Source organism: Polypterus senegalus, chromosome 1, assembly GCF_016835505.1.
Source record: "Polypterus senegalus isolate Bchr_013 chromosome 1, ASM1683550v1, whole genome shotgun sequence".
Lineage (NCBI taxonomy): Eukaryota > Metazoa > Chordata > Cladistia > Polypteriformes > Polypteridae > Polypterus > Polypterus senegalus.
This window is the reverse complement of record NC_053154.1, coordinates 267,677,726-267,790,452: the sequence shown is the minus strand read 5'-3', so window position 1 is coordinate 267,790,452 and position 112,727 is coordinate 267,677,726. Positions and strand designations below refer to the sequence as shown.

At 37.1% G+C, this 112,727-nt stretch overlaps 2 protein-coding genes across 2 annotated transcripts; both read left to right on the top strand.

Annotated features, from left to right (window-relative positions):
- The first annotated feature begins 18,873 nt into the window (after positions 1-18,873).
- On the top strand, positions 18,874-61,470 carry adam8a (ADAM metallopeptidase domain 8a). The gene is made up of 25 exons (XM_039773641.1): positions 18,874-18,983; positions 22,506-22,609; positions 30,263-30,339; positions 31,066-31,144; positions 31,466-31,542; positions 34,065-34,251; positions 34,782-34,847; positions 38,071-38,142; positions 38,356-38,522; positions 39,473-39,554; positions 40,446-40,576; positions 42,520-42,697; positions 42,801-42,890; positions 43,256-43,451; positions 45,028-45,130; positions 47,503-47,677; positions 50,297-50,374; positions 51,084-51,168; positions 52,158-52,278; positions 53,345-53,528; positions 53,655-53,708; positions 54,942-54,998; positions 58,054-58,104; positions 59,014-59,091; positions 59,935-61,470. Exons 1-25 carry the CDS (start codon positions 18,926-18,928, stop codon positions 59,983-59,985), a joined length of 2,601 nt encoding a protein of 866 aa, XP_039629575.1. The 5' UTR covers positions 18,874-18,925; the 3' UTR covers positions 59,986-61,470.
- Positions 61,471-70,195: 8,725 nt separating this feature from the next.
- spef1 (sperm flagellar 1) lies at positions 70,196-111,401 on the top strand. Its single transcript, XM_039742217.1, has 7 exons — positions 70,196-70,395; positions 75,474-75,585; positions 83,039-83,207; positions 84,554-84,596; positions 105,959-106,025; positions 106,231-106,333; positions 109,586-111,401. The coding sequence occupies exons 1-7, from the start codon at positions 70,287-70,289 to the stop codon at positions 109,691-109,693; spliced, it is 711 nt and encodes a 236-aa protein (XP_039598151.1). The 5' UTR covers positions 70,196-70,286; the 3' UTR covers positions 109,694-111,401.
- Positions 111,402-112,727: the final 1,326 nt, after the last annotated feature.

Genomic DNA, 112,727 nt, shown 5'->3' with positions numbered 1-112,727 from the left:
TTCCAATACATCAAATGTAACTGTGAACTAGATTATAAGAATTTTGTCGTATCTTATCAATTCCTTATACTATTTAAGTCACTCTGCTGTCTTACTGTATGATCCTAAGAAACATGTAAAATATATTCAATGCTTTCAGCATTCCTGTCAGACGTGTTTCTCTGCCAGATTAATCATGCTTTTTAAGTTATTTGGGTATAAAAGATACCTGAATAGGCAAACCCATGCATAATAAACTTCCAATTTATACACAGAATTATGCGTATCACAAAACAAACAAGTGTAATTCTTGGTTATTTGAATAAAGATGTTTTCCTTTTCACAGCATAAAATATAGATTCTGAAATATCTCTAGAAGATCTAGGGCCGGGCCGTTATACTTCTCAGAGTTTGGGATTCATTAGAAAGACTACTTCCTTATATCCATAATACTCTAGTTAGGAAAACTAATACTGTTCTTCTCTCTCTATCAGGCAAGTGGGCCCAGATTTATAATACAAGTGGAGAAATACTATTGCCTGCCATTACCATGATATCAAATATGTTATTACAGAAATTTCACAGCCTTTCCTAATACAACTCGTGGTTGACATTTTGACAGTGTTTTTAATGCTTTGGTATCCCTGATTACCAGTGAAACTGGATTAAATTATGAACTGTCTTTTGTACAGTAATTTTCTTGAGCTGATATTTCACTCATTAAATTAGAGATTACAATTATGAACATCATCCTATGGTTTATAGTTCCAAAATGAATTAAATGACATATATCCCATGATTCATTATGCTTTTGCAGGGTCTGGTTCCAGCTTTGTGCCCTGCACTGCTGGAATAGGCTCTAGGTACAGGCAATAATTAACTGGATTAAGCTGGTTTGAGAATGTTAAGTTACGATTCATTATTTGTTGGCAAAAGAAAATGGCATATCTATAGTAAATCAACAAAATGAAAAAAATGTCACAAATCTCAGTCTGTTGTATCAGCTAATATATTTGCCCCAATAACAGCCATGAAGAAAGACTTGTTTATTTTTAAAATAATTATATATATTTTGGCAGGCAGCCGGGGTTCGTACCCAGCCGAGACGCCCCTGCACTGTATCCTCAGGGGGAGGAGCCCTGAACACTGCAATACCTCCCCCTAGACGCTACGTGGCGGCTCCGCTGGGTTGGAGAGGTGCCATGGGTTCCTGCAAGGCTCCAAGGGAATTGGAGTTGGGTGCAGCCCTGTTGGGTCCCGCAGGCACTGCCAGGGGGTGCTGCAGCTTGGACTTTGGAGCCCCTATGGGCAACGTATTCACCACACCCGGAAGTGCAGCTGGAACACGGCAATCAAGCACCTGCAGCACTTCTGGGGGCACTATAAAAGGGGCCAGCAGCCACCACTCCAGGAGCCAGAATGGGAGGAGTGGTGGAGGAAGGAAAGAGTGCCAGATTGTGCGTGTTGGTGCTTGGGACTGTGTATTGCCTGTGTGCCCACGGGTGAATAGAAAAGTAAATATTTTTTATTTTACACGTGCCTCAGTGTGTATCTGTGTCGGGTCGGGTGCCTGTATAGGGCCTTATTCACAATATATTGATTTCAGAAACTGACATACTGAAATGTATTGATCTTATTAATTCTGCATGTGTATATTGTGAAGCTCATTTATTGATCTGAACACATCACAACTTGAAAAATAAATTAGAAATTAATTACAGCATGTAACAATGGGAAGTTACAGGGCAATATTAAGACATGTTTTTTTAAGTATATAAACAAAATTACACCGCAGATGATCATGTAGCTCCATGCACCTTTACTTTATGCCTGTAACCTCTAGCTTGTCTCACTCCAGCAGCTGCCGTTTGAAGACCACATACATATGCTATATCTTTGGAGCACTGTGGGACTACAAGACAAATAGATCAGGTATCTTCCACTTCATATTCTTTTCCTGTACATTTTGCTTGTTTGAAGCCTTTGGAGTGATAAAGCTTTTATAATATTTCGATCACAACAGGCTTTTCTGTGGCTTCCCCCAATGTATCTCGTTGATACCAACCAGGAAAGGATTCTATATTATTTTCACACTCTCAATTGATTTATGCATGACTAAACTAAGAAAGTATTTACACTCAGACCCCATCGTACAGGTGAGACTTCTACCCTGTGCAATGTATTTCTAAGCCTGTGAGATTTGCATTCAGGTGTATTCAAAATAACATACTTGATACATACTCAGCTTTACCATTGTCTGGAGTTTACATGTTCTTGTGTCTCCAGTGGGCTTTTCTCCAGGTGTTCCATTCTTAGGTTGTTTGGTAACTTTAAATTGACCAGTTGTGAATATGCTTGTCCTACACCCAGTCTAATGCTGCTGAGATAAGTTCCTGTTTTTAGCTAAATGGTTTTCAATTATAGATGGATCGATGGGTCAGTCTTTGCACTTTTTTCTGTATTCTTCCAATCTCTTTTTTGTTTGACTAAGGAATGGACCTCAAACCAAAAAAAACTTTCCTAGTTCATGTCCTTCACCTGGCAGACTTCATGTGGTCAAATAACTTTACCTGTCTGTGCTCTCATTATACATCTCAGTAAATTCACTTGTCCTATGTGGCATTATATAAGTTAAAGATTGATGCATTATAAAATGTTTAAGTTGGAAGGATAAGCATTTTAGAAGATGACACTTCTCTTCTACTTTGTTAAAATAAATGACATTGCTTAATTAGTTAATGTACTGTAGTTAATAAAAAAAAGTATTTCTGTTTACTTGCTGCATCTTATTGTGTGTTTTTGTTGAACTTATTTATAAATGGCCTTAGCTTACCTGATCTTTATTCCGCTTCATATTATCACCTTTAGGAGCCTTAAGGGATTTCAAGTAATTAAGAGAAATATTTTTATGAATATACTGTATATGAGTAAATTGCATTGTGTTTTGTGGTTAACTGTTACGTTTGTGAGCAAAGACTGCCCCCTACTGGAAAGTGTGTTATGTAAGAATAAATAGAATTAACAAAAATCTGAAAGAATATTGTCCATTTGTAAAAACAGTTAGAATATTTACTTTTCCTTTATGTCCCTTAAGATAAGACCAGTATTCATAATAAGGTATTCTGAGACTGTAGTAAAATAAATGGTCTGAAGCAGAAGTTAACATTGGGGATAGTACTGGACGTATCCAGCATCCCGTGTGTCATACTCATATCTATATGGCAGGTTACTGGCTCAAACCCCGACTGCATCTCACTGGGTGACCCTGAGCAAGTCAGTTCATTTTGTGTAATTCTTTTAGTCTTTTGTATTGCAATTTTTACTAAAACGAAACTGTCAAGCTTTTGTAAATTAACTAAAGACTCACATTTGCTGAGATTTTTGATGATTTATAATTTAACAGAGCCTAACTGTATAGGTCATGTTGAATGTATGGATTTGTGGAGATCTAGAGTGGTTTTGATCCAATTTATTTATATTTTTATTCTATTAAAAACGTAAGTACTAAACAGAATCTAATCAAAGAAAATCAAATACTATAATATGTTCTGAGGTCAATCCATGAAACTCTCCGCCCAACCCCAACCCCAACGCCATACAGAGAGCTACACCATATGATGGCACCAACTAAAGTGTCTCTTCATAGAGAATAAAACAGGCAAGTTCAGCACAAGCCTGGCATGTGTGCTTTACAATTACATTAATGAATGCTGGCCAAGCTCTGAAAAGATTCAATTTTTTTTCCCAAATTGAAATAATATATAGAACATTGCTTTCCTATAGAATTTCCAACTGTGAAATAATATTCTTCAAATTGAGGAAAATGAGTCTTTATGCAAGTAGTTTGAGATATAGCACACTTGTATCCCATCTGCAGCTACTCCAAATACTGCAGTTAAAAAATTAGGAGTGATTTTAGACCCAAGGCTGCCTGAGATAGTTTGACATTCCCAAAACAGGACCTAACAGTGTGGATTCTTGATGACATTACTCATAGTTTGGATCTTAGACAAGATATGCAGCATGCAAATAAAATAACATGTATACTTGAATTCTGGCAAGCTTGACACATACTAAGGTGGAATGTATTTTGTGAATGGTTAAATTCCATAATTTTATGAAACTAAGGGGCTTTCCCCGGGCTCGCTTTGCTCGCCAACCCCCGTCTTTGTTTTTCCGGATACACACTTTTAAGATTTTTTTTCTTTAAATTGTTGCTATTTCATTAGTTTCACTTTTATTTCAGAACTTCTGTAAAAACAATATTTGGAATCTTGCGAGTCCCAATGTGCTGAATCTTTTTAATGAGGTCAGTGAGACATGTGTTTAATGACTTTGTACCATAATTCAGGAAATGTTTCTCTGTTTGGAATTTCAGCACAGACAAAACGATCAACATCATCAGCAGTTAATAATTTTTTTTTGCAAAGTAACCAATAAATGCATGTGAGGTAAACTCAGTTTTTGAAATTCTTACAATATTTACATACTTCTGACATACCACCTATGTCCATATATTCGATCTCTATTCGCCTTTTCGTTATTTCTGTAATAATTTCTCTTTCTTTGCGCTAATGTGATGTTTACTTTCTTTGTTTTTTTGACACTGTCGTTGTTTGCTGCTTTCATATTCTGTATCTTGCTCTGCATGTGTTTCACGCCTACATTTTTTTTGAGTCTTTTGAATTCGTTTTCATTATCTCTAACCTGCTCTGCATGTGTTTGCCCCCCCTTGTTTTTTAACCTCTTTATGAAGTTTTACTTTGTTTTCTACTCCGTCTTTTATTTCTGACCTCGCTTTATCCTGCTTTTGTTTCAATGACACCTGGTCCGTGGTGATTATTTTCCCTTTTTCGAGTATACTTCCTAGGAAGACCGGCGTCCTTCAGCATCTGCAATAAGATGCTGCAGATGTTCTACCAGACAGTTGTGGCGAGTGGCCTCTTCTATGCGGTGGTGTGCTGGGGAGACAGCATAAAAAAGAAGGACGCCTCACGCCTGGACAAACTGGTGAGGAAGGCAGGCTCTATTGTAGGCACAGAACTGGACAGTTTGACATCCGTGGCAGAGCGATGGGCACTGAGCAGGCTCCTGTCAATCATGAAGAATCCACGGCATCGACTGAACAGTATCATCTTCAGACAGAGGAGCAGCTTCAGCTACAGACTGCTGTCCGTGTCCTGCTCTACTGGCAGACTGAGGAGATCATTCCTCCCCCACACTATGCGACTCTTCAATTCCACCCCGGGTAAATGTTAACATTATACAAAGTTATTGTCTGATATACCTGCATTTTTATCACTCTTTAATATTGTTTTTTTTCCAAGTATGCTGCTGGAGTATGTGAATTTCCCCTTGGGATTAATAAAGTATCTATCTATCTATTTATCCATCTTAACAATTTTCGTTTGTTTGTGCTACTGCAACCTTTTTTTTTATACTTTCTAATTTTCCTACTTTCATATTCTTTAACTTTCTCCATATGTGTATTGCGCCAACGTGGTTTTTTTTTTTTTGAGCATTTCGAAGTCCACTGCTTTCATAATCTCTAACCTGCTCTGCATTTGTATAGTGCAAATGTCCGGATTGGACATGCTTTTTTTTTTTTTTTGAATTCCACTTGTTTCGGGCTGATAATTACTTTCCTTATTTTCTGAATTTGCACCTAGATTATTCTTTTTATTTTTTGTCTCTCCAATGCTTTAAGTCTCTTTTCTCCGTGCTGCTTTCTTCTCTTAGTCGTCTATGTGTCATTTATAACGTACTGTCCTTATATGCTTTATGTGCGCTGAGAGCCCTGGATCTGTGTGTGCTCAAAGCCAAAACACGACTGAGTGTGCTGCTGCCCATGCTCTTATTACGTTGTAAGTTGGGCGTGTCTTGCAAGAATCTCATGTTCTACGTCATCGTGAGACGGTCCTGGGTCAATCTCTTGGCACAAAGTCTCATGTTTAAAGTCCCCGTGAGATGCTCTGTGGCCAATCTCTTTAGTCTCGCGGGTCTTTTAAGTGTCTTCCGCGATCTTAACATGAACATCATGTTTCGTCGCCCCAGTGTTTCTCTCCAGGATTTTTTTTATAATAGAAACATTTAAACTGAAGATCATTTTCCTTTCATTCCTCAATGTCTTCAAGGGGTAACTTAATTTAACTATTTTCCCATAACCTTGGGGGTGCTGTCTGCATCATTATCTGCACTGACTAGTAGTGATTGAAGCTCAATAGGTTGCTTTTGACTAGGTTTCTAATATGTATGTGTATAAGAAATAGTTTGGTGCTGGAAGATTAAATTTGGATCATGATGGTTCAGAGAATGCAAGTGCATTTTCAATACATGTTATGAGATCCAGAGACTTCCATAGCTTAAATACTTAATAGGTTAAAGAGAGCTGAAATAACTGATCATGTATACTGGCAGGGTGAATTCCTAGAGTATAATCTATTTAATTCTTATTATATAAGTATAGTGTCACAAAAGCCATCTGCAAGCTGCATCTTAACTAAGTTTAACAATTTCTAATAAATTAAGAGCATTGCAAGTATGCAGACTTTGAACGTTTGGCCTTTTTTTTTATTTATGCTGTGTAAAGGTAGTTTTGGAAATTCAGTCCTTAGGTGGCCTTCACTTCCATTCATATTTACCCTTTAACCCCACTCAGACATCAGCCCAGCCCTTGACCTCCAGTCTTCAGGTCACCTGTGCCAGATTGTCCATACTGGACCTATATTTAGAAAACCAGAATAGCATAGTTAACCGTTTTATGACTTTAAGGGCTGTAGCCCGATTCATATAGCACAAATGAATAATAATATAATTATAAGCAAATAAATCATTATGTATATATTTAAAATTATATTGCATACAATGGATTATTGCCTCTGGTATATGTTATAAATGAATTTGTGTAACAGACCACTGTGGAAGAAAATGAGCTGGCATACATGAAGTGATGGCCTCCTAGTTAAACTACTGGTCAAAAGTTTTACAACACTTCAGTTTTTTCAGTTTTTACGGAAATGCATGCAGTTTAAAGTCAATGTTACAAGAAATTGAAGCATAGAACAAATAAACAATTACAAATAAAAAATAAGTCAAGGAATCAATAAGTAAAATTTTATTCACATTTTTGATTCATCAAAGTGGCCACCTTTTCCTGATATAACAGCCAAATTGTTGAAACCCTTTTGATTCACAACGCCAGTCACTCTGTGCAAACCATCCTTATACCAACTCGGCGGAGTAGAAACACCCTGCGTGATGAACTGAGGATTTCAGGTTTTGATTCATTGGTCCATAAGATATTCTTCCAATCTGCAGTAGTCCACAGCTGGTATATATCAAGGCCCTATACTGACCTTTAAGGAATGGCTTTTGCACTGCCACTCACACGGTCAAACCTGCTGCACAAAGTCTCCTCTTCACAGTAGAAATTGAGAGTTGCTTTATTCGACCACAGTTAAGCTGGGCTGTGAGGCTGACCCTCAGAAACTTGTCTTCTGATTGGGTTGTGACTTTGAGGCTGCCAGATCTCTTCCATCCATCCATCCATTTTCTAACCCGCTGAATCCGAATACAGGGTCATGGGGGTCTGCTGGAGCCAATCCCAGCCAACACAGGGCACAAGGCAGGAACCAATCCTGGGCAGGGTGCCAACCCACCGCAGGACACACACAAACAAACCCACACACCAAGCACACAATAGGGCCAATTTAGAATCGCCAATCCACCTAACCTGCATGTCTTTGGATTGTGGGAGGAAACCGGAGCGCCCGGAGGAAACCCACGCAGACACGAGGAGAACATGCAAACTCCACGCAGGGAGGACCCGGGAAGTGAACCCAGGTCTCCTTACTGCGAGGCAGCAGCACTATCACTGCGCCACCGTGCCGCCAGATCTCTTCCTATCTAAGTTACTTCCAGTTTCCACTTAAATTTGGATTGTGTAGGACACAATGTGTACTCACTGACACTTAGATTTTTTTTTAGTGGTTTCTTTAAATGAAAGGCCTATACTTCTAAGGATAACAATATTCAATTTAATTTATTAATAACTGTTTTCTTGCCCTTACCACTGGAATTTATAACTTTCTACAGTGCAATACTGTCCAAGTAGTACTTCAGAAGGTGTATTAAAACACTCTGCTTTAAGACAGACAGAGGGTTTGAAGTAATTAACAGAAGTTGAGACACCTGTACAAATTGTTTGCTTCAACTTGCACAGCTTAGTTTACTTTAATTGCTGCAGAACATCTGTAGGTTGTAACCCATTAGTTGTTCCATGAGGAAAGCCCATTTATAATATTCTGAATTTCCTTTTTTCAGTTTTTGCTAACCTAAACTTTAAATTTAAACTTCTGGCAGTTTATTGTTCACCTTTTCACATTTTTAGGTCATTCATTGCATTTCAACTGATTATATCTGAAGAAAAACTGAGGTGTTCTAAACCTTTTGACCAGTAGTGTATAGCAGCGTTAGGGGAAATAGTGAATAAGTCAATCCTTTTATTAAATCTCTACATATGACTTAGCTATGTAATTGTTTCAAAATTTGGTAGAGAACCACATGATCTTTATATATGAACGTCTATGCGTGGAAGTGTGTGTTTCTGTAATGTAGTGTTGACTGTAATCTGAATTTTAAATCACATATTAATCAGATCATTAGGACAGCATTTTTTCACTTAAGAAACATAAGTAAAGTTAGACCGCTTATATCACTGAAAGATGCTGAGAAATTAGTTCACGCGTTTGTTTTCAGTCAACTAGATTACTGTAACGCACTCCTCTCTGGACTACCCAAAAAAGACATAAATCGTTTGCAACGAGTGCAGAATGCAGCTGCTAGAATCCTAACTAGAAAAGAAAATCCGAACACATTTCTCCAGTTTTAATGTCACTACACTGGTTACCTGTGTCATTCAGGATTGACTTTAAAATTCTGCTTATGGTTTATAAAGCCTTAAATAATCTCGCCCCATCTTATATATCGGAATGTCTGACACCTTATATTCCAAATCGTAACCTCAGATCCTCAAATGAGTGTCTCCTTAGAATTCCAAGAACAAAACTTAAAAGAAGTGGTGAGGCGGCCTTCTGCTGCTATGCCCCTAAAATCTGGAATAGCCTGCCAATAGGAATTCACCAAGCCAATACAGTAGAGCACTTTAAAACACTGCTGAAAACACATTACTTTAACATGGCCTTTTTATAACTTCATTTTAATCGTAATTTAACTTAATCCTGATACTCTATATGTTCAATCTCCTCAAAATAACTATTCATGGTGGCTCTAAAATCGGTACTGACCCCTACTCTCTTTTCTGTTTCTTTTTCCGGTTTCTTTGTGGTGGTGGCCTGCGCCACCACCACCTACTCAAAGCTTCATGATGCTCCAACAATGATGGACGGATTAAAAGGAAGAAGTCTACGTGACCATCATCATCATCAAGCCCTTCCGTGAGAACCCTAAATCCAAAGAGGACTGTTTCATTTATGTTAGGTAGAATGCCCAGAGGGACTGGGCGGTATCATGGTCTGGAATCCCTACAGATTTTATTTTTTTCTCCAGCCGTCTGGAGTTTTTTTTGTTTTTTCTGTCCCCCCTGGCCATTGAACCTTACTCTTATTCGATGTTAATGTTGATTTATTTTGTTTTATAATTGTGTCTTTCATTTTTCTATTCTTTAATATGTAAAGCACTTTAAGCTACTGTTTGTATGAAATTGTGCTATATAAATAAATGTTGTTGTTGTTGTTCTGTCCGGCCCGGAAGTGAGAAGTGGAGTTGGGGTAAGAGGAAACAGAAAACTCCCTTAGCCGCTAATACATAAGCGAGGCGAGCACGTTGGCAAAACAAACCCTCCGAAGAAAGAGTCACTTGCTTAGCTGCTAATGGAGAAGCGAGGCGAACACCTAGGCAAGGCGGTATCCCTTTTACTTGTCCTCTCGCCGCTTATACACAAGTGAGGCAAGCACGTTGGCAAAACAAAACCTCAGAAGAACGACGAAAGTCGCTTAGCCGCTAATGCACAAGCGATGCGAGCATGTCGACAAATGAAACCTTCTAGGAGAGAGATGCCAGAGCAGTTCCTTTCAATTACCTGACGTCTCTACATTTCAGGGTTTTTTTTTTTTGACGATTTCAATAGTTTCTAGCACCCCAGGCTTTTTACAGCACGGGCTTACACAGCTTAGTGCCTAGATAATATGCTTAGCATCTTTCAATGGGAAGTGAAAATATTTGATGTAAAGAGCTATGCACACTGTAAATGATTAAGGTAGTCTAGACCCAAATGTGTGCCCAGGACTGCTAGTAGGACTTTTATAACACCATGTCAAATCCTGAGCCCTGGAGAGCATACAGTAATAAGTCCATGACTGAAGTTTAGGAAGCAGATTTGATTTGGCTGCATTCTGTCTTAAGAGTGACGGCACAAGGGTTAAGTGTAGTATTGAAAATCTGTCTGTCGTTCACTTTGTGTGTATTGGAGTGCCAGAACGACATCTTAATGGCTACCTAGAATCACTAGATGTTGAAGCACCTTGTCCAGTACAGATAACAGTGTTTACATAACATTTTTAAAACTTGACTACAGACGGGCTGATCTCCTTTTAAATAACTTTGTAACTTCTAAAAACAACTAATAATAATTGAATGTGAATACGTATGTGATCAAGTATTCTGAGCTTCATCTTTGTAATTAATTTAGACCACTTTGCAGAGATCTGTTTTCACTTTGACATCAAAGAGTCTTTCTCTGTTGATCAGTGTCAAAAAAAACAAAACAAATTAAGTCTACTGTGATACAATGTTGTATAAGAATAAAACATGAAAACTGCAAAGTGTGGAAATACAATGTTAGTGTTATAGAGGAGCACAAACTGGCTTCATGGCCACACAGCCTGTTTGCCACCAGTTCCATACTTTCCCCTTAAATTGAATTGTATGCCAAAAGAGTCTTTGACTTGCTTTTTTTTTTTTTTTAGATCATCATGTCTCTCAGAAATATAACTGCTCTACTTTGAAGAGATGGTTACAAAAAGAACTGGACAAGTCACCATGATGTCATGTTTGTGGATGGGTGAATAATTGCAGGAAGAGGCTTAAAAGTGTTGGTCCGTTTTAAATCTCAAATAATATAACTCATATGCAGCGCTCAAGGGCACAACAATAGAAACAGTATAAAGCAGCCTTCCTGGCTTCGTTGAAAAGGTGACAGCAGGTCCTTTCACCAAGTCCGTGTCCAAATGAGATGCCGACATCGGGAGACATTGAACCTTTATAGGCCTATGGCAGAAAGGGGCAGAGGTTACTTTCCCTCAAGAGACATCTTCTCACTGCTGCAAAGGAGAAGAAAAGAGACAAGGTTTTTAGTGACTGCACCCCCACTTGCCCCAACAGGATATTGCTGAGCCAGGAAGGTGTTCCTCTGATGTGCACGTGTGACAGGTGGAAAACTAAAAAGTCATTCTTGACATTCTTTTAAGGGTTTCTTAACATGACAATGCCTCTTTTGATCTTTTGAACACAAGCTTTATGGATCATTTGTCAGCTAACACAACGTTAATTTTTTCATTTTAAATTTTTGGGTCTTGGCATGTTGATCTGTGTAGTGCAGCTGAGGTATACAAGGCCATTTAATCAAAGCAAAGTTGTACGCTGGCAAAACAACAAAACAGAAACATACATAGGCCCCTATGCTCCTGGGGCCCCCGGCCAGTGCCCATACATTAAGACGGCCCTGTCTACATCATCTGTTGATGCACTGAAGGATTTAAGAGAGGGTGAGGTGGAATTACTAAAGTACTGTACTGACGCATTAATTCTGAAGCCTTCCCTGAAACACTAGAGGACCGTTACTGCAGGCTTTGTAGACTCTGTAATTGTAGCAGCTCCAATGCAAGAAGAGGCTGAACATCTCACACATCAAATGTTGTTAGGTGACAAATATTGAGCATTTCAGACAAGATTTCATCAGAGACAGAGAGTCAGATTTCACATAAGAATGTGGATGCAAGGTAAGTGTCCTCATACTTGCTAACTTAATCTTGTTTGTGCATCTGTGTGGTGTGGCTTCAGGCATCAGAAATGAGCAGAACAGCGAAATGCCTGTTGCCAAACCAGCATTGCTGATAGAGCGCCCAGCTGATGCTGACAGCAAACTCCAAAGATGCGTTTGTAGGCCTTCTTGATGTGTGTCTTCTGTCCAAGTCATGGTGGCTATGACATCTCCATGACAGAAAAAAGGATCTTGTAATTGTGCTGCAACACTTGGCATGAATGAAGCTTCTGGTGAATTTTCTAAAAAAGCAGATTTTTAATGTTGTAAAATTCATGTATTATACTGACTGCTTACTATGTAATACAATTAAGAAAAATGTAATATATTCAGACTTTCTTACATACCTGGGCTAGTTTTCAGAGTTTTCTTTGAAATACAGTAGATTCAGAAAGTATTCAGACCAATTTACTTTCTCCACACTTTAATGGGCAACAATTACTAATTTATCCATTTAAAATAAAATCTACACTCAATAACCCATAATGAAAACATCTTTTCAAAAAGGTTTGCAAATTGTGGTCCTCTGCATCCTGTTTGCTTTCATTCTCAATAAGAATGAAGGTTCTAGAACTTGATTGGAGTCCACCTGTGACAAACTGAATTGATTGGACATGTTTTTGTTCAGGGCAAAGCCCTGTGTATATAATGTCCCAGAATTCACAGTGCACGTCAAGCCAAAAAACCAAGTCATGAAGTTCGAAGAATTCTCTGTAGATCCCTACAATGAAGGTGTGATGAGGTACAGACCAAGGCAAGGAAGACAAGCCATTTGTACAGATTTGCGTGCTCCCAGGGGCACAATGGCCTCAACAACACTGAAATGGAAGACGTTTGGAGCCACCAACCAGGCAAGAAAGTTATTTGCCAGGAGCAGCACTCCATCAATCAGGTGCGTATGAGGGCCTGCCTGGAGTTTGGTAAATGGTGTTTTAAAGGTTCTGAGAGTATGAGGAAAATTATTCTCTTATCTCATTAGACCAGAGAATCAAATCTTTGGGTAGATCTTCAAGCACTATGTCTTGTGAAGATCCATCACTTTGTCATTATGAGTTCTTGAGTGTAGATTGATAGGCAAAAATCGCACATTTATCCATTTAAAATGAATTCCACAACACAAGGTTTGCAGAAAGTGAATCCACCGTAAGTGCTATTTACACTTGTAATGGGAGTTGATGTGCTTGATCAACCTTCTCCAAACTGCTCAGTCCTGCACCTCCTCCCCAGTCAAGCTCCTTTCCTTCAGATCGTCTTTTACTTTATCTGTCTACCTCTGCTTTGCCATCCCTCGCTTTCTCTTCCACTGTACTTCCATTACCATCACTCTTTTGCCCACATATTCATTGTCTCTCCTCAACACATGTCCACACCACTTTAGCCTACTTTTCTAAATGTTTCTCCCCCCTTTTGTTGTACCTCTGATTGTCTCATTTCTTATTCTGTCCTTTTTTGTAACTCCACACATCCATCTCAGCATTCTCATTTCAAATTCTGCCACTTCTTACTTCTTCTCCTGTGCTCCCTTAACTACAGATTTCTCACATCTATACATACTGTAACTGCTGGACTCACCACTGTCTTAAAACCCTTACCTTTAACCATTATCTTAATTTTTTGACCACACAATACTCCTGATACCTTCTTCGCGTTGTTCCAATCACACTGCACTCTACAGGTTATCTCTGCACCAAGTCTTCCATCTCGTGCTACCACTGATTCCTAGATATTTAAATGTATCCATTCTTTTTAATAGCTCTCCCTGCAGGTTAAATTGGTTAAATTCTGAATCCTGATCATCATTAAATCTCATATATATATACCACCTCCTTCCTATTTATCTTCAACCCTCTTTGTTCTAAAGCCCTTCTCCATTCTTCAAGCTTCCTCTCCACTTCATCTTTCCTGGTACTACACCACACAATATCATCAGCAGAAAGCATGTGCCAGGGCGAGTGATCTTTTATCCCATCTCTCAACACATCCATAACCAGATCAAAGATCCAGGGAGTTAAAAGAAGATCCCTGGTGCAGACCAGCACTAAGTATTAATCTCATCTTTTACCCCCAAAAGTGCTTTTAACCCAAGTCCTTGCTCCCACATACATATCCCAGACCAGGGGTCCCCAACTGCAGTTCTGGAGGGCCCCTGTGGCTGCAGGTTTTCATTCTAACCCTTTTCTTAATTAGTGACCTGTATTTGCTGCTAAATACCTTCTTCTGAATTAATTTTAATTGACTTGTTTTTTAACAATGTGTTTGCCTGAATTTCTTCATCTTTCCTCTTAATTTCTTTCCTTAAATGGCACCCAAACAGAAATGAATTGTGAAGTGAGTGTTCCAACAGAAGACCTACTAAGTCAGGGCCTGAAACTCCAACCAATTTCACTCCAACTAGTTGCTTAATTAGGCGCTGATTCTTGCTAATTAAACTTGTTCTTTAATTCCATGGCTTGTTGCTGCTCTCATTGTGCAATAGCAGATATCTCTGAAATTGTTGATTTTCTCTTTTCTAAGAGACTGTTCAAATATTTTGTGGACCTGAGCAGATCAACAGTCCTGAGACCTTCATCATATCACACTCTGCTGGTTATGTTTTGTAGCTCATTATTGTTTGGCTGCTAATTAAGGAAAAAGAAACAAGAGGCTGAGTCTTCACCAGCAATTCAAATAAAATTAATTCAAAAGAAGTTAATTGACAGCAAAAATAGGTCACTAATTAAGAAAAGGGTTACAATGAAAACCTGGAGCCACAGGGGCCCTCCAGGACCGGAGTTGGGGACCCCTGATTCACATACTTCTCTTGTCTTTTCTCTCTCATGCACCTCCAGACCTCTTGACGTGGCACTCTTAACATAAGCCTTCTCCAAATCAATAAACACCATATGCAAACATTTCTGCTTTTCTCAATGCTTCTCTATGATCTCTCTTGATGCAAAGACTGCATCAGTTGCTCCTCTCCCTGGCATAAGTCAAACTGCTCCCCGATGTGGATTAAATGTATCATCTCAAGCCTAGCGAGGTTAAGGTAAAAACATGCCTTGCCTCACATGGTATTATTTAAAACGCCGGCCCTACATTTAAAACACAGTAGTCCAAATGCAAATTAATCCTGTCTAAATTAAGCAATATATGCTCTCTACTCAGCTAGTAAAATGATATTATTAGATTGTGTTTGATGTCCCATTAGTTTGGGATTGTTCCCTGCCCTCACCATGCTGCATTGCACTCTTTATTGACCCTCACACTTCACCTTGGGTTTATATGGCAGCTCCATACATTTTCTTAATGCTGCATCTTGGCGGAGACTACATGCCAATTTAGCATTAAAGGCACCTTAAAAAAAGTGAATTGAACTGCTATCCAAGTACTGAGTGGCTAAAATAGAAAGCCAATTGGCCCCTGCACACTTTTTAGGGCCAATTCCCTGCAAAGAATGTACGGTTTAGTCACTTCGAAATCTCACGCCGACTACATCTGGGGTTTTGCGGTAACCCCTTGGCTACCCAACTCGCCCGGCCATTTCGCTTCCCTGAATAGTGGGATTCATTGAACACCCCCTCTGGGACGTTAAGCACACAGACCGCCCTTCTCATTCTCACTCTCAAAATGGGAATATATCCGGAGCACAACAAGAAAACGCGGCGTACAAATCCCAGCGGGGTGATTCACTGTAATCGCCGGTTTCCTGAGCTAATTGGTTTGCCCCCTCGATCAAGACCCAGGAAGATATTCGAGGAGGGTTTTTAAACCATTCCATGAATGTCAGCTAATCACGTCGTGGGGAAAAATAACGAAATGATAGAAAGCAGCGCACAGACCTGGAAACGGGAGAAAAAGTCTTCTGTCTTTATTAACGCGTCCCTGAACTCTTTTTTGTTGGACGGATGTCAGATTGCTTCCAACTAGGGGGCAGTTCGCGTCCACCCCTTGAGATCTTTAGCACCTCTTCGTTAGTTAAAGCTTCGATTGATCAGAGCAGATGGGATTTTGGACACTTTACCACAAGATTACATTGTTTGCGGGTCACCAGGAGATTTCGATATCGAAGCCTGGGCAATACACACTTGAAGTTGTATAACGAGCAGCTGGAGACTAAATATAAAGGTGCGCGTGATAAAACGTATAAACTGACTTTAATAAGTTTGACTTCATCAGGCCTTTCTGTGTAGAGTTTGCGAATTTTACCAGTATAGATGCAAAAGAACGAGTCCAGTCAACTGCCAATCACAGCGTTTGATAGGAAGATCCGTCTGTAGTAATTGGCTCAATTCCAAATAAACCCCGCCCTCAAATAGCCATACGGGAAGTCTGCATTCGAGTTCCACATAACAAAACCTTCTCAGACTAACTTAAGCCAATTAACGGTTGCGGATCGGGGGCGTCTGGGCACTGCAAAAAAATGCATATTCAAAAATTAGAAACCAGACTTGAAACGGGAGTTGTTTTGCTTTTATCTAGCAAAAAATCTTCCAATTGGGTAAGCAATACTTAAAAGGGGCAAAATATTATTTTTAATAAGGCAATAAATCTTACAATAAAGAAAGCACGATGTAATGTAATAATAATAATAATAATTAATCCCCAATGCTTAGATTTCATTTTTGTACAGTGGGGTTGCGGAGGTTGTAGGAGCCTTTCCCAGCAGCAGTCCATTGCAGGGTCCACACACGCCCACAAACGCAACTAGATCAGTTTGAAATCACCAATTTACCTTAATGTACACGTCTGTTATGATATAGGAGGCACGTTGATATATCCCCTCCTATATTAGCGGTGAATCACAAAGCAGGTAGCTACGTGATTTATCTAAACTTCGCTCTCCAAAATAATGCTGATTTAAAGTTTAGTGGGCACACACGCACCCACACGTTCATACATTTGTATATAAATATATAATCTTAACAGTCATCAATTAAATTCGTCGTTATATGGCGCCTGTCTCATCAGACCGCCCTTGCTGCGCTAACAATCTAAAACAGAATACAGCTAATTACTGTAATAAACAGAACAAAAGAATACTACGAATACACATGGAAATATTGCAAAAGTGAAACGCTAACAGTAACAGTTAACATAGTTAACAGTAGAAATTCGAGTAAAGATGGTCCAAGTGTAAATGGTAATAACTGAAATGTTCGAAAATGGTTCATGTTAATTGACTTCAATAATTTGTCCCAAGTTGAGTGAATGTGTCTTTTTACTGACCGGCATCCCGTCCAGTGTTGGTCCCTGTTTTGCGTGCGATGCAATATGTAAGCTCAAGGAAGCGGACACGAACTTCAGGATTGCGTACAGTTCTAAACCTTATCTTTTTGTTGAGTAATCGGGATTTCTTTCCGCATCACAAAAGCGTTCTTACATTAACTGGATTATCTCAGTCTGCCGTAAATCCTTCAATAGGCTGGGGCCCTTGTCCTGCGTCGGGTCCTGTCTAGCAAGTATATGTCACCCCCAAACGCTGTTTAGGACTGCATAAGACTGAGAAACAGATGGATGGATGGAAACTGAAACGCTTTTTCGACTGTGGAGAAAACATAAAATACAAATAGTTTAATTTTATATTTAAGCTCTTAACGAGCGTTTAAGCCACGAGAGACATTTTCTGCCTCGCCTGGATGAACCACAACTTAAGTGTGTGTTGGATATTTCGATTGACAGCACTTTTGATCCCCGATAATAAATTAATTTGCGCTAGCAGCAACATGCATTGTATTTGCCCCTATACAGCTGCACCGTTTATAGTTTATTTTGTATTGCGATTTGAGTTACAAAAAATAAAAAAGTAAGCACCGTGTACCGCGGAAATTGCCAGGCCCATGCAAATCAATGATGTAAGCTAACAGTGGTTACCTAATCGATATGTGCAAACTGTAATATTATGTTACAGTTAAAGGAGGGACTTCTGCTGCGTAAATCATACTGATTACCCCAGGGACAGTTCCCTTTTGACGCAATCCTTCATTCTCCTAAGTGGCACAGTCATTACACAACAAACTTCCCTGCCTTTTTTATGGTGAGTTAGGGCATGCTATGATTTAGCAAGAAAAAAAAAACAAACACAAACGTGCATTTCTGCATATTTTGTTCATATGCTCTGGTACCTGTCCACCTATCACAAGGTGGTACAAATCTGTATCCAGCTAAATGCAAAGCCTGTCACCCCCCTCCTCCAGAAAGAGTGCAGCTTAACGCCACGATTCAAGCAGGATAGCTCTGGCAGTTAACACTTCTTTATTTCTCCAGCCGACCGTTCATTTGGGCAGCTGATCGAATTCTGGCACACCCATCTAACCAGTGCCACTTCGTGTACTCGCCCCATATTCACAAACGCAATTCACAGTCCAAGACGAAGCTGAAGTTAGTCGAAAGACGCAGAATATTATCTGAACGAGATAATACCGGGGTTGAGAACATTCTTTGATTTGGATTTTTACTTTTTAATTCAAATGTGCTTCTCAACATATCACCGAATTAAATAAAAACATTTTTTGCACAAAGAGTGCTAATGATAAGTCGCGAAATTATTTTCATATAGGAAAGCTAAAAATACAACATTTATAGCCACCCCCTCCACCGAATGACCCCCCAATACACACAGCGCCCCGGCACTTCACACGCGCCACTTGGCCAAGCCCTCCTTTAGCGTTCGCACCAAACGGCTCTTCCAGTAAAAGGTGTATTACGTCCGGCCACTCACTGAGTCATTAAAACTGACTGAAGAGAATATTGCTGAATCGTAAAGAAATTAAACCTCCGCCCAAGGCGCCCTCGGGCCAATGCTAGTCGTTCTCTGCCGGCGCAGGGAGGGTTTAGGACTTCCTCTTAAGGTTTTAAGGGTTATGGACTGAAGAGAAAGAGCATAATTTAGTAAAGTCCCGGGCGGTAAACATGCGCTGGATCGTATTGACTGGGTGCCTTGGGATTTACCTTTACCTTTTAACTTACGGTAAGCACTTCGCGGAGCTTTCTGTTTGTTTCTTTCGAACATATAGAGACTGCGTGTAGTTTATCCTATCGACGCAACGTCTAAAATTATTTATTTATTTATTTGCAGTTAAAGGTATACGATCAAGTAAACGCGTGTGTGAACTTGTTATTGAGAGAACGGATAGAATATGAAAACACTTTCTGATTTGTTTATTATGAAAATGTTAATGTATGTCAATAAGAAGGCGTATAGAAAACTGTTCATGGTTTACAAGTAAGTGTGCCTTTTTACACACTTCGTTTTGCACAGTTCGGTGAGTAATAGAAGTCCGGTCTTTTACCCAGACAATCATCATTTGATGACCCACGAGGCTCTTCATTAGATAATAAAGTTAAAAGGGATTACAGTGCAACATCTTAATCAGATTAGCATGAAACGGATGACGACAGGAAATTTGGACTGCAGGAAATCAGCATGGTTAGCTTGACTACGGCTGCATTAAATTAGATGTTACTATATATATATTGGAAATGCTACAGTCTTGATAGAACACAATGTAATAAACTGGTATCTTCTGAGCTGTGCTACAGTATGTACCAGAGGCATTCCCATCCATCCATTATCTGAAGCCGCTTTGTCCAGCACGTGGTTATAGGTTGCCAGTGCCAGACCTGTAAGACAAACGTGAATGGGCCGCCAGTCTGTCACTTAACTCAAACATACTCCCATCAATTTAGAGTCGACAATCTGAGGGACTCTGGAGCCTTGAAGGAAACTCGCACACAAGTAAACGGCACCCCTGCGGGGGAATCGAATGAGGGTCCTGGGGGCTGTCAGGCAGCCACTTCACTGCCAAGGATCTTGTTAATCACTCATTGTTTTAGACAGAAAGACGCACCACACAAAAGAATTAACCGAGTATCCTCGAAAGGAAAAAAATAATGAATGGACAATATTAAAATTCAGGAGAAAATTTAAATATATTTAAAAAGATACAGTGCTGCAATTTTTGTTCTAGACTCGTACTATAGACTGTGATCAGATCACGGCAAATTAAACGCATAGCGGTTTATGGGAAGAAGTGCTCTGGGTGTAATAGTGCCATGAAGTTTTCAACAGACCCATGTCCTTATTCAGATTTATTTATTAATGATACATTTAACAGTTTATAATAAAAGTAAACCAATTGTTTTAACGTTAAGGAGGCTACTAAAAAGAAAGTGAGGAATAATTTATGAAAGGCCCCAGAAAGAAGTTCACGCAGCCAAGGGTTAGAGGTCTGCATTTTAAATAAACTATTAACTGTATGCTTTACCTGTGAATCATATCTTGTATATTGGAAAATTTACGTCAGTGCAGTTGATTTGCTTTTTCTTCAGAAAGTTACATACTTTTTATTCAGTGACTTGTATTTGTGTTATGCCTCAAAAATAAATGGCCGGCACAGTAGAACAGTGGTTAGTAGCACTGCTGCTGCGCACGACCATCGTCCTGGGTGTGAATCTCACACAGGGTCATTGTTCTTGTGAGTTTACTCTAAAATGAAGCCTAAAAAAATATTAAGAAACGACTTTAAAACATTTCTGTTAGACAGAATGCCCAGTGGGGACTGGGTGGTCTTTAGCCTTGGAACCCCTGCAGATTTTGTTTTTTTTTTCTTCTTTAGAGACTTAAAAACTGGTTTCTATATATAAGGACTCTAGTTCTCTATTAATCATATTGCATTGCTATTTTTTGTGTGCTACTTATTGATTTTGTTATCTTATTTGAAATAGTTTTTTTCCCTGCTTGTAACTTTTTCTTTAACATCTCATAAAACACTTTGAGTTGATTTATATGAAAATGTGCTGTAGAAATAAATATTGTTGTTGTTGTTGTTTACGTGTTCGCCTAAGATTTTATGTGGGTTTTTCTCTCTTGTCTACAAATACATGCAGGTTAGATTAATTGTAAACTCCAAACTGGCCACATAAGCTTGTATGGGGTCTGTGGGACTTGCACCCCATCCTACCTTGCACCCAATGCTGCTGTGATTGGGTCCACTCCTGCTGATCGTGAATTTGATAAGGTGGGGTTAAGAATGTTACTCTAAATAAAAAATAAAGCTTCCAAAAATCCTTTCATTCTTAGTTTAAAATCAGACTCTGTTAACATTCAAAAGGAATGACACTATAATCAGTTATGGTGACAGCAATGATTTTTACCCACTTAACAATAAATTCCCAAATGCTTTACTTTTAGTAAAACGTGAAATATTATTATCAAAGACTGGTCCAGTTGGCTTTTTCTAATGTACTTTTGTCCTAAACATCTGATTATGGACACTAAGTGAAGAAAAGAAATTAATGAAACAAAAGGGCCAGACGTCACTTCCCACGAGTTCGGCTGCTATCCTACTTTCAACTCAGTTGTCTTTTCTTTTGTTTTTAACTGAGAAAAGTTTTGACAGTAAGTACAGTTATTGCTAAAAATGGCACTGTTTCCAGACACCTTTTTTTTTTTTTTTTTTAATTTTGCCCCCCTGCTCTTACCTTGAAATTTATGACTTTCAGGAAAAAGTTATTCATGCAACTTAACAGGAAATCAGCAGAGTCCTCATTAATTGCTCTCTAGTGCTATTTTGCAGCTGGCAGCAACAAATGCAATACAATAAAAGATAGCATATTTTTAAAAGTCATTATTGTTTTACAAGCTTCCTTTCCATGTACTAACTGTCTTGTGCCTAATCGGCTTTTCAATTTTATGCTTGGCTAAGCATTTTCTCCCAGGCAAAAAGGAAGTGATGTGTAGCCAGCCACTACAGATATCCCATGTCTAAGGAGCTTTCATAAGATGCCAGTGCTCGGTCAAAGAAGGATTATCTCTGTGGGCAGGGTGGAGCATTTATTGTCAAGTTTATTTCCAAATTTAGATGTAAATGTTTGTTCGTCCCTCCATCCATTCATTACATGGTTATCTGGAGGTGAATCCTATCCCATCTGTACTGGGTGTAAGACAGGACCTCCTTTAGACAGGCGGTCCGTCATTCATGTGCAACCCACCCACACTCACACAGGGATAGTTTGTCTAACCTGCAGATCTTTTAGATGTAAGACTAAATCTAAACTCATGGATGCAAGTTGAATATGGAAGGAAACCAGAATAACCAAAGGAAACCTACATGAGCACAGGGAAAACATGCAAACTTCAGGCCTTTATCTATACTTAAGATCCTGCAAATATACAGGGTGGTCCAGATCTAATTATGCAGATCCAGATCGTCTGGATGACTTTGATTTATGTGGGGATGATTCCAGTTCGGCGCGAAGACGATTCTTTATGTCGTCAGTTTGCACACTTCTCGATGGTCCGGGATTTTTCGGGTGATTTTCTATGTAATAAACTTAATAAGTTATAGCATAATGAAAATTGCATAATTAGATCTGGACCAGCCTATAAGTTGGCCAATCATCAGTAGTCCTAATTTTCAGAATTGTGGCACTAAATTTTTTTTTCGATACATTCAAGATGAAATTCACACTGCTTCTTTCCTTTCTTCAGCTGCAGGTACTAATGGAAACCCCCACCTTGCCCATGTTGAAAAATATGAAGTCACTACCCTACATAGGCTGACCAAAACAAAAAGGGATGCTTCATCGGCAGAGGTGAGTGAATTGTGCTCACACTTTTTGTAGGTCCTATGAATGGATCAAATGTGTGCATGTACAATTTGTAAATGGGGGCATTTCTTTTGCTTCTTATTGGTCTCATCTGAATACACACAATTTTAGTCGGTACTGGAAAAAAGTGCATGATACTTAAAGTATTCATATTGCAGTTCCGTGTCTGCAAGCGTTGCCCTGATTCAAGTTAGTTCGGTTGTCTATTTTAGTTATTGTTTTAATGAAATGGTTCTCAGTTTCTATCCTGAGGGGCCCATATTTACATTTACTTATTTTGTTGCCTTTATCTAAGGGGAATTACAACGTTTGATATACAGTACAATTAGTTATTTCTTGTGTTTTTCCAATTGCAGTACAGGCAGGTGAAGTGACTTCCTCATGGTCACACAGTGTCAGTAGCAGGATTTGAAGCCACAACGTCAGGGTTAACCACTACGCCACACTGCCTGTCAGCCCCAATGGTACTTTGAACTGGTTGTTTACAGTTCTATACTGGCAATATGTTTTATTACATACTCAATAAATATTTTTTCCAGATCTTGTGTGTCAAGATTAAGAACACTTACTTATTTTGTAATGTTTGTTTATTAAAAGGGCGGCACGGTGGTGCATTGGTAGCACTGTTAGAAGACCTGGGTTCGCTTCCCGGGTCCTCCCTGCGTGGAGTTTGCATGTTCTCCCCGTGTCTGCGTGGGTTTCCTCCGGGTGCTCCGGTTTCATCCCACAGTACAAAAACAGGCAGGTTTGGTGCATTGGCGATTCTATATTGTCCCTAGTGCGTGCTTGGTGTGGTTGTGTGTGTGTGTACGTGTGCCCTGCGGTGGGCTGGCACCATGCCGAGGGATTTGTTCCTACCTTGCACCCTGTGCTGGCTGGGATTGGCTCCAGCAGAACCCCGTGACCCTGTATTAGGATATAGCGGTTTGGACGATGACTGACTGTTAATGATCACCATATAAGCGGAAATACTATAGAAGTACTTGCTGCTCTTTACCTTTTCTTGACATTTGCCAGCGCCTGCTTATCATTATGTAGTTGCATTTAATGGAGTAAACTTCAGAGAAAAAGTGATTAAAGAAGAACATTAAAAACAACAAGACTTACATGTATTAAATGCAATAAGAAAAATGTAAACCTCTGCAGTTGGTCTCAAAAAAGAACATCATACACAGCATGTAAAGCTAACTGTGGAATAATAGCAGAAACAACGGCCATGTTTGTATTATGTACACATTTGCCAAATAGCATTTTTGTTTTTCTCTTCTCTATTGCCATATCTTAAGCTAGCTTAATTTAAAAGGGAACATTCATATTTTTCTATTTTTTAATACCAAAAAGAACTTTTTCCCGTGGGAGCTTTGAGTTAATTGCGGAGCAAAACTATGCAATGAAAAGAGAGGGCTAGTGATGTAACTGGTCTAGTATTGAGCTGGTCGAAGAACTCAAAATCCTGGGATTTAAGTTTTTCCACCAGCTCAAAACTAGACCAGTCAGATCACCAATTTACAGCTGTTCCACTTAAGGCTTTTAGACTTTGCAGCTGATGTGGCATATTGGTTGTCATAGATGCCTCACAGCCCCAGAAGACTCGGTTCAAATCCCATCCCAGTTGCAGTCTGTGTGGAGCTTTCCAGTAGGTACTCTGCCTTACTAGCATACTACCTGAAAGGTGTCATGTTAGACCTAATGGACAATCTAAATTCACTCCATATGATCAATTCTGGGTTTGGGCCTTGTGTGCATTATTATATAATGGTTCCTGCCTTGTGCCCATGTTGTCGGGATAGTCTCTGGCCACCCACAACCCAAAAATGGATTAAGTATGGATGAAAATTTTTCCAACAGTAGAAAAAGAACGTTGAATAACCATAGAACTTTGTATTTGCTAGTCTTTTTATGTAGCTATGCATATATATGTAAGTAAGCAAAGTTCATGTAGTTGTGTTCTTTGATTGCCAAATTTATAATTTTTAGTGATTTTAAACTGGATAAAATGGATGGACATTTTACTGCAATCTGTGCATGTGCTCTCTGTATGTTTAATGGAAAGATCGTTATTAAAATAATGAATTGAACTAAAATTGTCCATTAGAAATAGGAATAAATTAATACAGCACAATAAAGAGGGTGTTGACAGATATAACGGCAATAGTTTGGTGCCAGAAACTTGACTTTGTGAGTATGCCAGTTTTTGAATACAGAAAACAGATTTGCAGTTTGGATTTAAATGTTGGCATGAAAGGTGAAGGAGGGAATTACAAAGTATATTAAAAAATAGTGTTTTGAAGCTGAGGGACATGTTGAATGTTGATTTTAGTAAATTTCAGTTATTTATACAAGGTCCGAAATGTAAATGGGTACTATGGCATGCTAAATTCTCTGCTTTGTACTTACCTATTTTTCTGATTAATGCACAAATATGAAACTGTAAGTGCCAGCATTTATATGTTATTAATCAGCAGAGAATGGACGACTGGTGTTTGGGATTGTGAAAAAAACGTCATTTGGTTCAGTAATTCATTTGCTGTGTAGCTTTAACAGTTATTATCACAAGAGAAAAAAATGGTAAAGAGTTAAGATTTATTTTTACATTAAAGAGAGGGTCTAGAAAAACATTATCTTACTATGAAATAAATATAAAGATTAACAATTTAAATGTAGACAAACCCCAATTCATAGCCTCGCTGCCACCTCTTCAGAAGCAGCAGCTTTGATTAGAGTATGAGAGCGGGCTAGGAGTGCAGACAGATTCCCACACCCTCTGATTTTAATCAGGCTGGCCTACTGGACTAAATGAAAACCTCAGCTGTGGTTACATCATTCAGACAAATTTTAACTGATATATGGTTGTCTAAAACATTACACAATATTTTCCACTGTTTTCACATTTACCGTTAGATTTTCTTTTTCATTGGACATATAAAAAATACTAATAAAACTTTTTAAATAGCACCTTTCATAAATAAAAATGTGATGCAAATTGTTATACAAAAGGTTAAAAGAAGAAGAACAATGAATACTAATACATTGAAGATTTTTCTTAAACATAAAAGAAAGTTTTAAAATGCTCCCTAAAATCACAAATAGAGGGTACCTGACAAAGTTCTCGTAGTAAGGAGTTTCATATCTTAGAGTCATAAAAATAGAAAGCATTGTTGCTATTTCTTTTATATGTCATCCTTGAGACATTTAAGAACCCTGAAGAAGATGTTCAAAAAACCTCTATTATTTGGTACATATTAAGTGAGAATTCTGAAATGTGCTCAGAAGCTAAACTAGCAAGTACTCTGAAAACAGACTAAAGACTATTACAATCTATCCCAAAAGAAACTTGTAACCATTGTAGAGATACTAAAATCGATGTAACATGCTCACTTGTTTAAGCTCATAGTCCTGCTCCTGCATTTTGCACCACTTGAACTCTATTAATAGACTTTTTTGGTAGTTCATTAAATATTGTGTTACAGTAGTCTATAAAAGGAAACAAATAGAGTTAACCTCGTTCATCTTGTATGAAAACTAACCTTGGCAAAAAGAAAGAAAAGCATTCTTGGTGACATAATTAGAGTGCGATTTTAATTTTTTTTTTTGGCTTGTTTTTTTAGTACTGTAGTATTATACTATATATACCAAAAAAAGACTCAAGAAGAAAGTTAAAAAACACTCATGATCCTGTACTTCTGGCTGAACATCTCCATGTGTTGAAGCTTTTTTTTAAATCGTAATTTTGGGGAAGGATTTTAATAAGGGTTGCGGACAAAGAAGGCCATTAACCAAAAAAGTGTGAGAAGAGAACAAGGAGTGAAACAAAAATTGAAGTCAAGAGTTCTGAAATGAAGTGTTTACCAGAATAATCACCAAAGAAATGATTGCTGGGAAGTAACACAGTTTTTATCCAGTCTTGGATACAACATAATGGATGCAGCAATCTTTATAAAGTGACATTAATAATGTCACAAGTAGAGCAAAAATGAAGAATTCTGGGATAGATCGCTATGACAGCCATCAATGTGGCTGACAGAAAATGGTGCTGCCCACAAGAAAAACAAAATAGTATTGTGGGATAATAGCAAATATGAGAAGTATCAGAATTGAATTCCTTAGGTGTAAAAAAACCCCATAAAAGATGCATACAGTGTTTCTAATGCTTCAAGGAGGCATGATAAAAACTAAATTAAAAAATCAGCCATAACACGAGTGAGGAATCAGCAGAGAATGGTCATTTTCTGATGTATGTCACTATTGACTGGTGTTATTTACTCTTTATTCAGGAATCCATTCCATAAAAGTTTGTGTGCTAGTTAGACTGTAGTTCAATCAAGATGAAATCATGTGACAAAAGGTCTCATGACATGTACCAAAAGCTATGTACATGAACGCTCTTAGCTTGTTCTACCTTCTGAATTATTTTCAAGATCCTGCCATAAAGAAGTGATAACGTTTCTTTGTTTTACTCATAATCCATGACATTTTGCTTCTTGCATCTTTACTTACCTCAGTAACGTTTGTAATCACCCACTCAGTATACTGTCTTCTTTGTTTTACTGTGATATTTAGAAAGTATTTATTGTACTGTTTAAAAACTATTAATTGTTAGCTTTTTATGTATACTTATCTAATTGTAAAATTGCTGTTTAGTAAAGTGCGTACTACACTGACAGACTGTTTTGTATGGTCTATTTATTTCACAAGGCATTTGTGAGTATGACTGTCAATAAACTTGGGGTGGCTTGTTTGTTATTATCTGTGGTACATTCTGTCATGGGTAAGAAAAAGAAGCCATTGTCTTTTCTCTGTAAGAGCTTATCAGAAAAGCAGCAATCTTAAGTGAGAATGAACTGCACATTGACAAGGTCTGTGATTCACCAAATACGTTTTTTCCTTTCTGTGTAAGTGAGTCTTCAGAATACACCTTTCATAAAAAGCAATTTAAGACTGTTTTAGGCCTTTGTTTATGTGTGCTGACCACAGCTCAGTAAAGCTCTGCCATTCCTCAAGCACAAAACAATGTGGAGTCTTTCACCTTACGTCCAAACCATATATACTGTATATTTAAAACATCTTCATGTGACCATACACTGGAATAGGCATATTTGGAAAATAAATTTATTCATTTTACTCTAGCTCCTTATTTTGGATGTGGTTTTTATGTATTTTTTATTAGAAAATGATCAGGAGCTGACATTTTCAGCACTGTGCTTAGATAGGTAGTAGTATTTAAAGTCTCAGTTCTACTGTCTTTATTTACCAGGTTTCATACTGAGCGTGAGTACAGAGATATACAGATGTACTATAAGAAATGCCAACTTACCATGATATCAAAAAGGTAATAACCAGCAGAAATGCATTCCCATTTAAAGAAGACAAGCCATTCAAAAACAAACCAAAACAATGCATTCTGGGAAAGTGCACGTGCTTTACTTCATCCATTGTGTGAGCTCATCTTATCTTGGTATCTCATGATACCACCATGATACCGATAATATAAACATATAACACAAATATTGTGGTGATGATAAGTAGTGATATTCCAGGTGCAGGTGAGGAACACAATTATTATTTCTTTGTCATACATTACAAATGCATGGCCTGTAGAGTTACCAGATCATCAAAACAACAAAGCCTGTGGTCACAGGGCTTACTCGTGCATGGACTCCCCAACTCATAGGTGCAGTTTACTTTTCTAGGTACTCTACCTGCCCATCTTCACAACAATAGAGAAAACCAAAGTATCTTCACAAAACTCAGGTACATCCAAGCTGTGACAGGACCAGAAATTGTACCTCAGCTTTAAATCAATTTGCTAACTTATGTTATAGTGTTATTCTTTTTACATATTATATATTTTTCTGGGTTTCCTTACATGTTTTCTCTTTAACTTAATATTTTTGTATGTTTTTTGTTCCAAAATCCAGTAACTCAAGCGTATAGAGTAAGCACAAAGCAAAAGATACAGGAAATGATCTTGAGTATAAGATCTGAGAGGGTTGGTGTCAAAACTGAACATTTATAACATGCATGTTACTAAGGAAGTGTTGAATTTTGTAAGCTAATGCTCTGCTTACATGTGGTTTGCTAAAACTTGATTTTAATTGACTCGAAATGCTTTTGCGCTTGTACCATTAAGGACTGTTGCTGATGCATCAGCGTTTTCTCACTTCTTTTTTTTTTTTTTTAGCAGGTACTTTCCTAATAATTTCAAAATGATTCACTGCTTATTAACCCTTTAAAAGGAATCTTAATAGAGCTCTAAATAATATGGCAATTAACCCTTTGAACTCTGCCCCACTGTTTTGGACTCGCCTGGTAAGGCTGAAATGAGGCAAAGTTTTTAAACACTGCATACAATCATGAATTTTCTCATTGCTATAATTAAAGTACAGTGTTTTGCTGTTAAAATGACTTGGCATACTCCAATACCATGTTGTAATGTTTTTTCTTTTTCCTCAAAGATGGCCGAATTGCTGTAGCTCAGTAACACCTGTCCCCAACAACTCCCAAAGGCTTTCTTGAACGTTCTGATTCAAATGTGTTGTACAATTTGATGCACGGAATATTATCTACCAAATAAAAGGGGTGCTTCAACTTTCAAATGACAACACAATCCATTTTCTATACTTCAGATTTTTTTTGTGAAGATGTTTTTGAGTCTTTCGACTATTAGTGTTGTGATTTGGATGCACCATGTAATTTCTTTACCAATACAGTATATTCTGACAGTAAGATCTACTCTTCAAATTGATACAGCATATCTATATTCTCGAAGTGTAAAAATTCTGAAAGAGAAAATCTGACTTTTATTTGGAAGGACAGAACATGTATATTGAGTGAAGAATGATAAAGTTAGAGCCCGTTCAATCAAAGTAACAGAAAATGGACAAAAATAAGGCAGAGTTTAAAGGGTTAATTGTCACTCATGGTTGTTCTTTTATGAACACTGACCGATTGTTCAGTTTATTTGCCTAAACTTCTTAGTAATTTTTTTTTTTTTTTTATACTTGTGTTGGTGTAACAGTGTAGGACATCTAATCTGACTAAATAGGCAATGGATATTTGGGACTGTGGATCTCAAGAAGTTACAGGTGCACAGACTTAACAATCCTAAGTTTGCCATTTCATGTGACTCTGAGCAGGCCACTTAACCAGCCTATTTTAAAAAATGCTATGTATGATTATGTATATTCTATTATAGTGCGTATTTAAAGTGTTCTGAAGTAGTGATGGAGTGCTTGACAGTCTGGTGGCTAGTGCTGCTGCCTCATGTGTGCAGGGACCTGGGCGTAAGCACTGTGTGGTGCAGATATGTTCCTTGTGTGTCAGTGTGGATTCTCTCCACTGTTCCCCATTCCAAATACGTGTAGATTAGGTTAATTGATGATTCTCAGCAGGTACACTCTCTCTCTCTCTCTCTCTCTCTGAAGTAGTGAGGTTGGTTTCTTCCTAATAACTTGTGTCCAGCTCTCTGTGAAATGTGAAATGGATGCGACAATTGGATGGGAGAAGGAATGAACATATTGTTAGCCATGGAAAGAATTTTGTAAACCAGTCAGTTAACTGTTAGACATTATATGTATTCTGCCAAAATACTGACTGAATTCTTGCATTCTTACTGAGGAACATTTTTATCTTTCCCAGAATCCATATCCAGAGAAATTAAGATATGCCTTAAGAATAGAGGGGAAAAATTACACTGTCCATCTTCAAAAAAACAGGTACTGTTTTACTGTTTCTCACCTTCTCTCATAAGCAAATACAATGAAATAAATAAAATGTTTGAGGTATTTTTTTTTAGAATCACTATACTATAACATTTACATTTAATCTTAACACAGAACACAGAATTGAAGTACCTTGTATTCTTTTCAATAAAATATAAACTGCTTCCATTGCATACAATTAGGACCATATAGTTGCCTGCAGAGATGGGTGAATGGGAGAAAGTCAATAGTGCTTCCCCAGGATGGTTCAGGTTTACTCTGTAATCAAACAGCACCATCAAGTCCACATGGCTAAAAGTGCACAATTCAGACCTATGAGGATAGTCAACTCCCGCCTATAGGGCCAGTGGATTTGGTTTTTTAACATCTCAGACGTATATGCATACTTACGTCTGAGTGTGTTACACTTTTAGCATGTATAATAGTAGTGTCTACACTGATTAAATGAACAGCACGAATATGTTAACAATGTGTAGTGCTCAGATTTAGTAAAGTTTTTTATTTTCTGTTAATGTTTGCTTTCTGGATCATCATTTTATTAGACAGTGGTGATAATATATTCATAAATGGATTTAATACAAAGCCTTATGCACCAACTGCACCATATACAGTAATAGTTTCTAAATGATTGGGGGGTGGATTCGTGTGCATTATTACCTAATACTCCTGGCCAATGCATTTGATTTATGTTTTTTAATAAATAACATAACTATTTTGCAGAAATCTCTTATCAAAAGATTACACTGAGACATACTACTTACCAAATGGTACTGAAGTAACCAGATCTCCAGACAGCAAGGTGGGTGTGTGGTACAGCATAGATCCTGATATTTTTATATTTACTTTTTTAAAGTTTTATTATATACTTTAATAGAAAAAATGCCAGTGCAGTATTAGATGTTTAAGGTGCTCTTTATCTACTGTGACTATACTGTAGAGCAGTGCTCTGTATGGCATATATTGTATTACAGTTTAAAGTGCATCTCTTTAATCTTTTAATCTCATTATTTGCTTTACAAAATGCCATGTGGCACTGCTCCCTATGTGTACTGTGTAGAATAAAGACCCATTAATGTCTGAATACATTTTTATTAAGTGATCTCTGCATTTTCCTATACAGGAACACTGTTTCTATCAGGGCCACATTGTGGGTGTAAAGGGCTCTTCAGTTAGTGTAAGCCTTTGTCAAGGAATGAGGTAAATGATTTTTCTCTCTGCAAATCTAAATTCTGTCCAGCCTAAAATATTGAAGTTTAATTTGGCAAATGTTTCCTTCTCACACGTTAGACTCAGCTGTTGAAAGTTTTTATGTTTATTTTATGCATCATCATGATATTTCCTTTTCTATAGTTGGAAGGTTTTTACACTTCGTATAAGTGAACATTTCTCTGTGCAAAATACGCAAATTGTGAAAGTATTTAAAGTATCAAAATATGCTAACACAGCCTGGACTTTATAGCACATTACAACAGCGAATAATTCCAAGTACTGCATTTATTTACTTCTGTTAGTTCCTGAGGATATTGCAATGTCTTATTTTTCCCAGCATTGCTAACATATGACACATATTCAACTTTGGCAGCTCATGCAGTAATATATTCTAAGTAAATAGCAAATGAGGAAAGTCAAAACTCGACATTTATAAGAAATTACTACATACACTCTGGTGTTTCGGGTAGTACAGTGCTAAGTACTACTGCCTCGTGGATTCACTGTCCTGGGTGTAAATCCAGTGCCCAGCTGCTGCCAGTGTAGGGTGTGCATGTTTCTGCCTGTGTCTTTCTCCTAGTATTTAATTTTTCCTGTAACATTCTTATTGATGTACATGTTAGGTTGAATGATGGTTCTAAACAGACCCTGTGTTGGTGTCTATATGACTGTACCCTACAGTGGACTAGTAAACTGTTCAGAACTGGTTCTTGCATTGTGCCCAGTGCTGCTGGGATAGACTATGGACTTGCTGGATTTGAGAATGTCATTCCAAAAGTCTTAGTATTTTATGCAATAAACTGCCACTACAAATTATGCCTGTGGTTGGTACCTAGATGCTTGTGCAAATCCAGAACAATGGCTGGAGTTAGGTGCCACCTTCAGTGGTTAGCACTGCTGCCTGAAAGGTGTATGGATCTGGGTTCAAATTAAGTCACGGTCACTATCTGTGTTGAGTGTGCCCATACTTTCCCTATGCTCATTTGGGTTTTGTCCAGGTGCTTTGGTGAACTTCTGTTGGGGTGACCAGGGACTCAAAATTGTGCTAGACGAAGTGGGTACACAGCCTTTTAGGAGAATTGGAATGATCAGAAAATGAATGGCTAGATACACGTTCAGTACCACAGGATTTGCAGCCTTCTTATAAAGAGCTTTAGTGTTTATTAATTGGAAGTGTGGTTCTTTTTTTACTAGGAGTTTCTATTTTGCCTTTGTAGTGGCTGATTCATGCCCCCAACTAGAAGGATCCTTAGATGAGTACAGACCTTCTCTGAAATAATGGTGGAGCCACTTGCCTGCAGCCACTTTCATTTTCACTCATACTTTTCTTAGACACCTCTTCTCTTCTCCTCAGTTTTCCCTCCATTTCCCAATATTTTTATTTGAAACAGAAGTTTGCCAAGTTGAGCTCACAAGGCCTATAATTAGCCCTAATAACCAACATGCCTTTAGCAATTATCAGTTTTCAGGCTAATTAGAAACATTTAGCACAGTTAGTAGATAAACTGTACTGCTTCCTGGGAAAGCATATAAGGCAATTAATGACCATATTTAAGTGCGTCTCTCCATCCATTTTTAAACTCACTCCAATTATAGGAAACCAGATTGGACTGGATGCAAGGCAGGAATTAAATCAATCTAAGATGCATATCTTTGGGGTGTGTAATGGAAACACAATGTTATAATATTTTGCTCTTGATTAAAAAATCCAATCTTCAAAACATCAGTTCTTCTTAATAACATTCAGAATGTTTTTAATATCACCACCAAATCTAGTATATTAAAATGACACAACATTCTTAAACCGGCTTAATCCAGTTCAGGGGTGTTGGTGATATAAGCCTGTCCCAGCAGAATCAGATAACAGGTAAGGGTTCCAGTTTATTACAGGGCCCACTAATGCACACCCAGGACCTGTTTAAAATGTGCAATTATTTTATTGAATGTCTTTGAAATGTGGGAGGAAAGCTTGGGTACCTAGAGAAAAACCTGCATGGACATGGAAAGAACAAACAAACTGACACAGACAGCAACTTTGCACAAGGTTTAAAGTCCAGGCGCTAACCATTGAACTCCCAGAGTGAAAAACTAAGAACTGATTTGTTACTTCAATCAAATGAATCAACCTCAGTTTGTTTTTAGAAAAACAGACATAGCATTTACTTACAATTCAAAACTTTTTAAAGATTGACAACTTTTTCATGTTTAAATATTGTCTAGCCTAACAGGGCGATATATAAAAGGGCAGAGTGTCCAACTGAAACACAGAAATAGAACAAACTGTGAAAAGCGAATCACTTAATTCAGATAATAAATGGTGCTCCACATGTAACTGCAAGTGCCGAGTCAAGAAAAATCAATTTTTATTAAATAATGCTGTTATTTAACTGTTTTACAGCCTTGTTTTTGAGACATGGATTGTTGTTTTTCCATGCTTTGCTGTTATGCAATTGAGTCTGTCTAATGTACAAAAATTCGATTTGTATTGATTGGATAACCATTTTTTCCAGCGGATTGCTCATTGCCGAGCAGCAGAATGCATTCTTAATTGAGCCTCTAATAGGAGCTAAAGATGGAGAACATGCTGTTTATAGGCAAGAACATTTGAGGATGAAACGAGCAACCTGTGGGGATTCAAATATTACCTTTTATGACCAAGAACCAAAGCTTTCTTCAATTTTTAAGCCGCAATACTCGGTGAGTTTAATTTGGATTAGAGATATCAATTTATCTTGAGTTCCTCCTTAATTTCTTAGAAGGCTGTCAGAATGCTTTTGAAATTCATGATAAACAGGGTATGCAAATCTGGTGATGGTTCTTTTTGATGATTACATTAACCACATGACTGCAGTGATCCTGCTGGGTTATACACTCCTTTTGGCCTAAATGCCTAGTTTATCATAGTGTATTTTTATATATTAATGAAGTGTCACTGCAGGGAGTCTCTAAACCCCCTCTGGGATGTGACAAGATAACAGACCCTCTTAATTACAGTCAGAGAAGGGGGCAGGCATTGCCTCTGGCTGCATATGGTATAGACGTCCCTCTCTTGTGAAATTTGCCCATAACTAACTAACTTATATGCTTACTTCCCATATTATTTACATTGTCACCATAGTGTGTTAAACAGAGAGATTATTAAAATTGTAAGTATAAATGCATTAACCGCAGTGTTTACGGCATATTACTTATTTGTAAAATATTCTAAAAACCAATTTTTTCTTCAGAAATCATCTGGCCTTGACAAAGCAAAAAAATATGTGGAAATGTACCTTGTTGCTGACAGAACTGAGGTAAGAATAATTCATTTTTGTGTTGTTTATGGATGCAGTATCTTTTGACAGGTTTCCTTTCCATGTCTACTAATGGTGCAGCCATCTTTCAGGGCAAATTTAAGATAGTTCAGAGGCACACACAGTCGACTCTAGTTAAATGCAGAGCTTTACACACAACACATGCAGGGGGCAAATACAATCATGAGGCTAAAAAACATCTTAGCATTACAGGTAATTTCAGAAATTGATTAGATGGATGAATGGGATAGATTGATACTTTACTCATCCCCACAGGGAAATTCAGGCATCCAGTAGCTCAAACACATCAGTAAAAAATGTTAAAAAATTATTATAAAAGCAAGGAGAACAAGCATAAATAAATAAATAGTAAAATGTACAAAGGGGTCATTTGTTACAGTATTGAAAGGCAGAGTGGTGACCAGGTTATGATTCAGTTGTATTGACAACAGCATTATAAAATGTCACATGTCAAATGTCACAAATGATCTTCTGAAGCGTTCTCTTCTACAGCGCAGTGAGAGAAGACGACTGTTACATCTATTTCTCTGACCCACCAAAATGTTGTGGAGTGGGTGACTGCTATTACCCATGCCTTAAACACACCAGAATAGGTGTGTTATCAGAGTACTTCTGAATGTAGCAAAAGTTCAACTTTTGTTTAAAGTCTGCTGTGAATGTGAACAGGAAAAGGGCCAGAACAGTCCCTTGTGGGACCCCCAATGTTGCTTACTACTGTCCTAGAGACACAGTTCCCCAGTTTGACAGACTTCAATCATCCAGTCAGCTAGCTGTGAATCCAGAAGGTGAAAGCGGCATCCACTACCATCTTCTCCAGTGCTGGAGGTGTTCACTGATCATTTTTACTGTTGTTTAATAAAAACTTAAAACTGCCAATTAGTTCCTCCATGCTAAACAATACTTGCGGTGTCATGTAACTTTGAATGAAAAGCATGTTGATTGAGATAAGTCACTCACACTGACATCATGTTCAGGTACATCAGTGCTACATCACAATTCAGCATCCCAATGCTTGGGCGTTGTCTGTGTAGAGTTTGCATGGTCTTCTGATGTCTGCATGGATTTTTCTGTGGCTATTTCAGTTTTCCCAAAGATTTGCAGGTTACTTTAATTGGTAACTCTTAACTGTCCCCAGTGTAATTACACTGACTCCTTACAACCTTAATTTGTATGTAAGTAGTTTATGTAGCTAACAAGACTTGCATAGATGGTCAACTCTTCATCTCACACTAGCTGGAAGAATTAACACTGTTAAGATGAATATTCTTCCTAAGCTCCTTTTTTTATTTCAAAACATCCCAATATACATTAATAAATCATTCTTTAAGCAATTAGATTCAGCAATAACCTCATTTATTTGGAATTCAAAACATACATGCATCAAAAGAGCGACCCTACAAAGACAAAAGGCAGAAGGCTGCATGGCTCTACCTAACTTCCAGTTTTTTTACTGGGCGGCAAATATGCAGGCGATAAGAACCTGGATACAAATAGAAGAACATACACAGGCTTGGACCGCAATAGAAGTAAAATCCTGCAGTACTTCTTTGTATTCCTTGCTCTGCGCTCCAATAAACACATGTTATCGGCAATACACTAATAACCCAATTGTGCTCCACTCACTTAAAATCTGGAACCAATGTAGAAAGCATTTTAAGACGGAGAAGCTTCTATCTGTGGCACTCCTGCAAGAGAACCATCTCTTTCAACCTTCACAAACATATACAGTTTTTAATATCTGGAAAAAAATTGGAATTAACTTGCTTAGAGATCTTTATATAGACAACGTCTTTGCATTCTATGAACAATTACGTTCCAAATTTAACATTCCAGCTACACATTTCTTTCACTATCTTCAAATCAGGAACTTTGTTAAACAGAACCTTCCAGATTTTCCTCATCTTGCACCCTCATCCACGCTGGAAAAAATATTGCTCAATCTCAAGGAATTAGACTCCATCTCGACAATATATAAAATCATTTTACAATCCCTTCCTTTCAAAGATCCAAGAGGACACTGGGAAAAAGATCTCTCAAATAATATATCAGAAAAGGAGTGGAAAGTAGCAATGCAGAGAATTCACTCGAGCTCCATATGCGCAAAGCATACAATTATACAACTCAAAATTATATATCGAGCACATCTGTCTCGACTAAAACTCTCCAAAATGTTTCCAGGGCATGATCCAACCTGCGAACGTTGCAACCAAGCCCCAGCCTCATTGGGTCACATGTTCTATGGCCTGCACCAAACTAACATTATTCTGGACAAACATTTTTAATTACCTCTCAGACAGCCTTGGACTCACAATCCCTCCTAACCCATTAACAGCTGTGTTTGGGGTTCTTCCAGAGGGTCTTAAAGTGGAGAAGGACAAACAAATTGTGATTGCATTCACTACACTGTTGGCATGCAGACTCATTCTGATAAACTGGAAGAACCCAAACTCTCCTCTTTTAAGTCAGTGGGAAACCGATGTTATTTGAAATTGGAAAAAATCAAATACTCAGTTAGAGGATCCGTACAGACTTTTTTCAAAACATGGCAGGATCTAATCAGTAATATTTTAAAATAAGTTTATAAAGCACAGAGAATTTATTCATTTAGGTATGTTTACAAGCCTTAAATTTTACGCCTTTTGGCTTGCGCTCTCTCTCAGGGGTGGGGATCGATCTGTTCTTAACTCAATTCTTCTTTTTGTAAAAACTTGATTGCTTTGTATGGATTGTAATAAAATTAATAAAAAATAAAAATATTAATATGTAGCTTATGCTTTATCCAAAGCAACATAGCAGTTATACAATGCTAGTTTTTACCTGCTTCTTCGGAGTGTGTAATTTATAGTGAGAGTTCTAAATATACAGTAGAAACCAAAAAAGGGAAATTCATATTTATGTGAGGTCAAGGGGTTGCTCTTTCCATTGTAAAAATTAAAACTAAGTTATCTGCCACCAAAGACAATAAGATGTTTGTATTTTAAAGATACAGGGGTAGCTATGTGGATCATTAAGCCACACTTGCGCAATTTACAGCTTTTCTGTTATACTGAAATTGTTGATAGTAAACATATTTATATTGATGGCATTGTGTAAAATTCCCACACTGGCACTGAAATGAATTAATGCTACACTGATTACAGTAAAAAAAATTGCATCTTTCAAGATGTACGATTCTGATATGCTGTTTTTTTTTTTGTTTCAGTATGCAAAATTCAAAATGGACTTTAACAAGGTTCGCAATCGAATGCTGGAAGTGGTAAACCATGTTGACAAGGTAAATGATGAATGGATGGCCTAAATTGGTTTAAGTATTATTCACTTATTTGATCAGGTAGACTGACTTGTGCTATATTTATACTTAACTCAAATAATCTTTTTACTTTAAAAAAAATACATATTTTTAGTATTGTTGCATTATTCAAATTTAAAATGTTTTTCCTTATTTTTGCTGCCTTTTCTAAAATTCTATTTATACTTTTCTGTTCAGCTTTATCGGACTGTTAACATTCGTGTTGTATTGGTTGGACTGGAGGTGTGGCAAAATGACAAAATTGCTGTCAATAGAGACCCAGACATCACCCTCAACAATTTTCTCAGCTGGCGAAAGTCAGAACTGCTTCCAAGGAAGAAGCATGATAATGCTCAGTTTGTGACGTAAGTAGGTGCGAATGCATGGAAGGCAAATACAGTACAGTACATTAGAACAATCTAGATGAGACCAGGCCATTAAGCCCAACAAAGCTCGCCAGTCCTATCCACTTTTTTCTTCCAAAAAAACATCAAGACGAGTTTTGAAAGTCACTTACGTCTTACTGTCTACCACACTACTTGGTAGCTTATTCCAAGTGTCTATCTTTCTTTGTGTAAAAGAAAACTTCCTAATGTTTGTGCGGAAGTTACCCTTAACAAGTTCCTAACTGTGTCCCCGTGTTCTTGATGAACTCATTTTAAAATACAAGTCTCGATCTACTGTACTAATTCCCTTCATAATTTTAAACACTTCAATCATGTCACCTCTTAATCTTCATTTGCTTAAACTGTAAAGGCTCAGCTCTTTTAATCTTTCCTCATAATTCAAACCCTGTAGCCCTGGAATCAGCCTAGTTAATCTTCTCTGGACATTTTCTAGCGCTGCTATGTCCTTTTTGTAGCCTGGAGACCAAAACTGCACACGGTACTCAAGATGAGGCCTCACCAGTGCATTATAAAGCTTGAGCATAACCTCCTTGGACTTGTACTCCACACACTGTGCTATATAACCTAACATTCTGTTTGCCTGAACGCACAAAAAAAAGAAACATTAAATGGCATGTACAAACTTTTTTAAATTACAGTATACATAATACAATGTGTGTAATTTACCTAAAATGCTTTGGTACTCATTTATTTCACTGACCACATGATCCTGAATGGTTTATTTTGCTCCTGAATGGTGTAATCAGCCTGATAAATGTTTATATGTGGTGGAATAGTGAATGCATCTCAAGAAGTGGACCTGTAAAGGCATGTGATAGTCCACTGTAATTTTACTGCACTCCTCTTCAGTTTCTATGTTTCTCTAACATCATCATGAGCTGATGAAGACTAATTTCCTGTTTTTTTAGGGGAGTTAACTTTGAAGGCAGCACTGTTGGATTAGCAACAAAATTTGCTATGTGCCTTGGTGATTCTGGTGCAGTTAATGAGGTATGTTGTCATAATAATCTTGTCGTGAAAAAAACAAACCATTTTATTAGTTTTATGACTAAAACAATACAACTTACATTAAAATATACTTTAGATTTTGATACATGATAATATTAGGTTGACATAGTGGTTAGATCTTCTTCCTCAAAAATCTAATGTCCTGAGCTCAAATCCCTCATATAGGTGTTGAGTGTGTAGATTGCGTTTGTTATCCCTCTGTGTAGGTTCCCCTTTAGGGACTCTGGTTTTCTTTCTACATCCCCAAATAAAACCCTAACCCTAACCCTAACCCTGTAATGGACTGGCACCATTGCTCTGACACCTCTATGAACCTGAACTGGATTATGTGGGTGGGAGAGGTGTTTTAGTAATCATTAAAAACCAGTCTTTATGACTACAACTGAAGTATTTTGGAATCTGTTTAATTTTTGGCAATCACTATGCCTTTGCTCAAGACTATTTAGTACCTTTTGCACTAATTATCACAAACTGTTCTCTGTTGGATGTTCATTTTTACTGTATAAAACTGAATTATAAAAATACAATGACATAGTTGCAGATCAAACTCTATGGAGGAAAACACACTTACAGGGAGACTAAGCAAACTCAACACATAGTAATCATGATGAGATTTGTGAGCCTACAGGCCTCACCCATGCACCACTAGACTGCCTGAGAAATAAAAAGGCCTTCTTTATTTATAATCATTTTATTAACAAAATAAATAAGTAAAGTTGGTGATGAACAATTTTCCTTCAGTAACCAACAGCTAATTCAGTATTACTCTGCACCGTAGACCCAACAGACCATTATTTCTGGTAAAGTGTGACACTCTAATGCAAAAAAGAGTGGACATATAAAGATTTTTCTTTTTCTTTTTATTGTTTGCAGGATCATAATGACAGTCCCCTTGGGGTGGCATCCACAATTGCGCATGAAATGGGTCATAATCTGGGAATGTCCCATGATCAGGAACGATGCTACTGTCAACACAAAGGCTGTATTATGGCAGATAAAGTTGGGTAAGATATCCTTTCTTTTTCACATGTCTAATAGAATTCTAAATACGGACTGTCGCTTATGGTGTTGTGTTGCAGTCCATTGCATGCGAAACGTTTTAACTTAAATTCAACACAAATGATGAGAAAGCAAATTTGTAATTGATAAGCTTGTGGGAAAAATAAAAAACAAACAAGCTTAAAGAATGTCTCTGTTCTCCCATATTCACCAACAGCTGGGACAGTAAAAACATAAATCATCCATTCCAAATTCAGTATCATTTGTATCTTTTTGGCAGTGGGCAATATCTGATAGTATAAGTACAGTATATGTAATCTCAATTTTTCTTACAGAGTCATTTAAAAATGTAACTGAGAAAATAACTTTGACAGATAAAACAATGTGCCGAGCTGATCTTGGCTAAGCACTGACTTGTCTTATTAATAAGAACAGTATATTCACAAAAGAGTGTATGAAACTCCAAAATGAAAGGAGTTTGTGTAGCTCAAAAAGGCTGAAATATCTTCCATTCGTCTTTTTAAAAATATTTTAATATGTAATCTTTAATAAATATGTGATTATGTTTTACTTATTATTATAATTAAGTAATCCGATTTTTAACAGAAAATTTCTGAGAAATTATAAATTAATTAAACTAACAACTAAGTTGTCACACACAATAAAAAATGTGTATGACATTAACCATCAAACTGAATTCTTTCCCAAAGCAACCAATTCATAGTCACATGGGGAAAGCAAGCTGGTTAATTATTAAATACAAACCTTTCTTGTGTTAATTTTTACTCAGTATGTATTTAATTAATTTTGGGTGAATTGTTTTATAATCTAGACAGCATTCTTTTCATCATTTTTACTGTAATCAGGAAATATTAGTTAGAACTCTCCAGCCTGTCGGAAGATTCTTTGATAACTGGCGTCATTTGAAAATGCAAAACATCTGCTTGCCTTTAGCATGGTTCTGCTGAAATGTATCCTTGTTAATGCTTCATTTTGAAAGACCATTTATCTTTTTTATGTTCTCCATAAAAATAACCACACATAATTAAAACAAGTTACATTGCACATAGTTTGCGCAATGTAATTAGCTTTAACAAATAACCAGAGTGGCATAGTTCATATTTTCAATGTCCTCAATTTAAATTATTGCCTGGGCAATGCTGTGTGGAGTTTGTATGTTCTCCACATATTCTAATTGGTTCTCCCCTCCAGGCATTCCATTTTTTTTTCCATCATACATGATGTGTGTGTCAAGATAAAATGTGACTTTAACTAGGCCTTGTATGTGTGGGTATGGAGTTAACTGGCACTCCTTTCAGGGATGGTTGTTGCTTTGCAGGATAATCTTGGCCATAGAGTAATCCATTTTAGAACATGAATGAACTATTATTATAATAATGATGCAAAAGTATGAAAAGATGTCTTTCTTTTGAATTGATTCATTTAGGATAACAGTTATATAATGACTCCACAGAAATAAGGTGCAAAATAAGAAAAGAAAAAAAAAACAGCTAACTGATTAGATTGAAGAGACACAAGAGTGGCCCACTGACTAGTGAAACTGGTTGGAAAGTCTATGGCCACCACAGTGGTATACACTAGAACTGCATTTTGGGAAATTGAAAATCAAGATTTCTACCAAGTAAGCTCACTGAATGAGTTATAATCTGAAGTCAAATGGTTGAAGTATGAATAAATAATTATGTTGTTTATCATATGAAAAATGCTCCTTTATTTTTTTAGTTTTGAAAACAACCTCCCAAAAACAAAACATCTGCTATTGAAACACTGGGAGGTTACGTAACTTTCTCAGTAGTACACAGTGAACTGGTAAACATGCATTATGAAGTCCAGCACCTTAGGCCTAGCCACTAGGCCACACCGTACCATCCCTTACATTAATTAGCGTATGTACAAAATGACTTACTGGTGTTTATTTTACATTCAGGTCGGACTTCCCATCAACATTTAGCAGCTGCAGTTACAATGAACTGCAGCAGTTCTTGATTCAGTACAGCCCCACTTGCCTACTGAATGCTCCCAACTCAGATGAATTGTATGGAGGCCCTGTGTGTGGAAATGAATTTGTAGAGAAGGGAGAAGAGTGTGACTGCGGAAGCCCAGAGGTAAGGGAGGATGAAGCCATCTGTTTTTCTGAAAGTACACTCGTCTAAATCATTATAGCTGTGACTATACATTGTTTCTTGTTTTGCATCCAATGTGTTTTAGGAATGCAAGAACCCATGTTGCAATGCCACCACTTGCCGGCTGAAAGAAGGAGTTCAGTGTGCGCATGGGGAGTGCTGCCAGGACTGCAAGGCAAGACTTCTTTACTCAGCTCAATAGCTCAGTGCAGGACTGAAAACAGAGATGGTCCCAATGCCTTTATGAGAAGAGATTTTAAGTCAGCATATTTGTGGCCATCTGGCTAAGGAGTATAAATGATATGGTTATTGGTTGAGGTCCCACTGCTGTCTAACCCATTTCTATTTATTTAAAAAGTAATGATTTGTTTTAAAAAGGATCCTCTACAGCAAATACAACTAAAAGATTTTCATAGCTTTGCCATTGTAAGATTGTTTTATCAGATGTAAACAAAGCTCAGATTCCTAATTTGCAGAATCCTGTCTGTATCTAATTCCAGATTATGTACTAATTGATTTTACTTAATGTTTTTATATTAGATTAAAGCTGCTGGAGACATGTGCAGACCAAGTTCTGGTGACTGTGACCTACCAGAATACTGCAATGGTGAATCACCACTTTGTCCAGAAAATGCTTTCCAGATAAATGGCAATCCCTGCAAATCTGGACAGGGTTACTGCTTCAACGGAGAGTGTCCCACACACCAGCAACATTGTATTACATTATGGGGACCAGGTACTTAAATGACACTTCTTTATATAAGGCCCTGGTTTTTTTTTTTTCGGCAGCATAGTTGTGCAGTGGTAAGTGCTGCTATTGCAATAAAGCTGTGGGGACTGGGGTTCAAATTCTGGTTACTGTCCATATGAAATTTGTATGTTCTCTTTATGTTCATCGGGACTTTCTCCCATTAATCCAGTTACATCCGTGGTGCAGCAGTTAGAGCTGTCAATTTATAATCCAAAGGTCGTGAGTTCGAAACCAGCTCCCCTGCAAAGTTACTGTTTGGGGTGGAGTAGTGGCTCTGTGGCTAAGGATCTGTGCTGGTACCCGAAAGGTTGCCGGTTCAAATCCCCGTCACTGCCAAAACAGATCCAACTCTGCTGGGCCCTTGAGCAAGGCCCTTAACCTTCAATTGCTCCAGGGGTGCTGTACAATGGCTGACCCCGCGCTCTGACCCCAAAAGGGTATGCGAAAACTAACAAATTCCTAATACGAGAAATTGTATAAGGTGAAGTAAAAAAGAACAATTGACATCCTAAAGACATGTATGTTAGGTTAAGTGGAAACTCTAAAATGGTCTGGTATTAGTGAGTCTGTAATGGCAAAAGCAACTTCCAACAATGTATGGATAGATATTTTCTTTTACTCACGAATGGGAGAGTTCTTGTTTTTCATTAACTACAGTACTCTGAATATGAAAGAACTTCCATTCATTTGGTCTAAGCATTTAAAAGGTCTGTAGGGCTGAAAAGGTGAAGTACAACACTTATGAGATTTTACTTGCTTGCATCCCAAAGTAGAGGCAGTTTGTGTCTGCAGTTGGCTAATTCCATTAAACCTGGGTTATGTGCAAGCTCTCTGCCAATTAAAGCCTCTGATATTTGACTGTAACTATTCCAAAAGCATTAAATCATTACTAATATTAAAAGATTAAGAGTGATAGGATGACACTTTTGACTTATGAATACACTTTTCTCCAAGAGGCCAATACATTAATTCATTCATTCTTTCACACACCAACATGCCTCACACAGAGATAATGTAGAGCTGCCATTTGTGCCAGTCAGCAGTGAACACCTTACAGGAACCAGTCCATCACGGTGCACACACATGCACATAGCCACACTTACTTAACCTCACCTGCACATTTTTGGGTTTTGTAGAGGATAACTGGAATAAGTGGAGAAAACTTGTAGGAATAGGGGCACTTTGTAGTCTTCACACTGACAATAACCAAGCTGGAATTTGAGCTGAAGCCAGAGAGACAGAAATACAACCATGATTCTTATGTGAAAATAGAAGCAAGAAAAGTTGTTTTTTAGGTGTTTTTTTTAGTCCTGGCAACACATGACAGACATATTCTATAAGTCATCTAATATTTTATGTGAACTGTAGTCTTATTAGGAACTTATAACCAGAGAGGTCATATCAGCACAATTGTGACAAACAAGAATGGGGTGGACACTCAGTTTGTTTTTCTTTGGTAATGTTAGGCTGGGTATTTGAAATGCTCTGTCATTTCCTGATGCACTGGGACAGCCTGATATGAAGGTTGTACTTTACTTTCGTTTTTTTATTTTTTTTCTAGGTGCACGTGTTGCTTCAGATTCTTGTTTTCAGCAGAACATTCTTGGCAACAAGAATCTTTACTGCAAAAGAACATCAACCGGGTATCAAAGATGTGATCTGGAGTAAGTGCACCTTTGTCAATAATGTTTCTGTCACCTAGCTTTACTATCACTGTAATTCATAAATATAAAAGAAACATACTTTCTTCGCCTCTGTTTATCAATGGCACAGAAAGACAGCATTAGTTTAGTTAAAAACACGTTTTTCCTTTAAGTTATCGATTAATTTTTATTTGAGCTGCTCATGTGGCATATGCAATTCCAATAGATACAATCAGAAGTGCAGTCTTGGTGGTCTGCTTTAAGCAAAACTAAACACTGAATGTGGGCAATTAAAACTTCCAGTCTTTGTTTAAAGCACTGGGTTGCATATCAGGTGAACTACAGCAAATATCTTTACTGCACCAACATAGGTGAGGTAAAAATCCTCTTTCACATTGTCCACATTTTCTTCTGTACATTAGATCTGGTTTAGAGAATAGAGTGCAAATTTCTAACACACAGTGATGGTCAAGATTGAAAAGCATTCTCCTACTGCTATGAGGGGGCAACTTCACCACTTAGCCAACATAACACTCAGTAAAAATGTGCTTTCTTACAAAAGTGACCTGTTCCTACATAACATAATTAAAGGGAAAGAATACAGTATTAGCAAACAGCCTTTACATTGGTGCAAAAGGCAAGTACCATATCACATTTAGAATTATTTACCAGCAAATGGCATACTCTAGGAATCCCTGGACATTTTGTTTTATGCCCATCTTTAGCTTGAAAACTTTTTTTTCTGGTCTTCTGTTTTATTTACTTTTAGAGTTTGTTGAAATAATTCCAAATCACAAGCATCACAAAAGTATAAAATGTCAAATATAATGTTTTTAAAATAGATACTGAGTAATATTAAAGTTAAATCCAGGAAACTATAATTAGTTGTGGCCATTGTATTCTGTGCCAGCTAAGTATTTGTTTCTATGTCTGTACTGATTTAGAGTGTTTATCTGTAAGTATTTGTCATGCAACACACATGTAGAGTTTGGAAAAGTTCACTTAGTTCTACTTCCCAAATCAATCTGCAGTGGAGCTGGGGTTGCACATTTTGGAAAATGTTTACCAGTTCAGGAATTTGCCAGTTTTACCTCACATAAAGGCAGCTTTTTAGGGTTTTGGGCTCATTTTTTATTTCCTTCATTATCCTTTACACTTTTTAAAAACAATTTGGTGTATGTAACTCTCTTAACAAGAAGCATATGACATTTGCAGTGACAGGCCCTTGGTCCTGGGGTAAAGGAAGGTACTAATGTGTTCTCCTTGAAAATATGTATGGGTAGAAGCTGAAGTAAAATTGTGACAATGTAAAATACTGGCTCCCTTCTGGCATAGGTATGACACATAAAAGATCTGTGGTATAAAAGAAAAAAAAGTGAGTGAAGCTGTGAACCTGTATTTTGTGGTTAACTGTTACCCTACATTGTAACCCTACATTGCCACATTACCCTACATTTCATCCTAATTGTCACAGAGGAAGTAAAGTACACAAAAATAGTTGTTTTGAAAGAGAATCAAATCCGGGACTTGACTGTTATGTGGCAATTACACTAGTAAGCATAACACTGGTAACATCCTTTTTCTAAGTAATTCAAGATAACAATTCACCACCTATCATAAACAAAACAAGGACCAGGAAACCCTTGTAGATTACGATTTCTTTCGTCATCATCAGTAGCTTGTTTCCAAACAGATGATACAAATATATAGATTGCCAAATTTGAGATCACCCTTAAAACAACAGGAAGGGCAGTTCTCCATTGAATTTAGCTTTGTATTTGAACACCAGGCAGTGCCTAAGGAGTTTCACTAAAAGTCACATTTGTAGAGTGACTTCCCACTTCTCTGAGACCCTGAGCTAGCCACTTATATCAGAAGTTCTGCAATCGCACGAATCTGAACCTGTTTGACTTGTATCAGCTGCTAGCAATATTAAGCAGGCACTATATAAAAAAGACTGGCATACAGTATACGGAAGCTATACAACATCAAATCATAAGTTAGGGTATTCTGTTTATACATAGGTTTACATTAGATTTTAAAACAAACTTCTTATTCACTCTCCTCACTCACTGCAAGTCAATTAATCTGCATACACTCCAGCTGTATAAAATATAAGTAAATGAATGTATTACAGCTCTGTAATGTGCCTCATGAAAGTGTTCAAGGTCGAAACCCTCACTAACATTACAGACTTCATGAATATTGCTCTGAAGACTAGTTATATCCTCTTTTTTTTAACAATTAAACAAATATAATCCAAACCTTGACACGCAGCATCTGATTTTAATGTCAGTATAGCAAAGGTTTCATTACAGTGACATTTGTGTTGCTTATAGACTTGTTTCCTCTACATGGGTCACCAAGTTAATGACATATATATTTTTCTGCAGGGATGTTAAATGTGGAAAGATACATTGTGTGGGAGGAAATGACTACCCCATCACAAACTCCAAAATCATCCAAACCTTAGGCTACGCTAGAGAAATCAAGTGCAATATAGCAACATCAGATGATCTTGAAGATCCAGGACTGGTTCCCACAGGAACTAAGTGTGGGGATAATAAGGTATTGATTTTTTTGTGTTAAAATTTAATTTTGTATCACTGATGCTTTCTAAATATTCTTAAAGTGGTGTCATTTATACTAACAGATTTTTCTCAGATTAACTGTCTTTCGCATAGACAATGTCATATGGAATCACAATTTTTAAAAAGGTCAGGAAACTTTATTAGCTGAGAACCATCCACTCTTAACTAATCATTCAATCTTTATTGTATATAACGCCTTTCACAATGAACATTTTCAGAGGAGACTTACAATTCTAGATGCAGTAGGAATAACTTAACAAATGAGGAGTGTGTGTCTACATTGTGATTTATGATAAAAAGGCCAAGGGTAACCGTATATAAAAGCATGATGTGTTAGGCAAAAGGAATGGGCCAAAATCCAGATTGGGCACAGGTCTGCCATGTGGCTCACTCAGTGATACCAGGCCAATGTTCAGTTCCCTAATAACTCAGTAGCATTTCTTTGAGATGTATAAGGAAAACTTGAGTGACCACAGAAAAAGCCTTAGAGGAAGTTCAAAGTACAATCTACACAAAGTTATCAGACCAGGGCTGAAATCCGTTCCTCTGGAAGAGTGAGAGACCACCATGCCTGAAATTCACTGCCTTGCTCCCCCAGAATGTGTAAATAAATATTCCTGCACATCAATTGTAGGAGTATGTGCTTCAACCGGTTGTGTTTTAAAACCTGGTAGAAATGACAATGACACTTGGCTAAAGGAAGAAACATCAAGATGCTGTGAGGCTGTATGTATTTGTTATGACCTGCAAGTGTTATGATTGTGCCTGGGTGGTTTTACAAGGGCGGCATGGTGGCGCAGTGGTAGCACTGCTGCCTCGCAGTTAGGAGACCCGGGTTCACTTCCTGGGTCCTCCCTGTGTGGAGTTTGCATGTTCTCCCTGTGTCTGCGTGGGTTTCCTCCGGGCCCTCTGGTTTCCTCCCACAGTCCAAAGACATGCAGGTTAGGTGGATTGGCGATTCTACATTGGTCTTGGTGTGTGGGTTGGCACCCTGCCCGGGATTGGTTCCTGCCTTGTGCCCTGTGTTGGCTGGGATTGGCTCCAGCAGACCCCCGTGACCCTGTGTTCAGATTCAACGGGTTGGAAAATGGATGGATGGATGATTTTGCAAAGCTTTGCTAATAATCCAAAAAGGTAGTTATGGTAGAAAGTTGATTTGTCTAGCTCATAGCTAGAGCAAACACCTTTTATGGGCAGATATGCAGAGCTGCTTGTGCTCCTCTAGTTTTGGGGAGCTCCTGACCCTGGACTTTTACAACCATACAGGAAGCAATAAAACCAGTGCCTACATTGGTTAATGATTTAGAGCATGGGCCTGTGGTGGCCATAAATGCATGAACAGTAGCAAACAAGTATAGAAGAGAAAAGAAACATGGTAGTCCTGATAGAGAAGAAATGTTGGTTTTATCATGTTTTTGTCCTCCCTCTCTCTCTCTCTCTCTGTGTATATATATATATATATATATATATATATATATATATATATATATATATATATATATATATATATATATATATGTGTATATATATGTATATATATATATATATAATATATATATCTCAAATAAAGACAATGGTTTGGTTAACCTTTGTCTGGTACATTGAGACTGTGTTGAAGGCTGCAAAAAAGCAGCACATATTTGACCTGCTACATCACATTTCAGACTAAACACCAAGCGTGAAGTAAGCTTATCAATCTGGTTACAACAGGGAGGGAGGGTGAGGGAAAGAAAGCGAGAGAGAGAAAGTTATATACGTGTATGCATATTGTGAAAAAGAGAATATGCGTAGGCTCCATTGTGGCATTCTACAGCAGACAGTCAGGTTTCAAAAGCTTATTTCTGATCATGCAGAGTTATACATTGAGGTAATGCCACTTATCTATATTGATTTTATTCCTGCCCTTCAGGCTGCAATGTCTGTAGTCGTTGTAAATAAGATATCAAGCACTCACTGAGCTTCCATTCCTGCATAAAGGCATAAAAGAACATGTCAGCATGTCTGTAGCTTTATGTCACAAGCAGGAAATTGCAATGTAATAGATAATGGATATAAAAATATGGTAAAAGCAACAAGCTTTCTGTATTTGTGCAAACAAAAAAACATACACGATACATGATCCAGTCCTCTTATTATGACAGTGTGTAATGAAAACAGATAAGTCTGTTATACTTATGAAATTTGTTATATCTTTTGGAATAGTCCAGCGTCGTAAAAGTTAAAGGTCTAGTGGTGAGGGATCATGATTTATCTGCATAAAAATACATGTGAAAGAGCTAAGTTGACCTTCACCTCATTTACAAGTAAAATGAACCAAGCTAACCTTAACCTCAATGCAGTTTTTGATTTTCTTTTATTTTTTGTTGACTTTTCAAATTCAAACAGCTGGAAAATATCAGACATTTCAGCTTCCCTCCCACAGCTTGTGGTTGTAAACCCATCAATGATTCAGCAGACAGCTGGAGCCACTAATACTGTGCCTGCATAGTGTGTTTCCCTTCTTACGGCTGAATCTCAGTGATCTGGGGGGAGGTAGCAATCAGGTGTTTTTTTCAACTTTTTAAATGTTCACATTTTCACTTTTTCACACTCACAGGTCTGTAGCAACAGCAAGTGTGTAAGTCTGGATATAGACAGAATAAAAGGATGCTCTGATAAATGCAACAACCGAGGGGTAAGCTGTAATTTTAGTCACTGAGACATTGTGTTTGCAAGTCTATATTCAAGTCAATGCCTTGGACATACATTTCACCGAGACATGCTTTTCAGGGGACAAATACTGTATATCACTTGAAAGTGGCCCTTGGGTCACATGGAGATTCATATACAAATGCCTACAGATCATATTCAGTTTGTAAAGCAGCACACTCTAAGTCACATGAAAGTCATATACAGCAATACCCGCCTTCAAGTCATTAGCAGTAAATGGAAATTTAAACTTCATAGATTTTATTTAAAAAGCCAATTTCAGTCCATGTAAACACAAACATGTATTTGTTTGAGGTCAGCTGCTTGTATATCCTTTGTTTGGCATACATTTTACTTAAACTATGCCGTTAAAATTTAATCTTAGACCTGACTTTGAACCATACAAACTCTCCTTGTTTAAGACCTGCCCTATAATCTCTAACGTCACATGTATTACATGCTTTTCTTATGAAAGCTAAACTTATGTCTGACTCTCAATGTCTGTATTTGAGACCTGGTATCGACTTCATTAAAAGACTCTCACAAAAACTTGTCCGTAAGCCATATACACACTAGAGCCAGCAAATCTGTTAAGCATCTTTTTCGTACGTTTAAAAAGTAAATCTAAACAATTAATAAAGATTCTTAAAACTTTTTGTAGGTGAATTCTCTAACAACTGTTTCCTTTTTTACAGGTCTGCAATCATAAAATGGAATGTCACTGTGATGCAGGCTGGGCACCCCCATACTGTGATATTAAGCTAGTAAATGTGGCAAAAAGTGAGTTTACCAAAATGGCATAAAATATTATTGTCTTATTTACTCCCTTTCAAAATGCATATTGTCACAAAACAATAAGTAGCTATGAGGGAGCACATTATCTATTTATCTTGCACACAATTTAATATCTGGGATAGTAGGTTGTGAGAAAATCAAAATAAGTTGTGCATAGTAAACATTAAGTTTTGAGAGTCCAACAGTAAGTCTTGATTTTAAGAATGAAAAAAATCTAAAAACAGATGATGCATCAAGACTATAAGTCTGAAATTAGCTGAAATCAGACAATATATTATGGAAATAGAGTAGTAATTCTGGGGTTAAGTCATGGGGATGAGACAATTAATGTTGCATTTAGAAAATAAGGTTTGAGTGACAGTTAAGTGAGGTTGTATATTATTGTTTTATTTGGGAAAGTATGAAAATGAAAAAAATACTTAACAGTGAGAATAAGTTAAGGGCAGCCACAGTAGTAAAAGTTGGGTGTAAGACACCTAAAATGGTAAGTTTTAGAAGTGAGATAAGAAGTCATGGCTACTAGGAACTATGTCTTGTTTAAAAGATTATAACCAAGGCTACTAAGACAAAGGCAACTAGCAGGTCACAGAGAAAAGAAAAACAACAGAAAAAATACAATAAGTGGTGGGGATGAGATCATTTGTCATTGCCACAAGAAAGTAGGTGATGAAATGAGAAAAAAATCAAGGCTAAGATGTAATAATCACTATATAAAGATTAAGTTATGCATACATGGTAAGATGCTGGCAGGAATTATTCCTTGATTAAAAGGTCTGTGTATAGATAGAAATCACAAAAAAATAACAGAAGAGCACAAATACAGTACATGCTATTTTAACAAAAATGTATGCTATGCAACTGGGCCAGTTTTACAATATAGGGTCATGGCCTGTGTATTCTTCAAACAAACCTTTTCATTCTGGCTTTATTGTTGTCATTTCTTGTAACTATTAACAATTTTATTTGCTTTTTAGGCCCAGTTAACATTGTCATATATATATCCATTGCTGTGGCACTGATAATAATGTTTCTTCTAATTGCTGGATTCCTGGTGTATCGGAAGCAAAGTCCAAAAATTACTTACCCATGTAAAAAGTTAGTATTTAGTTTCTTTTATTATGGTTCTTGCAAGTGTGATACTTAGTTAAATGAGATGTGTTGATTGTGTATTTTGTTCATTTTAGTAGTGTATTGCTTAGATCTCAAAGATTTATCCTGGTCACATAATGAAGGAAAGACAGCTACCATACTTTAAGAAATAAAGTGAAATTCATATTATTATACAGTACTACAAACATACAAATGGGTGAATTATTCATAAGATTTTAACTTATGATATACACCATTTAAACAGATACAAGGTAAAACACCAAAGTTGAACACACTGTTATGTTTTTCTGTGTTCTATAGGAAGAAGAGGTCTTAGTGCAACAGAGTAGCCATGGTCAGTCTTTTAGTTAAAATGAACCCATGAATAAGTCCCATTTTATAAGTCAGAGACCCTTCAGGCTATAGTGTTTAATTAAATTAAGACAGGTCCTATCAAATAAAAATAATATTTTTTCTCATACATAAACTTTAACCCGTGGTTTTTCTGAGACTGGATGTGGTTGATATAATTGCATGTGTTTAAAAAAATCAGAATTGGACCTCCCTCATTAAGAAATGTAAATGAAAATGTATCCTCCTTGTTTAGGCAAGTAAAATTTCTAATTATTATATATTCATACCCAACTTCACTCCTCAGTTTAGCAGGTAACCCCATACTCACTCTAGCATTACCATCAATCGCAATGATGCACCAGATTCTTAATTATTATAATGCCAAGCCAACATTGATTACAACTCCACGTTACAACACACCCTGAAACTTTACTATGCATTTTCAGAAACTGACCATTATTAGTTATTTGCAAACTTGTTAGTAGAGACAAATCATCAAAAAAATAATATGTGGCTGGTTTATGGTTCATTATTTAGGTGGACAGTATCCCCTTTGTGTATTATTAACAGTTCAACCCCTGCATCTAAAATCTTATGTTATAAATTAAACGATACAATAATACTTTAGGAGAGCTTTTCAGGCAGTGTGACATCAGTAAATGAAAATAATTCTGAAAAATAAATATGATTTAAATATTTTTTTTACTAAATTTTCCAGGAATGTTAAATCAGCCTGTAATTCTGGACTTACAAATCCACTGTTCCACGATAGTCAGAACAAAGGCAAACCTCAGATTTCTACACCTGAAATCAGCAGGCCTGTTTTTGTAGAGGCATCATCACTTCCAGAAGAGTGCCGACCACTTCAAGTAACGGTTATTCCCAGCCGCCTACCTCCTGAGGTGACTTACTCTTATAGTTTTGGAAGGGTGGGATCAGGGGGTGTTAAGACAAATAAAATTGTTATAAATAAATTTGAATGGATAGAGATGTAGTCAATAAGTTTTTAAATTGTTTTTTTTCTGCAGCCTCCAAAGTCACAGCTATCTCACAAGAGTACAAATGCAAACTCAGGAGGACAGGTAATGATCTAACTTTGATTCATACTGACTCTTACTGTCACATTCAACTACAGTTTTTTCAAAGCTAGTCTTTCTTTATTCTTGTTTGGTTCATTCCATCATGAAGGAGTAACAAACACTATCATAAGGTGCATTGCAAGAACAAGTGCATTTTTATCAAACTCCTCTTTCTTTTTTCTCATTCCTTCATTGCTGCTTTCAATCAGCTTGCATTAATTAACCTCTTTCTTGGAGTATCTGTGCTTGTAACTTTATTTGATACAACATTTCCCCATGGTTTCTTCCCACATCCCAAAAATGAGTGTGTTCAGTTCATTGTCAACTCTATATTTGTCCAGTGTGAGTAAATGTAGGTGGAAGAGTGCCTGCTACATTGGACTGTCACCCCAAATAGGGTTTAATTCTGACTTGTGTCTGATGTTTTTGAAATTGTCCTCAACTCCCTGCAATCCAGAAATGGACTACACAGGTTTGAAAAATTAAGATATTTATCAATCAATTTATTTAATTTTACAAACCCATGTATTCTAGTTGTTGTTGTTAGAAGTAAAACAACACAGAATTAACGTAATAATTCAATGATCCTTCATATTCTAACAATTGTCCATCCACAAACTTTAATCCCAAAAACACTGCGATTTTTGTCCAATAAAACATCCGTAAGAACATCAGAATGCTGATTCTGGGACAAAACAATAAGGCGGTTTTTTGTTGTTCTTTTGCAAATGACTGGAGACATTTATACACTATTATAAATATGTGTGTATGTGTATTTCAACTTCTTCTTGCTGATATTTGTTGATGTGCACAAGTGTTGTAGCACAAAAGAAGCATTAGTATTACCAAGACTTAAATAATTGATTGTGGAGGTGGGGAAGCATTTTTGTTGCTGTGGCTACTTGTCTACCATAATGCTTATAACTTTTCTTTGCCCCAATACAGTTGGGATGTGCATCTGTCTTATCCCATCTGTGTGCCACCTCACCACTTACATTGCCTTAACCAAGGATCAGTTAAATTATATATCTTTCCAGACTATGATCCACAATTAATGGTTTTGGTCTTATCCACCCATTACAAAATTTGGAAAATTTCTATACTTTTTCCCAGAAGAATACTTCTGAAAGCTAGTTCAGTAAGAATGATAAAAGTACTTTTTACTTAATGTGTTTCTATGGGTCCAGCATATTTTGCTGTCTTATTAAAACTGTGTTTTTTTACCACTTTTTTCAGATTATAAAACCTAATATGCCACCACCAGTGCCTCCTGCCAAACCAAACTCTTCAGAGGTAAAGTCGGCTTTAAATCTTCTGTCATGTTTTTATTTCCTTGACACCAGTACACTTAGGAACTGCCATGTTCATTTGTCCTTTAAGTTCTGGTTTAAAAAATGAACATAAGTGACTAAGAACATATAGTGTGAAAGATTGGTTACAGGATAATATTGTTTAGTTCATTCAGATGTAAGTAGGACAGTACAAATGAGAATGAGTTAGCTGTCAGAGTAAGACGCACACTACAGTGTTACATCCCTGTAAGCTAAGTATATCTTTGCTGTGTACACAGTTTATTCTCTACATCACCTCTCTATTATAAATAGCCAAAGATAACCTCAAGTAAAACTGATTTGTTATAATGATTCTAGTTAGACTTATTGGATTAAATGCTCACCACATAATGAACATAGTATCTTACTCCAGAGGTGTGTGGTTTTTTTTTTTTTGGTTTTTTTTTGCTTTAAACAGTTCTTTACTCTTACATTTTTGATGGAACTGTTATTTGTTGCTTGCTTGAGTTATGATGGCATTTGGTAACATTGCCTTCCAAATGATGCTTAGGAGATAGGATAATAGCCACTTACTTTCATAACCCCCAAAATAAATGGGTGATATATACTATCACCAGCAGGGGGTGCACTAGCTACCTAAACCTGACACAGACAAACACTAGGCACAAGTTCAGCACAAAACACATGTTTATTAAGTGGGGAAGGGCTTCTCCCTCACTCCGCACAGCAACACAGTACAATAAAGCACTTTAACACCACAGTACTTTGTTTGTCTTCTTCTTCTGTTTCCCACTCTGTCTGTTTCTCCTTCACACCCACTCCTCCTCCAGCAAGCTTTGTCTGTCTCATCCCGACTCTGGCTCCCAAAGCAGTGGCAGCTGTCTCCTTTTATTTAGGCACTCGGGAATACTTTCAATGTCCCAATAGTGTGATCTGAAAGCACTTCTGTGAAAGGCAATAACCAACAAAGTAGGGCTGCACAGCTCCTGCAGCACCCCCTGACAGCACCCCCGAAACCTAACAGGGCTGAGCCACCAAACTCCAATTTCCAGAGTGCCCTGTGGAAAAATGTGGTGCCACAGCAACACAGGGGCATTGCCATCTACTGATCTAGAGGAAATAATGCCTTGTGCATGTTCTGCTCCCTGGTCCTTCCACTATAATAGCATCCCGGTAAGGTATATATATATATATATATATATATATATATATATATATATATATATATATATATATATAGATAGATATATATATATATAGAGAGAGAGAGAGAATAGTTTTACTGTCAAATAATGCAAAGAGTATGCCACACGTGTTTCGTCCTTATTTGGGCTCATCAGGCATACATATTCTACTGCTCCCCTCTTGGGGATCGAACCTCAGATGTCAGAGACAAAGCCCCTTTACGCTGCGCCACGGCGTGTGGACTACGAATGCAATAAATATATATATATTGGGATATATATATATATATATATATTGTGAAGCCCTGGGCGTGTGCAGCCACCCTAACCCTACACAGACGGGCAGAACAGAGGTTAAGCACACAACACCCAGTTTATTTTTAGTTCAGCACACAGTGCACAAATCACCAACACAGCATGACACAGTCCCGTCTTTGCCATCAATCCCTTCTGCCTCCACTCTTTCTCAGGTTTTGTCCTCTTACTCCCAAGTCTGGCCATTGAATGGTGGTGACTGGCTCCCTTTATTGGACAGGTGCCCAACAAGGTTCTTCCGGGTGCTGCAGAAGTGTGGCCATATAGGGCCCTGAAAACGTCCATGCGCCCCCGGCGGTGGCCACGGACCCCAACAGGTTTGAGCTCCCATGCTCATGAGCTGTAATATTCTCTCCCCAGGTCAAAATATAACTATGCCAAAATTAAATCTCCTAACAGGGTTGTTGCCCCACAGCTATGTAGTTTGGCCCTTGCAGAGGAGCCAAAAAGTACAAGATGTTTCACAATGTAAGCCTACTTAGTCTATCAAGCTTGTTTGGCTAATCAGGTCAAGGTTTCTGCTTCCACTAAATGACATGGTATTAGATTACAAATTCCCATAGTCATTTGTATAAATAAATGCTTCCTGGCTTTAATCTTAAATTAATTTCTCTATAATTTCTATCAGTGTCTTTGAGTATATGATCTACTATTTAATTGAATGAATGCTGCTTGATCAATTTTATTGATGTCTTTGAAATTTTGAAAATCTGAATCATTTTTTTTACATTCCCTTTGCCTATTATAGTAGATATAACAATTAGTCTTAAGATGAATTTCAATGGTCTTTTTTGCACAGTTTCTAGAACAACTATGTCTTTTTTGTAGCACTGTTACCAGAACTGCACACAGACTCTAGATAGTTTCATTTGTATGTTATACACAACAAAACATTGCTTAATTTACTGTATTTTAAACATTTTTGAAATACAACCAACACTGTTTATTTCCATAATCTCATTTAGATAGTTAATAGCTTAATTGTCTTACTATTTCATCCAGATGTTTCTAAAAGCCATTGGTGTCTGTGCTTAAAAAAAAAAATGATTCTGAAATTGATTTCAGATTCCTACAACTCTTTGTGTGAAAAACTGCTTCACTCCTGAATGCATTTTATCTTAATTTCTGATGTACATGCTATTCAAATGAAGGGATTATCCTGGATCAGGTTTATCAATGTTTGTGAGAATATTGAAGGTCTGGTCTATTACTTTATTATCTTGAAAAGATCATTAGTCTAGAGATCTCTGTTTAGTAGCTTTTTTGTTTTTCTATTTTTTGTGGAATGGTGAACAGAACTGCATACAGAACGCCACTAACACATCATAGATATTTAGAATAGGGACCCTTCACATACAGTACATTTAACAATTTGTACAACATAACTAACATTTTGTTGCCTTTATAAATTGCTTCCACACATTGCCTGGAGGATGGTAATATTTTGTTAACATAAATCAAACTGAGCAGAAAACATCAACAAGAAAGCATTGCCAATTATTTAAATTACATCTGAAGTTTGTGTCCCTTGCTTATTTTTTCTTTGTTGTTTTGCAGAAAAAGCCAAGCCCTCCAACAAAGCCTCTGCCAACTCTAAAGCCCAAAACGGTTAGTTTTTGTCATATGCAGTATACTATTTTGTTTTCTGCTCTATTTCCACATCCTTCTTCTAACTCATGCTAAATATTTACTTTATTAAGTGAAACAGAACTCTGCATAAGGGAGGAGAAATGGGTATTGCATTAAAGAAAAAAATCAGAAAGGAAGTGGCCAAATTCAGATGTGTGTCATTGCATTATGCACCATACTGCAGAGTTAAAAAAGTGAAAATGAACACAATAAGATGAAAGTGATAATCAGAAAACAGCACATTATTAGGGGGACCCACTACATTTTTCCTTAACTATTATTTGATGGTTGTGATGACTAATTAATTTATGAACCTCAGTATAGAGGACACATAAGAAATATTTTACATCTCTTCATTTGATGCAGGGCACTCCTTTACACATGTGACAGCAATTAATAAGCTCAGAAAAAGATCAAATTAAAAATTGCAACCAAAGTACAAATCTACGTGTAATTCTGATCAGCCAGAAACATGCCATTGATACACTGATATTGTATTTCACATGTGAACTCGTTTTTAGTGCTTTAAGCCTCAGTGAAGGGCAGAATACAAAAGTAAAGTGAACTGAATATAATTGTAAATACCGTCCCATAAAAAATGTCAGGGAGGATTCAGAAATTCTAGCAAGAGTGGTGTTTATTCAAGTGGAATTATTATTTTTTTTCAAATATTCACAAGTATGTATATACCATAAATCTACCTGCAATGTGAGAACGTTAATATTCTTTACAATGCAGCTTTTCCATTTCATTTCTTGTATAGGCTGTAATATACACATACTGCCACTGACAGTTATCAGTAACCTAGATGCTTCTAAGTGATACTGCATGATCAGAAGAGCTGTAAAGAAGTTACAACAACTGATTAATGCTATGCTTTTTCAACAGTTGTCCAAGCCTAACCCATCTCCTCCAGTTCCACCAGTGAAACCATCAGTTGTCTCCCATCAGTGGAATCAGACTCAGGTAAAGAAGTGAATGCTTTGCTGCGTATGTCACTCATTCATGATAAAATACCTATTGACTTATTAAGCACTTTATTTTCAAAAATAAGGATTTAACTGCCTAGCAGTTAGGAGACCCGGGTTCACTTCCCAGGTCCTCTCAGCGGGGAGTTTGCATGTTCTCCCCGTGTCTGCATGGGTTTCCTCTGGGTGCTCTGGTTTCCTCCCAGAGTCCAAAGACATGCAGGTTAGGTGCATTGGCAATTCAAAATTATCTCTAGTGTGTGCTTGGTGTGTGTGTGTGTGTGTGCGCCCTGTAGTGGGCTGGCGCCCTGCATGGGGTTTGTTTACTGCCTTACATCCTGTGTTGGCTGGGATTGGCTCCAGCAGATCCCCGTGACCCTGTAGTTTGGATATAGTGGGATGGATGGATGGAATTAACTAACAAACAAACCAAGTTTTATTTTTGGCCACGTGATTATTGGGAGAACAAGCAAACTTCAGGCAGACAGTGAAATGACTAGGTATTGGATTCTACTAATGTAAGAGAAATGCTAAAATGAAAAGAAAAGGAAAATTGTGCTGCTCTCTAGCTTATATATTCCATACCTTAGTCATTTTACATATCACTGAGCATGCCTCACATTTAAAATGAGAGTGATCAATAGAACATGTTCACTTAACACAATATTGATTCAGATAACACTGGATAACATGCCTTGAGTTTCAAGGAGTGAACAAAACAGAGCCAACTCTGTAGATTTATTTGCTTAAAAATAATAATGTGACATCATAGTATCTTCCTTCCATGCAGAAAAGCAAACATGCCTCACACTGATTGATTTATTGCTTGTCTCTTTTTCAGGCAGGAAAAAGGCCGAAGGTTGCCTTGTTACCCCCCAGTCATCCAAGATGATCAGGAAATAGAAGAGTCATAAGGGCGCTACCGAGTGAGTCAGAACAAAGCCTGGATGTGTCTGCTTGTCATTATGCTCAAGAAGGAGAGAAAAAGAGAGAGAAAGAAAGAGACAGATTACATAGAGGATGGCCACATCACTAAATGAACCTCTGCAGACTATACAGGATGAAGGCTGTTTTATATCTGAAAAGGGAAACTAGAAACAGAAATCATATCATTCAGGAAACATTTCAAACCATTTTGTACGTTTTTGTCCACCAAAGATTCATCGCTGCTCGCTTTTCCTGTTCTGCAGTTTGGCTTGCATTTTCATTTTCAGGAGTTAAACAAAGAACGTTTGTGTATGTGGACTTTGCTGAGCTTCTCTGAAAGATGCTGTCTGCACAATCTCAAGCAAGTGGGTTATTATTCCTGAGTCAGTTTTGGGCAAGAAACATTTTAGCCACTTTTGTCAAGAGACTGAACGTAGGACTGGGAATTGACTTGTGCACTAAGAAGTTTTGTGGTGAAAAAAAAAGAATTATAGACCACTATGTATGGAAAACAAAAAAAATCACATGAACTTTAACTGTAAATCAAACTTGCAGGGAAATGTGTTCATTTATTCTATTTCTAACAGTGAAAGCTGTTATATGCGTAAAGATTGATCCATGGTTACAACAATGAGCCAGTCACGGGATTTCATTAAACCCATCACCTGGTGGCAACACATGCTGCCTTTTTTGGCTCTAGACTACACTGCCTGAAAATGTAAATTCATTAGCCTGGATAATGTTAAACAACAACAAAACATTCCTAACTCAATGTGTCACACATCTGAATCAGCCAAAAAATGAAAGACACTAAAGAGTGAATGGAAATGCAAGGCACCCAACATGCCTCTTAAAAAATGTAATCCAATATCGGTAACTTAAATTACACTTGGGTGTTTTTGAGGAAAGACCAACAAATGTTTTATACAATTTTGTACTGTATAGTATGTCTTAAAATGGGAGAATATCAGTTTTTTTTTATTCTTTGTTACAGCACAAAGATATTTCCAAATATTGTAGTGTTATTACAAAAAGTGTGCATCTGATATGAACACCGTTCCTTGAAGGATAAATTGTGTTTTTTAACAAGAAATCTTAACTTGAAAAATGTTACATTGATTTTTTGCACTGAAGTCACAAGAAAGTGAATAACATTGTGAACATTACCATATTTGCTACATATTTAATGACTTGGATGTTCAGCAGGGCTGAACTGAAAACGATGTCAGTTTTTAAGAATTAGGTTATCTGTGCCATTTTAATATTAAATTATTAGTAGTATTTATGTTACTTGCAATACAATGAAATCTTACCATCTTTCGACAGACTGTTTCAGATTCAGAAATCTTTTCTTAGGACTTTGACACTTTTACAGGGTATCAGCTTAAAACTGTTCATTTTGTTTTTGTTCTTTGCTTATTTATCAAGAAATAAATGACCGCAAACATTATTAACTTGTGATTACTATAACTCTGTAAAGATCTCGATCTTTCTCTGTGCTGTAGTCATTTTTATCAGCTTGGACTGCTACAAAAACTTGCTGGAAATGTTCTCATGTTAACATTCATATTTAGTCAGAGAGGCGAGATTGTGTTGGCTTGAACATGTGCAGAGGAGAGATGGTGAGTATATTGGGAGAAGGATGCTAAGGATAGAGCTGCCAGGAAAAAGGAAAAGAGGAAGGCCTAAGCAAAGGTTTATGGATTTGGTGAGAGAAGACATGCAGGTAATGGGTGTAACAGAACAAGATGCAGAGGACAGAAAGATATGGAAGAAGAAGATCGGCTGTGGCAACTCCTAACGGGACCAGCCGAAAGAAGAAAAAGAAAAAATTGATTAGGTGCTGTCCAATTCCACCCAATTAGAATGTCACTGTCCAATTTCAAATCTGGCCCGTTTTGTAAAAACCCACTTGTTCTTTGCTTGTAAAACAGCACTGTATCTGTCCCGATCAGATTATCATGAGATCACCTGACTATGGGGCTTTCATGTAAGCGCATTCATTTGGTAGAGAAAAGAAAAAGCCTCTCTGCATAGGTTGAAGTCTACGTACCATGTCCTATATGCTGTATGTAGCCACCAGCTCCATGAACAATTTTATTTTAATTAATTAAGGCAAGGCAAATCAAAAGACCTTTTTCTTTTGTGAGCCAAAATATTTCATATCAGCTGTTTTTTTTTTTAGTTATTATCTGTTTTTGTTTTTATTCCTCTTTCTCTTCTCAGTTTAGCTTTTTTTTAATGAGGGTCATCGTGGGAACAGCCTGAATCCATCACACTAGATTTGTTTTAATGCCACAGTTTCCAGCTGTTCTTGAGGAAATCCCAGGTGCTCCCAGGTCACACAGAAAATATATGATAACTTTGATGTGTCCCAGAACTGTGGGTCAAACCTTGTACATCTCCCATAGAAGGCACCCAGTGATCTCCCATAGAAGGCACCCAGTGATCATTCTCACTAGATGCCTAAACCACTTCAACTGTCTCCTCTTAATACATATAGGGAACAGTTCTACTTCAAGGTCCACCTGGATTGAGAAGCTCCTCATCTGATCATAGAAAGCAAACCCAGCAAACGAAGCTCACTGTGGCCACTTGTACCTGTAACCTCACTCTTTTAGTCACTATCCATAGCACATTGTCACAGATGAGGCCAGAGCCTGTTTGATTGATAAATGATTGTGAAAGGGATTATGGGCATCTATAATCCTTATAGCTATAATGGTGAAGGCCTAAAATAGTTACTCATGACAAAAAAAATAATTGGTGTTGAGTCATCATGTGAGGTTGCATTACATAAGGCAAAGGATGGGGATAATGAGTGATGCTAGCTGAATGGTTGACATGAGCAGAACATAAAACATTATAAACCATGACAATGTAAACAGAATGTAAAATGGTTCCAATATTCTTTAGAAATTTGTGCTATTATAAGTACTATACCAGACACACATGGTATTGAATATCAGTATATTTTCACTTTTCCCAGGAAAGAATTTAGGAATATTTTTAAGCCTATCAAATGGGTTGTATATACCACCTGAAGATCATTTATAGGCACTTGGTTTTACTGTCGTTGACCTCTAGACCTTTTAACATGGTAACAGTGTACAGCCCCTCCACCTGCACATGTTCCTGGTAGTGTGACATCAGGCAGATGTTGACAATAAAATTCAGATCCTCAAGCTTCTGAATGAGAGAACAAGAAATTCATCTTGGCTGATCCATGGCTGTCTTCTTCCTCCAGTCAATCATTAAAAAAAAAAAAAAGATTAATGGTAATATTAGATACCCTTGTCTTACCAACTGTGAAGACTGTAAATGACGGTGACAGGTTAGAAATAGGGATCAATATGTGTCCCCCATGAAAGCCCCAATTAATGTCCACAATTTAGAATGCTATAGTGCCTCATAATTCTCTAGCTGATTGTATTTTCCTTCATGTTGAACGCCTCCTTGAAATCTAAAAAAAGGCATTCAGCAGTGACTGCCACTCTGGCAATTGTTTGATGATGACATACTGGATCTCCCAGTCCTGAATCTAGCTTGCTGTTCTCTCTGTTCAATGTCCATTGTTATTCCACGTTTTTCTAGTGGTATTCCTCCCATAGTATCTCTGGCTATATCACCAGTACCCTGGCAAAGGTCTTCCCTGGGAGTGATAGCAGCGACATCCCTGTTCAATGCTAACAATTACTCAAATCTCCTTTCTTAGAAGGTTTATTAATGCAGTACTTTTTGATTTCCCCATATTTATTGTATAAGGGAGATAATGATGTCCACAGTGACACCAGCATCTGTTTTCAAAGCCTAAGGTGGGGTGTTATCAGATTCTGGTGCTTTCCAACTTATTCTTTTTGGCTTCCAGGGTAACCTCATATTTTGTAAAATGTGCCAGATTGATATTAAGCTCCTCTCTTACCTCAATGGCAGATTTAAAACAGGTGTGCCTTCAATTTCTCCAATTGATCAGTCAGTTTGTCTAAAATATTGCCATTTGTTCCTCGTAAAGTTCTTTTATTGTTTGCCTTCCTTTCTGATAGCTTTCTGGTAATGTCTTGTAGCTTCCTTTAGTCATTCCTCTCTGTAGCTTCCTCTGCAAGATTGTCCACTAGTTCTTACTTATGTCTCTTGGCACTTCTCATGACAATGATGTTGTTTAGCTCATACTCCTGATTGAACTGTTATTTTTGGGTCCTTGCTCTTGCTTGTCAAAGTTCCTGTTTGAGGGTTTGAATTTCTCCAATCTCTACGTTACTTGAGAGCCAGCTCTTGAATTCATGTTTTTATACTCCCATGTACTGTGAACTTCTGTTGCAAAAATCAATATGTTTTTACTTTTTGTCCAAGGATTAGTCTTCTTGATTCAACAGGTCCTAAAATGAGCTGCAGAGGATAACGGTGAACTTGTAATGCTGCACTTATGTTTTGAGTTTAGTGGTGTCAACTTCTGTATTTTTGCACAAGCCAGTCTTTTTGTTGCATTGGATCCTCACTCTCTTATCTGTAACACTTGATCTGATCTTACTTCTGCACCCCAATAAGCTGTGATGTTCTGCAAAGCCCTTCTCTGTTCTCATAAGATCATCAAATGGTCAATGTAGTCTTCTGTGGACTGGTTGGGTAATAACCAGGCCACTTTTTATATTGTGGTGTGGAAAAACATTCTCAGATTATGCTGTTGACCAAAGACTGCCAATAATGCACCATTTTTATTCATTGATCCCAAGCCTTACTTCCATATAATGAGTTCAACTGGTTTAAATATCCATAAACAGTTCTAACATAACCTGATCATCTACATTTCCTTGGATAAAGATGTAATCCAGATATATAATAATAACTTGCATCACCATTGCATCACCGTGAGCTCTGGACTTTCACAGTCCCCACCAAGACACACAAAACGCCAGACCTTTCAGGCTAAACCCCAGGTGTCCCAGCCTGGGAGATTTTAAAATCATTGCTAATGGAAAAGCTCAGAAATAGGCATGCTACAGAAAGCCATAGTTACCCACAAGAAACTAGCACATACTTTAGTACTCTATGTCAGTGGAAATTTGTATTGGATTACAACCCTTTGACTAATAAATAGTAATCATTTTAAGCCACTAATGATTTAAGTATGCCTAACATATAATTTTAATTTGTATTTAAATAAAACAGAGAGTGTAACAGATTTGCAAAGCTGAAGATTTGAAACAAATTTTTTTATTCATCCATTTTAAAATCTCCATTACAAAGTTATGAGGAGCCAGACAGAACAGTCCAACAACAATGAAAGCAAGGCAGGAACCAAATCTAAATATGATGAAAAGACACTGCATTTTAGATAAATAGTATGTATACATAGTTTTATTTCTATTCATACTATCAGGAACTTGCATCTTTTAATATTAGTGGCAACTACTTTAAAATGTTTCTCTGACGGTGCAAATATGCATGATAGTTACGACTTAATTAAAAGAGATATGGAGAAGACTTAGAGGACGTACAGTGGTTCAAGTGCCTTTATTTTTCCTCTTTAGCCTTTAAGTCTAAGATGTTGAATATAAACTGTAACCTCATCCAAGCACCACTCTCCACTCCACCTCTTTCAGCTTCTACAAGTTAACATTCCTCACAGTCATCAGAATGGCATCAGTCAATGATAAAGTAATTTTTTCACTTACACTTTGCCAAAACAACACTAAGGTTTCATTCCCACATGAAGTCTTCATATGATTCTTTGTATTTTTATTTATAACTGGTATGGTGGTGTAGTTTTTAATTGCGCTGGCTCACAATTCCAGGGTCACTGTCTGTATGGGGTTTTCATGTTCTCCCAAAATTTGTATGCATCCCAAATACAAGAAGCAGACACCAATTGATGTCATTTAATTAGTGCTTGAGAGTAAACAATGGGATGGGAAGGGGATTCCATCCCAGTCTGTGTCTAGCCTTAGATCAATGCTGATATTGAATGCTTAGAAATTAGTTAGATGACAAATTTATCATGAACTTAATTCTGTATGACCTTATTCTTAATCCTTCTTTTACTCTTAAACACAAAATAAAGTCAAACTGAACCACATTGTATACAAATGTTTTAAATATTATTCATCCTATCTTCTTTTGTTTGGAGTGCTACAAAATGTTAATTTCTCTGCATGTTTATTCTTTTAATTTTGGGTATGAAATGCACACATTCTTCAGCTCTGCCAGTTAGTGCTGCTGATGATTATGTAGTAACAAGGCTAATCTCCCATTTTAGTCTCTGAAAAGGTATATAAAATTAGGTCAAAAGCAGAATAAGAGTCAAAACTGTTCCTGGAATTGTGATTAATGCATTTCATTGTAAATGACAAAGCTACCAGGTTGAATATGTCACTTAACCAACAAGTTCTTCCAATATGCAAGCATGAAAACCCTATAATATAAAATTAAATTGGAAGGTGTCCACCATGATAAAATGCCATACCTAACCTATGTCTTTTGAGACAGTTAAACATAAATTTGCATAGATTTTTTATCTTTAGATTTAATGTATTCCTCATAAAGATGTTTTGGCTTTGTTACTCCTCCTTACGCACACAGCTAGTCATACGTATACCTGATTTTGTTTTCAGACTGCTAGGAGATCTGGTCCCGTGTACCACACTCAAAACAACAGTTGTGTGATATACCAAGCAGAGCCAGCCAGAGCTCAGACGTCAACCGTGCACGGCTGAAAATCTATTTACACTTTATAGTCATTGTCCTGGAGTTATGGAGTTATTTATCCATCCATCCATCCATTATTCAACCTGCCACATCCCAACTACAGGGTCACGGGGGTCTGCTGGAACCAATCCCAGCTAACACAGGGTGCAAGGCAGGAAACAAACCCCAGGCAGGGCGCCAGGGAGTTATTTATAGTTTTCCAAAAAATGATCTATTTAACATGTGAACACTAACACCTTAAAGCCATCTATATTAAATGTTGCACTTATCCGTTTTCTTCTTTTTAAACTACAGTACTGTTGAAATACATTGTAATTCATTGTATTTCCTATACTGGACATGTCAATGATAATTTTTTTTTCATGGCTTTCCTCACTTTGTCAACTACCACTTCAAACAGAATTTACAGTTCAGTGTTTGAATAATTCCCTTGCAACTTCATTCAAGCAGCATCCATTCATCCAACCAGTTCAGATTTGAACATCAATTTGGATAAAAATATCTCTTGGTCTGGTAAAGATGTGAAACATTTACAAATGAGAGGAAATAATTTAGTTCATCACATTTTTGGTTACCTAATAGTTATGTTATCTCAATGGCTAATCTAGAAATATTGTAAAAGCTATAAGAATTTTTTTCTTCACCTATGTGACCTCATACTTTGGTCTCTACTCCAACACACTCTGCACATTAATATGCTACAACAGTTCCATCTTAAATTTATGCTCCCTTAGTTTTTAATGGTGTACTTTAGAGTATCGTTCTCCATCTAGATGAATGAAATCGGCTAGAGCAACTATAACAACTTTCTCATAATTTTTGAACACAAGGGTAAATCTGGCCAATATTTTGGAAACAGGCTCTGTGTAGTAAGGAAGTATCAACAAGTAGTGGTGTTGTTGATGACATTCAGGGCAAAGCAGAGATCATGAATTCCAAGACCATCCACAGTAAAACAAAGTAACACTTTTAATTTGTCCTTCCTTTTCATGTTCAATATTGTTTTTAGTAAACCATAAAAGAATCCTTTGTTGTACTTGATAGTAGCCTAAGTTCTGATTCACACATCTTAGCTGTTGTGTCCATGGTTTCAGTTAATAACATATCCAGCGGCCATTCTTATTTCTACTTGTGAGAAGCTGAAATTGTCTGCCACACCTTTGTAAATTCTCGTCTGGATTAGAGCACTCCAATATTCTCGTCAAACTTCTTAATGTATAAACAAAATATAATGATTTCATAATGACTCAGAGCAAATGCAGTGGTCATATTATTCAGTGGCTTCCTGCCAGATGAAGAATCATCTACAAATCTCTGCTATTGATTTAGAAAACAATTTGCAGTCCTTATTCCACAGATATCCCAGAGATAACAACATTTTTGTAATGCAGTATTTTCACTGTCCCAAATCCTTGCCACTCAACTCATGGGTAATATATTAAGGCATAAGGCTGAAACAAGTGGAATACTTCATGTAAATCAAAAATACAGATCACTCATAATAAAATTTTTTCTATTGTGCTTCACTATAATATATGCTTTAAAGTGCACTATTTTTTCTCATGTATTTTCCAAGCTCATTTTATATTATAAAACATAACATTTAAAAATGAGATGTCTACCAAAACTAAATTGTTCTTTTCATACCTCACACATTCCTAAAGGTGAGCAGGTTAGGTTAATTGGCGATTCCGTATTAGTTTCTGTGTGAGTGATTATAAGGTTGTGTTTGCTTGTGCCCAGTTGTTCCTGTTTGCTTAAAGTTGGTATAAGAAAACTCTGTTATATTATGTTACATTACAGCAGCACTTGAGAAGCTTCAGAGAAGAGCGGCTAGGTATGAACTATGCGGAGAGGTTGAAGGAGTTGAATCTTTTCAGTTTAAGCAAACACAGATTAACACGGGACATGACTGAAGTGTTTACAATTATGAGTTGAGTAGATTCCACTTATTATTTAATATAAATTATGTAACAAAAACACAGAGAATTTGTTGGAAATTTGTTAAGAGCAGATTTTGCATAAATGCTAGAAGTTTTTGTTTTCATGCAAAGAACCATAGACATATGGAATAAATGAAGTAGTGTTTTGGAGAGTGGGACTTCAAGGATGTTCAAATCTCCATTTGGTGTTATTTCATACAATCTAAGTGAACAGGAACAATGAGCTCTTTGGGCTGAATGGCCTGTTCATGTCATAACTTTTTTAATGTTCTAATGTTTGAAGATTTTTCCATGAGTTTCAATTTGAAACACTCTATTGTAATGTCCTTTGCACGTGTAACAATGAATATCATTTATGACATGATGCAACATAAAGAATACATTAAATTGTGGTATAGCACCTAGTATATCCACTTACACAACACATATATTGTATTCATGAGTTACAGTTGTGTTGTAATTTTGCTTACTCTTGTGAAAGTTCATGTCATTAACGACTCTATGTAAAATTAGCACTCATGGGTTATATTGAGGCAAATTGCTTAGCATTCAAATTCCAGGAAATAAGCTTTGAATCCCAGACTGGCCATTATCTACATAGAATTTGCATATTTTCCCCACGTCTGAATTGGTTTTCCACCCACATCGCAAAGACATACATGTTAGGTTGATTAGTTCATTTAAATTGTTCCAGTTGTAATGAAAGTGTGTGTGTCCAGCTTCAGTTGTTTCCTGCACTTAAAGGTATAGGAATAAGTTTCCCAAACCCTAAAATTGGAATTTAGCTGGATCAGTAATTGGCTGCCATTTTAGAGTGGTGGTTAGCACTTCTATTTCATTGACCCAGCATCCTGGGTTTAAATCCTACAGAGTCATTGTCCATATGGTGTCAGCCCATTCGCCTTGTGTGCCGTTTGATTTTTTACCCCTGGTACTGTGGTTTCCCCCCACTCCCCAAAAGACGTATATGTCAAGTTAACTGACAATTCCTAATGGCCCCTGTGTGAGAGTGACTGTGGGCGTTTGAGTGAATGGGCCATGCAGTAGACTGGTGTTCTGTCCACGGCCATTTCCTTACCTGCACCCAGTGTTGCTGAGATAGGTTATAATGCAATTCGCCCTACAGAGGCGACTGAGGTGGAGTAACAAATAACTATAGGCATCGATCCAGAATGTATCCTTAAACTATCAGCACACGTACGCCATAGGTTTCCAATTCCGCTAGTTTTACATCATAAAATAAGACTTATTTAAACATTACATTACTCACCTGCGAGATTTTTTACATCTTTTCCATCATTTCTGAAATTAATTCGGTTATTATTTAACCAGGCTATACTGAAAAAATGCAGATGGAACTTTTTACTTCGGCATATCTAAAAAGTTAACTGTATGGCATACAATTACAGCAGAGTTAAATTGTCTGCAGGGCTTTCGTTTTATAACTCTCCGGGCACCAGAGTGTTTGTCCCTACTCACTTTCCGTAGTCGACGAGGCAATTAATCGGTCGCATAGCAACACGAAATTAACAAATCCTTAAAGTGCCAGGTTTGCTTAGGAGGTGGTAGACGACAATAGTATTTTTGCGGTAATAACGGTTTGTGTTTATGTTTGTAAACAATGAATGAAGAACTTAAGGAGGAGTCTTTGCAAGAGCTTTATGCTTGGATCGACCAAATCCCTCTTTCCAGACCTAAGCGGAACATAACGAGAGACTTTAGTGATGGAGGTACGATATGTGTTGTTGACAAGTGAAGTGACGCCACTCCACCTGTCATGTTAAAGTAACAATATATGGCTTTTAGTACGTTCATCGTGTTCTTCTTTTTGTGCTTCATTTTCATTTCTGCCTAGCGACAGAAACAGACAAAAAGTAGAAAGCTCCGAAAAAACACCTGTTGTTAATGCACTAGCTACAAAGCCTTAACCGAGACTTGCATGTCTTTCGCGTTTGTGCCACGTCCAAGACTTGCTTACTGTCAGTTTTGGCGTCCTCTTTATTTGTATCAGTGTTAAATTTGGCAGAACTAAATAAGCTGTGAAAAATTAAAGAGTAAGGAGGGGAGTCACTTTATTCTCTCATCGCCCCTTTTTAAAATATTAGTTTCGACGTAAGGTCTGAATTTTTTTATTTTTCAGTCTTCCATTGGATGTTTTTGTTAATGAATTTGCACGTAATTTCTTGTTTGTCATTTGAGATTACTGGGTAACTTCAAGTGTTTTTTTTAAAGAATTAATACATTTTTATAATGCCTGTGACCGTGTGTCATAATAATTTACATGAAAGTCAATAATAAAACAAGCTGTTTAATATAGTACCATTTTATAATCCGCACAATCCTATGGTATTTTACACATAAACTGTACTATATATATGTAGTGGGTTGGGATTAAACCAGTAAAAAGTATATTTTGGAGTGCATCTCTTTACCTTGTTGTCCACACTACCAATGCAAAAAATTAAAGGAGCTAAATGGATCTGTTTTTCGTGAAATTTCTATCATATTTATTTTTTTTTGCGCACCTTTCTCAAAATCAAGAGAATTTTAATAAGCAAAAATGGACAGGAAAGATGCTGAGTTAGGTATGCATGGCTTGTCCTAGGATGGTTGGTTATGCCTTCGAGGGCCTATTATTATGTAATGTATTTTTTTTGCGTGGTGTTTCGTTTATATGCAGTGTCAGTAGTTCTTTTGGTTTGTCCTGTACTTTATCACTTAACCAGTTTCCATAGCTGTATGGTTAGTATGTAGAAGTCATTTTTCATGACTAAAGTACCAGATTCCTGGAAATCCTATGTCTTACAAGCAAAGGTTTAAATTATTATTCATGACAGATTGTTAATATTGATGTAATTATCAATCACACTGCCAAAGTGCCACAAGTGTGTTTAAGAATAGGCATTGGTTTGTGTGGTAAAAGAACCATACACCTGCAAAAATATATTTTTCATATTTGCCAAATGAAAGTTTAGTGTATTCTTCATTAATTCCCCTTTTCAAATCTATTCTGACCAGCTTGTAAAAACAATAAAGCCCATAACAACAAGCTCTGCCTATAATTGCCTCTAGAGGTGTGCAGACTTTGACAATGGTTAATAACTCCTTTTGTACCCAGTGCTACCAGGATCATTTCCAGCCTCTGTGACCCTTCGTTGGGTAAAGAATGTTTTGTGATATATACTTTAGTGAATGGATGGAAGAATGAAGCTGTAATGCAATTGCTGGCCCTGCTGAGAAGATGTTGCACTGCATTGAGAAAAGCTTTGTTTTGAAAAGACAACTACTTGAGAAATGTTGGCCCTTAGAATGAGAAGAGTAGTCACAATTGAATTTTTGGCAGAGCAAGGCCATTGAAGGCATTCATGATTAGTCTGTAGTGGTTGATGGAGAGTTTAATACATTCAGAATACTTGCAATATGTTCTGGGTTGGGCATTTTAGGAGAAACCATGTGAATGAATGGTTTATGGGACAGAGCTGTTGCAGCCAAGTCAGTATTATTGAAAAGCAAAAATGCAGCTTTTATAGTTTTGTTTAGTTAGATTAGATTACCGGTAGTTAGAAATTATCAACATGCTCAGCACCTGGACTTGTAACAAACAGTGTATAGTTTTTAGATTGGAACAATCATTGTAAAGATAAAAATAAGTAAATGGATATAATCTTAAATATAACTATATCATTCCATCTTTTTATATATATATATATATATATATATATATATATATATATATATATATATATATATATATATATACATATATATATATATATCACAGTGGTAGCGCTAAGGAGATCTGGGTTCACTTCCCGGGTCCTCCTTGCACAGAGTTCGCATGTTCTCCCCGTGTCGGCGTAGGTTTCCGCCGGGTGCTCTGGTTTCCTCCCACAGTCCAAAGACACGCAGGTTAGGTGCATTGGTTATCCTAAATTGTCCCTACTGTGTGCTTGATGTGTGTGTGTGCGCCCTGCAGTGGGCTGGCACACTGCCTGGGGTTTGTTTCCTGCCTTGCGCCCTGTGTTAGTTGGGATTAGCTCCAGCAGACCCCCGTGACCCTGTAGTTAGGATATAGCGGGTTGGATAATGGATGTATATATATTTATATATATATATAGCTGTGTAAGGCCATGCTGTAAAAAGCACAGAGTCCTAGAAACTATGGAAATCATCAGAAAAAAAAACTGAAATGTACAGATGTCAGGTAATTAAAAGGAACTACTCTGGGCATCTCTCTCCTTGGAGGTTTAGTTATGTCGACGTACTTGCATTGCTTGTGCATTAGCGGCTAGGCGAATTTGTCTTTCTTCGGTGGTTTTGTTTTGTTGATGTGCTCACCTCGCTTCTTTATTAACAGCTAAGCTAGTGACTCTTTCTTCAGAGGTTTCGTTTTGCCGACATGCCGGCCTCACTTGTATATCTGTGGAGGTGGAGCAATTACCCCAACTAGACCCCTCACTTCCGGGCCATACAGCCAGACACACACTTCCACGTGTAGACGTTTATATAAATATATATATAAGCATTCGCAATGAGTACTATTACAAAGCAAACTAAGTATATAACACAAAACCATGCAATGAAAATGTTTAATTTTAAATTTCACTATTCATTTTGTGCACAGTTACCTAGTACACTGCCTTACAGTACATAGTGCAATTTACACAGTTGTATATTTATCAAACTGGCAAACTTATATATTTGTATACTTGTATATTTACCAAATTAAACTTGTAGAGCCGCATAACTACATACCACATTATGCACTATGTCCAGAATGTCACTGTGATTAAATTTAAATCTGTTAACCTGAGAGAATGAGCATTTTAATATTTCTGATGTACAGTCCATCTAATTAACAATTTGGTCATCTTTGTAAGGAGGACTACATAGATAGTTCACCACTCTATTTGAAAATAAATCAAGTGGCATATTAAAGCAAGTGTTAAAGATTAAGAACATCATTTTTTGAATTTCTTTGTTTGCCTTTTCATAAGCATTTTGCACTGGTTTATCTGTCTGAAAACCAGCTGCGGTCAAGATGCCAGTCAGAGTTGGACATAGAGTCCTGCACACACACACACACACCAAGGAACCAGAAAATCCAGGATCTGAATGAAGTTGTCAGGAATTATTACATAGCAGTGCTACCCACTCTGCCACAATTTTGCAAACAAACAGCCTTTCTGTCACAACATTCTACAGCAAATACCATCCCAAGGCACTTTGAGTACAGATGCTTGATACGGGTGTTGATATTCATGTTTTAAGAGTCAGAGTATTGTCAGGTTGAGTAACTTGTATCTAACAAGTGATTTGAACTTACAACCTTATGGTTTAATGCCTGGTGCATTATTCTCCCTGCCACACCACCACCTACAAGTATCATTCAATATTATTTTTAAAAAAAGGTCCATAACCACAATAAATATAACCTTAAAGCAATTTAATTTGAATTTTATAACAGTATCCTGCTGGGCTACGTGGTGCCACTGCTACAATGCCAGGCTGTTTACTCTTGTCTATGGGATATGGCACTAAAGTTATTAGCAGCCCTCAGATTCAATGATGAAATGATTTATTAATATTTTTAAACTATTCAACATGTACTCATTTGTTCTCAGCCATCAGAACAGTAACTTTATCTGATAAAACTGTCTGTTATAATTGTATGCAGATCCTCCAGGTTTTTATTTTCTCCAGTAATGCTGTTGTCTCCAGTTTTTGTTTTCTACTCCTTTATTGTCACCTGGTTATATCTTACCTGTATTTTTTAATAAACTTTACATTGTCATGATATTTTATGTCAATCAAGTCAACATTGCTCTGTTCACCATGTCCTTAATTTTATTTGTATATTGTTTTTGTTTGTAAATATTTTTTGATTCCGTAATTTGCTATTAATGCAATGTAGTTCTAGATTTGTGCATGCACTCTGACCCTGTGCTTGGTGAAAAGTGCTATACAAAGACACATTTCATTTTCATGTCATGTTTATTGCATGAAGCATAATGTACAGTTTCTCATTTTTCAACAAACTGCAGCATAAAAATGCTTAAAAGTTGAATACCTACACATTATGAAAAAGGTAGACCTAATATCACATGGTGAGTGGTCTTTAAAATAATAGAAAGTAAAAAATGTTTATTAGCAAATAATTTAAAATTATTTTCTTACACAAGCCTGCTTGAAATATGCTTTGGTAGGGAAATCTTATTTTTTACATATTGCTAATGATAAAAATGATAACTACAACAACAACAACAACATGTCACATATCTTTAAGTAGAAATGTTTCTCATAGTGTTTCCAAGTAATAAAATTATAAAAGAGTGAACGATAAACCCCTAGTTTGTACGTCTATAATTGTTAAACTAGTTAAAGTCAGTGTTTGGTAATGTTAGAAACATGCTGTGATCAGATGGCTAGAGAAGAGAGGAAAACAAAAACAGCTTGCAAGGATACTGAAGAAAATATACCTCTACGGGTTCTAGGGCCATAAGACTTCATAGTTAGTGCTGTTTCCTCATAGCTCTAGGTACTGGATTCAAATCTCAAGTTAGTGTGTTAGTGTGAGTAGTGTGTACCCACCTATATACAAGCTTTTTCTCCTGGTTTAACCTCTGCTGTATGCATGGTGTTACTAATATCTTTAGCTGCCCCATTATTCTGAATTGGATTAAGTGGATTCAGAAAATGGATGGATTGAGTGAGAATGACATCTGGGTAGTTAATTATTTATAGTGAATGCATAACATACTATTCCTCTTTCAGAATAAAATAAGCTTTCTTTCCTTTTCCATTTTAGTGATGGCAGCAGAAGTCGTGAAGCATTTTTACCCTAAACTTGTAGAGCTGCATAACTACATACCGGCAAATTCAACTCATCAAAAACTATCAAACTGGGCAACCCTTAACAGGTAAGTTTATATTTAATTTGTTACTTCATTCCATGGGGTATTTCTAGCATCTGCTTACTTATCTTTTTATTAGAATCATGTTTTTTGTTTTTTTTTTACTACTGTACATAATGTATGGTTGGTTTTGCTGAGAGTAAGAATATATGTGATATATATTTTAGGTACATACAGTTGTGTATTAGGAATAAAGGCAACTGAACACGTAAAAGAAACAGCTGAGCAAATGAGGGATATAAGGTGAAGTAGTTCTTTCTACAGGGGTGTAGTCTTTAAATTAATTAAGAAATTGACTTCTCCACATGCTTAAGGAAATGTATAACATCCTTGGACAACACAGTTGTTCTTTATGGTGTCTATCATTGCACAAAGAGGAGATCAACAAGACACTGATGACTGTTCAAGTTGGTGCTGCGAATAAAAGCACAAACTTTTCTACCAATAACTCTATAAATGGATTGTGGATATGTAAGGAAAAATAAAGCAGTAGCTATAGATTGCATGATTATAAATTGAATCAAAGGTAGGTTCTGGAATATTCATCAAGAACACTCCATCCAGAACTTCATATAAAGGGATTATGTGGTTACGTTTAAGAGTGTATATTCCTTCTTACAGCTAAAAATTCAAAGTTGTGAGAAAAGTGGTACAGAGAACTCAAGCAGTGATGTACTGTTACATAGAGAAAAATCATCTGGTCAGATTAACTTTACTTCACCTTGTTCTTAAGAATTGGGGGAAATATGCATGTGATACACAGTACAGGCTTGAATGATTTATTCAAAAGTAAGAAATTCTGGTGGCTTTTTTATGGTGTGGAGTATGCTTTCTTGGCATGGTTTAGCTCCACTGATTTCTTTAGAGGACAGAATTTAAATGCCAATAAATACGTCCATTAGTATACTTATTCAGAGACAGTGGTGTAATCATCCAATTTGATAGCACATACACAGAGTAGGAATGGTCAGTGAATAGTTTGAGGAACATGACAATAATATAAAGTAAATACCGTACACCAGCATCCAGATATCCGGTCATTTGAGGATTTAGCAGAAGACTCTGGGGTAGCATCTCAGACAGCGTTTCTACTATCATCATCAAATCCCCAAATAATGGAATTTCTTATTGAAGCATGGCATCAAAATGCAGTTTCACATTTTCTGAAGGCTCATGGAAGTGGTTTGTGGCTTGTGGTGGTCATCCACGCTTTCAAGATGGATTACATAAGTGTTTTCACTTGTGTACACAGGATCAATTTTGATTTGTTTGCTGACTAACAGAAGGTGTTTGTAGTTAGTGAGAAATGCAGAGCTCTTGACTAAAATATGCATAATTCAGGTAGAAGTCGCCCCAAATTTAAACCTTACTATTCTATCATGTTTGATGCTTTGGCTTGTTTTCATTCCATTGTTAACCATACGTACTTCACAGTATAGCCTTTTACCCAGGGTAGGTGCTTAGTCAACCAGGGAATAACTTTTCCAAGTTTCACTTTACATATAAATATATTCATTTTACCTGATACTAACACAATCAATCAGCAAAAAAGGCTTTCAAGAGTTCTGAATCTCAGGTTTCCTTCTGTAATGTTCTGCATGGCCCTCACTAGATTCTAAGGTCATATGATGGAAGGTGTTGGTCCTTTGTATATTTGTTTAACCTTTAGTGGATAGACCTTCTCCCTTGTATTTCCAGTGTACAGTACTTCATTCTCAGGACCAAACCTGAGAAACACATGCCTTGAGGTATCTGAAGTTCCTTGTGAAATCCACAGGTTTATTATACCTGTGCTTCTAGCTCGGATATTCCAACGGCTAGGATCAAACTATGACAACTTTAAGTAGAGAATATTACATGCATCTATCTAAAAAGTATAGACAGCTATACATGGAGGCAGTATGAGTTAATGTGTGCTCTGTGGCATGGAATTTTATCTTGGTGAAGTATCAATTTCAGAAGGAATAGACTGTACCCATAAAGAGAAACACATGGTCAACAACAATGCTTAGGTACAGTGTGGAATTCATATGATGTTCAGCTAATTTTAGAAGGTCTAATGTCTGCCAGGAAAACATTCTCCATACCACTGTATGAGGGATATACCGGTATTGGAAAAGTGCCGAAAAATCAAAATTATAAAACGGCATAGTAGTAGCATTTCATGATTTTTCTGTACTGTAAGTATGTCAGCTGTTCTCTCAATCCTCCACTTCTCCTTCCATTGACACTCGCTGTTGTCGAAAGTGTCCATTTTGAAGGTTTCACAAAACAAAACTAAACACTTGGACAGTATCAGAACATCATGAGGGAATCTCTCCATTTCCCCGCACACATAGCCCACCACCATTGCCTCAAAGTGATGTGGATTTCATGGGGAATTTATTATTGCTTTGACACGATTGGGACTTCACACTGGACCTTCTCTTATTGCTTTCATGTGGTTAGGATTTTAAGAGGTCGTTATTATTGCTTTGAAGCGAATTGGACTTCACGTGGTTTTATTATTGCTTCAAAACAATCAGGATTTTATGTTGACCTCAATACTTTATTGCTTCGACATGATCAGGACTTTCAAGAGGGAACCAGTGCATAGTGCACCAGGAAAGAGCGCAATTGTGCCACATCTCAGGAATTCTGAAGTGAGACAGAGCTTCCTTTTATTTCCTTTGGGATTGTTTCCATACCAATCCTGAGGACCGAAAGATTGAACAATACTGAAGTCAAAATTTTAGTACCAATCCAACAGTACATGTTCTAACTCTAGCAGTCCTAATTTTTAAAACTAGTCGTGAAGAGTTTATGGATTCTATATATATGCCAAAAATATGCCAAAAGCAGACCCTATCATCTGCTTGGTACCCTTATCTTACAGTTCTTAGCTGACATTAGTTGAAGACAGTGTGGTCTTATGCAGCTGTATCCATCTTCTTCAAGGTCTAACATTTTGTACAATCAGCGATAAATAGCAGCACTTCCTGAAAGTAGTGTCCAGAAAACTAAGTCTTTTTTTTTTAGCATGAGAAAGTCTCTCAATAACAAGGTGTTTTTGTTCAGAGAACTGCTGCTCACTAGATGTTTTGTTTATTGTACCATTCTTTTGAAACTCTAGAGACTGTAGTGCATGAAAATCTCAGGAGGACAGCAGTTTCTAAAATTCTTGAGCCACAACATCTGGCAACACTGGTCTCGACCATTCTGATGTTTGGTGAAACAACATCTACACCTCTTGGCCATTTATGAGTGTAGTATTCAGTTGCAGCCACATGAGTAGCTATTTGGAGGAGCAGACTATTTTTAAAAAATGTTTATTGGTGGCAATAAGTTCAGGCCAAATAAACTAAGAATGCAAATTGAAAAGCAATGTCTTGCTTTCCACAGTCCTGATTTAATTTCCAGCCAAAGCACTTTCTGTGTGAAGTTTCTTGAAGTACTCTGGCATCCTTCTTCACCACAAAGGTCATGCACAGTAGAATAAGGAACTCTAAATTGACTCAGCGTGAGAGGTGATAGTTTCTTGAGTGTACCTTGGAATAGAATGCTTCAATCAACACTTTTAGTTCCTGTCTTTTTCCCAGTGTGGATTGGATAAATACAGTACTAATTCCCCTAAATTGGAATAAGCAGGTTAACAAAATGGATGGATTCCAAATTATTACATAGTGAAATATTACAATTTCAGTAATATTTTTAAGCTAAGTAAATTGTGATAATTAAAATTGATTCATCAGTCTAATATAAAAATGTATTAATTAAAGGGGCATGGATTATAATTTTAAAGTTGGACTTACTATATTTACTATATGAAACTACCCTTCAGTTGTAATTAGCTGCTTAGTCAGTGAAAGCATTATACAGTTTTACCTAGTATTCAGAGCCCTTCAGTTTTTTCAGATTTTGTTATCCTTATCTGAAAATCATTTAAATTAAATTTTTCCCTCATTAATTAAAACTCAATACTTTAGAATGGTAAAACAAAAAACAGGATTTTAAACATTTTTGTGAATGTATTAGAATAAAAAACTGAAATATCATAATGACAAAACTTTCAGACTCTTTTGTATGACACTTGAAATCTGGGTCGGGTGAATCCCATTCAATTAATCATCATTTAGATGTTTCTGTACCTTGTTTGGAGTCCATCTGTGGTTAATTGATTGTGTATGATCGAGAAAGGCACACACTTGTCTATTTAAGATCCCAAGTCTGACATTGTGTATCAGAGGAAAAACCAAAGCTATAGGTCAAAGGAATTGCTTGTTGAGCCTAGAGAAGGAGACAGTCATGTTGAGGGAGAGATTAGGGAAAGGCTACAAAAAAATCTGCAGCATTGAAGGTTCCCAAGAGCACAATGGCTTTCATAATTCTTAAATAGAATACGTTTGGAACAACCATGACTCTTCCTAGAGCTACCTACCTGGCCAAATAGATTAATGATAGGAGAAGGGCCTTGGTAAGAGAGGTGACCAAGAACCCAATGGTCACTTTGCCTGAGTTTCAGAAAACCTGCATGGAGGTGAAAGGAACTTGTAAAAGGACAACCATCATTACAGCCCTCCACTAATCTGGATTTTATGGCACAGTGGCCAGACAACACATGAAAGATGACTTGGAGTTTGCTAAAAACACCTAAAGGACTCTCGGCTTATACGAAACAAGTCTGTCTGGTCTGATGAAGCCAAGATTAGCCTTGCATCTAGAGGAAAATAGGCACCACTCATCACGTATACAATACCATTCTAACAGTTAGTATGGTGGTGGCAGCGTAAAACCTTGGGATTATTTGTCAGCAGCCAGCCCTGGGAGACTAGTCCGTTTTGGGAAATGTCTGAATAGAGCAAAGTACAAAGATATTGTTAATAAAAACCTGCTTCAGAGTGCTTTGAAGACTGGGCCAAAGGTTCACTTACCAACAGGACAATACCATAAGCACAAAGCAAAGGTAACACATCAGTGGCTTAGGGTCCACTCTGTGAATGTCCATGAGTGGCTTGCTAGAGCCCAGACTTGAATCCTAATCAAACATCTCTGGAAAGACCTCAAAACATCTGTCTTTTGATGGTCTCCAATCTGACATAGTTAGAGCGTGAGGGCATCTGCAGAGATGAATAGCAGAAAATCCTCACATTCAGGCATGTAAAGCTTGTTGCATCATATGCATGCATACTCCAGGCCATAATCGTTGCCAAAGTCCCTTCAACTAAGTAGTGAGAATAAAGTCTAAATACTTGTGGTAATGTGTTATTTCACTTTTTTATTTTTAATAAACTTACAAAAATATCTATACATTTTGTTTTCGCTTTATCCATCTTGGGTATTGGGTGTTGCTTAATGAGAGGAAAAATGAATTTAAATGATTTTAGCTCAGGGCTGCAACATAATGAAATATAAAAATTGAAAGGGACTGAATATTTTCTGAAGGCACTGTACTGTATATTCCTAGAATATTAGTCAGTCATTGTCCAACCTGCTACATCCTAACACAGGGCCACGGGCGGTCTGCTGGAACCAATCCCTGCTAGCACAGAGCACAAGGCAGGAGCAAATCCCGGGCAGGGTGCCAGCCCACCGCAGGGCATACACACACAAGCACATACTATGTACAATCTAGAACTGCCAATGCACCTATCCGGCATGTCTTTGGACTGTGGTAGGAAACCGGAGCACCTAGAGGAAACCCAAGCAGACATGAAGAGAACATGCAAACTCCACGCAGGGAGAACCCTGGGAAGCGAACACAGGTCTCCTTACTGCGAGGCAGCAGCGCTACCACTGCGCCACCGTGCTGCCCGCCAAGAATATTATTTAAATCATATTATCAGACATGAATTGATTGTGCATTTGTTGCAGTTCAGAATGAGAGTAGACTAGACTAAGGATTTTAGGCTTTTAAATGGAAGTATTATAGTGGGTGATTGGCATGCTGGCAAGCTTGTTTGATTAACAGTAACACATTTGGTGGTTTTATCTATGACAGTGTCAGAAATGAGCCACCACCTAAAACATCTTGTCGGTTTTGTCAGAAATAGGCTTTTACTGAAAGAAACTATTAGAAATATGGTTATAGGTAGATAGAGAACTTTATAGATTGACGGATAATAGAGATATTTATAGATATCCAGCATACTACGGTATATCTTAAATGTATTGTGTTCCTAAACAAATATTGTATTAACAGGCTAGGTGAAGTTGGGCACAATGTCAGAAGGCATAATATAGTCTAGATGCTTTGATAGAAGACTCCCTGTAGTTTATCTTAGCATCCTGGTGTGATATGAATTGCTGGGTAAATGTCTCTTTCACAGTATGTATTGGAGAGGATGAGCAGTAGTAGCTATGATGGCCTATAATCCTCTTGCTGCCACTGTCTCTACTGGTTCCTGGGTCAGTCCTGTAGCATACCTGGCCACAGTGTAGAACAGTACACTGGGTAATGTGTTCTAATAGAACATTTTCAGCTGTTTGTTGGGCACATTAAAGGATGTAAGTAATTTAAAAAACACAAGTCTTATAATATATAATATATATAATATATTGTGTGTGTGGGGTGGTGTGTCTGAATGCATTTTATATAATTACTAGGCTGACCCGACTTTTAAGGCGACCGACTTTTAAGTTGACCACTTCTTAAGGCAATTCAATATGTAGATCAATTTGATATTTTATACAAACTCATTCATTTGGTTATATTGCATTTGAGCTGTATTACTTTAATACTCGTAGTTTCTGTTATTTTTGTGATGAAATTTAAACTTTTTTTCTATATTGAGGTCGCCCTTTTGAACCCCCCTGATATTTACTACGCGGTGAGGCATTTGTACTCCATCAACATTATTTCCAGAGACATAATTTTGTCTATTTTTCCAGCGCATCGCGCACAAAAGCAAGAGACCACTTTTATATAGTAAGAAAGAAGAAGATATCGTACAGTCTGGAATAGAAAATCATCTTTTACCTGGAAAAATGAAACTACAAATCCCATCATGCATTGCAAAATGGACGGGGCGTGTGTGAAACTCCATGCCTGCGTAGCACTCACGGGACGGAAGGACATATATATAGAAGGATGTGTGTGTGCTTATACTGCATATATAAATACTGTACACTGCCTTATACACAAGTTTGGCATCTAATTTTGACCAACCATGGTTCAAAAATATAAAAGAAAATCCAGATTATTCTTGAAAAAGAGCTTGCATGGCTGTGGAATCTGTCTCATTGCAATTAGACCAGGTGTTTTGCAGTGAGGCAGGCTATTTGGAAAGGAAAATGAACAGTTTTGAAACAACCCATCTAACCTCCTTACACTGGGCCCATGTACAGTAATTCCCTTACTATAGTGATTTAGTCTATTATTTTTGCATTAAATGCACTTCAGCTCAGCTCATTTAGTTTACTACTGTCTGCAGTAGGCACTGTTATATCAGCTATAATGTAAATTGTTTTTTCTTTCTTAAAGGAAGGTATTTTCCAAGTTAAACTTTCACATTACTGAAGAAACAATAAAAAAGATAATTAACTGCACAAATGGCATTATTGAATCTGTGCTTTGTGTACTGAGAGAGAGACTTGAAGAAAAGCGCACAGGAAAGTGCATAAGTAAGAGATATAATAAAGTACCTCCACAGGTCAGTATGTCATTGGTTTTATTTTTTTAAACATTTTTCTAACTTGGCTCTTAACAAAAAGTGAATAAAAGAGTAATACTTTTTATCATATTTTATTTAAGACAGTCTGATCTTGCATTGGTTAGTGTTGCCATCTTGCAACACCCGGGTAAATTCTAGGCCTGGCCATTGCACATTCTTAATGTGTCTTTTTAATTTTTTATTTATTCCAGTTTCCTCCCATATCTAAAAGATGTGCATATTAGATTGATTCTCAAGTCTAAATGTGCCCAAGATATTCAGTGTCATTGGCATAATGCTAGGAGATTAGTTTAAAATTTTGGCCAAGTTATTGTCTATGTGGGCGACACGGTGGCGCAGTGGTAGCCCTGCTGCCTCTCAGTTAGGAGACCTGGGTTCGCTTCCTGGGTCCTCCCTGCGTGGAGTTTGCATGTTCTCCCGTGTCTGCGTGGGTGTCCTCCGGGCACTCTGGTTTCCTCCCACAGTCCAAAGACATGCAGGTTAGGTGGATTGGCAATTCTAAATTGGCCCTAGTGTGTGCTTGGTGTTTGTGTGTGTGTCCTGCGGTGGGTTGGCACCCTGTCCAGGATTGGTTCCTGCGTTGTGCCCTGTGTTGGCTGGGATTGGCTCCAGCAGACCCCCGTGACCCTGTGTTTGGATATAGCGGGTTGGAAAATGGATGGATGGATGGATATTGTCTATGTGGACTTTGTTTGTTCTTCCAGTGCCTGCAGGTGTATCTGTCCAAGATACTCCAGTTTTCCTTGTACTGCCCAAAGTTATCTGTGTTAAACTCAACTGAAGTTTCTAAAATGGCCCAGTTTAAATGAATGTGTGTGTACTTAGAGATTGATTGGAACACTGTGCTAGTTAGATCTTGCCTTGCAACTGCTGCTGTTGGAATAGCTCCCTGGGGGGAGATGGGTGAATAAATATGTGAGTGTGTACACAAATATGCCTGCACTGTGTTGGATTGCTGTGCCATCCTGAGATGGTTTTTGGTTTTTGCCTGTTACTGCCAGGGGGCTTCTCACAATCTAGTAATGCAAAAGTAGGATCTGTATATGCTGTTTTTACTATCATTTTATCTTATCTGACTTCAATACAAACAACCTGGTTCAAAAAAGATGCATTGTTGTTGCTGTAAGTGCAAGCAATTTTAAAAAATCTGCTATGAGTTATCAGTTTTTTTTATTATTGTTTTGAATGTTTTCAGTTAGCTCCTCAATTTATGTGGCAATGTATTAAATGTGTTAGATGGGGAAAATTACTGATCTAAAATAAGATATGTATATATTTTTTGGTGTAAAGTAAGCTTCTCTTTTGTTAATTTCCGCTCTCTATAGGACTTGGAATATTACACCATTTTTGATGAAAAAGCAATAGCAGGTAAGATAACATGAAAACTCGGCTCTTAAGTAAAATGTTATAAATAATTCAGCATGCAAGGTAAAGATCTCAGTCTGTCTAGAATTGGTATTGGTGAAAGAAATGCTTCTTTAAATAAAATTTGAAAGAGGGATTTAATTAAGTCTTTATCACTGTATAAAATATTTTGGTTTAATGACATCTGTCTGATTGTATGTACAGTGGGTCTTTTGAACAATATTTCTTTGTCCTATGCACTGTTTCACTTTGATGTTTTTATCTTAGAGTGAGCTAGTTTCCATGAAGAACATTTATGTCTATGCAGCCCATAGCAGTCATCTATATTATTTAATAAATTTACTGATTGTATATATACTGTATAACAGAGATGTACACTTCAAAGAGACAAACATCAAATGAACCTTTTATGTAGGCTGCTTTACATGACGTTTTAGGCTTTGTCCTTATTCCATTCATTGGCCCCATGTGGTGCAGGCATGAGTAATTCTAATTAATGCAAATGGTCTCTGGTTATTCTTTTTTGTAACTCACTTATTATAAACCAACATATTTTATAAGTGACCTTATGCTCCTTTCATTTTAAACAATATTGGTCTACTCCAAACAGTTGGTTTTATAATATTTGAACAATTAAACTCTCCTATCAAAAAAATTCCACACATGCCCTAAATTTAATTTGCAGAAACTTTTGCTAGTTATGAAACTAAAGATGGCTCATTTATTTCCTTCTACTTTCTACCCTTTATCTTATAATCTCTTTTTCACCTAGTTTTGTTATTTGCTGCCTTGGTCCAAGTTATAGGGTTTTGTTAACTTCTTAAAAGAAAGGAGGTAGGGTTATGTGTGGAAATACTTCTGAATTCATACCCCATGCTTACAAAATCAGGAGAGTTCAAGGCAATGAAAAATGCACAACTGGTTTTTAAAAAAAAAAAAGAGAGAGAGACAAAAAGCAATGTCAAAATGGTTTGGTGACCAGAAGTTGGTCATCTTAGCCTTCCACAGATTTGAAAATGCACAGGTTCACCGAGGAACATGATGCATACCTGATCAAGCAGTGAATAATCATCAGAGTCTTTCTTTGATGGTCACTGGACTATGAGAAGTAAAACTTCTTAAAAGTGTTTTAATCTTCCTCTTACAAAGTAGTTGTAACACTTAAAAAGTATTTGTGGGATTAGTAATTAAGATAGTACTATAATTCTTTTTGTAAAATCTATTAAAAAAGATATAAGAAACTGGGTTTCAATAATGAATTGGTCACAGTCTATATGGAGTTTGCATGTCCTTCATCTCAGTTTTCCTCTACATCACAAGAACAAGTTAGGTTAATTGGTCAGTTGAAATTGGTGCAGTTTGAATGAAAATGGGTATTTGAGTGAAACCTGCAGTAGACTGACACCCTGTCCAGCTGGTTACTGCCTCGCCCCATTGATGCCAGAATAACCTGTGGCTTCCCCTAAGAAGGAATTGGATAATCTTGTTCAGATAATGGACAGAAGGGCTCAGGGTTTATATATATATATATATATATATATATATATATATATATATATATATATATATATATATATATATATATATATATATATATATAATATAATACAGTATGTTATACTTCTTCCGGCCATGCAAGCAGTCCTCCAACTTGCAGGGAAATAATGGGGGTTGGTGGCAGGTTAGGCACTCCAGACACCTAAAAAAAAAAAACTTCACGCAGGAGTTGCTCTGCTGTAGCCTCCCATAGGAGGGCTGCTCGCATTATGAAGGGGATGGGGGAAAGCCCTTAGGAGCCCCATCACCTGAAAAATCAAAACTGTCGGAGAGCCAATGAGGTCAGGCTTATTGGGGATCAGAACTGGTGTGGTGTTGAGGCATTGCCTGCTGCACGGCCTCTGTCAGGTCCCAATTTGAGGCGCCCATCTCAGTGGGCGTGTGGAACATCTTGTCTCTCCGGCATGATGATCATCTTCCTCTGCTGTCGGAGGAACTGCGTGAACTCTGTATTTCAGTGGCGGCACTCTCTGAGGTGTGCAGGCCTGGGTCTGACCAGATCTCTGTAGGTGGGCACGCCTTTTATTGGTCTGTTCGCTCTAATGGCTGTTGTACTTGGGGAGTAGCTGTTGCTGTAGTGGATCAGCTCCTTCCGATGGTGTCCGATGTCATTCCTTTCAATGAGCGTTTTATGAGACTCGGATTATGGCACTCTCTGGGTACCTTGTCTGTTTTCTCATTGTATTCTCTGACCGCGGTGAATGATGTCTTGGTGAGGGAGACATTTTATTTGCAACTTCGCTTAGTGGTTGATGGGTGCCCGCAAGGTGACACTACTCTGGCACTGATAGGGCTGACTATGAGGATTGTCTCAGTCCCCAAGGGTCTGGTGACTATGGTAAAAGAGGCTCCATGTTCCTTGACTTTCTAAAAGGTCAGGGGCTACGAATTGTTGGATCCTAGTTCCAGTGCCCTGAGTCGCATCATTGGACTTGGTACTTCAATACTGGTGGTGTGGTGAAGGAGGTCGATCACATCCTCATGAGCAGACACTGGCTTTTATAAAACTACAGGGGCTACAGAAGTGCCCAGTTTGTGAATTTTCACCATAGACTTGTTGTTACATTGAAGATCCAGCTTAGGCCCAGTAGGTTACCACCTATTAGGATAATGAGGCTGGACCTGGCCAGACTCCAACATCAGGCTGTTTCTGACAAGTTTGCACACAGTTTGTGTGAAGAGTGTGGCTTGATGGCAACTCCGGTCTGTACTGGGAACTGAGAAAGACGGTTGCAAGGGCTCTGAGGGTAGATAAGGAGGTGTTTGTTAGAAGAATCTGTGAGCAAGTGACACATCGTCTATTGTTTAGTGACCCACATCTGCTTACAGAGGAATCGAAGCATTACGCACATCTGAATCTGTTCCTCGGAGAGTCGCAGTCAGAGTGTCTGATGGAACTGTCCTTACGCACACTGCAGTTGTGACCTGCTGGGCTGGCTACTTTGAGCGGCTGTTTAAAGTTGATCCTCTCGCTAGGCTAGGATGTTGGATATCTCTGGGTCCATGGTTCTTGAGGTTGATCTGCCAGTTAGCTGTGAACCACCCAATCTCACCGAGATTGACAGGTGGTGAACCATCTGAGGGTAGGGAAGGCTGAAGAAATCTGTGGTATCCAAGGTGAACTTCTCCAGGCTGTTGGTAAGGGTGTCCAAGGATTGCAAGCAATCTTTGCTTCCATTAGGGAAACTGGCGTCATCCCAACTGACTGGAAAATGGGACTTGTCCCTATCTGGAAAGAGAAGGGTGATTGCCCGGATTGCGGCAACTACAAGGGGATAACACTGCTGTTGGTGCAGGGTAAGGTCCTTGATAGGGTCGTCCTCAATAGGATCCATGATCACTTGCTCACCTACCAGCAACCGGAACAGTTTGGTTTTATGCCTAAGAAGTCTACCATCGACCGCATCCTGGCACTGTTGGTTCTCATGGAGCGCAAATGTCAATATTGGTGGAGTTTCTTTGCAGCCTTTGTCAACTTTAGTAAAGCATTTAATTCAGTTGATCGAGCTGCTCTGTGGGACATCATAAGACTTTGTGGGATCCCCTCAAGGTTGCTGTATATCATGGCTGGCCTGTACACTGGTACTGTGAGTGCTGTGCAGAGTGGAAGCAGAACATCTGTGTTTTTCCCCAGTTGATTCTGGGATTTGTCAGGGGTGTGTTCTTGCTCCTTCTCTGTTCAGTGCTTACATGGACTCTGTGTTGGGCAGGGTCGTGAGGTCCAGTGGCTGTGGGGCATCTGTTGGCGAAGAAAGATTCATTAATCTTAACTTTGCTGACGATGCTCTGATCTTCGCAGAGTCAATGGAGGCTCTAATCGGGGCTCTGGAGAGACTGAGCAAGGAGTCTGAGTGTCTTGGCTTGTGAGTGTTCTCGATAAAAAGCAAGATCCAGGCCTTTAATTACCTCTTAGGCACGCCATCAGCAGTGTGTCTGTCTGCGGAGAGAATGTCGAACCTGTCGAGAGGTTTACTTACCTCGGCAGAGACATTCATGTCTCTGGTGACTCTTCCTTTGAGGTCAGTAGATAGATTGGACAAGTAAGTCATGAGGTGGCTGGAAAGGGGTATGTGGCACTCCCTATATCTATGCAAAAGAACGAAGGTCCAAGTCTTTAGAATCCTGGTGCTTCCCATCTTGCTATATGGTTGCGAGACATGGATGCTATCCAGTGACCTGAGATGAAGACAGGATTCCTTTGGTACTGTCTCTTTGAAGAATCCTTGGGTACTGTTGGTATGACTTTGTGTCGATTGAGCAGTTGCTCATGGAGTCCTGAATGAGGCACATTACCTGCATTATGAGGGAGCATCAGTTACCGCACCATGACCATGTGCCACAATTCACGGAGGATTATCTGGCTTACAGGATCTTCATAAACAGAAAGCAACATATTTGTTCGTCAACCATATGCCTTACTAAAGAAGATTTTTATGAGTCTCCCTAATAGTGAAAGCAGGTATCCTAGCTCCATATATACTCTTCCAGCTTAATTTTATTTATTTATATTATTTATATTATATTATATTATAACTCTTAAGACTAGGTGTGGCCACTTATAATCTTATAGTGATCAATCTGTGTCTTTACTCAAATTCCTTCAGGAATGGAGATCTGGTTAAAAACTCTCTCAGGTAGTATGTATGACAGCCTCCGGTCAGACCTTAGTCATTTCACTCCTGATGCATGAATAACCCTGAATGGCCTACTGTCCTTCACCATTTCAAATCCCAATCACACAATATCTGTCTGTTGCCCCTAGTAGTCCTGTACTGAGGCCATTATCAAACACACGACTCCCACTCTATTGATGTTTGTACAAGTGATCAAAACCATCTGGATTCCAGTTTCATATGGGTTACTATAATATGTCAATGTGACAAATGACTGAGTCTTGTGTCTTTTTTTCAAGAATTAAGTATACAATTATTTTCTATCCTCATTTAAAACATTAACATTTTTGTACTGTACTAGGCTTGCACATAATTAAAGCTATTTCTTATTTATAATTTCATATTCACATATGCTGTAGGTTGTGCACCCATTATCTTGAAAAAAATGTAATATAAATTGAAGTAAGAATGGATTCATTTATTGTTTTTCTTCCAATAAATTTTCACTCTGTTAATATATGTTTTTCCCAAATAAAAGATTAACAATCCAAATATATGTCAGATGTGCTATGAGAATGCATATAATCCCCAAAATTTTGTGTTTTATTTTATTTAATGTAGGTTTATAGGGTCATTATTTTCAAGTGTACAGAATACAGTGAATTTTTTTGTTTGCATTTGCTAATCAACATACAACATGTTGCTGCTCTTCATTGTCATGATTAGTGAGCATAACGGACCTTACCTTGAAACGTATGTCTTCTGTACCTGAGAAAACTCAGAACTTTTATGTCATTAACAGACAAAACGGAATAAAAAAAGTTTATACAAATCCATATTAAGGAGCAACTTTAAAAATATTTCCTTGAACTCCCATGGTACCTTTTCAGGCACTGATAAAAATCAACATGTTAATAAAATGTCCAAGCAGGTCTTTATGGAATTATTTCTTGCACTGCAAAACATGTCAACATACATAAATATGAGCTTCAACATAGTAAAACAACATTGAAAATTTGTACTTTGGATATTTGTTTACAATAATTCACAGAAATGGATTTCCTAGACAGGAAAAAGTTAGTATGATCCTAGAAAATATTGCAATGTGACCCCAGTAGTTTACCTTGTAATAGTACTTCTTTTTCTGACACTTCTTAAAATAAAGAGTGGCTGATTCAGATTGATAGCATAGTCATCTTCTAATCTGATTAAGTCTGTTTGAGGTGCAGTCAGTCAGTTAAATCAGATTTGTATAAAGATAGGAAACTTGGTTTAGTTTGATGATCACTGTACATGTGAGTAATAGTACATCATGCCAAGATAATTCGAGGGTTTGGAGTCGGGGTGCCAAACATGAGGGTTGCAGTGACTGTAGATTTTCTTTCCAACCATTGTTTCTATTAGTAACCCAGTAATGCAAATGGAACTTACTATATTGCCTTGATTTTAATTGACTATAATTTTAATAGTTAATTTTTAATTTTAATAATTTTAAATTCCATTTTTTCTTTCACAAGCAGCCAAACAATAAGATGTAGATGAGGTCCACAGATGACCATTTACATGCTATTTACACTCGTGTTTTTCATAAAATATAAGTCTTAAAAAAATATTAGAAAAAGTGCTGGCTTGAAAAACGTTGATTTGGTGTGGTCTGGAAAACATTTGAATTGTGTTTACAGAAAAAAAACTCTTGTCTCTTTTTGAAATGAATTATGTGCTAGAATGAGAATGTTAAACTATAGAATTAAAGAACAGTTTTCATTGAAAACTAAATAGAAGATTGGCTGGAATGAGTGTGGTAGAAACCCAAAACTGTTTGTGATCACTGAGTTAGTTGGTTATCTGTTAGCTTGTTTTGCATCTCTTTATTGTTTGATTTGTCAGTTTAGGAAAAAATAACAATGAAGCAAGTCAATTACAATTAAGGCAAAAGAAATATTTTAAGTTAGCAGCAGTAACTAGTTCCTAATTATTGGTATGAAAAGCTGCTGTCATTGGGGCCCACCAGGATCCGATTTAGACAACTCTGTAAGCATGTATGAATCCTTGCAACAAAAAAATGATCTGAATCACTCAAGGAAATTTTGAGTAAAAGGTAGGGAAAGAAAGAATCAAGTCAAGTTGTGGAGCATGCACTGGTACAGTCACCCACTACACGATGAAACAACTCGGGATCCTGGTTGGCAACCCCCCAGGCAGACACGTGGTCCAGTCCCACTCTTTTGGAAATGACCCTCTTATCTGCCGCAGCCAGGTGTTATGTGTGCGACCCCTTGGCCTGGTCCAGCCACTCGGGTCCCCAACAATGAGGATCTTATGAGCTGGATCACCCTCGGGGAAATGCGCCACATGGCCATAGTGCCATAACTGACGCTTCCTCACAATGCAGGTAATGTGCCTCATTTGGGACACCATGAGCAACTGCTCATTCAACACAAAGTCAAATCAATGGTACCCATGGATTTTCCAGAGAGACACCGCACCAAAGGAGTCCAGTCTTCATCTCAGGTCACTGGATAGCATCCATGTCTCGCAACCATATAACAAGACAGGAAGCCCCAGGACTCTAAAGACTTGGACCTTCGTACTTTTGCATAGATATTGGGAGCGGCACACACCCCTTTCCAGCGACCTCATGCCCTAATGCACTCCAAATGCTCTCTACTGACCTCATAGGAAGAGTCACCAGAGACATGAATGTCACTGCCAAGGTAAGTAAACCTCTCAACAAGGTCGACACTCTCTCCGCAAACAGACACACTACTGATGGCTGTGCCCAAGAGGTCATTAAAAGTCTGGATCTTGGTTTTTATCCAGGACACTCGCAAGCCCAGATACTTAGACTCCTCACTCAGTCTCTCGAGCGCCCCGATCAGAGCCTCCATTGACTCCGCGAAGATCCCAGCATTGTCATTTCTTTTGAAATGTTGTATAGAAATTCAAGTAGGCTATATAAGCAAAAAAACATAAAACATTATACAGTTGTTTATGGGGGAAGGCAAAACCTTTCTAATTTTTTAAGCAGCAGATGATTAGATCCAAGAAACATGCAGGTGAAATAATTTATCCAAAGACAATATTGAAGTAGAGGGTGCAGTTATCTTTGTTGCTCTGCAGTTTCAGTACTTCATTGTTTGTATATTTTTAGTTTTTTTTTCCCCCAGTAAATAATAAAGTGTGTTCTTTCAGTGCTGTTTGTTGGATCAGGTAATTCATAGAAATGGAATGTGAATCAGAGTTGCTTATGCTCACATATGTTCAAAGAGATAAGCACCCAAAAGACAGTCAGATTATGTTGATAGTTGACCTTGAACAGGCCCTGTATAAGTAGATTTGGTTGGGTGTGTGAATATTTTCTTACAGTGCTACAAAGCTACAGGATAGACACCAGCTCTCCAAACCCACCAATTGGTTTAAGCAAAGTTATGGATGAAAGGATGGATGGACAGAAAGGAGCAGTCTTTTGTGTATGTGTGTTTTATTTTACCTATATTTCATCACTGAATGTGTATATTTTCCTAAGCAATGAAAATAGAAAGTGTGTTGTTATACAACAAATAAAAAGTCTGAATTAGCCATCCTAATTCATGGTTTTCATAAGAAATGTAATAATTTATTTCATGAGGTTGAATTGCATAATAAACAAGAATGGCTATGTCAGATTTTTGAAATTTTAAAATGTGTGTCTAAATATTCTTGTTTGGAATAGAAATGTGTAATTCTTCACCCTTTCATAGATGTCCAAAAAAGGCCAAATCTCTAGTTAAGGGTCAAAAATAACATAATATTCAAAATCACTAACCTTGAAATATTCTAAAATGATACCTCATATGCTTATGTGGGAAAAGTGTTATTTTAACCTTTTGGGAGTGTCTCTTAGATGGCTAAGACCACAGATAAAGAGTCAAATATCAAAAATATCAACAGCTACCAAAGTAGCATAAATGACACTCTACATGCTGATGTTATTGATCTGCATTTTTTAAAGGAATAACTTTGACCCCTCTAATCACATTAGGGGTGAACCCCTGGAATTGGCTAATGTTGCATGTACAACTTCAAATCCTTCTGAACATTTTTGCTGAGACATATATTGCTTTATTCATTACTGTGAGGGTGTAATTTCCTGCACAAAATATGTTCCAAAAATTGATTATAAAGGAGGATTTTTCGTGTCTAAAGGACCAATAATTGGGGGGAACCCCAAAAACCTTGACATCTTGCATGACTAGACATCAAGATGAGTCAAAAATATATCATATGTATTATCATACCAGTGAGTCAGGAGATGGCAGAGTTAAAGAAAAAAAACCAAGTGATTTCAAAGCATTCATAAGTAATTCATAATTTAAAGTATTTTTATTTGTAATAAATACTGATATATACTTCTAGATATTAAATATATACATTTTATGAGCTACATGGTGCACAGTGGTAGTGCTGTTTTCTTGCGACAAGGAAACTGTGGTTTGAACCCTGTATGGAGTTAGCATGTTCTCCCTGTGTCCACTTGGGTATTCTCCAGGTTGTTCTGTTTCCTTCCACAGTCCAAAGACTTACAGGTTAGGGGTGCTGTGTTTGCTCTGCGATAGACTGGTGCCCTGTCCAGGGATTGTTCATGCCCTGCACCCAGTTAGTGCTGGATTAGGTTCTAGTTGCACTGCGAACCTACTCTGAATAAGTGGGATTGGAAAATGGATGGATTTTAAATTATATATATTTAGTATTTTCTTTTTAAAGTATAAACACATGATACATCCCCAAGCAGTGTATGCCATTGTGTTACATACTTTAAGTAGCCATGACAGTTGTGAATATACTAAACAGAATCTTAAACTTTTTCAAACTGTTCTTTAGGCGAGTTTAACAAAAACAAAAAGATAACATTCTCCACTACATGTTACATTTTACAGTCCAGCTAAATAGGTTTATCTCCACTTTTATTCAGGTAGAGTGTATCAATGGAAAGTGTACATGCTAACTTGTAGCCGTTCTAGCTGTAGAATTGACCCAGCTATATGGCTGTGACTGTTCCAAACACTCCATAAAAATACCTAATGTTGTGATTATTATTAAGATAGTAAAAGAAAAAGTAAGCATTCATACAAAGTCAAATAAGAGACAAGATGTAGTTTTAGTGTTACATGTTTAATTTATATTTTGTAAGATACAATAATTTGGTACAGTTTATATATAAACTAATATAATTAAGTAATTATTGATGCACAATATTTATTTCATTTGTTGTTCTTTAAATTTAATTTAGGATCAAACATTTCTGACTGCATCATAAGTTTAAAACTAATTTTCATCTGAGTAGCACAGTGGCTCAGTGTTAAGGCGTTTTTAACACATACAATCAGCCTCCTGTGCTCAAATCCCACACCTGGTCATTATCTATGTGGAGTTTGCATGCTCTCCATGTACTTCGGTTTCTTCCACATCCTAAGACGTACATGTTAGGTAACTAGTTTTTTCTAAATTGGTCTGGTGTTAGTGAGCCATACAATGGATTGGTTCCCTGTCCAGAGATTCCTTCTCAGTACCTGATGCTGGAATAGGCCCCAGCTTGGATATTATTTTGACTTTCATCTTGGTTTTTTCAAATGTGATTACATCAATATATTGTTGTTTGTTCGAAATGTTTAGTTAAATTACAAGCCCTTATTGACTGACAATTTATATGGTGAGTTTCTTCATAGAATGAAAAAGTTAAGATAAAAAATGTGATGCTGGTGATTCACAGTAATGTATGTCAAAACAGGATGTTGCTGTTGTGACATTGCTTCTCTAATTTCCTTTTTTTACGAGAAAAGCAGTTTGTGTAACTTACCTTTTATTTTTGGAAGTTTTAAACTCCTATCCTGACAAGAAGTAAGCAAGTGCAAAAATATACATACAATAACAGTTTTTATTTTAAAGTGGATGACGCTCCAGTCACATGATGTAGTTAAAAGTATGGCTTATGTTTTTCAAGTTACCAGTGGAAACAACTGGACTTGGAATGAAGCAGTGTTCACCCCACTATTCAAAGACTTTCATAGAAAAGGTACTGACAAGACTTAGGCTTTGTAGTTATATTGAAAAAGATGTACTGTAGAAATATGCTTTGTGAAAGTAAGCCAAAAAGAAGTACCACATTTCAAACATTTATTCTACAAAAACGCAACAAGATAAAATACATTTCATTACAACACAAGAAAGGGTATACAAAATAGATTTTTTTTCACTGTGTTTTAAAAATGATGTCTTCAAGGTGGTGGCCATCATTAGTGGTATATTCTTTGAGACAATTTCTGAACACTCACATGACTCGTTCGGCCATTTCAAGGGGAATAGCGGTGATTTCGTGACAAATAGCATCTTTGAGAGCTTCAGTGTTTTGAGGTTGGTGTGTGTATACCTTCAACTTGAGATAGCCCCACAAGAAGAAATCACGCAGAGTAAGATCAGACCAATGTAAGGCTAGCTGACATCTCCACACAGGGAGATCAGCTTCCCCGGAAACATCTACCGCCAAACGTGCATGGATCTCTGCGCTATATGAGCTGTTGCTCCATCCTGTTGAAACTAGGCATCCACTACATCCATTAATTCCAGTTGGGGTAATAAAAAAGTTCTCTAGCATTTCAATGTAATATTCTGAAGTGACGGTGACCGTTGTTCCACCCTCCTCAGAAAAGTAAGGGCCTATAATGCCAAATTCTGCAACAATGCACCAAACTGTAACACGGTCACTATGCAGGGGTCTCTGAAGTTCACAAGAGTTGGTTTCAGCCCAATAGCGAAAGTTTTGCTTATTTATGCAACCATTCAAATGGAAACGTGCCTTGTCTCTGCACATGATGATGGCATCTGGATGAACGGTTTGCAGAATGTTCGCACACAACTCTCTACAGCTCTCCTAGTCTCTCTCTCTCTCTCTCTCTCTCTCTCTCTCTCTCTCTCTCTCAGTGAGTTCCTTCACTACCATCATTTTGTATGGATGGAAATTAAGGCCCTCATTCAAAATCCTCCTCAAAGACATGTTGGAAATGCCTAAGGCAAAAGCATGTTTGCGCGCTGAATGTCTAGGAAACTGCAAAATTGATGTCCTTCAGCTTAGATGTTTTCAGATGTTCATACAGTCCGAGGACGGCCTGGAAATTTTTTGTTCAATGTTGTATCCATCTGTCTAAATTTAGCCACCCACTGAAGAATTGTTTTCCAATTTGATACATCACAGTTAGGAGGAATGCCGAAGTGCTATCAGAAAGGCGCGTTGTGTAGTGATGATGGATTTGTTGTTTTTGAAGAATGTTTCGACAGCGAAAGCATGGTGTACACCGGACCAAGGTATGTTTCTGACTAAAAACTTCAAGGGATCGCTATTATCAAAGGACCCTCACCCCAACCAACTCGGCTGATTCTACCTCGCAAAATGGCCTTGAGAAATGTGGTACTTCATTTTGGCTCACACTGCATTTTCTTTCCATAGTGATTCTCACTAATGTTATTAAAATATTTAAATTCCTTGATGCAGCTAAATTAAACACAACCAATAATATGTAAAATATTGCACAATTCTCAAAATAATTGGCAAAAAAACAATAACAAATTAAGTAATGATCCCCTTCTGTCTGTATGAAATTGGACTGTGAAATCTAGAAATTGCAATAACAAGAGACTTTTAGGATTAGTTTCTACCAGATTTGCAAATTTGAACATTATAAAATACTTAGTCTGACTGAGACCTGGACGTTGATGGGGCCATGCTTGGGGACTGACCTTTTGCATTTAAGCTATTCCAATGTTTTGTGCATTTAAGTTTTTGAGTCATTGCCTAGAATAAAGTTTCTTTTTTTTTCCAAAGTTCAAAGTCTTTTGCAGCCTATTCCAAGTTTCATCCAGAATTTATTTGTAGTTAAGATACATGCAACAATCTTTAAAAGCTGTGACTCAGAAAAATATTATTACAGCATTATGCTCTTACCTTCATCTTTGTAATATTGTGTCCTCAGGATAAGGGTGTTGCTACAGTTTCACCAAATATAACACTTTGCACTGAGTTATAAAACATCAGTGTAATTTCCACCGCACCACAAAATATTTAACTCAAGGTGATCTGCAAACCTGATATAATGTTACCAGTGTGCAGTAATAGTTTTGCAGCTTGCCGCTATCTCATTAAGCTAGGATATGTAAAATACCAGGCAGTTCTTGTTGCATACATTATTTTAATCTTGCTCTCGGAAACCTGAAATTCCTTTAGAATTTCTATAGGCCTTTTGGTGATGTGCCTGACTAATGCCGTCCTTTCCCAGATGCTCAATTTTCAGGGGTACTGCCTCTTTTTTACAAAGATTATAAGTGTGGTAAATTTTTTCATTCATTTAGAATTGAGAGTGTTTTTTAAGGGATTACAGTACTGTTGTTTTCAAAATACTTTTCCAATGTTTCATTCATTAGAAATTTATGGGGAGCTGTACTTTTACTTTGACATTCAAAAAACATTTTTTAATGATAAATAAGCAAAAGCCCAAAATAGTATACTAAGATTCCATAATGTAACTAAACAAGTGGAAAAAAATTAGAAGGATAAAAAAGTGAAACATGAATTTTTCTATTTAGTACAGGTCTCTCGCTGAGAGCATTTACTGTATGTACACACTAGCAAAACTGACTGACAGCTGATGTGTGATGTTAAATGTTGGAGCTGAGAGATTCACTATCACCATTATGGCATTATTTACCTTACAGCATTGCTACAGACAGCCAATTTGTTGCCTCTTGCTAAATGAGCACAAGACCTCTAGTGTGTATTGAGTTTCTCCTTGTGTGTTTCCACATACTATATCTTAAGGAACAATGGATCTCGATAATGCTGCCATATCAGTGAATTTCTGTCTGCAAGTGCATTGACGTTTGGCCCACTTTGTCTACCTTACTTTTACTAAGGCTGGTCATGCATCCATTACCAGCAAATGTACTCTGCTATGCCAAGCTGTAGCTAATACTATATCTGGTTAAATAATGTATTGCTGAAACCTAAACATTCATCCTGTAAAATGCATGTGATATGTTGCAGTCCCATGCAATTTTAATGTCTACATGACCTATAGTGGGTATCAAAATGACAGCAGCATAACCAAAAAAGGACTAGCAGATCTTTCAATTTAAATTAATGGAAAAAAATAATAACTTTCCCATTTTATATTTTATGAGACTTTAGGGTTAGTACAGGCCCACGCCCTCATCTTCACACTATATATACATTAATTAATTTGCAACATGTCATTACTATTTTAGGCAACTTTAGGTTTAAAAAAACAATTTTCAAGCCAAAATCATAAAGTTAACATCTGTTTTAACTATGTATCTTTGCCATTAAAGTCATCAAAGGAGAGTCTGTATTCTCTTACTATACGAATTGGAGCTTCACACTTTTTCATGGATAGCTTTCAGTAAGTCTATTTTGCATGAGGGACAGATCTCCATTTAACAAATTTAAAGCAATTTTTTACAGTTAGTATCTTTGTCATCCGCTTGCTTTAGTCAACCAAATATTTAAATGCTAGTTAATGTAGCTCATGTCTGGCTGTCTAGCCCATTTAAAATTTTTAATCAAAAGATTTTTCATTAGTTTCCCCAAACATTTCAGATACTAACAGATTTGCAGCATTTTAACCTCAGGGACAATGTGAGTAGATCTTCAGTATTTAACCAATTAAAGATATGTTTTTTTCTGCTAAAAGAGAAGAAGTGCTTTATTGTTATTGCCAACTATAATAGGCCTACCAATATGCTTTTCTGTCTTAAACTTGTTCCAACAATAAGAGACAGACATTATTCAGCTTTTGAAAGTGAATGTTTACATACTGACTCAACTTTGAACCATCTGAGACCATGTGTTTTATGTTATAAAGCTGAGGAATTTAGGTCAGTAATAAATGGTCTCATTTTTCCCTACAACAATATCAAACATTTTTCAGTGGCCTAAGTTTTCAAAATGATTTCTTACATTAATTTAGAATTTATATATTAGTCTGCCAACTTCTTAAGATAACACCCTTTCAAATGAATTGACATTCTAACTCATGATATTATTTGAATATCATTTTTTCTATTTGAAAAGAAAAATACTCCCCTTTTTTAATCTATCTAATTCAGTGTAAACCAGATATAACTTGCACTAAATAAAGTAGCAACTCATTTGACAATTATAAAAAGTTTATCTATATAGCCATTTTACACTACAATTAATGCGTGTTAAGTTTATAAAGGTCAGAGCCTATGTGACAGCGTTAGATGCCAGTCCTTTGCAGGGCACACATAAACACATACCCACCACTCATACAAGGCCATTATTCTAATCTTCACATCTTAAGGAGGAGTTTTGTAGTACTGAGGCCCACACGGACATGATGAAAATGTGCAGACTCTGCACAGACAGTGTCCAAACTCAAATTCATACCAAGGATCTTGGAGTTGTGAAGAACTAGTGCTTGGAACTGAGCCGTCCATTTGGAAGATCAATTTAAGATACACTTGAGTTATTATAAGTTAAGAGTTTAATTGATAACACTTATGACATTTACTTTACCCTTAAATGTTATGTAACATTAGTTGGAACTGACCGGGTAGATACAGACAAAAATACCTAATGTTTTTCCAAAAATAAACTATTCTTTTGTATTATATAGTGGTGAGACTGCTTTTATAAGCCAACATCAAACTACATGATCTTTCCAGAGATGTTCAGTCATAAATTTCATTGCATAAACTTAGAAAATAAGAGACAGACATGGCACACTCCTGTAGCTAACAGTCTTGTAGCTCAGCATCCCCAGCAACCCAGTTATGCCAGTCTGCTACTCACCCTGGTCTCTAGTCACAGGGGCAGGCTTGTGTGTATGCGCAAGATCTGACAACCAGTAAGTGTTCACTAGGAAATGCAATGCTTCTGTAATAAAAGAAGAAAAACAAGTGTTTTTTGACCACACAAACAGAAGAAAAGCTTACCTGTCAGATGTCTTGTGTTTGCCATGCCACAAGAGAATGAAAAAAGAGAAAAAAATGCTATTCAGCAAGATTTCAGCTGTACTTACCATACTTGGAAAGTATTTGCACAGGTACTGATGCTGTTAGACGGCATGCTAATGGGCTGTTAGAATGCAGCGAGCTCATAATTCTTTTACAATTTTAAACTGCCCTGAAATATTGTGAGGAAGTCACGCAATCTGTCTCCCACTGAAATACCTAGTCATGTAATTTGACATTCTCAAGTCAACAAGACCCAAAAATTGTGACTGTTATGTTTGATATGCTCTCCAACTAGAAGCAGAGTAGTGTGCCACTGTTTTTGGTAAGCATAAACTGTGATTCTGATTCCTACTTCAAAAAAAGACATAGCAGCTCATGAAGCTGTGCAGCAAAGATAACCAAGTACCTTCCAGGGATAAAGGGCACATGTTGTACTCTAATGGGTTTGAAAATTCAACGTCTTTAGTCTTGGTGGCACAATCCAGATCTCTGGAATTCATAAAAGGCAGATTAAAGTACAACAGCCAATCTAGATCAAACAACTAAACTATGTTGTTGAAGCAGAGGCTCTGATGACATTTTAAAGCATTTGTCTTGAGCTGTTCAAACAAGCTTGCTGAACTGAATGGTCTTCTCTCATTTATAGCATTTCTTATTAGTTATCTAAAACATGATCTGATCTTCTTCTTAGACAGTTTCTTAAGAATTAAGTAATCTAAGATTAATACTTCAATCAGTGAGGTAATAATAAAGTGAGTGAATTCCTTCTCTATAAACGTTTCTGATGAATACAGAAAAAAACGTTATTAAGGATACTGGTAAAGATTACAAAAATATCTCTTGGCCTCCATATCAATCCACTCTCTGGAAGATGGCATATTTTCCAGGAGTGGTATTTCCAACAAAACCCTATCCAAATGTAAAGTGTACGTAATTTAAAGATGTTAAAAAGAAACCAATTTTAATAAGGAACTACGGATTACTCATGCATTCACCATGGTCAGCTTTCATCAGTCTGTTGTATGAAAAATACATAAAAACTGTGTTTGAGCACAAGATAACAAAAAGGAAAGCACTGTTCTTCAACAAGAACATTTGACTTAGACAGATTAAAAGATTTAAGAGACTATTGCAAAAATGTTCTTAGAGTAGATGAAACAAAAATAGAATACCATATATTAGCATGTATGAGGATTGCATTCCATCAAAAAATCCACATGCCAACTGTAAGGCTTGGTGTTAGGAGAATTATAGAATGTTCTGTTTGTGCTTTTTGCAAAAAAAAATAATCTACCAACAAATTCTTTAGGATCATGTCAGGATATCATTTCACAAAGTGACATATAACAGGTAGGTTTATACAGAATGACTGAATCAAAAACCCTGATCTTAAACCTTGTACAAGCTGCAAAAATCGAGGGAGTTGAAGTAATTTTATAAAGGGACCAATAAACAAGATTAGATAATTCCAAACAAACATTTCATATAAATGTACAGCCCTGTATTTACATACTTGTTTGCATCTTTACTTTTTTCCTGGGTGCTTTTCTTAGTAATTAGAATCATTACAGGTAGCACCATATGTTCTGAGGCCTAACGGATTGACTTTAGTCACACATGCTCTGTTTAAGTAATCACCTGTCCACAATAGTGGAACGCTGAGTGTTCAATGAGCTCAGGGTTAGGTAGAGAGAAGAAGTAAGTACCCCCTGAAAGAGGAAGATAGACAAGAAAGTGAAAGGAGATTGCTTATTGGTATTCAACATGTTGTCATACAGTCATATCCATTGTTTTAGCTGTGCTTATACAGAACAAAGTTGTTGTTTTTTTTTTAACAGTTTTCAATAGTGTAATGTTCTGGGGCAATTCCTGTCTGTTAGGACAGAAGGAGAGTCCAGTGATTCTTTATGCACTTTTTGAAGTCTGGCAGTATGAGTTACAACTCATTATGAACAGAATCATACAGAGTTAGTTGTTTAAAACTCTAGAAACATATGTTTCATATTTTTTCAGCAACATAGTTTACACAGCACTGCTTACTGCATTGTATTTTGTTAACAAACTCTGTCATTATTTATACTGATCAAAATGAAATAATTTGCATTTGATTAGTGCAGCATGTTGTCAAAGTAATAGCTACATGGAGTTTGAATATTTTTTCCTTGTCTGCCTGGGTCTCCTCTGGGTGTTCCACTTTCCTCCAACAGTCCAAAGACATGCAGGTTGGGTGGATTGGTGACATTTAATTGACACTGCTGTGTGTGTGTCTTTACCCTGCGATGGACTGGCACCCTATTCATGGTTTGCTCCTTCCTTGCGATAAGCTCCAGTCTCTTGTGACTCTGCTCAAGATTAAGCGGGCTTAGAAAATGAAATGGTATGTATTTGATTATTTAAATGTCATTCATAAAAGCTGCTCATAATTGAGTTAAATCCAGCTAGCATTGGCACAAATCTCTTGTGATAATGACTGCCTTCTTTAAGGATCATACAGCCAATTTAATGCCATGTCTTCTGATCATTGTTCCATAGTACTGAGTGTTTTGCTTCCAGATTTTGGTTGGGGTAAGAAAATGACTTTGCACCAGAGGGAATTCTAATAAAGCAGAAGTCACTTTCCATTCTAATTTCACTGATCATAGACTGCATTGAACCCTCTGTCTTTTAAAATTTTGTCTGAAGCTCTGCTTTCCATGGTATCATACATACTTTCTATATGCTGGTAGAGAATTTGGTATAATGAAATTTTCCTTTTGAACATAAGTGTTATTTTTTTTATTAACCTTGTTAATAATGAATAGAATGACAGGACGCTGACATTACAATGAAAAGAAACACTACACTTCACTCAGAATAATATAATACACAACAGATTAGAAATGCAGCTTCCCCATTAGTATATCCACGATCTGCTTTTATATTCCCCGGGGTAATCAAAAATGTGAAATTTATAATACATGATTTTTAGTTTTTTATATATGAAAAATAGAAAATAAAACCAACATGTTAAAGCAATTGTATTTCAAGCAGTTATTTAACCTTGTAACATTTTCGCTTTTAGCCACTTATATTCAAAACAATTTTATCATCCATCCATCCATCATCCAATCTGCTATATCCTAACACAGGGTCAAGGGGGTCTGCTGGAGCCAATCCCAGCCTACACCGGGTGCAAGGCAGGAACAAACCCCGGGCAGGGTGCCAGCCCACCGCAGGGCACACACACCAAACACTCACTAGGGACAATTTAGGATCCCCAATGCACTTAACCTGCATGGCTTTGGACTGTGGGAGGAAACCGGAGCACATGGAGGAAACCCACACAGACACGGGGAGAACATACGAACCCAGGTCTCCTTACTGCGAGGCAGCAGCGCTACCACTGTGCCACAGTGCTGCCCTCAATTTTTTTTTTTTTTTTATTTCTTTTTTTATGATTGAGGTCATTTAAACTGTTATGATTTGGTTTAAAATATAGTATGTAAAATAAGGGTCCCTGTTGGCAGCCCTTTGCACCCAGTACAACACACAGGAAGTAAAAGATAAATATGTAATAATTATTCTTTCAATGATAATAAACAAGGCTAATTACATGGAGGGACAAAGTACAAAATAAACAGAAAAATAATAAAACACCTGCTGCCCCACCAGGGCCTACCTTTACACATTTTGAATTCCTGTCTGTAACTGACTCACCTTGGCACCACAGTCCCATATGTAGCTCTCTTCCAATCCAATTTCCCATCACTTGCTTCTCAGTCTCTCTTTGGCCTCTCTTTCTCTGCCAGTTAAAGGTTTGTCGCAACTCCTCTTCCAACACTGCACTCAGTTAGCCTCTGATCATGATGTAGCTTAAATCTTATCCCATTTTCACTTTTGGCCAAGCTCAATAACCCATTGTAGTATAAGTAGTAACAAAAACTCAATTTCACGTACAGATTTTCCATATAGTGCAATTTAAATGTGTTATTCTTGTGATCAGTTGTCTTTGCAAGCTTCCCGATGGGGTTGGAATACAATCTTAGCATCTACCATTTCTGTTTTTACACTTGTTTGTTGTTTTTGTTTATAAACATGTGAATAGATGAATGGGGTTTCTGAGAAGGTGAAGGTATTTCTTTATGAGATTAAATGCCTTCTCTTTGTCTCACTCTCTCCACTTGCCTCCAAAGGACCTATTTCTTTTTCAACATACATTTGTCAACACTACTGATATCTCATACAGATTGTTGATACTTTCTGTTCAAAGTGCATGAGAGGGAGAGTGTGCGCAAGATTGGTAGTCGGTATTGAGCAAAAGAGAGCAAGTTACTGCTCAAGTTGAAAATCTTTCACCTTCGTCCTTGCCACAATAGAATGACACTGAGCTTGTTATCCTTCTGTTGCAGCAGTATCCCCTGTATTCCAGAATTGTCTCCTTTATGTAATGTAACAGAGAAGAACTATTTAAAACATATACAGTACAATAACAGCTAAAACTATTTATTTAGGGGTTTATGTCACAAAATCTGGTGGTTTGAAGAGAAAGTACACTTGGTTTCTGGGAAAAAAAAACAAGTCAAACAACAATCAGTTTTTCTGTGTACTTGCTATTTCCTACTTATAGGACTGCATTAAATTTCTGTTGAGTTTCTATGCCTAAATTTTCATTGTCTTCATTGAGGCGTATCTTAAAATGAACCAAAAAAAAAACCTATAAAGCACATGCAAACTGAAATGCAGTGTTCTCCTAGTAAAAATCCTGCGTTGAGACGTAACACTTTCTAGCTGTCAGATGTGAAAGATTAAATCTAGGACCATAATGGTTGGTGTACTCTCCTTTATATGAATCGCATTTATATCCTACTTACATTATCTTTCTGACCTAGTGGTATTATTTCAACAAAAAGAATGCATAATTACATGTAGGTGTGCTCTGAAACTAGTTATTTTAGCAAACACTCTTCTTGTATGGCAGCACTGATAGCAGAACAAATGGAGTCAGTTTATACTATTGCATAACTTCATAAAAATATAGACCAACAACTGGAGAAAATATTCAATTTATATGCTTCTAATTTCTGCAGTGTACAAATTTGAAGTTAATCTTGAGTAGGTAACTGAGATTTGTATATGTATATAAGAATGAATAACTCGCCAGCATAAATCACTTAAATGTATGATTTTTGTGGTGTACAAGAAAAATAGGCCAATATGTTCATAAAAAAATAATAAAAACCACAGCAGTAATTTGTTGAATCTTATCCCTTGCTAAGGTTAGTTTTTTTTTCCTTTTAGCTTTAAACTGTTCTACTTTCTTATATCAGTCCTACATTAGGCAGAAAGGTAATTTCTGCAAAGGTGCGTTTTTTATTATTTCTTCTAAGCAGTGTTTTTAAAAATATATCATCATATATTCTATAATTATGTTAAAAAGACAAAACAATGGTTCTTAATAATAGAAAATAAACTTCTGGCTGTACAAAACATAAGCTTAAGAAGTGAATCCAGAGTATGCGTCAAAATTAACACTGCCACCAATTTCCAATTGCTTTAACAGATCATTCTTAAAATGCTAACTGTAACCAGAAATGCCAGCCATTAATGGTAAGATTAATTTATGCTAATAAAAAAATAATCTGCCATCTTGCTAAAGGTTAATAGTACTTCTAAAACTTTATTGTTCTATAGAAACTGGGGAAAATGTAATCCAGAAGAAAGGCCAATCACACCCAGATGACTGGAAGTACCCAGATAGGTAAGTGTGGAAACATCATCTGTGGATCACTGTTTCTGAATCTGTATTTAACTTACATATTGTTGTTTTTGTATATTTTACATTATGTGTGTTACCCAAATTTCATCCATGATGGTTTTTTTCCCTCTGTAATTGTTTACATGCATTTTTAGCTGCTGTTGGCACCGTTCCCTTACTGCACTGATTTAAATCAATTTTGTCCTAGATCATGCCAGAGTAATATGCCAAACAATCATTTGGATCCTTCTGTCCGACTGCTAATTGAAGAAAAAGAGCAAGCATTGTTAGCTCTGCAGGAAACTGTTGAGGTGAGTCATCAAGAAGCAATATGGCATGAAAGTATATGAAAACATAAGCTGCGTTTTTAAGGCCCTAACATTAAAAATAATGTAAATCACCATAAACCGTAATGATTATATTTTAAAGAAGAAAAGACAGTCAAAAGCTTTTCTTAAGGCTAATTTTTTTTTATTGCCTTATTATACATGTTTTTTAAGTTCCCTGATTTTTAAATGTGTTATACAAATACAGCATAACTTATTCAAGTCATGTGAAACCACACAGGATGTTCTTTCAGAAGAAGTGTAGCAACATATTTGGTTTGTATGTCTTAATATTTTACACAACATTTTTCTTGAGTACTATGCTGATATCACTGATGAAAATAAGAGTCATAATCTATGTTGAAAGTTCCAGAGTCACAGCACTTTGTGACACGGCTTTGTTTTAAATTTGCGTAACATAATATTGCCTATATATGTGTTGATGATAAATGTTTTTGTTTTTTAAGACTATAATTGGGTTAATATTAAAATGAATACATTCAGAAACATGTTTTTAAATTATTGTATGATAGAATAATGTTCCTGTTGCTCAAAACACATATGCAATTTCCGTGTGCACTAGCACATAGCAATCAGAACTTACGCAGAGGAAATGAAATAAACATGACAGTAGATTTGTTTTTTTTTTTTCCTCCTGAAATATGCTCTCATCAAGACTCTGAAATCTCACCTAGTAATGTTGCAAACTTGCTTATACTGCATCACAGCTCTAGAGTGTTCAGTCCTTGGCTTGCTCATTGCATTCAGTTTGCACATTTCCCTATTTTTTTTTTTTTGCATATGATGTGCATCATAATTTAAACAGTATGAGTGAGTATGACTGTGTGATTTATGACATACTAGCCCCTGTCCAGTACTGCTTTCAAATCTGCCACTTTATCACTAAATCATGTGTTTAATCAGAGAGTAAATGTACATGATACTTAAATTCTTATTTTGACTCCCAACCTAGTCCTCCAAGTAAACCTTATTATTCCTTAAAACAAAGAATGAACTATTCGCCTTCGATTAGCTCATTTTATTTGATGGTGTGGCCTGATCTTGCACACATTATCTTAAAGTGGGTTTGATCCATCTGGGATACTTATTAAGGTCTTTAGTCTTATTAATGTATCTGAAAGTAAAATGGTTGCATAAGCAGGAGCTGTGCCTAGATAACAATAACTACAAAACTATACCAATATCTTTGGTTGGTTCGTTTTTTGTACCTAGTGCCACTGGGATAGATATCGCTCCCCACAACCATGTAATGAACATGGCAGGTGTGTGAAATAAATGGAAGGATGGATTCTTGCGGTTATAATTGCACATGAAAAGCACCATTTCACACAAACCATACTCCTAAAGCAGCCTTTACTCAGTATGCCATATGTGCATTGCTGTGATACGACAATCACCACCGGCTGCATTAAACAGGTTTTCTTTCTGTTTCAAAGGACCAGTGCTTGAGTGTTGATAAACATTTAACAAGCAAATATCAATTAGAGAAAGTATTTTTTATGGCCTGAAATTTCAAACCACTGCCACCTACTTAATACAGTTTCCTATCATGCTGTCTCATAGACTCTTCTTCCATATCTTCACTTCTATTCCTTTGAACACCCTTTCAGCTCCTTGTCAGTTATACATAGCCAGTCCTTTTACTGTCTGTAACAGACATATTGTTTTCCTCCAATTCTTAGACCCTGCACCAAAACGAATGCTACCGTTATGAACATACAATTGCTTAATTTTTCTGGAGAGAGAGAGAGAGGGGGGCATGGTGGCACAGTGGTAGTGCTGCTGCCTCGCAGTAAGGAGACCTGGGTTTGCTTCCCGGGTCCTCCCTGTGTTGAGTTTGCATGTTCTCCCCGTGTCTGCGTGGGTTTCCTCCCACAGTCCAAAGACATGCAGGTTAGGTGCATTGGTGATCCTAAATTGTCCCTAGACTTTGCTTGGTGTGTGGGAGTGTGTCCTGCAGTGGGCTGGCACCCTGCCCGGGATTTGTTCCTGCCTTGCGCCCTGTGTTGGCTGGGATTGTTACACGGAAATAATATTTAAAAAAAAAAAAAAAACTGCTGAGTTCTCAGTTTATTGCATTAGTTTAATACAGTTTGACCACAGCCTGGCTCGGTGATACATCTTCCTCTGAAGTGTCCTCAATTCCCTTCTTGCACTCTACAGAGGAACAGAGATGTGATTTTTAACAGTTTTTATGTGTTATTTATTGTGGCTTTTTCAAGGAAGTTGACAAATCAAGCTAACATCAGTATTAATATAACATCCTTCCTATAACATTTCTAGGTGATGGGAACTATTTATTTTATGCAGTGCAGGAGTGTAAAATATCCTTGAGAACACAAATAAAGGAAATCAGTATTGCTGAAAATGAACAATCGTAGAAATACTGTTCATAGACAACTGATTTTTGTAGGGGCCATCCTTCGATATATTTACTGAAGGCGATTCCTGTTTCATTGGCACTACCTGTTTTTCAAAGTATCTTTAATATATCCCTGAGATTTTATGGTGTGTTTAGTTCCTGTTCAATATTTGGGACCTTTTGCTGACCTGATTGTGCCTTCATTGAGGTGATATTGACATTCTTGGATTTCAGCAAGTGCCATCTTCTTGACAAAGCATTTTTGCTGTGAGCAAATGCTTTGTTTTTGGTTCAAATGTCAAAGCTACTGTTATAAACTGTCATTTTTCAGAATATAAAACAGTGCCAAGAAAATTTTGTATAATAGGAATATAAACAAAGTAACAAAAAGATCAATAAACAGTGCAATAAGTATTTTTTCATACCTTCCATGTAGGCTAAGCATGCAATATGTCCATTATTTACATTTATTGTATTCCACATAAACATAAGATCTACATTATCAATTGGTTTGCAATGAAAAAAGACCTGGACATAGTTGTTGATATTTGTGGGAAAGTGGTATATGAAAAGGTTTATAGGACTGGTCTTCACATTCGGACTGTAAGATCTCCAACAGGTTATAACATCTAATCTAATTAAAGATTTGCTTAAATTTATTTGAAAATGAAAGATTTTAAATTGCTCCAGGTTGACGTAGAATACAAGTCTCAGAACACAGCTTCAGGTGAGGATTACATTGGATTCTTTAGGCTATTCATATTCTTTATTAGACATGTTAAGGAAGTGGAAGAGTATCACAGCAACTGCATGGTCACATTGTTATGTTATTCTTTTTTTATATTTTTTTACAGATTCTTCAGATGAAAGTACACCGGCTAGAGCACCTGGTGCAACTGAAAGATCTACGAATTGAAGATTTGACAAGGCACTTAGAAAAGTACAAATTACGATTAAAATGAAAAATGAATAGAGTTTTGACAACTGAATGACTATACATTTCAAAAATAATTTTACCAACCCATGTAATACATTTCAGTTGATAAAGTCTAAAAGGACTTAGTAAGAAATAGGTTTTACTTATAGAAACTCTTGATTAAAAAAAATCCAGTTTATAGTTTAATTTTTTAAAAATCATACATAATGGTAGAAATTCACATACCACTGGTAAATATGTCTTATGATCTGGTCATCTGTTAACAGTAAGAAGAGTAACCTTGTTATGTAACAGGTGACCCGTTTTTTTATTTTTTATGTTTAACGCAACCATTTAGTTAAACTACATTTAGACTTTTTCCTATGGAATGAAAACTTTTATTTACTGACATTTCTATCACAGAATGTATATCAGTCTTAAACAGAAAATGTACAACTATCTTTTAGAGTTAAAAATTTGTTGTATACTCAATTTGCCACATATAAATTCATGGTTCAGTTATCGGGTTGCTGCTGAAAACAAATCTGGTGACTCCTGCCTCATACAAAAATGGCCTACCACTACTGTGTACAGATAATTGACAGGCCATTTTCTGTACCTAACTGCAGACAAACCATTGCCTTCGCCATATTAGTGAATTTCTCAAGGAAACACTGCATATTAGAAGGTAAACAGGCTTAAGATCATTAGGTTTATTTGAAGTTATCATTGTAGAAAAACGAAATATAACAGCTCTATTAGTACCATACTGTGTAATGGTCTGTATTATTTTTAAGAAGTTAATTCTTTACTGACAATGTCTTAAAAAACAATTACTTAAAAATGACCATTTTGCTGGAAGAATGCCAAATATTGAACTTCAGTGTAACATACTGTATATCGACAAAGGTGGTAGCAAATGTTGCAATTGCCCTATATGTCAAAAATGTTAGACTTCCCCAAAAATGAATACCAGGATTAGAAACTGGAGTAATTTGGTAAAATCAACGGCCTCGTGGGGGTGTAAAATCAATCACCTCCCCAAATACACAATAACATTTGCCATGTCTGAGATATGTGGAACAATACTAGGTACTGTGGAAATAAAATGAAATAAACTGTGATTACATGATAATGAAAAGGTAAGTTAACAGTCATTACTGATCATTATAGTCACCCTAATTAACATTAGAAACAGCAGCTAAAAAAATTGTGGGGGGGGGAATGACCGGATACTTTACTGTATATTTCAACTAATGTCTTGTGTAGGGGTTGACTGTCTTGTGGTTAACTTTAGTATTGGTCCAGTTGGACTTCTTACATATTCTCGATTCAGTCCTCTTTGCCTAAGGCAGTCTGCGAAGCTCCATCAATAGTAAGGATCAAATCTCATCTGAAAACCTGCCTTTTCTCTTTTATTGATGATCTGTTTTGTTTTCTTTTATAACTAGCTATGTTGGCCTGGTTGTACTCATGCTGACCCTGCCATTCTTCAGCATTACATTTTACCTTTCTTTTGACTATAAACTGTATGTTATAAAGGTCTGGGCCTTGGAGGTACCATTTGTGACATTTTCATTGCATTCAGTGGGGTCGCTGTTGGTATGCTGCTCCACACAAGTAACAAGTAAGAAAATCATCTAATTTTTTTGTGAAACAATTTTGTTCCACTGATCAGAAATATTTTTAAAGTTATGTTTTATGTGCTGTTTCTGCTTAAGATAGAGTTTACGTTGTCCAGGGTAGTGAAAAGTCAATCAAAATGACACCTTTTATTGGCTAACTAAAAAGATTGCAATATGCAAGCTATCGAGGCAACTCAGGCCCTTTTTCAGGCAAGATGTAGTGATTAGGCCTGAGTTGCCTCGAAAGCTTGCATATTGCAATCTTTTTAGTTAGCCAATAAAAGGTGTCATTTTGCTTGACTTTTCACTACATTCATAATGGCTAACACAGTACAACACCCTAGTACATTGTCCAGTGTAAATTTAGACATATAACTAATTTATCTATAACAATAAAAAACACCACTGTTTTAATTTACTGAGCAGACAGAATCCGTCACACTTCTAGTCTAGTGCTTGAGGTCTAATGGTCTACTGTTACTCATGACTCTTCCTTAAATAAGTGAAGTAAATGAAAGAATTGATAAATGGGTGACTAATACTGTAATGTCTTGAAATATAGCCAAGAGGTTGTTGAATTCTCTTTAAACAAATGGTCAGTTGTCTCAGTCATTTGTATGAGTCATGACTCATATATTTTGCATGCTGTCCCCATACTTAAGTGGGCTATCTTTGTGTACTGTCCTAAGAAAATGGTGAATCTAAATGGGCCTGGTAAAGAACAGTCATGGATGTATGTGCAAGTGCACAGAGCTGATTCATACCTTGTACCTGATGTTACCAGAATGGGGTCCAAGTGCTCACAAGAAAAAACACATCAAATTCTCAATCACAATCCTGCTGTACTTTTCTGATTTTCTTGTTCTGATATTTGACTCTATAGATGTAAAATATGAGATTGTACTTTGATCACTACAAAAAGTGTTCCTTATATTTTTTGTTTTTTTTTTTTGTTAGTCGAAAAAAGGCTTATGTTTAGAACAAATTCTATGTTCATAGAAATAAGTAAGAGCATTGCTCAAGGTGTATTTTTGTACTTGGTAGCAAAATGCATTTTTGCTTCTAGGTTGCTTAATAGCACCCTAGAGCGTTTGGGAGCATGCACCCTTCACATGACGAACCACCGGGATTGGGACCCGAGTGCAACGGGTGACACCTCAGCACCTCACTGGAAAAGTCTGAATTTTTTTAAGGTGGCTTGAGTGCCAATCTTGCCACCAACCCTTGAGTTTTCCTTATTAGTTGGAGGACCTGCTTGAAAGGCTGGATGCAGATTAACATCATCACTTCTGGCATTTGCGAGATTCGAATCGGCAACCTTCTGATTGCCAGTGCAGATCCCTAGACTCGGAGCCACCACTCCTCCTATATAGTACCCTAGAAGCAAAAAATATCATTTAACTGATTTGTTAAAAAAAGGAGTATTCAGGAAAACATATCTCATTAATTGAATAT

Bases quoted from the DNA above. Each gene is read 5' to 3' on its own strand.
- adam8a (XM_039773641.1), top strand. From the start codon at position 18,926: ATGCGCTGGATCGTATTGACTGGGTGCCTTGGGATTTACCTTTACCTT. The intron at 42,891-43,255 runs GCAAGACTTCTT...TTTTTATATTAG, and splicing joins AGTGCTGCCAGGACTGCAAG to ATTAAAGCTGCTGGAGACAT. The intron at 45,131-47,502 runs GTAAGTGCACCT...ATTTTTCTGCAG, and splicing joins TATCAAAGATGTGATCTGGA to GGATGTTAAATGTGGAAAGA.
- spef1 (XM_039742217.1), top strand. From the start codon at position 70,287: ATGAATGAAGAACTTAAGGAGGAGTCTTTGCAAGAGCTTTATGCTTGG. The intron at 70,396-75,473 runs GTACGATATGTG...TTTCCATTTTAG, and splicing joins GAGAGACTTTAGTGATGGAG to TGATGGCAGCAGAAGTCGTG. The intron at 75,586-83,038 runs GTAAGTTTATAT...TCTTTCTTAAAG, and splicing joins AACTGGGCAACCCTTAACAG to GAAGGTATTTTCCAAGTTAA.